The sequence below is a fragment of the Vipera berus genome (assembly GCF_964194415.1).
Source record: "Vipera berus genome assembly, chromosome: 3".
In the NCBI taxonomy this organism is placed as follows: domain Eukaryota; kingdom Metazoa; phylum Chordata; class Lepidosauria; order Squamata; family Viperidae; genus Vipera; species Vipera berus.
The window spans coordinates 15840165-15967289 of record NC_138204.1 but is presented as its reverse complement, the minus strand read 5'-3'; the positions used below and the strand labels follow the sequence as shown (position 1 = coordinate 15967289).

General features: G+C 41.5%; 1 protein-coding gene across 2 annotated transcripts; it reads left to right on the top strand.

Annotated features, from left to right (window-relative positions):
* Window positions 1–19680: 19680 nt before the first annotated feature.
* Window positions 19681–120747, top strand: RBM38 (RNA binding motif protein 38). 2 transcript variants are annotated; one of them, XM_081323348.1, is made up of 4 exons: window positions 19681–20265; window positions 29429–29552; window positions 35762–35816; window positions 120718–120747. In XM_081323348.1, the coding sequence occupies exons 1-4, from the start codon at window positions 20098–20100 to the stop codon at window positions 120734–120736; spliced, it is 366 nt and encodes a 121-aa protein (XP_081179474.1). In that variant the 5' UTR covers window positions 19681–20097; the 3' UTR covers window positions 120737–120747. The 2 variants fall into 2 exon arrangements, with proteins under 2 accessions (XP_081179474.1, XP_081179473.1); XM_081323347.1 differs by lacking the exon at window positions 120718–120747 and adding an exon at window positions 59105–59890.
* The last annotated feature ends 6378 nt before the right edge of the window (window positions 120748–127125 follow it).

Here is a 127125-nt window from a genome sequence, read left to right as displayed (position 1 = left end):
GGAAATCTCTAGCCAAAATGATTGGAGCAGAATCTAAGGCTAATAAATAATGAGGCAAAGGATGGGAGAGAATTATTGGGGAAATCAGTCTCACTGCTCCCACTCATCTTGCCTCCAAGTAACGTAAACCAGGATAAGGAAATCAAAAGAAATCTGAGCACTCTTTACGCATGGCCTGGATGGCATGGATATTAAACAGATCCTGTAAAGAAATTGAGAGCTCAGCTAACCTTGGGGGAGATATGAAAGGAGGGAAGAGGGTAGAAGCCTTTAAGGAGGGATTTGAAGAGGAGATTATACCCTCCAGAGCGGTAGTTCTCAATGTGACAACTTGAAGATCTGTGGATTTCAACTCCCACAATTCCCCAGCCAGAATGCTGGCTGAGGACTTCTGGGAGTTGAAATCCACACATCTTCCAGTTTTCAAGGCTGAGAACTACTGGCCCAGAGATTGAAGTAAGGGTGAGGAAAGTAAACTAACTCTGCCTTGATTTCGTTTTGTATAACATGGGACAGAAAGAAGTTTGGACAAGCATTCAAGATTCTGTTAATATATTTTACAATAATGCAGCATTCCTAGAATCTTTACAATGTCTGTTTCTTGACCTGGCCTACCTCAAAGGGCTGGCATCAATCCTGAAAGCCCATCCAAGGCTTGTTCCTCTCTGTTATGTCCTCCTCTACCAGGTTCTGTGGCTAACCATCAGAATTATACCTAAAACCAATGGGAAGCATGAATATAAGGAAAGCTGCTCTCTCAGAAAGAAAATGTCAAAAGCCTCACTGCCCAGAGAAATTTTTCTGGCACTTCAGGAGATAATAGCATCCCTCTGGCTTTTGGGCAAGAATAATAAAAATTCCCAATTTGTGATAACATCTTCTTCCTCTTCCAATGAGTTTAGGATGATAAGAAGACTCATTAGGCTAAACAGGGATTGACCCCAAAGATCTATTCCTCCAGTATGATCTGGGAATAAATAGAGAACATGATGCTTCCTCCTGACCGCAGTGGTTCACACAACAGGGTTCTTGGCTCAGTATGGGACGTTAACACAGCCTCTACAGCTTACCATGATGTGAAAAGTGTAATGTATTGGGCCTATTTATTTGAACTGTTTCCATGTGTCTTTGAATGCTGCTTGAGATTGCTTAATCAGGGAGTCTGTGTAACGGTCGCTGGCTTCCCAGACATGCAGTCTCCAGGACAATCATTGGTTGGCTCTAGGGCGGCAATAGTTTCCTTCAAACCTATTGGCCGCCACCTAGTGGCCAGCAGTATAAGTAGCTGCGTAGAAGCCTTGGTTTCTAGTTCTGTTCCTGTTACTTCAATAAAGCAATGTTCCTGTTTGAACCCTCTCGTCTCGCCTCCTACTTGCAAGAAACCCAGTACACAACCAAAAGGTCACAGTAGGTTGTCCACCAAACCCTAGGTTTCAAAGACTTATATGGTGTGACATCTATCCAATGGATGAAGTCCTCTTGTAGCCTTGTAGCAAATGTCTGATTGGCCCAACCAAGACAATTCTAGCTTGACTCACCAGTGATGAATGACATAGGGATTCTGTCACAAAGGCTTGTGCAGAGGCTTGGACTAGACCACCCTTTGGAGATCGTCCACAGCTGCAGCTGGCGCTGTGGCTGCAGCTGGCAACACAGCCATGACAGGGAAGATGCTCTTCTGATTCTCAGCTTGCCTGTTTTTCTTTTTCCCTTACCAACCATGGCTGTGCCAGGGGACAAGATGTACAACAGTTGCCTCCCTTTTGGTGAGACCCATCAGAAACTCTTAGCCACCATTCTGATTGTGTTGGGCCTTTTTGCTTTGCTGGAATATGCCGTTAAACTGATTGCCTTGGTAAGCAAAATGAATCAGGTGGGTGTTACACATGTCCTCACAAGCTGGATGGGCTGCAGGGGATATTTGGCCTTCCAAATTGTGGGCATTGGGTCGGCATCACTGGGCATTAAGGCAGTGTGGCTTATATGAGCTTCTCTACTGGATCTTAGAGCCTCTTCTGGATATAAACCTTTCTGCTGAGATGCTTTGTCTCCAAGGAAATGATCATAGTAAAAACAAGGTTTGTCCTTTCCTGGGTGTTAATGGTGAAAGCATGAATTGGGTCTAGGCCAGGGGTCTTCAAACCTGGTCCTTTTATGACTTGTGGACTAAAACTCCCAGAATCCCTCAGCTAGGCATGCTGGCTGAGGAATTTTGGGAGTTGAAGTCCACAAGTCATAAAAGGGCCAAGTTTGAAGACCCCTGGTCTAGGCTTACAAAAGAAGTAAATAGCAAGGACTAACAATGATCAAGCTGCAGCATGTTACACAACAGCAAGCCAATTTGGCTAATCCCAGAAAAACAGTGGGGTCAACCCGATTGGTATTGGGATAAGATACCACTAGGCGATCAGCACAGTAGACTAGAATGCAAGATGGCAATGCAAACCACTACTAAATGGCTACCAAGAAGACAAAATGGACTTGAAGTCCCAGGTATCAAGTTGACCAAACAAAGTTTTACTTTTTAAACAAACAATAATAAGAAAAAAGGTTCTGCTAAGAAAGCCTCTTATAAAGGTTTTCCCTACAAAGAAAATCCTGAGGTACTGCCTCAGAATCAAATGAGACATAGAGGAGATACATACACAGATCGTCCAATAATTCAGTTTGTTGTTTTTTTAAAAAAAGCCACTCAGGACTGACTATTAACTTACCTATTACACTTTGCTTCCTCCTATGAGGGTCAATGTACTTTTTTTTCAACAATCACTTTAATAATAGTGAGAATATGTTAGCCTTTCAGCAATTACAAAAACATCATTCCTTTAACCCACAAAACGCTTCTAACTCCTAACCAACACAACAGGCTTCTATTTGCCACCTTTTTGGTCCTGCAAAAATGTGAATCTGAATTAAAGTGACAAAAAACAGATCCAGATAAGGGAGAGGAATATAAATTGATTAATTGCATTTACACAGCTGCCCAACTCAGAGACAAATAGCAGATTCAGGTAAGGAAAAATAATATATACAGTATTTGTTTTATTTTATTTATTGCAGGGATTTACACAGTCGCTGAACTCAAGCAGCATGGGCAGCATGTAAAAATTAAACAAGAAAATATTCAAAAGCATACATCATTTGTAAAAATAACTCAAATATGCAAAATGACGAACTAACAGAATAGATTAAAACAACTGATGCTATAGGGTATGAGTATCCAACCCTTTGGTTTGCCTGGGCCACATTAAGTGAAGAGGAATAGTCTTGGGCCACACATAAAATACATAAAATAGCTTTATAATATAAAACCACATAATGTTAAAACTTTATGATCTTGTGGGGTCACATTACTAGCTGTCCATGGCTGCATGTAGCCTGCAAGTTGTGGGTTGGCCATGCCTGCTGTAGGGAATTCTACTGATCTAGACCCAAATGTCTGGGAAGACTTCAGTCTTCACTACCTGGCTAATGGCAGCAAAATTGGAACCAGTTGTACATTTGGGAGAAGACAGTTCCATTGGAAGGTGACAACCACAGAAAATGCACATTGCTTTGGTACCATGAGATGGCAACCCTTAAGGGGACCAGCACCATGGCCTCCCTATGGGAATTTGTAATTCAGGCAGATTGGCCCAACTTTGTGAACAGGTGGTCCCACAGTTATCCCAGTCCTGTATCATGGAGGGCAGGTGTTAACCAGCAACTTGAATTGCATCCTACTGAAATGCAGCTCTCGGAGCAATTGTGTCACATGGGTGTGATGACCTCTGCCCATAACTACCCAGACTGATGCATATGAACCAATGGAGGATTTAGGTGGCCTTCAAGAGCAGTCCCACATACAGAACATTGCAATAATCCGATCAGGAGGTAATTAAGGCATGAGTCACCATGAGTAAGGTCTCCTGATGTTATTTATTTGTAAAATTTATTACACAGATAACTCTTATTCAGGTGCAACTGGACCCAGATTGACCCAACTCGATCTCTTCTCCAAACTACTGTCCTGACCCAATTCTAGGAGGCCTACAGTTGTTGAAAAATTAAAAGCAGAAATGTGGGAGAATCCCAAGCTGTGATCTCCTGAATTCCCTAAGTTTTGAAACTAGATAATGACTCTTGTTAATGACTCTTTTTGATAAGTAGAACAGGTTATGAGAATGTTCATTCAGTAGGAAGATATGAGGAACCTTTATTGTCCCAAATGCTGGAACAGCCACTGACACTCAAAACACCAGTGTCAAGCAGAGGGATAAACAGGCCAACTGCAAGCCATGCATTGGGTTTAAAAAGAAATATATAGAGAGAGGCATCCTGCCCCCAAACTATACTTTCCAGGACCTCTTCTTATATGCTATACTGTTGGGGAAGCTGCAGATTGTAGTTGGATCCCCAATAGTTGGATCCCCAGTCCTACTCTGGGCAGATGCGGATGTGGTAATTATGTCTATATGCAATAACTAATGTCTTTATGACTCTGTATTGGTTACTTATTCTGGTATCCAAAAGCATCTACATTTTGTCCTTTTTATTAGAAGACGGTATTTCCACCCAGGCAATAAATAGGCCAAAGCCTTCAGGAATGTCCAGCCAAAGTATGGAAAGCACCCTCTGCCATGACACCCATAGAACAGCAAAAGCCTGTTCCCTGGGCTGCCAATTCTTCCTATTCCAGCTAATTCTCATGTTATAATTGCAGGACTTCTGGGTGGTCACCTAAATGGAAAATAACCACAGCATCATATCGTATAATTTGACTTACGTTCTTCCAATTTCACCCAAGAGCATCAGAAAAGTTGGTTGGAGGGTCTGATGAGCAATGTACCATTGAGGGAGACCAAACTATTTCAGTACATTAAGTTACCGTACTTAATTTAATGCCATTTTTTTCCTCTTTCTTCAGTTGTGGATCACCTTTCCCCCATTCCTGAGGAAAATATATGATTCTTTCTTCAAGAAAGGTATTTTGTAGATGCATAAAAAGTAGGGTGTGGAAACAACCAAATTCCCTTTTCCTTTCCTACAGCCAATTCTTTTCTCTTCAGCAGTCAGACATCAAAAAACATCAGCTAAAGTCACATATGACACCAAGTTGTAATGAACTCTAGTTGGTTTTGCTTTAACATGCTGCACAGAACCACACAACCACCATAAACCATTCAGTAAACATGGCTTAATACAAGCTATGAACTAGGTCACAGAAAACTGGGGTAATTCATAATCAAAAATACCAAAAGATCCCAGTCAAAGAAACAGCTGAGGAATGAAATTCCTCCGTAAATTGTAACATTACTTTAACCATGGATAAAGCTAAGGAAAACCCAAGGCGAAGTGACCTTGGTACTTTGAGTTTGGTTGTTTTCTTGCAGACATTTCATTTCCCAAACTAAATAACATGAGTGCTAGTAGTCCAGCCGTCCATAACCACTGCAGAACACAGAATTCTACAGAAAGGCCTCAAGTATAACAGGTGCTGCCAATGACCTGAAATTCTTTGTAGCCCTAGAACAGGGGTGTCAAACTTGCAACGTCACGTGATGCAACGTATTGTGACTTTTTTTTGCCAATGCCGGCAATAGAATGGATGCATCTGGCCCGCAGGCCAGCAGTTTGACACACCTGCCTTAGAAGGGCATTTAAAACTGCTGAACCTCCCACAGAGGTCCAAGAAAAAAATCAGACAAACCATCATTTCACAGACCAGAAGAAGACAAGAACAGCAGAGGATGGAGCAGCCCTCAGAAACCTAAAAAAGGGTCAGACCATCATTACCCTACCAGCAAAGGCTGAACCACAGTTATTGTGAACGGATCACAATATTTACAACAAAAAAAACCAAAAGAACTAGGACTACTATCCCTGGCGTTGTTACCTAGTTTGGGTAATGAAATCTCTGCAAGAAAACAACCAAGCTCAGAGACAGTATCCTCATTTCCGTCCTGAGCTGAAAATATTCTCCTTTATTGAAAACCTAAGACTATCTCACCTTTGAACTGACAACAAAACTGAGGCCTCATGGGGAACTTGGTAGAAAACAATTGCCAACGCGTGTTTGTGTCACCATTAGGTGTAACACATGATGAGGGGAAATGACCTGAGGGCTTATATCCCTATTGCTGATTCCCATCCTGCCTCTGCCCTGACTCACTGCTGAAGTCTGCCATCCCGATTTTGTCTCTGCGTGTGATAAGCAGTAACTGGTTGATTCCTCAGCCTTTGCTCTTCTCCTTCTGCTTATGTCCATCAATCATGGTGCTGGAGTAGAAAAGGAGAAATGTGGCTGCAGGACCCTGTCATCCTCTGTCTCCTTTTTGTGCCCCTTCACTCCGTTCTGGAATAAAGTTGACGTGTTTAAAGGTGTTCTGTACCAGCCTGCTACCGGCCCTGCAGAAAAGGCAGGGACAACCCCTTTACAAGAAGGCAAGAGGCTGGAACTAAGCCTGCCAAATTCATTAACATAAAACAGCAAAGAGAGCAAAGAGAGCAAACACGAACCATGAAACAGGAGCTATTCAAACGGTTGCCTTCAGCAAACCAGCCCTCCCACACATTCCCCTTTTAAACAGTTCAAGGCGTGGCTTCTCTCTGCCTCCTTCCGAGGTGCCCCATTGCCTTCCTCTGTTTACTCCTGATTGCCTCCTGCGTCGGGCGTCCTTGAACAGGGCCAGCTGTGGGTCATCTTCATCCACGCTGTCAGGCTCACACAGCTGGGTCTGCGTCGTGACCAGATGGGAGGGGCCTGGCTGAGGGCTCTGTGGAGCCTCAATATTATTCTCAGCAAGCTCTCCAACACCCCCCTCCTCCTCCTCTGAATCGTCCGACCCAACTGCTGAACCCACAGGCTGACCCTGAATCACAACAAAAGGAACAAGAAAAATCAGGCAGAGTAATGAAGGCAGCTGAGTCACGGGGACACTTAGAGTAGTTCAGACATGTCAAACACAAGGCCCGGGGGCCAGATCCGGCCCACGAAGTGGTTTCATATGGCCCGCGAAGCCATCCTGGAAACTGAGGGAACAGCCCCCACTGCCTAGTCCCTGGCCCAGAGACCCTCCTTCTGCCAGAGACCCTCAGATTTGTCCCACTCCTGCCCAGGCCCCCATAGGCCCCCTTGACGCGAACGATGTAGAGCTGGCCACGCCCACCCAGTAGGCCATACACACTTTAGCCACGCCCACCCAGGCCACACCCACCCGGCCCCGAGGGCAATTGCAATGCTGATGCGGCCCTGAATGAAATTGAGTTTGACACTCCTGGAGTAGTTCCATCCACACACAAACACACACCTTTCTTCATATAGGCAACAAATGCCAGACTCCTTTATATTTTGGCAAGGGGCGGCGGTGGGGGGTGGGATGGGGGTGTTTGTGGCAGGACAGTTTGTCCCTGTCATTCCATTGTTACTATTTTAGCAATGTCCTAAAATGGTAAAGGCTGTAGATTTAAAGCACTTATCACACAGCCAGCCGAACAATGTAATGCTACTAACATCATCAGTGTTTCTACTATCTGGAAGAAGAATAATGGGGCAGATGCGGCTGGTCAGAGAGGGGGAGAGGGCCCCCCCATTAGTCTGAAAGAGTCACGTTTAATTTCAATCCCACCTACAGTTGTTCACCTCTGACAATTATTGGTGAGAAAGCGTAATAGATCGTGCACAACTTCTACCTGACTAGTGGAAATATTATTCTTCGCACAGCTAAGGGTGGCATAGAGCTGTCTCACTCATGACTGGAAAAGTTGTAGGTAGGGGATAAAGCCAAAAAAAAAAGAGACAGAATGCTTGGCAACGTTGGCATTGTGGTTAGGTGCAAGTGAGAAACTGCCTGAAGATTAGATTGTGAACGAATTGTTAAGATCCACTTTTGCCACGCTTATGCCTTGCAGATGCTTCGACTACAATGCCCATCACATCCTAGCCAGCTGACTGGTTAGGATAATAGAAAGAGCATACGAGTGATTCAGAGAGTGAATAAGGAAGTATCCACATTGTACTTGCTAATTTCCAGTGGTGGCTCTTAGCCACTATCCACAGTCAGCAATTACCCCCATAGCTAGGGGTCATTAGTATAGGAGGTGGCTTAGCACATGATCCTGGGCTCAGGGAGATCGCTTTGCTGAGCCTATGGATCAACTGTGGATTTTTTTCACGTTCTCTTCACTGCTCTTCCAGAGCATTCTAGGAAACTGATCTTTCCTCCCCCCACCCCCCGCATCTCGCATTCATTGCTTCCATAATAGGTAAAATAATATGACCAGCTCTTGACTTTTGCTCAGTCAAGAATTCAATAAATTGTGGGTACAAAGCATTGAATGAGCCACAGCTCTTAACAGGCAAGCTCCCAGAGACTCTGGGAGATGTAACTCAGCAAGGATGTTGCCGGATTATACCTCTAGCATTCCTACATTTGAAACAAAAAACTCTGCAGCCTCAGGCTGTGAGCAGCTTTTCATGGTTTTGTTGCCCATTCTCAAGGTTTTTAGGCTGCTTCTCCTTGGTTTGCAGGCAGTCGACTGCTCAAAACCATGAAGATTCTCTCTAGCAGCAAGAGGCTATGGAAAGAATCGGCCCTTTTCAGGAGCCAGAAAAAGCCCTCAACCCTGCGCTTCCGTTGCATTGTAGATCCCGTGAAAGTGACTGTGAAAATCGGCAACCCCCACGAGTCCAAAGCCTTCGGCACTCAGCTGGGCAGGAAAAATAAGGCCTACTATTCTGGGGAATGGTCAAGCCACCATGACACAGACGACAAGAAAGCCAGCTGGTACAAGAACCGCCCACGCATCCAGGACAGCCAAGGAAGCTCCCACCTGTCGGACCCTGAGACCCCCCAGCCAGCTTGTCCTGCGGGGTCCGTTGCTTCCTGGGTCCGCTTCAGCTTCACCTCACCCGTACGCACCCCTGACACAGGAAACAGTTCAGCCAACTATGGTGTTCTGGCAAGGAACCACCAAAGGGCCACGGGGGATAAGCTGCAGAGTTCCGAAGTGACAGGAGGCAGCTCCCAAGGGCAACGCTGCTTGACACGCTCGGTGGGCCTAAACACAGAGGGGCCGGCTCCCCACCATTTAGCCCAGCCCCACGAGCCCTTTCATCATCCCTCCAGTGAGACCAATTTCATCCCCAGCCCAATCTTACCTGGTCCCCGGCGGGTGCTGTATTCTACCTTTGCTCCAGATACGGCATCTAGAACCCATCTTAATGCCGAGGAACATGTCTACCCACATTCTACCAGAGGTCATCAGCCCCGTCTTGGCTTAGGGTGGCATCAGCACTTGCCAGCAGCACAGCAAGCAGAGGTCTACGTCTATCTGGTCAGTCCACCCCACCCTAGGCCAGAACACCGTCCTGAGCAACCAAACCAAGCATTCTCAACCTCTCAGACCGTCTCCAGGAAGGAAATGCTGGAGAACAGAATCTCCCTTAACCAGAGCAGGGGCGGTAGTAATCAAGGACCTGCTGTCCAAGGGGGCAGCGATGCCAATAAGCCACGTAAAAGCATCTGGGAGAGAAAGCGCCAGAGAAGATCACTGCAGCCAACTTCAGACCATGAGAAGTTAGTAGGGAGCTGTGGTGGAGTTAACATAGGGAGCCATGAGCCGTTTTCTCATAGCCCGTCTCTCTTGGGTGATAGAGGGAAGGAAAGCTTTGATGCAACTCCACCCAACATTGCCAGCTGAAGATACCCAACTGTCCTTTTAGACCCTGGAGATCAGGTACATTTCTTGAGAAAGGAAGAAACAGCCTTTCCTGCTGCTTCCCTCAAAACCTTGCAGCATATCTGGGGTCATTAAAATGAAGGCAAAGCACAAAGCATTTATGGAGTGTAATTCATAAAGCACCATGTTGGTGTGACAAAGGTACAGAACCCGTCCTGTTGATAGGCTAATCCAAAATGATAGCCCAGATCCTCAGCAACTAGGTCCTTTGTTGCAAACATTATTTGAGGGAAAGGGAGACTCTGATGGCTTTAAAGAAAAATAATAATAATCTCCTCTCCAACTTCTAAGAACATATGGAGTCCTGCTATATTAGGCTAACAGACAATCTAATTCAGACTTGTGTCTCACACTAGTCAACCAGATGCTTTCAGAAAGCTCATAAACATGGGCAGCAGGGTTAAAAACCTCTCTTCCATGGGTGCCTCACAGCTACTGGTGTTCAAGGGATGCCTATTTTTCTAGTGATAAGAAACACTTGTCAAGATGAATAGCATGCAGCCCCATCTGGCTATAAAGTCAGCAGATTCCACAACTTGACCATAGAATTTTAACTTCTCTTTATTGATCCTACAACTGTCCACATTGTCAACCATCCCAACTTCTAACTTTGTGTGTGTGGGGGGGGGAATCCACATTTTCCACAGCACAGGCCATTTTGTCCTAATCTAGAGCTGCTTGCATCACCACATATAGATGTTTTCTAATGGATGTCACACATTAGGATTGAAGCTTTTTTTTTTACCAGAACAAGAAAAAGGAAGTTCTGTACAGTAGTCTTGCTTTATCTGTTTTTGAATATAGCAAAATACAGGTAGTCCTCAACTTACAATCACACTTGAACCCAGAATTTATGTTGCTAAGTGAGAAATTTGTTAAGTGAGTTTTGCCCCATTTTACGACTTTTCTTGGCACATTTGTTAAGAGAAACACTGCAGTTGTTAAATTAGTAACACGGCTGTTAAGTGAAGCTGGCTTCCCCATTGACTTTGCCTGTCAGAAGGTCGCAAAAAGGGGATCACATGACCCCAGGACATAGCAACTGTCATTAATATGAACCAGTTGTCAAGCATCTGAATGTAAATCGCATCACTAGGGGATGCTGCAATGATCATAAGTGTGAAAAATGGTCATGTCACTTTTTCCAATGTCATTGTAACTTCAAATGGTCACTAAATGAACTGTTGTAAGTCGAAGACTATCTGTAACACACATTTGTTTAAAGATCTGCATTGAGAAGAGTCTCAATTGCCAGATTAAAATTACTTAACTGAGCCATATATTTAGCTGTCAGAAGTTGGCAGTTATAAAATGAGGTTGTGGAACGAAGCCAAAGAGATTCTCAGCTGGATACTCCTAAGTTAATTGTTTCTTCAAAATGGACTGCTGAAATCACCTGCTTTCCTTATATTAAGGCCAGCAAGCAAAGAAACCATAGGGGTCTCTGATTTCCAAATGAAGACATCTCAAATTTCAGGAACTATTATGGGTCCTTTATGAAATGGCTCTTGGTGGCACGTTCCCATTCAGATAATGACAGACCTGCTTTGTTATAATGCTATTACTCTCCCTTCCCCACTCCCAAACGTCTATACTTATATTCTACTACACCTGCTCATCTGTCTTTTTTCTAGGTAAGTAGACATACCCAACTAAGCAGTAGATTGCATCCATCCATCCGTTTTTATTTATTCAGAAAGCTTATGAAATTCACCTGGAGCCCAATAGGGTCCTTGGAAATGCAGACTGTTCTAGAGACTTTTTATTTTTTTTACATTTTTATCCCACCTTTCTTTTCATATACATCTCAAGGTGGTGAATATACCTAATACCCCTTCCTCTCCTATTTCCCCACAGCAATCCTGTCAGATGAATTAGGCTGAGAGAGTGTGACTAGCCCAAAGTCAACCAGATGGTTTTTCATGCCTAAGGTGGAACTTGAGCTCAAAGGCTTCTAGGCTGGGATCTTAAACCACTACACCAAACCAACTCTCATTTTGCAGCATGCCAGCTTGCCAATTTGTTAAAGTAATTTAAAGAAATCAAAAAATAGCAAAGGAGGGGGTCCAAGGGATATATTGGACACCAGACATAGTCAATTCTTCCATATATTCAATATATTTTTCCTAGTCTCCTCCATCTTTAGAGGACTTCAGTCTTCTCCAAGAATCTACAAGGAAGCTTCAAATGTTCACAGCCCCAAATTCTAATACCAGATCTCTTTCCTAAAAAGGAATGTAAGGCTATAATGATGTAATAATCCCAGGGGCAGCAGTTATGAACTCCGCTACTAGATTTAGTAGAAAGAACATAAGATCTAGATGGATGCTACTCTCCAGGCTATGAGGCATCTTGGAAAGAAAAAAAGTATTGTAAATCCTTTTCAATTTAAAGCAGTAGCCATGCTGTATCCAAGGGATTTCTCTTTTTGTCTCTGCTTTTCTGATCGCCTTGAATGCACTATGCCCTTTGAAATATCAATGCTGCTGCTATAAATAATGATAAAAAAAATCTGGTTTGTGAAATAGAAAGAGAAAAAAACCATTAAAGAGATCTTAACTTGATTCAGCTATGCTTCTTCTGAGGAAAGTTGGAAAGTTCATCCAAACACAGTCATTTCAGGCTATAAATCCCAGGATGGCAGATTTAAATGAAGAATTATAAAGATTTGCAACCATGAATGTAAGTAAATTATAACCACTCTTTTCTGCAGAGCACAAAGGCTTAGATATCTGCCACACAAATTGTGCATTATACAGATGTGTAAAACTAAGAACTAAGTTCACATGATTTTAGCCTGTCTCAAAAGTCCTTGGTAAGCAAACTATTTAGATCTCCAACAAAACACTGGAGCTTGTCCTTCCCATGGCAGAGGAGGAAAAAATAAAACTCCTCTCTATCAAGCTACATATGACACAAACACACCCCACGTTGGGATCTTTACAAAATATATAAAATTTGTTTTCTTCTGAGATGTTCCCCTATCCACTCACCCAGCTCTGATTACCTAACAACGTCCCATATCCAAGTCCTAATTAAAATTTTGGTGAAAGAAAAATCTTCACTCCAAACTGGAGACTGCTTTAGAAAGACTGTTCTAGTTTAGTTGCCAGAAACTTCAGTGGCAGCAGAGTTTCTGGGGTGGCTGACCATGTTGCTGGGAGTGGTGGGTTTTTATACCTTCTTGGGCTTTTGTGTTTGGAGTTGTTCGTATGGCATGAACTTTGACCTGAGGTTGTGTGCCCTTTTAGTATTCTGATGGTGGTGGGTTAATCCTATTATATCCAAAAGGTCATGTCCTGCTTCCTTGGGGCTGAGGCTGATGGCTATGTCCTGTTTTGGATATTTTTGGTAAGGGGTTGTTGGTTCTTGGGATCTTTGTCTTTCTAATTCCATCAGCTCTAAGCTTCCTGGCTCCAGTCTTTCTGAAAGGATTATCAGATCTGCATTTCTACAGACCTGGTTTCTGCTTGGGAGAGAGATACTTGGGGTGTGTGTGTGCCTTTTAAGATCTTCTCCATTATTCCTTTGGGGAAATATAATATTCTTCCTTTTTAATATTCTCCAAAATAATATTTCTTTCTCTGGGGGGTGCTGTCTTCCTACAATTTGAAGCTGTGCCTGACATTTATTTATTCATCCATATTCCAGATCCCATAGCAATTATTTTATAACATGCATAAGAGCAGAATCATCCCAGGTCTTCAATCTAGTCTTCTTGCTTGCAAATTAGATTTTTTTTTATGAGTCATGCAAGGCAATAACTAACCAAAGTCTCCATATTAAGTTAGTTGGTTAGTTAGTTAAGTGCTCTAAGTCTGGTCCATCAACATCTGATGGCTGCAACCTTTCTTCAGCTGGACAAAAGAAATAGGTTTGAAAAGTGTCTCCCACAAACTAGTGCAAATGGCTTGAGGCAGCAAGCCAACTATCACACTAAGCCATGGTTTCTTAATCATAGGTTTTAATTAAGCAAAAATGAGTTCACACAAACCACTGACTGAAAAGGTGTAACTTACAAAAATGGCTGAACAAGCAGAACAGACTAAGCTAAAACTAAATGTGTCTTGTTTCTGAGTTCATACATCAAGCTAAGCCACACAGCAGCTTGGGTTTACACAACCACATCAGTTAGCAATGCTAAAGGCTAGTTAGTGCTCAACTTTGTCTGATTTTTCCTAGCCAGATGTGTGGACTTAGGTCACGATTACCTTGTGGTTTAGAGTACCGTGTCAACCCAAAGGAAATTAAAAATAAGTGCTATTCTCTTAAAATAAGTTTCTTTTTCCCCCCTCCTCTCACTGTGTTTCTTAAAGTTCACGTGATATACCACAGTAAGTATATAGTTCCGGCTCTTTAGTATCAAACCCTGTAAGAAAAATACGGTTCGGGTAGCTCCTCCATTTCTCTCCTGCCTTTATAAAGATTAATTTATAGTTAAAAAGGCAAATTAAAAAAAGGGGGGCAGAAGGCAGCTTCTCCTTGCAACCCCCATCCCGCCAAAATCTCTTTGACCTTCTCCAAACGCCAGCGTTCGCTTGCAGTTGTTCGGCATCATGATTTCCACACAAAAAAAATTTCCCCCACCTTACATTCACTTTATCCAAATATATATATATGTGTGTGTGTGTGTGTGTGTGTGTGTATATATATATATATATATATATTTCAAACAAAGCCTCATGAGGCGGTTTCCAACGGCGGGCTTCTCTACACAAACGTTTGCTTTGCAAAAGGTACATTTCTTAGTCAAATTAGGCGCTCCCCTTCTCCCACCTCCTCCGCCCCGAACGCAAATCGCTCGCTTGATTTCTTTGCTTGTAAAGCGACATTACATATTCGCGAAGGGGGGGGGAGGAGAAGAGCCACTCCCGCGGTGGCTGTTGGGGAATGTAGTTTCAGAGGAAGAGTCCCGGATCCGCACGCGCGAAAATCCAACAGTTTAAATCGTTTTCCGTTTTAAGGTATAGATTGGAAAAATGTTCCACTACCTTCCGGCGTGTGGGTATCTGGCATGCATATGAAGCCAATTATATCCTATTTTTTTTCTGTTTACATAGTTCCACAAACGGGAGCTCTTTTTCAACCTTATAAAACGTAACACGTGTCTGCTCAGAAGGGCCTTCTTCTCATGACCCCTTCTTGCACCACCTCCTTAACCTACATTGTGAAGTAGGCAAGGCTCAAACAGCACAGGGTGACTTTGGGACGATTGATTTTGGGGGGTGGGGAGGAAAGGATGTGAAATTACCAAATCTGATTTAGGTTTTCTGATTTTTTCCAGTTTATTTTTGTTCCATTTTTTTCTGCATCAGTTCTATTTTAGAGCAGACACAGTTTGATTTACCAAGGAACCCCTGCTTCAAATTCAAATGATCCAGCTGCCACAAGGTCATGCAGAGTGGATATTGGAAATCATTCTCTCCTCCCCTTCATTTTTATTTTTTTCTATTTTACACTTCTCAGGGCCTCAGCAGCTTGTAGGGGCATCACTTTTGTTTCCTTCTGGAAAAAACCAACTCACCCTCCTCTCTTAAAGTCCAACTCCTTAACAACAGTACCATGTTGCCTATCATTAATACATGTTAGGCATATGGTGTTAGCCTACAATGTTGGGTTGAAAATATATTAACCGTGATGTTATGTCTTTAAGATGTTAATTGGCCAATGGGTGTATAAGTGTTCTCATGGCCATAAGAGGGAGCTAGTAACGTAGCTTCTTTCTCTCTCTGAATTCAGTGCTCTCTACTATTACTGTTTTTGCTCTGTTACTGTGATACACCTGAACTGTGTATTGACCTCTGGACTGGTAAGAAGACTTTGTATTTTGGATTACTCCTTGGACTGTTACTATTGTGTATGACCTGGACTGTTTATTTTTGACCGTGCATTTTTGTTTTTTACACCACCTCAAAAGTAAAGTACTTTTTGCTTTCACAACTCAGTGTACTCTTGTGGTTACTGTGTGACTCTTACTGCTCTCAGTACCCTTCCTTGTCTGTGCAACTCTTTGGTAGCACAAGGAGACCTCTGCACAACAAATTCCTTAACAATACACTTGCACTGTTTACTGAGTGATCCATCTTCTGGTTTGTGTGCACCTCACTGAAACATGTCAGTGGAGATTCTGAGTGTCCAGGTAGAGTTGTCTAAAGTTCAGTCATGGCAATTGAACTTTTCTTTCACTGACAAATCAGCCATCAATAGACACATAGACATTAACATCTACAGATTATGCAAAAGAGACAATCAACTAGCCCCAAAAGAGAAAAAGACTCCAGCACCTCTCCACCAGTAATCAGCACTCGGATCAGCATAGATTAACTCCAAGGTCAACTTCAGACCAACAATGAAATAAGCAATCCCCCAATCAAGAAACTGCCAAAGAGCCATTAGTAAACAGCCCAACCAAAGAATCCCTAAGGCTGCCCCCACCCACCCAGACAGGGAAGACTGACAGCAAACAGCACTCCTTACTAGCACTGATGATGTTACCTAGTTAGGGTAATGAAATGTCTGCAAGAAAACAAGCAAGCTCAGAGAGCACCAAAGACCCCTGAACTTTTCTTTTTTGGTTTGCAACATTCTGCTGTTTATCCAAGTAGCTTCTTCAGTCTGAACAAGATAGTTAGGGGCACCCTATATAAATCCTCCAGGATTTAATTTCCCACCTAATCTGAATAGGCTTAATCATTAAGTCATCACTCCTAAATCCTTTGGCCTAGGCCTAGGTGTGTCCTCCCTGGTGAACCTGTGAAGGGGTCTTAATCTTCCTGGGGAATGATAAAAGAACAGCATAAAAAATGGGGGAGGGAGGTTGTGTCTGAAGCCTCACCTCTATTGAGGGGAGGATTTTCCACTTTGGGACAAATGGATTCCTTCACTCCTCTCTTAAACCATCTATCTTTCATGTCCAAAATATGAAGATTATTGTCTTCAAAAGAGTGTCCTTTTCTTTTAAATGAAGGTATACTGCTTATTCTGGTCTCTGATCCACCTTGTTGTTAGTTGCGAAGTCGTGTCTGACCCATTGTGACCCCATGGACAACGTTCCTCCAGGCCTTCCTGTCCTCTACCATCCTGTCAAGGTGCTGGTAATGACCTTTAAAGCCCTACATGGCATGGGTCCGGAATACCTTAGGGAGCACCTGCAGCCGGCATCAACTTCCCTCCGCCCAGTGCGCTCCCACAGAGAGGGCCTCCTCAGGGTGCCACCGGTCAGAGAATGCCATCTGGTGGCCCCCAGGGGGAGGGCCTTCTCTGTGGGTGCGCCGGATTTGTGGAACCGCTTACCGGTTGAGCTCCGGATGGCGCCCGACCTTCGCTCCTTCTGGCGTGATCTAAAGACCTACTTGTTTGAACAAGCTGGCCTGGCCTGATGGGTTTGGGTTTTATTATTGCTTTTAACGTACTGTATTTATTGTTGTTTTGTACTGGGCATTGTTTAATCTTTTCTTAATTTTTGTTTCTTTGCATTTTAGTATTTATTGCCCTGTTCACCGCCCTGAGTCCTTCAGGAGAAGGGCGGTATACAAATAAATAATAATAATAATAATAATAATAATAATAATAATAATAATAATAATAATAATAATAATAATAATAATAATAATAATAATAATTATTATTATTATTATTATTATTATTATTATTATTATTATTATTATTATTATTATTATTATTATTATTATCTTCTGGAGTCCATTTAGGCTCACGCCTACTGCTTCAGTGACTCCATCCAGCCACCTCATTCTCTGTCGTCCCCTTCTTCTATTGCCCTCAATCTTTCCCAGCATTAGGCTCTTCTCCAGTGAGTCCTTCCTTCTCATTAGGTGGCCAAAGTATTTAAGTTTCAACTTCATGATCTGGCCTTCTAAAGAGCAGTCAGGGTTGATCTCCTCTAGGACTGACCGGTTTGATTGCCTTGCAGTCCAAGGGACTCGCAGGAGTCTTCTCCAGCCCCATAGTTCAAAGGCTTCAATTCTTTGGCACTCAGCCTTTCTTATGGTCCAACTTTCACAGCCATACATTGCAACTGGGAAGACCATAGCCTTGACTATACACACTTTTATTGGCAGGGTGATGTCTCTGCTTTTTAGTGTGCTGTCTAGATTTACCATGGCTTTCCTCCCCAGGAGCAAGCGTCTTTTAATTTCTTAGCTGCAGTCCCCATCTGCGGTGATCTTGGAGCCCAGGAAAATAAAATCTGTCACTACCTCCATTTCTTCCCCATCTATTTGTCAGGAATTGAGAGGGCCGGATGCCATGATCGTGGTTTTCTTAATGTTTAGTTTCAACCCACCTTTTGCACTCTCCTTCTTCACTCACAACAAGAGGCTCTTTAGTTCCTCTTCACTTTCTGCCATTAGAATGGTATCATCTGCATATCTTAGGTTGTTGATATTTCTCCTGGCAATCTTAATTCCAACTTTTGATTCATCTAGCCCTGCTTTTCTCATGATGTGCTCTGCATATAAGTTAAACAGGCAGGGTGACAGTATACAGCCTTGCCGGACTCCTTTCCCAATTTTGAACCAATCAGTGGTTCTGTGTCCAGTTCTCACTGTTGGTTCTTGACCCGCATATAGGTTTCTCAAGAAACAAATAAGATGGTCTGGTACTCCCATCTCTTTAAGAACTTGCCACAGTTCCACCTAGGAGAAATCAGATCCACCTAGGACAGGGGTAGGCAACCTTGGCTCTTTTATGACTCGTGGACTTCAACTCCCAGAATTCCTGAGCCAGCCATGCTGAGGAGAAAAGGAGAGGTTTCCAAGCTGAGCCATGCTGGCTCAGGAATTCTGGGAGTTGAAGTCCACGAGTCATAAAAGAGCTGAGGTTGCCTACCCCTGACCTAGGAGAAAGGATTTAGGAGCAAGGACTCTTTGAGGACTCTCTGCCTACTCATCTGATTAGCATATTCAGATCAGGTGAGATATGAAACCACCCTGGAGGAAATATAATGGGGTTCTTCTAACTTGCTCAGACTGAAGAAGCGTTATGGATAAGCAGAAACATTTCAAACCAAAAAGAAAAGTCCAATTGCTGTGACTCAACTGAACTGAAACCTAAGCATTTCAATAAAAGTGTTTTTTGCACATCAGACCAAGCCAGTTTCCCAATCTTGAGAGCTTTAAGATAGATGACCTTCCACTCCCAGAATTCCCCAGCCAGCATACTACAGTACATGCTGTATTAGACCAGTACTTTTCCACCTTAGCAATTTTAAGATGGGTGGACTTCAATGCCCAGAATTTCCCAGTCAGCTTGAAGTCCACCCATCTTAAAACTGTCAAGGTTTAAAAACAAACAAACACCAGTCTAAATTGCTAAGCACATTGGTTTGTGCTTAAATTGTAAGCCGCCCTGAGTCTTCGGAGAAGGGCGGGATATAAATGGGATTAAAATAAAAAATAAATAAATAAATAAATATGCAGCACTGCGGCAGCGAGGAAGGTACTAAGTAAAAAATAATTACCCCTCACCTTTGAGCAGATCCCTAGCAACTACCTTAGAAAGCCCAATTACGTTTTCTGAGAACTCAAACAGGGAACAGGAGTTGGGCAAATGCCCCCCCCCCGAGTCAACCCGGGGAAGCCACAGGAGGGAATCGGGCTGCTGTCTAGGGATGAGTCCCTGAAATCTGAAAGGACCGATGCCCATTACCCTTGACCAGGGGTAGGCAACCTGGGCTCTTTTATGACTCATGGACTTCAACTCCCAGAATTCCTGAGCCAGCCAAGCTGGCTCAGGAATTCTGGGAGTTGAAGTCCATGAGTCATAAAAGAGCCCAGGTTGCCTACCCCTGTCCTTGACCGACAGCGGCGAACTACGAAGCCCAGAGTCCTCTGCGGCTACCGCCCCACCCCCGCCCAGAGGCGTGGTTGGATCTTGGGTGGAAGCGGGCGGAGGGCGGGGGGGGGAGAAGAAGGATGGGTACAAAGCCCGGTGTTTGCAATCCGCCAGAAATTAGTTTCCTCCTCGGCGGCTCGGAGCGGCGGTCTTGGCGCGCGAGTGGGGCGCTTTTGCAAAGGGCGTCGATGCTGCTGCTGTTGGCGCCGCCGTCGCCGCAGCCCGTGCATGGGACGCGGGGCTGCAGGTCCGCTCCGTAAGCCGTGCGCCCCATCGCCCGGGGAAGCAGGTTTGCTCTCCCCGCCGTGGTGGCCCGCCTGCCCGAGAGCCACGAGCCGGGCTGCGTAGCGCTTCTTCTCCACCCTGGAACTTTTTCCCTCGCGTCTCGGCTTCCCCGCGCCTCTTTTGGATGCTTTTTCCAGCCTCTCCTCTTGCCCAGCAGCCGCCGCCGCCGGCGCTTTCTTTTCCCCGAGCAACAGCCTCCGTTGCCCCCGCCGCCGGGCTCGCTCCGCCAGAGGCAGCGCCATGCACACGGTGCAAAAGGACACCACCTTCACCAAGATCTTCGTCGGGGGGCTGCCCTACCACACCACGGACTCGTCGCTGAGGAAGTACTTCGAGGTGTTTGGGGACATCGAGGAAGCCGTGGTCATCACGGACCGGCAGACGGGCAAATCTCGAGGATATGGCTTTGTAAGTGCGCGGGGGCGGAGGGTGGACTGGGGTCGTTCGCGAGGAAGTCTGTCCCGGAGCCGTCGGACTGGGTCCCGTAATCGCCAGTCACTTCTAACAAAGGGTCCGGTAAAGCCAGTGGCGACATTACTGGGCCGCCTTTCCCTGCCCGGTCCTGTACGGATGATTTGGGCTATAACCCATAATCCCCAGCTGTGCATATCAGGCTCGCTCCCTTTTGCATTTATGTACCACCTGGCCTTTGGGGAGGGGGGGGGAAACAGTTGAAGGATTGGAAGAGGATCTGAATCTCCTCTTTAATTCCCCTCTGGCTTTAAGCAACTGCTTTCTTCCTCCTTCACCCCAACTTGGCTCTCTCTCTCTCTTCTTGCCCTTCCTCCATCCTGGATTTGAAGCAAACAGCATTTTCATTGTGACAGGCTTGTTCAAGAGACCCTTCGCTGCTTTCTCACAGCTCACTTAACTGGACCACATTTTCAGCCCAATGATTGCTAACTTTAATCTGTTCCGCTGTAGCTTAGTTGTGTGTTTCTTTGTGGCTTCCTTTTGCAAACCCACCCCACTTTAGCTAGAATGAAATCTGTACTTGGATTAAATATATTGTCTGAACAGACACTCTCCAGTTCATTTGTATGGGCCCTGATTGGGTTGTGTTTCTTTGTCTGGACTTGAAGCAGGTGGGAAGGATCTGGGGAATGAGGAATGGTAAAACGTGAGAAAGAATACATCAAGCATCCCCAAGAGCAGCAACCGTTCTTTTCAAGTTTTCTGAAACTGATTGAAATGAGTCTCTAGGGAATGAGTTTCAAAAGTGCTTGTGGTTGGCAGAAGAGAGATAGGATGAATCACTGATGCTGGGTGGGGTGGAGGAGAGAATTGGTGAAGATAGTTGACTGTATTTTAAACAGAATAAAAAGTGAATAGTTAGATTCAACTATTGCTGTTCTTGAAGATTCTTTGGAGATCAAAGACAGCTCCATAGATCAGAAGAGTTGAGTTCGAAAATGCTGTTTATAGACCTGCCAAGTTCCATTTAATTGTAGATCAGAATTATGGTCCATAATAATAGGAGACTTGAAGACAGTGTTGGGGCAGTTTGCTGGGCTAGTAGGTTTCTGAATAATTAGAAATATTTGGCTCATTGCTGTATCATCTAAAATCTGTATATGCAGCCTTAGGAGCACTGTCTATCCTCTGTGGGGAAGTTGTCTTCTGAAATAGGGTCTTATGAAGAAATTCCTTCTAATGCTTCCAAGTTAGCAACTGAATTCATTTTGCAGAATGGTAGGATGATGGATCCACGTGCTTCAAAAATGGACAAAGAGATGGGATAACACCAAATGTGGATTCTTTGTGGTGATATTCTCTTGAAAATTGGTACATTCTTTCTCTTGAAAAATAAAGATACAACTGTAAATTGGTGGTTGCTTTCCCTGATCCCTGAACAATTGAAAGACATGGTTTTGTGAGACTGGATGACTTTATATCCTCCTTGATGCAATTATATATTCCAGTTTTCTATACATTGATGGTGTCGTTCTTCCATATCCCACAATTCTAAGCTATGAAGATTTTGTGGGTACAACACAGTACTGGAGATAGGTTCCTTGCCTGTAGTTGCTCCGAACCATTTTCCACTACTGTTTCAAAAAATTACAGGATAGGAAATAAAAAGTGTCTCCAAAATGAGTTCCAGATCATTCAAAATGGTGGAGAGATTGGACGGCAACTCCTTATATATTACTGTTCTATCTCTACATTATTGAGCTGCCAAGGAATTAATATCAGGAAGGCATTTAGACATGATGGTGAGGGAGAAACTGTATGCCATGAGAAGTTAATTTGGGGAAAGAGATATGTCTATCCTTTCAAGTATATAAGTAAATACAGGAAAGTCTTATTTGAATAAAGTTCCTTTATTATGCTACAGGCATAATCCTGTTTTCACCTTCCCGAAGAATCTAACAGCCTCCCACCCAAGTACTATCCGACTCTCTCTAGCTTTTTGAGGTTGGCCAAAATAGCCAGGTATTCTCACCTAGCTGGATAATAAGAAAAATGGACACTTAATAGCCACTGAGTATTAGAACAAAGGTTTCTATCGAAAGTTTCTCTCCCTTTCTCTCTGGGAAGAAGGAAACAAAAATAGTCAATCATCTGAAGGGAGGAAGATGCTAAAACTGATTATTGGAGAAGGGAGGAGGTGTAGGAAGCCATAAACAGTAACAAAAGTTTGTTTGAGAGGAAGGAACATATACCATACTTCAGTTTAATTCCAAAGAAACAGTAACAATGGCAATTGTTGACTATTTTTTGATAATTAAAGCATGGCTAAGGAAGCACTGAGATATCCGAAAATCAAATTGCAAATTAAAATGCATCACAAATAGGCACAAACACATGTAAAACATGTTTAAGCTCTTTTTCCCTTAAATGCACTAGACTAGGTAAAACAATTGCAGACAGCCAACACAAATACTGTCACTTGCTTTTGATCCAATCCAGGGTAGTAGTATGAAATCTGTTAATGGGTTTAACTACAGAGAAAGTGAATGAAAGTAGTCATATTACAGCATCGGCCTCTAATACTATATTTACGAGAATGCCTCTGGACTTCTCCTAAGCATTCCTAGAAATTTTTTAAAAAGTTAGGTTTTCCTTGCCCTGTGATTTCTTTGGAAGGGTGCCATCTAGCAAACTCTCCTTGCTCTAATCTTACTTTGATCTTTTTTGCCTAGCAAAGGCAAAAAGATGAAGGTAAGATTAGCTAGAGAAGAGAATGGCAGGAAGTAACTTTGGCAGTTTACCTTCTTGGCAGATCAGTGTTTTGTGACTGGACATGTCTACCTTGATAGTGGACATGTTTTAAACAGGCAGCCCCCTTGCAGCAGCCATTTTGTGAGCACACCTGTGACATTCTATCAAATTACAAATCTACCTATAGAAACGGCCCTTCTTCCTTGATCAGATGTAAGTCTATAACTTCACCTTCCTTAACATAATAACACCCAAACCTTCAGAACTTATATGATGCTGCTGTCATTATATTTCCATATAATTATTAGCAGTGACCAAACTCACCTTTATTGTGAGTATTGTAGCCAAAGGCCAAGCAAAAGAGTGTCTTATTGACAGACTTACCAGAATGTGGAAAGCAAGAATGAAATTCTCCAGGACATGGATCTTGATAGGAAATCTTTCAATGATGCTAAATGTGCAGAGCGTTGGCTGAGTTTCTGGGGAAAACTCAAAAGCATGAAGGCATGAAATGTGTGGTGACATGGAATATCCTAGGCTAGAACAGCAGTGTTTTGCGAGCAGCACTTACAAAGAATGTGTTCCACTATGCTGCATTGTGGCTGTCCTGGAATCTTTTTATATAGCAAATGCTCTCAAGTCAGTCATCAGTGTCAAAGGACAAGAGACCGGTTCTTCCATGCATGAGGAGGGTACAAATTATGGTGATGTATTATCCCAGGTTCAGAAATAGCACACCTGTAGGCATGAATTGTTTGGAACGAGCAACAGGAGACAGAATGTAGCCTTGGCTGCTGCTGTTGGGCTTCTCAGAGACCTGTTATTACTGGAAAGAAGATGCAGTTACCGTAGATGAGCCTCATTCAAGAAAGCATACTGAATTAGGAAGGTGGAGCAGACTGCACCATCCTTTTTGATTACTGTTCCATGTTGTTCTATATTTTCTCTGTTGACCTTATCCAACATAGTATGTAACCTGGTCAAATGTCCTAGTTCTGCAGCTTATAGTCTCAGTAACTGGGTCAACAGTTGACATTGTGGGACTAAAGAGCTCTCATCTGTTTTCTTCAGGAAATGCCTGCTGACCTATCCAATGTCATGCTTGTTCATTATTGGCAAAATTTTATCACTCATCATCAAACACCTCTTCTTAATAGGCATGGCTCGACCATGACCACTGAGTCAGTCAGTGCTTGGGAGGGGGTGACCCTTGGCTGCTTTCTGGTCTTGACAGAAAGTTCAGTAACATAAAAGCTTCTTTGTGTTCAGCCAGTGCGTATTGCCAACTCTTTTTCTTATCATAGTGTTTCTCAACCTTGGCAACTTTAAGATGCGTGGACTTCAACTCCCAGAATTCCCCAGCCAGCACCACGCTGTCTTAATGGAATGCCTCGATAAGGCTTGGAAAGTAGCCTATTTTTGATGAAGCAATAATGTTCATACAGTGTAACTAACCAGATGAATGTAGCTTAACCCTGACAAACTCACAGGGCTGATGAGGATCAAAATAAAACTCTCTCCCACCCCACCGCTGACTGAGGTTCAGTGACTGTGTGACTCATCCTGCAACTGATTTGATTTGAGTGTGTTCTCCTGCAGAGAGAGCCAATTTGCTAGGCATTCAGAAAAGAGCGTTATCCCCACACGCCTTCTTAAAGATGCTGGGGATTGTAGCTAAAGGCTTTTGTACAGTTCACCCCTTCCCCTTGTTTTGATTGTTTTCTTAAAACTCCTGATAAAAAAAGATTGTGAAGAGGAAATCTGTTGTTAAGAGCAACAGGTGAGGCTGCTCAGTTTCCTGACCAGCAAATGAACTCTTACCTCACCCCATGCAACTGTAAAGGTCCAACGAATAAAGTTTCACTTTCTCCTCTTGCTTGGGGAACTTGTATTTTGGAATGAATAAATGAAGCAATTTGGTGTTCTTCAAACCTACCCAGTGGAGGATACCTAATCTACTACAATAGGGGAGGGGTGTGTGCTCTTCTGAGTCGACTCCTAGTGACTTCTGGGACTACTATTCTTGGCAAGATTTTAGAAGTTATTTTCCCTCACTATCTTCTTTCTAAGGCTGAGACAGGAGGACTGACTAAGGTTACCCAGCTGGCTTTGTCCCTAAGGTGGGACTAGAACTCACAGTCTCCTGGTTTCTAACTTCTAGCCTTATGCCAAATTGGCTGTCATATCTAAATAGTAATAGCACGTAGACTTATATACCACTTCATAGTGCTTTACAGCCGTCTAAGCAATTTACAGAGACAGCATATTGCCCCCAACTATCTGGGTCCTCATTTTACCGACCTCAGAAGGATGGAAGGCAGAGTCAACCTTGAGCCAATCAAGATCGAACTCCTGGCAGTAGGCAGAGTCAGCCTGCAATACTGCATTCTAACCAGTGCACCACCGTGGCTCTTCTCTAACCATTAATGTCTTATTGATATAATTTGCTTTTCAACAAGTACTTATGTCTTGTTCGTCCAGGACTAGTCATAAATCATGGTTTATAAATGTAATGGTTAAGTTATCCATTGTGCTTAGCTCAGATCAGTGATGCACACATTACAGCAATATGGGAGCCCAGCCTAGGTATCGTGCTTCAAATGTCCTTTTTAAAATTTCAGTTCTAGGAGCAGACCATATGGTTTTAACTTCTAATTTATTCAAATTTTACTTGGATTTCTCAAAAACAAATTTTTAGCAGATTAGACTTCCCTTACTTGATTCATCAGAATCTTTATTTAGTATATTATAATAAACTTATAACGGGATGCGGTGGCTCAGTGGGTTAGGATGCTGAGCTTGTCGATCGGAAGTTCGGCAGTTTGGCGGGCCGAATCCCGAGTGCCGCGTAGCAGAGTGAGCGCCTGTTACTCGTCCCAGCTTCTGCCAACCTAGCAGTTCGAAAGCACGTAAAAATGCAAGTAGAAAAATAGGGACCACTCCGGTGGGAAGGTAACAGCGTTCCATGCGCCTTTGGCGTCTAGTCATGCCAGCCACATGACCACGGAGACATCCTTGGACAAGCGCTGGCTCTTTGGCTTTGAAACGGAGATGAGCACTGGCCCCTAGAGTCGGAAACGACTAGCACACATGTGTGGGGAACCTTTACCTTTACCTTTTAATAATCTTATAGACGTAGTATATCTTGATTTCCACAGACTATTTGACAAAGCAACCCATGGCATTCTGATTAGCAAGCCAGTTAAAGTGTGGGCCGAATGGCTTAACAAATAAATAGATGTATACTTGGCTTTAAAAGCATCAGAGAGAACTCATGAAGGGTTCCTCATCAAACTGGACTGAAACATTGACTGATGTCACAAGGTACTAATCAGGTTTCACTCTTATTTTACTTCTTCAGATCAGCCAAATCAGGCTCAAAACAAGCTTTTAAGACATATTTGTATTGTTTTAATAAATCATAGTTTAGCCACCACAGTTGAAGGTTTGAAAATAATTTTGAGCTGGGTAATAAATTACACTGGGCAAACTACGATACAGATAGTCCCCAGTTTAGGACTATAACTGGGCCCGGAATTACTGGCATAAATGATTGTTGTTATAAGTCAAAACATCACATGAATGGATCCAATCTTTTGACATTTTTGTGGTGGTTAAGCAAATGCCATAGTATTAAGTGATTTAGTTTTACATAATGGGCAATTTTTGTTAGAAACCAGAAATAAATGCCCCAAATCAGCCCCCACCCCCCAAAGTCATAAATCATGGTCATGTGACCCTAGGATTGCAAATGGCCATGAAGGTGAGCTGATGAGGACCCAGATTGTTGGGGGCAATTAAGCTGACTTTGTAATAATGCCGCTTGGGGTGTGTGTGAAAGCCCTAATAAGCAGGCATATACATAGAATGAAGGCTACTGCTACGCTTGTAAGCCGCCCTGAGTCTTCGGAGAAGGGCGGGATATAAATGGAATTAAAATAAAAAATAAATAAATAAATTACTAAGCAGCCAAACCACAAGGGGTGCATCCATCATAACCTCAAAAACAGGTCATAAATAGCTTTAGGGAGGGTCCGTTGTAAACTTTGAACAGTCATGAGGTGACCACTTCTAAGTTGAGAAGTACCTGAAGCCCAAAAGTGTGAATCGGTTTTCAAGTCACAAAATGATATTGTGAGTAATTAAAAATGAAGAAGCTTTCACTTTCCCGGAGGTCATATCTATTGAATCAAAAAACCCTGATCTGCATTAGATAATTACTGGTAAACAGTGTCCAAACCAAGCTGATATTTACATGCACAGGGGATAATCAGGTTAAGATAATTTAAGAAGAAAAAACTGTGTTGGGTATATGAAGACCCGTGTGATTACAGTACGATATTCTGTCAAAATGACAACAACTGCCTGACATTGATGAATATAAATCGCCTGGATCTGATGGATTATATCCCAGAGTTCTGAAGGAGCTGGCAGATGTTATCTCAGAACCATTGTATCATATCTTTAAAAAATCTTGGAGCACCAGGGAACTACCAGAGGATTGGAACAGAGCTGATGTGGTTCCCGTCTTCAAAAAAAAGGGGGGGAAACAGACCCAGGAAACTACAGACCAATCAGCCTGACATTAATACCTGGGAAGATACTAGAAAAATAATCAAAAAACAGACCTGCAAACATCTAGAAACAAATAAAGTTATAACTAATAGCCAGCACAGGTTTGTTGAAAACAGATCATGCCAAACCAATCTTATTTCACTATTTAACAAAGTGACTAAATGTCCATGAAATGCTGTGGACATAGTATATTTAAACTTCAGCAAGGCATTTGACAAAGTAAACTACAACCTACTTCTTGGTAAGCTAGAGAAATGTGGACTAGACAGCATCACCACCAGATGGATTTGTAAATGGCTGACAAACCATACTCAAGTATTCCTTAATGGTACTACATCTAATGGAGGGAAGTAAGCAGTGGGGTACCATACGGTTCCGTTGTAGGCCCAGTACTCTTGAATATCTTCATAAATGACTTAGATGAGGGAATAGAAGGAGATCTCAGCAAATTTGCAGATGACACTAAGCTGGCAGGAATAGCCAACTCCCCAGAAGACAAGCTCAGAATCCAAAAAGATCTTGACAGACTTGAACAATGGGCCCTATCTAATAAAATTATATTTAACGTGGAGAAAAGCAAGATTCTGCATCTGGGCAGAAAAAAACCCAAAGATACAAGTACAGATGAGGCAAAACCTGGCTCAAAAACAGTAACTGTGAGAGGGACCTTGGAGTCCTAGTGTATGATCACTTAAACATGAGCCAGCAGTGTGCAGCAGCAGCACAAAAGCTCATACAATCCCGGGTTGTATAAACAGAGGCATAGAATCAAGCTTTATAAAACCCTAGTAAAACCACATCTGTAATACTGTGGCCAATTTTGGTCAGCATATCACAAAAAAGATGCCGAGAATTTGGAAAAATGTCAGAGAAGATGATCAAAAGCCTGGAGACTAAAAAATACAAAGAACGGCTAGGGTTTGGCTAAAGAAAGGAAGAAATAGAGGAGACATGATAGCAGTGTTCCAGTATCTGAGGAGCTGCCACAAAGAAGAGGGGGTCACATTATTCACCAAAGCACCAGAGGGCAGGACAAGAAACAATGGGTGGAAACTAATCAAGGAGAGAAGCAACCTGGAATTAAGGAGAAACTCCCTAACAATGAGAACAATTAACCAGTGGAACAGCTTGTCTTCAGACGATGTAGGTGCTCCATCACTCAAGGTTTTAAAGAAGAGATTGGACAATCACTTGTCTGAAATGATATAGGGACTCCTGCTTGAGCAGGGGGCTGGACTAGAAGACCTCCAAGGTCCCTTTCAACTCTATTCTGGTTGATTGAAAATGGACTGTTCTGTTGACTGTCTTTGATCTTTGCATGATTTTTGAAATTGACTCATTACCACAACACTACAGTGATCAGTTTTCATCAGGGGTGATCTGAGGAAATCTGAAAAAATCAGGGTGGTAGGTGCAAAAATGGGCAGGGCTTTGATCACCCATCACCTTGGCTTTGATTTTCTTTTATTATATTATATATGACTATATAGTTTGCAAGAATACCCACCAAACATACACACATACTCCTCCTGAGGACTCTGTTTCGATCTTATTTGATGGGAGATATAGCAGTGCCATGCTGACAGTGTATGTGAAAAAAATGTAAATTTTACATTTATGTAATGTAAAACCAATTTTGAAGACAACGCATGTAATTTTTATGCCCCTGATTATGCTTTAATTTTAAGGTTGTTTTTCCTACATCTTGTTTTTAATTGTTGCAAACATCCCTGTCAGATCCATTTGGAGTGAAGTCGTGCTACGCATTTCTAAAACAAAATCTTTGCTTGATCTGTATTTCTACAAAGGGAAATTGTCTGCTTCTTTCCAGGTCACCATGACTGACAGAGCAGCAGCTGAAAGAGCCTGTAAAGATCCCAATCCCATCATTGATGGGCGGAAAGCAAATGTCAACCTAGCGTATCTGGGAGCAAAGCCAAGGAGTATTCAAACTGGTGAGGCCAATAGCTCTTCTCTTACCGTCTGCTCCTCCTACTTCCTTCACTTAAATTATTTCAGGTTCCATGCCAGTGTTTCTCAACCTTGGCAGCTTTAAGATGGGTGAACTTCAACTCCCAGAATTCCCCAACTTAAAGCTGCCAAGGTTGAGAAACACTGTTTTTTATATGGACTTCAGTAGCGATAATCCAGTTCCAATATACAGCTCTAAGTGACTATTCCATTCTCATGCTTTATGCAGCATTCAAATAAATCCTGCAGTCTTCCTGTTTTCTACTGCTAAGCTTAAGACTATCTAAAGCCATGAAAAGTCTCCTGACTATCAGTGGAGGTGCTATTATGCAGGTGCACTGCAGCAGAAGCCCCAATAAATAGCTACAGATTAGGTTTGGACATTGCACTAAGCCAGTGTTTCTCAACCTCAACAGCCTTAAGCCGTGTGGCCTTCAACTGCTAGAATTCTTCACCAGTATGCATTCAATACAGCTTAAAATGGCTAAGGTTGGGAAACTTTGCACTCATGTCAGGGGTCCCCAAGTCCCGGCCATGGGCCAGTACTGTTCCATAGCCTGTTAGGAGTTGGGCCGCACAGGTGGAGGTGAGCGGTGGGGAAGCGAGGCTTCATCTGCATTTGCTGCTGTTCCCCAGCGCTAGCATCACCGCCTTGCTTCCACTTCAGATCATCAGGCATTAGATTCTCATAGGAGAGCAAGCCCTGCTGTAAACTGCACATACGAGGGATCTAGGTTGCACACTCTTTCTTCCCACCCCCACCCCCACACTCCTCATGGAAAAATTGTCTTCCACAAAACTGGTCCCTGGTGCCAAAAAAGGTTGGGGGCCATTGCACTAAATCATTATGGGGTTTTGCCTGTTTTCTGGCCTACCTTTATTGATTTATTCAAATATTTATAACCTGCCATTCTGTGTAAGAAGTTTCAAAGTAATGTACAAGAGGATTCAAAACTCAATCTTTATCTTTTATCTCAATTATACTTTGCAAAATACAGTATAATTGAAAAATGTATCAGTTTGTATGAAGCAGTAAACATGGTTATTAATAACCTTGTGCATTACTGACTGGGTTTACACACTGTCCTAAGCCATGGTTTAAGTATTCCAAAGTAGTTGGATTTCCATATGTACATACATACCTATTGTACTGTTCCTTCTGGGTAAGTAACATTATTCCATGCATAGAAAAAAGAGTAAAAAGTAATAAAACAACAAAATTAAAGACAGAAATAAAAGAGAAATTAACTAAATCTAAATTATACCTTTATCTTTCTCTATTCTTGCAAGCCATCCTTATACCCATCACATCTATGTATTCATTCAAACATTCACTTTTGTACCTCAAACATCTCACTTCTATCTTTTTGAGGATCTCATCAGCTCCATCCTATCACATAACTTCCTCTATCTTCCCTTCCGTCTTGACTCATTAATTCTTCATACGTTTGTTTTGCAGTTGGATTCTTGTGCATTATTTTTTGCATTTCCTGCCTTTGATGATGGGACATATGCAACAGTATGTTAGCTTGTAAGGTGTACTGTAGGTGAGAGATTCTAGCTTGCATAGATTAGTATGTGCGTGCTTGGGATAAAGCAGCATTGTTTTCACTTGTGCAACTTGCACTTGTTCACCATCCAGAGTGACTGGGTTGAGTTGGGCAGCTATAGAGATTAAGTTTAAATAAAATACTTAGCAAAATTGGCATGCACTGTCCTTACTGTTAGTAGGGAAAGTTTCCTGTTGTAAGGAATGAAGCTGGTACAGCTTGAGAAACATTTCTCAGATGATAACATCAGATCAGGAGCCTTCCAGCCCATCAAGAGAACAGCCAGCATCTTTTGGATCACAAAGTTCAGAGTCAAAAGCCTGGAATTTAAATGCTGGAGCATAAGATTTATACATATTTATTGACTTCTGAGTTTTGAAGTGGACATATCTTTCGTTTATATGCGGCTTTGTTCTTATTGAAAAAAAGAAGGTCATTCAGCCAAATCATGTCTTAATACTTTCTGCTGAGTAAGCTGTTTCCTGAATAAGGTGTTACCTATCTGGAGATCTGAGTTTTATACCATATTTTCCGGCATATAAGACGACTTTTTAACCCATGAAAATCATCTCAAAAGTTGGAGGGTCGTCTTATACGCCCAGTCGTCTTATACGCCGGAAAATCAGCGAGCCCGGGAAGGCACGCCCTCCCCTCTCACTGTGGAGGAAGCAGGGCAGGCTGGCGTCTGGCGGGAGCTGGCAGGGTAGTCCTGCGCGCACGACACTCTTCCCTCTTGAGGCAGCATCCCCGAGGACTCCTTAGGAGCCGGGGAGCGATGCTGCCTCAAGAGGGAAGAGCGTCGGGCGGGAGCCGGCAGGGCAGTCCTGCACACGCGCGCACTCCCCGGCTGCTAAGGTGTGCTCCTTAACAGCTGGGGAGCACGCGCGTGTGCAGGACTGCCCTGCCGGCTCCTGCCAGACGCCAGCCTGCCCTGCTTCTTCCACAGTGAGAGGGGAGGGCGTGCCTTCCCGGGCTCGCTGATTTTCCGGCGTATAAGACGAAAACTCTTGAAAATCATCTCAAAAGTTGAGGGGTCGTCTTATACGCCCAGTCGTCTTATATGCCGGAAAATACGGTAGTTGAGCCTGGCACAAAGCTTAACAGACATGGGGCAGGAATGATTAAGGCTGCTAACTTAGTATTTAGCTTGTTCTCTGTTTTACTAACAGGCATTATATGAAAGCTCAGTTGACTAAAATCATGATGAGGAATAAAGAACAATGTTCACAAACCCAATACCTGGAATTTATACTTAAATATAAAAGCTGGGCGAGCTTTTCTTGCAGCTGACCAGGGTCAAACGGGGATGTGAATGTTCCCCTTTTCATTTTTATCCCAGCTTTATACTTTTTTGTTTTGTTTTCCTCAATCGTAATTGGTCATGCCATCCAAAATAGGCACATTCAAAGCAAAGCAGGAATTTGAATTTGTCCATCATCCCCGTGAGTTCATCAATTTGATGCTTTAAAAGATTTGCCTTTAGATAGAGTGTTCTTGCTAGGTATATAGGCAAACATTTCAAATTTAAATGATCTCTTTCTCTCTTTTTAAGAACAAACCAGTTGTTTCAGGTGTGACACAAAACTTTTTTCCCCCACATGTGTCAAGATCAACTGTTCTGAGCGTGAAACTCATTGGCAAAGTCAAAATGTTTCCAAAATACTTGAAAAGGTTGCTTTGTGTTCAATTTGGGACAGAATTTGGGACAGTTCAGTTTGCAGTGTTTTGCCCATCCTTCATCTGCTTTTCAAGAGAAATTATAAACCCCACAAAATTCCATTAAGATGCATATTTTAAAATATGCATGTAGAATTGATTTTTTTACAACTTGCAGAGTTAAGTGTGCAAATTGGAATTGGTGAGAGCATGTCACAAGCATTTACACAAATTGGCTGCCACAGTGAGTGAAACCAATCACCTGTCACTCATTCCTTGGAAGGCAAACTGGATTGCTTCAAGTTATGTAATTTCCCAGAATCCTCTGCACCACTTCCTCTTTTGTCTTCTTTCTCCTAGTGGGGAGAGCAGGCACACTTCCAAACAGAAGTCCTTTTAATTTATTTTCCAAGAAAGATTCTGAGCCAGAAACATTACTGGAAAAAATGATAATGCTTGAGCTGGCACTTTGATTTGATGCATGTCAGCTTCTCATTTAATTTCTTACCTTTTACTTTTCCCTCACCAGTAGATGAACACACTTCCAAGCACAGTTTTGGGCTGCAACCAAGCTACCATTTTAATTTCTTGGAATGCCCCTCGAGGGGTAGGAGCTTGTTGGGCTCTGGTCAAAAATTCAGAAAATACCTATCTTGACTGCTGGTGTATCACCCCCTCTCCCCTCGAACAAAATAAAAACAATTCCTTGTATGTTCATCTATTTAAAAAATACAGTCCAATCATATATGGTGCTGTGTATAAAGAAATGTCAAGTAATTACAAAAATGAAATACAAGTTAAAATAAACTCATTTTCGGAAACGCCACTGACCATGCAAAAGTACAGCCCATTCTTGAGTGGCCTCTGCAGCCTCCAAAAGTTGTGCTGAGAACCAGGCCTGCTTCTGAAAATAATTGTTGGGTGTTGGGGAATGCTGGTGTGTCGCCCAAAACAGCATGGCATATCACCTTTGACACATGTGTCACAGGTTCACCATCACTGGCCTAGGAACATTAAGATGAGAGCCCATGGGATTGAAGGAACTGGGTATGGTTAACCTCAAGAGTGAAGGGGGATATAATACATTCTTCAAATGCTTCAATGGATGTGAGATAGAAGAACATCAGAACCTGGTTTTGGTTGTTTCGGACACAGGACACAAAATAATAGATTTAAATTTCAGGGGGTTCAACTGAAGGTTAGAAATATCTTCCTTGGAGAAGTGCAGTGGAGAGGTGCTGACCTTCTCTTTCTTGGTGTGATCATGAAGGAGACTTTAATTTGGATTCTTGCATGAAGCTGAGGGTGGAATTTTGTAGATTCAATATCCCATCCCCGTCCCACTCTGTGTTTTTGTGTCCCATAGGGTATATGCAGCTATATTACTGCCTCTTTAATAAAAAGTTCCCTCCTATGAAGAATGCTAAATTGTGCAGTTCCTGAAAACAAGAGGATTGCTGGAAATTTCACACTTGTAAATAATGCCAAAATGAGGGGAAACGATAGTATTTCATGGGTGCAGATGGGAATCAGCAACAGAAATCTTGAGCCCTGCACTTCAATTTATATTCACTTTCTAGAACTGTGTAAGACATGAAATAGAAACTACAAAGATGTAAGCTGAAGATCTTAATTTTTTTTAAAAAAATAAAACAAATAGAAAATATATTCAAATATACTGTGGTGTGAATATATATCTGCAATTTTGAATAGGCACTGAAAATAAATGCATTGTAAAAACAGAAATTGCTGCACAAAGATGGACATGATTTCAATTTGTATAGAGTTGAAACCCTACAGCCAAATATTTTCCAATTAGGTTGGAGTGGATCTGTATGAATCAGGTTCATGTCAGTGCTGCATTTGTCTACCAAAGGGTTGTTTATCTGCATAATACTCTGTTCTGTACATTTTTTTCTTTAATCATTTTTAAAAACTTACAAAAAATAACATTAGGCAGATTTTGAATATGGTTTTCTGCAATACATTGATTTTTCTACAAAACCTAACCAGCTCTTCTCATGATACGCATTAGTTAAGCTCACAAAACATACTAAAACCTGATTACTGAATTAAACTATTTTTGTTGGTGTGCACAGTTACAGAACTACGAGTTAACTCCACGGATGGAGTTCACAATATGGTAAATAATTAAGGATAACCAAATCAAAATTGAGGCTAATAAAGCCTAGGGTGTGATTTAAGTCCGTCTTCCATGGTATGTACTACTTCACCCAGGGATGACTTTTTTTTTTAAAAAAAAACTTTCTTTGCCAAAAATAGAGAAGACTTAAGGAGACCCTATTTTGAGTTAAAACACTTCAATAGTTTATACTGAAGTTATTTTTAAATATTTATTATTCTGCTTCCAGAAGGTGTACCAAAAGGAAATAAAGATGTAAATGTAATACAATTTCAGGATGAACATTAAGAGAATTGAATTTAATCATAATCTAAATAAATAAACTGGAGGCATCTGAGCAGAAAGCAATAGCAGGCTTATATACTGCTTCATAGTGCTTTACAGCCAACTCTAAGCAGTTTACAGAGTCAGCATATGGCCCCCAACAATCTGGGTCCTCATTTTACCAACCTTGGAAGGACGTAAGGCTGAGTCAATCTTGAGCAGCTCAGAATCAGACTCCTGAGGTGAGCAGTGAATTAGTCTGCAGCACTGCATTCTAACCACTGTGCCACCACACAGTAAAAGATGCAAATGTGAGCACCCATATAGACATTTGGGGAGGATTGATCAACTGCAGTACCATTATTGTACTCAAGTCATATTGTGTAAGAGGGTGGAAAGTTTTAAAGAAAGGGAAGACATGCAATATTATTATACATCTTTTCACACAGCCCAAAATAGCTTGCTTAGTGGATATTAACAGTTGAACATGTGAAAGCGATAAGATCTTATAGTTGCACTGTTGAAGAAGCAACCAAGTTGCATGACTTAGTTTAACTCTGCTTCAATCATTTTTCCCTAGGTTTTACCTTAGGGGTGCAGCAGTTACATCCAGCTCTTATTCAGAGACCCTATGGGTAAGTGGAACTTTTTTTTAAAATGTTGGTGTTAACAACCAATCTGGATATGAATTAATAAAGCATCAAAGAAAGAGGAAACAAGCTCTAGGTTACAAACTAAGTATGGCTATAGCATCTGAAAGAAGAATTCCTGGTCCTCACTTAGAATATGAAGCAAAACTTTTTGAATACTTGCTTGGATTGGGTGATTTATTTGTTTGTTTCTTCATTCATTCAACTTGTATGGCTGCCTATCTCAGCAACTATGGGCAGCGAATAATCTTAAAATACATTAAGAACAAATTTCCTTCCTGATACAGATCAAGGACACCATTTCTATTTATCTGGTCCTCTTCATTATGTCCCAGAATTGTTAAGGGGATGGATCATCTGTAAGCCCGTTCCATGATCTCCGCTTTTGCTAAATTAAGTTCCTCTATTTCATAATTGTAGGTGGAGATGAAACAGAGCAGTGGTTCTTACCCTATCCTGGGAAGGAGAGCAGCTAGATTCATACATTTTTATTTGTTTATCAAATTTATTGGCTGCCCATCTTACTACAGGGTAGTTCTACATACATACACTATGCTAAGCTCAAATGGGATTGAGTGGTCTAAAAATGTTTTGAGACTATGATATTAAGTTCTAATGGGTTGTGTTATTTAGGCATAATGTGTAATGGGTACCCAGTAGTTGTGTGATTTATGCTCAAGATTTAATGGTTCTGTGTACCCATCCAATTTTCCCATAATTCTTCCCACACAATTAGTCTAAGTTTGATCAGAGCCTAAAGACATTGTTTAACTATTGTTTATCTGAATGAGCCATGGTTGGCTGGATTTATACAGAAAAAAATAAAGCCATTCACATTATTGCTTAGCATAGTTCATTCTTTTTGCCTACATACCTCATGCAAAATGATTGCATTCACATAAAACGCTAACCCAAAATTTGCTCTACTTTAGTTTAACATGCTACATCCTCCCAACATGAAAAATCTAACCGATTGATGTGTTTTCAGCCTACTCATGAGTTAGCCTGATGTGTGAACTCATGCATTTGAACTTCTATCTTATCCATAGAGTTGAAACAATCCTTCATATGATTCTATGAGATTGTGTTCTTATGGACTACAAGACCGTGGGCAGGTCGCTTGCCCAAAGGACCTATAGGATTGTTGTGTCTCTGGGCTTGAGGCACCTAAAGATCTCTTACAAAGACACGCCGTATGAGTTTTATAAAATCCAAGAAAAGCTTTGTTGTTTGTTCTAATTGAAATGGTGCCGATGCAGGAGGCCTTGGCAGCAGGTTGCATCTCATTGCTTTGGGCCTCATGCAGCAATTCCAGGCCAGAGAATAAATTGCATTCAGATAGTAAATCTAATATTCGGTGAAAGAAACATTAGGTCAAAAATTGATTCTGGACAGATGTTCTACAGGACTTGAGGAGTTTATAGAAATCAGCTATTGTCTCTGCTTTTCAATAGAATATCCCAGTTCGCTTTGGTCTAAAGCATCCTCTTTTTATACATCTAATAGGATCTGGCAGCTGCTTTGGAAAAGCCAAGAGTGCTTAGAGACAACAATAGCAACTGTCATCCTAACTTCATTTAACTGTTTAATGATTGATGTAATTCTCTGAATTGCTCTCTTTCGGTCTCCAGCACTGCTTTCTGAAAATGAAAGCTTGTGTGTATGTGTGTGTCTTTTAAAGAATTTGGGAAAATTCGGTTCTCTGGGGGGGGGGGAAGAAAATTTTTTGGAAGGTTGATGGCTTAAGAAACAATGGACCATTTCTTTTCTTTGCCAAGAGGAATTAATATTTAATCTCCTCTGTGTCTCTCTCCCCCCCACCTCCCCAGAAGCCCACACATAGACTGTCTTTCTTTAGAGTTTCCCTCCAAATTTCCTGCTCTGGTTTATTCAACTGTTCTGATTTCATGATTCCAGTGGATGGTGGTGTGTTTTTTCCTCTTCCTGGTCTGGTGGTGTCATAATAGGGAATTAATAGGTGGCACAGTGCTTAGAATACAGTATTACAGGCTAACTCTATCCACAGACAGGAGTTCGAAACTGACCAGCTCAAGGTTGACTCACTCTTCCCTCCTTCCTGGGTTGGTAAAATGAGGACTCAGATCGTTGGCAGCAATATACTGACTCTGTAAACCTCTTAGAGAGTGCTGTAAAGCACGATGAAGCAGTATATAACTCTTAAGGGCTATTGCTATTGCTAACATCTGTATGGTTTTTGTAGAAGGATTCAAACAGGTTTTTCCACACCATTCTTAATGCTAATTTGGGAATGCTCATTTTATTCTGGAAGAAAAGTAAGAAATCTTTTTTCTTAATAGCCAAGTGCAAAAATACTCAAATTTCTAATGTGACTTCTTATTGTCATCAGCAGCAACAGCAGGATTTTTGTTCAGTAAAGTCTGTTACAACCTAAAACTAAGGAGAAATTTCCTGACAATGAGAACACTTAATCAGTGGAATAACTTGCCTCCATAAATTGTTGGAGGGACGCGGTGGCTCAGTGGGTTAGGACGCTGAGCTTGTCGATCAGAAGGTCGGCAGTTTGGCGGGTCAAATCCCGAGTGCCGCGTAGCAGATTGAGCACCTGTTACTCGTCCCAGCTTCTGCCAACCTAGCAGTTCGAAAGCACGTAAAAATGCAAGTAGAAAAATAGGGACCACTACGGTGAGAAGGTAACAGCGCTCCGTGTGCCTTTGGCGTCTAGTCATGCCGGCCACATGACCACGGAGACGTCCTCGGACAAGCGCTGGCTCTTCGGCTTTGAAACGGAGATGAGCACCGGCCCGTAGAATCGGAAACGACTAGCACACATGTGCGGGGGAACCTTTACCTTATAAATTGTTGGGGCTCCAAATCTGGAAGTTTTAAAAAAGAAATAGGACAGCTATTTGTCTGAAATGGTAAGGGTTTCCTGCTTGAGGAGGGGGTTCGACTAGAAGACCACCAAGGTCCCTCCCAACTCTGTTATTCTGTTATGGTGAAAAGATTGTTTAAAATTATAACAAGAGCCCTGCTCAATTCACTTGGTGCTTTCTGTAGCTGCGCTTTTGATAGCAACATTTCTCAACTGTTGATGTTTCCTAATTCGGCAGTTCCTCTGAAAAAGCCCAGATAGGCATTTGCACAATGACTTTGAGATGTTGAATCCTGACCTGTCTATGAGTATGTGTTTTAAATGTACAGTGTCCAGGAAAAAGAGGAACAGTAAGAAGAGGCTATGAATATTAAACTTGCATTTGTTTAAAACTTCATTTTAGAGCAGCTTTTTATGGCGTGTTTGGTACTACGTAATAATAAGAATGGTCTCACTCCCAATTTTGAGGACTTTGGTTACGTAGCTGATAAAGCAGCGGAAGCAAGAAGGACATGCAGAGTAAGAATTGTAGTAAGAGGAGAAAAGACAGGCCAAAAGTTACTGTAATTTCCAGTCCACCCTGAAATCATCTAGAAATTAGGTGCTGCAGGTGGATTTGTTGATGGGCAAACAGAGAAAAGCTGAAAAAGCATTTTGATGTTGGTGAGAAGAGTGCTTACAGAGATAGCTTGCATGACCGGAAAAACATGGAGAATTCTTTAGAGGACCTAACTTTATTTAATGAAAATAATGCAAAATCTGTTCGCCGTCAGCAAAAGTAGGAGGACTAGCCTTCCCTTCTTTGTGTGACCTCCATGGGTAAAAGCAAAGGTGGCATCATGGAGAGCTTCTTCTTAACGTTAAAGACTCCTCACCTCCAATCCCACGGAGAGTCTCTAGAGATAACAAGGAAGAGTAGAATGCTTACCTTTGGACCTTCTGAATCGGAAAATTTTTGTAACTTTATTTATTTTTATTTTAATTCCATTTATATCCCGCCCTTCTCCGAAGACTCAGGGTGGCTTACAAGCTTAGCAATAGCCTTCATTCTATGTATATGCCTGCTTATTAGGGCTTTCACACACACCCCCAAGCGGCATTATTACAAAGTCAGCTTAATTGCCCCCAACAATCTGGGTCCTCATTTTACCTACCTCGGAAGGATGGAAGGCTGAGTCAACCTTGAGCCTGGTGGGACTCGAACCTGCACTTGACAGTCTAGTAACCATTTGCAAATAGACGTTTCTTTCCCTTCCTACAAGCATTTTGAATCTGTTTAGTGAGCCTCTCTCTCTCTCTCTCTCTCTCTCTCTCTCTCTCTCTCTCTGTGTGTGTGTGTGTGTGTGTGTGTGTGTGTGTGTTTGTGTAATGCACTTGGTGTTCAGTTTCTTTCTAGAGTTCCTGAGACTGGTTTCCTTTTTGGCTTCTTTCTTTCCTCATCTGACATTCTGTGGTTTTGCTTGTTCCCATTTTCCAGCTTTACCCTTTACAGGTAGTCCTCCACGTATGACCACAATTCAGTCCAAAATTTCTGTTGCTAAGCAAGGCAGTTGTTAAGTGAGTTTTGCCTGGTTTTACGACCTTTGTTGCCATAGTCGTTTAGTGAATCACTGCAATTGTAACATGGTTGTTAAGTGAATCTGGCTTCCCCATTAACCTTGCTTGTCAGAAAGTTGCAAAAGGGGGTCACATGACCCCAAGACACTGCAGCCATCATAAATACGAGTCAGTTGCCAAATGCCTGAATTTTGATCACATGACCCTGGGGATGCTGCAACTGTCTTTTAAGTGTGAAAAACGTTGCAAGTCATTTTTTTTTCAGTGGCGTTGCAATTTCAGACACTCATTAAATGAATGGTTGTAAGACTAGGATTATCTGTATATAATTTTGCAACTGAATTCAAGATGCATTTAGTAAAAGAGTCTGCATTTTGCTTTTTCCATCAGGCCTTAACAAAATAGTACTGTATTTGGTTATGACAACAGAGCATGTAACTTGACCTGTAAGCTCTTTGAACTGGGATCTTCCATGTGCTTTGCAATGAACCATGCACACCAATTCCAGTGTAGACATCCATGTTACATATGATCACAAATGCAGTCATTTGTGAGAGTCTGAGAAGAACAGCAGCTGTCTAGCAAGTTTCCATATTTAACTGTAGTATATACCAGCTTATAGGGATGCGGTGGCTCAGTGGGTTAGGACACTGAGCTTGTCGATCAGAAGGTCGGCAGTTTGGCGGGTCGAATCCCAAGTGCCGCGTAGCAGAGTGAGCGCCTGTTACTCGTCCCAGCTTCTGCCAACCTAGCAGTTCGAAAGCACGTAAAAAATGCAAGTAGAAAAATAGGGACCACTACGGTGGGAAGGTAACAGCGCTCCGTGCACCTTTGGCGTCTAGTCATGCCGAGCACATGACCACGGAGATGTCCTCAGACAAGCGCTGGCTCTTCGGCTTTGAAAGGGAGATGAGCACCGGCCCCTAGAGTTGGAAACGAATAGCACGCATGTGCGGGGGAACCTTTACCTTTACCTTTATATACCAGCTACGACTGAATAGACTGTGGGATGAATAGCTCTACCACTGCTCCTTGTTTCTATTGGTTAATGGTATGACAGTGTGATATGGGTGACTCTGAGCAAAGAGCAGGTGTAACCATTGTGGAAGTCTCACATCAATCATTCCCTTCAATAGCAGCTTCCATTAGCTCCAACATACACTTTGAACGTAAATAAATAAAGCATAATTGAGCGTTCTTTACAACACACTGGAGAATAGAATCTGGCAGTCTTGCAAATCCTATCCCGTCGGCCGACTGAATCCCAGAAAACAATTCATAATTGGTCTTCCAGCATACTGCAGAATGTTGGAAACCGATGATGGTTGTGGTTCCTTTCATTTCTATGACTACATGCATCTTCAAAGTGCCAGACTTGGATTTAATTTGTCACATTTCTAGGTCACTCAGCTCTCAAAGAACTCTTCCTTGGAAGCTTTCAAAGCACAAGCTCCTATATACTAGTTATTGTGGCCATCCCAAAGGGTTAAATAGCAGGGCAGCCAACCTAAGCCATTCTTGCAGAAGGCTTCTTGCCATGAACCTCCCAAGGATGGCAGGGAGAAAGGGACTGGGGAGGCTGAAGACTTTGGGGAAATAGCTTAGTTGAATTCCTGCAGTTTGGCTGGGCTGCCCTGACAGATGGCTTTAAGATAAGAAGAGCCATTTTAGCTGAGGAACAGCTGAGAGGAAGTACTTTGGTAAGAAAAATGTGACAAGTAACTACCAATAGCTGTATCTTCCCCAAAATGTATGTTATTTCTCTTTAAAGCTGTCCTACTTTTTTAAGTACGGTATATAGTAGCACATAGATTGTGCAGTGCTTCAAATTAGTTTCCAAAAAGGTGCTTTGGAGCCTATGGGGCCCAAACATAGCACCTGTCTGCATCATCTTAAGTCAGCTGCAGGACTGCACAGCTACCAGGTGATTCCAGGAAAAAAGCACAACTGCTGTAACAAGTTGCAGACCGATACTACATTCGCATTCCTATGGGAATGACTCTAAACCATAATGACAGAGCCATAGTGGCAAATTCCATAATATACTTACTCACTGTAAAAAAGCTTCTCCGCCCTTCCCTGGATGACACAGGATGACAATTCATCCCTTGATACTTTTTTTTTAATCACATCCAACTACAATATACTTAACATAGCAGAAATTGCATCTGTCCCTTGATTTCCCCCTCCCCCCAGTTTCTGTTTCAACTCTTTGTCTCTTTACTTCCAAACACCATTTGGCTTCAAGTGGAAGTAACCCCAGTACAGTTCTAAAGCAGCTGCTGCCAGGATACCATTGCACATGGTTGCACAGACTGTTCGGTGTGAACAGCAGTCAGCCTAAAAAAGACCATCCTAGAACATGCTGAGAATTCATACATGGTTGCGAACAGATCTCTGCACCCAGATCTTTCTGTCCACAGGTTCAAGATTAAGACTGAAAAGAGAAACAAATGTCTTTCGAAGGAAAAGTGCACCAGCCTTCACATAGAGCTGTGGATATGCTTGGACATATAGATAGACCCCTAACTTACAACCACAATTAAGCCCAAAGGTGCTTTTTTTCCTTCAAAAAAGCAACTGGATTTTGTTGGAAAAACAAAGTCTAACTGCCTTTTGGGGGGGAAAAACACACCTTTGAGACAACCATGACTTGGTTGACTGAGAATCTCCATAGACAATTGAGCCCAAAATTTCTGTGGCTATACAATACATTTAACTGAGTTTTCCTCCCCCCCCCCTTTTTTTTACCCAGTTGTTAAATGAAGCATTGCCGTTGTTAAGTTAGTAACATGGTTATTTGGCTTCCCCATTGACTTTGCTGGTCAGAAGGTCACAAAAAGGTGATCACATGGCCCTGTCATAAATACATGCCAGGAGCTAGGCATCCAAATTTTAATTCTGTGACCATGGGGATGCTGCAGTGTGAAAAAACGGTCACGCTTTTTTCTTCAGTGTTGTAACTTTGAACAATCACTCAACGAATCGTTGTAAGTTGAGGATTTCCTTTATTCTTGTAAGGGAGCTTGGCATGTTCTAGAAATGATTTGTGAGTTCCTTCTTGGATGTGTTTTGACTTTCCAGTTGAGCCAACAAGCTTGGGGTTCCCAGGCTATCCTCTTTTCAAGTACTGTTTCTTTTCTTTTTCTTCTTAAGCTGCTTCTTAGGTCAGCCAACATTGGCTAAATATGGCCACCTTCTCATGTACATTTGTCCGTTTATACACTTTGAAGTTTACTAACCAAGCATATAATTAAGGATTTTTGCAACTTTTTTTTCTATTCCTGTATACAGAGAACTTTAGTCCATGAAGAAGAATTGTTCAGGCATGTATTTACGTATGTCTGTATAAGGGTGTGCACACAGACACAAATACCCATACAGTACCTATGCCTTTAGCAGTTACCTTTCTAGATTTTAGACAAGCACTTCCCCAATAAAAACCATCCCAGCTAACCCTTGGTCCACTTGATAGTGTTTGTTATATATTATTTATTGGTTGCTGAGAGATGACTGGAGGTAAGAAAGTTGTGGATATACCATTAGTATATATCATTTGGATCAGTAAACAAGAATCTCACCACATTCTGTTCCAGCAGTGGTTTAATTGTGAGAAATGCCCATTGGCAAGAAAACCCATGCCATTTGCTTGAGCAATCTTGGTTACTATGGGGCCTTTTTTTCCCTAGCAAAGCATCAAACACTCGCCTAGCAACATAGGCTTGGCAACTGGCTCTCTTCTTGTCCAGTTGGGACAATTGGTAATATAGGCTTCAACATGAAACCAACATTCCTTCAACACCCGAGGCTTCTCCAGTCTATAAAAAAAAAGATCAAAATTTCTGAGCATTGTGTGGTTACAGATCTTTTAAAACAACCATTCAGACAAATTTGCTAAAGCAATGCTTTCTTCTTTTTTCAATAAGGAAGGTTAAAGGAACCAGATTTTGTCTCTTCGGAGTCTACTTGCTGATCCCATTAAACTGATATATTTGTATAATATGTGTGCATATATTTTCTCTTCTCTTTTGGGAGTCCCTCCGATGCTTGTTTTAAAACAAGGGTTCAACGTATTCATGATTCCAAAGGAATACAAATGTGTGTGAAGGTGGAGAGCTGACTTGACAGAAGAGGGTGGTCGTAATAGCCAGATCTTTTGTCAGTTGGTACAATTTATTTGCTGCATAAAATGATATTGTTGCAATTGTTTTATCAATAACCAGTAGGAAATAGAATTACTGGAAATGGAGCTCTTAACTAGCTCTTAATTCTGAAGGAGATTAGAAAGTTGGTCCCGTAGCAGTTTTCAAACACTTATTAGTTCCCAGTAGATTCCGGTTACATGCTAGGAAAAAAACTTACTTAAGAATAGTGTGATGATGAAGCCAATTACGAAGAATGGGGCCCACCTTTCTTTCATTAAAGTAAAGGTAAAGGTTCCCCCGCACATGCGTGCTAGTCATTTCTGACTCTAGGGGCCGGTGCTCATCTCCGTTTCAAAGCCGAAGAGCCAGCGCTTGTCCGAGGACGTCTCCGTGGTCATGTGGCCGGCATGACTAGATGCCAAAGGCGCACGGAACGCTGTTTACCTTTCCACCGTAGTGGCCCCTATTTTTCTACTTGCATTTTTACGTGCTTTAGAACTGCTAGGTTGGCAGAAGCTGGGACGAGTAACAGGCGCTCACTCTGTTACGCGGCACTCGGGATTCGACCCGCCAAACTGCCGACCTTCTGATCGACAAGCTCAACGTCCTAACCTACTGAGCCACCTTCAAAGGCTGTACAGTCATTTTCCAAAAATGCTTTCATTTGGATTCTTGTAGTGATCAGAGACTTGGGTTTGATGATGTCGCGATCTTATTCCAGCTATGATTCCACAAAAACCAACTATTTTAACTTGCTTCTCCCAATCTCCACGTGTGTTGGGCTCTATCGTCCCATTTCCCCTGCTAGAGTAATTGACTGGTTGTGTTTCTTGAGAGATTTTGAGCATTGTTGTCCAATGTTTTAGAAATGGTTCATGTAGCTTCTGTAGTCTAGACAGCGTTACTCATAAGGGTAACATCTTAGGGTTGCAGGTTCAAAGAAAAGCTTGCTACTAACAGCTTTGATTGAACTCTGTGGTTACGTTCATTTCTGTTGTTGTTGTCGTTCAAATGTGAACGTTCTTTCTGAAGTGCAATAGGCATAAAATAATGAGCGAACATTTGCTTTTTGCGATTCATATAATGTAGATAAACTGTAGAAGGGGCTGTAGCTCTGTGGCTAGGCATGTATAAAATAATAGATTAAGAATTCTAGGAAGTAATGGGAGGGAGGGAGGAAAGAAAGAAAGAGGAGGAAGAAAAGAAAGAAGGAAAGAAAGAAGGGTGGCAGGAAGGAAGGAAATAAATTACGATTAATGTACTCTTGAAGTAAAAGTATTGTAGGAGAAGAACTTTACCTATTTGCCTTCAGGCAAATGGGTATTTTGTCCAAATATATGCTTCCTTGCCCAGAAAAGGCGCACATTTGAAGAGATACTTTTTCTCTCACATCCACACGAACCATTTTGTTGCACAACAGTTAACATGTTGTCAACAGTCAAAAAAGGATTGTTGTCCAGTGGTACTAAGTGCCCAATAGAATCCCAACCTTAGAAATGGAAGACGGGATTGTACCACACGCACAAGTTGTTTTGAAAGAAGCTATAGCAACCAAGATAGGCTCCAAGATCACTGCAGATGGGGACTGTAGTCAAGAAATTAAAAGACGCTCCTGGGGAGGAAAGCCATAGCAAATCTAGACAGCACACTAAAAAGCAGAGACATCGCCCTGTCAACAAAAGTGCGTATAGTCAAGGCTATGGTCTTCCCAGTTGCAATGTATGGCAGTGAAAGTTGGACCATAAGAAAGGCTGAGCGCCAAAGAATTGAGGCCTTTGAACTCTGGTGCTGGAGAAGACTCCTGCGAGTCCCTTGGACTGCAAGGCGATCAAACCGGTCAGTCCTAGAGGAGATCAACCCTGACTGCTCTTTAGAAGGCCAGATCCTGAAGCTAAAACTCAAATACTTTGGTCACGTAATGAGAAGGAAGGACTCCGTGGAGAAGAGCCTAATGCTGGGAAAGATTGAGGTCAATAGAAGAAGGGGACGACAGAGAATGAGGTGGCTGGATGGAGTTACTGAAGCAGTAGGCGTGAGCTTAAATGGACTCCAGAAGATGGTAGAGGACAGGAAAGCCTGGAGGAACGTTGTCCATAGGGTTGCGATGGGTCGGGCACGACTTTGCAACTAACAACAACAACAACAACATAGCAACCATCAAGATAATGTACAATGAGCCCAAGTAAAACATCATAAAACCTAAAAAAAACTTGCTAGCTAGCCAACATAAAATATTAAAAATGACAATCAAGCCATAAAAGCTATTAAAAGTACATTCTTAATACCTTTTCTGAAAACTTAAGAAAAAGTCTTTCTGATGTAGACTTCCATGAATTTTCATTTTCAAAGCAGATATTGAAAGTTGAAGGAGATGTAAACTAAATATGAGGGAGAAAATAAAGAGTTGCAGGATTGGAAGAATTGGTCCAATCTGAGGATGTATTAGGTCTTCAGTCAGAATGGCCAATTGGTGACATGTGTAAGCTACTAAATCTTGAGCTCACCAGTTTAGGAAACTGAATTTAGCTGAACTAAAATCACTTCTACAACTTATAGAGGAGCTCCCGGAAGGACACAGATGGATGCCAAGCCCTCATCAACCAGAGTATACAACACTTTTTCAGACTTCAGTGTCCTATTGGCATTCAGGGCCTGTTCTGTACCAGCCTGCTACCGGCCCTGCAGAAAAGGCAGGGACAACCCCTTTACAAAAAGGCAAGAGGCTGGAACTAAGCCTGCCAAATTTATTAACATAAAACAGCAAAGAGAGCAAAGAGAGCAAACACGAACCATGAAACAGGAGCTATTCAAACGGTTGCCTTCAGCAAACCAGCCCTCCCACACATTCCCCTTTTAAACAGTTCAGGGCGTGGCTTCTCTCTGCCTCCTTCCGAGGTGCCCCATTGCATTCCTCTGTTTACTCCTGATTGACTGCCTCCTGCGTCGGGCGTCCTTGAACAGGGCCAGCTGTGGGTCATCTTCATCCACGCTGTCAGGCTCACACAGCTGGGTCTGCGTCGTGACCAGATGGGAGGGGCCTGGCTGAGGGCTCTGTGGAGCCTCAATATTATTCTCAGCAAGCTCTCCAACACCCCCCTCCTCCTCCTCTGAATCGTCCGACCCAACTGCCGAACCCACAGGCTGACCCTGAATCACAACAGGGCCATGCCCAGGATGGTACGCCAAATCAGAAGTAGGTTCAGAATGAACTGATGGGAGTAATCAAACCACATATTAGTTTTAATTCTGTAATACAGATCAAATGGTTTAATAATTTTCTACCTCTAGCTCACAAAAAATGAAATTGTGTGACAGCTTTTGGAGGGAGATTGGTGACAGTTCCAAAACATGTACCCAAAGTCTGCACATAACAAGCATGTGCTCTACTATTAAGATGATCACTCCTAATCAATTAATCAGCCCATTGTTACAGGCCTGCTCAATCTTCATTTGTGTGATTTTTTTTCCAATTAAACAAAAAAGCAGACGGGACATAGAAACTGGAACTTGGCAAGAGAAGTCCTTCTGGATCAAGTTAGTGAAACAAATTGTAATTTTGTTCATGAGTTCCTGTGTTTGGGGGTGGATTTCCTTTGCATATAAGTGTGTGTGTGTGTCAAAAAAAGTCAGAATGGTGATTACAATCACAAAATCAAAATCACCATCTTGACTTTTTGATGTACCACCACCTCAATCCCACCGATGATCCAGGTTGCACAGGTCAGTTGAACACTGCAAGTAGAAGGAGTGATGATGATAACGCTACATTGATAGACATGGCAAGTGAAAACTTTTTCATCTGTTTGTTCCTTCTGCTTCTTTTTTTTCTCTTCTGTGTTGTAACTGGGTTTGGTTGCAGTGTTACACGATCAGCTTCCTTTGCTCTGCCCCCAGCCACTTCCTGTTTAAGTTTACCTTTAAAAAAAAAAAGGCCCAGCTACGGATAAAAGTGGAAGGTTTAAAGTCATGTGCAACTCTTTTTTCAGAGATGTTGTAATCAACCATTAAATAGTCACAGAGAAATGGATAGTTCTTCCACTAGTATCAACTATGAAAATGTCTGGTTTCATAACTATCTTCTTAACTGTATGGTGGTGTCCACATATGAACATTGTTTTTTCTGCCTCTGGCAGACTGGAAAAGTCAGCCCTATTTATTTATTCTCTTCCTTCTTAGAAAAAGGGGACAAGCTCCATTTTCTCTCTTTCTTTCTTTCTTTCTTTCTTTCTTTCTTTCTTTCTTTCTTTCTTTCTTTCTTTCTTTCTTTCTTTCTTTCTTTCTTTCTTTCTTTCTTTCTTTCTTTCTTTCTTTCTTTCTTTCTTTCTTTCTTTCTTTCTTTCTTTTCCCTACCACTTGGCTGACAAGCTGTCTCTTTTTGCCTTTATATTTTGTTGCTTCATGCCGATTGTATTGTCCCTTTGGTTGCCTAACAACTTTTTGTAGACTTCCTAGAATCATTTCTGATTCTTCCAGCTTTTAATGTGGTTCACTTCTGCAGTGGATAACCTGGATCTAGAAATGAACCGTTGAAACTTCTGGCTGGAGGGAAGGGAATGGATCTATTGATGAACTGACCTTTTAAATATATACCGTGGCCCTTCTGGGTTCATACTTGTTGGCATAGCCTTTCACATGTTGAATCCTAGCAGAAAAAGCTGAGTCTGTGGTTGTAAAGGTTTTGGCGGTTAAAGGTTGGAGAAAAAGGGTGAGGGGGTGTTTCCAGGATTAAGTGGATGGCTTTGGGATGCCCATGAAGAAGAATGAGAAATTGGAAACTGCACAAATTTTGTGATGCCCTGATGAGTCACAGGCATTTCAGGGCCCTGTTACGGGGCAACAAAAGAATCAAAGCTGGACACAAATCAAGGTTGCAGTGGCACCCTCTGTCCTTTAAAGAGAACTTCAGGTCCTTAAACCAGAGTTTTCATTTTAAAGCCAATGCAACTCTCCTTGCCTTCTCAGACTGGTGCCCTTCCTGTGCATTGAATCCTATGCAATTCCCATCCTTTCAGGATTTGAAGAAACAAATATCTAGCCAAGGGCCGACCCCAGATGTCTGTGTAGCCTGTGGCAAAGAAGCCAATGCCACCCACTGTTTATTCATGTCAAGTGACTTACATGTCTTTGCCTAATCCTGGCAATAAATTAACTACAGGTAGTCCTCAACTTTCAACCACAGGTTTCCATGGAAGCTTCATGACCTTGCAGGGAGTAGGGCTGATATGAGAAACAGCAGCACTCCTGCATTTAGAACAGGGGTAGGCAACCTTGGCTCTTTTATAACTCCTGGACTTCAAATCCAGAATTCCTGAGCCAGCCATGCTGGCTCAGGAATTCTGGGAGTTGAAGTCCAGGAGTCATAAAAGAGCCAAGGTTGCCTACCCCTGATTTAGAAGAACCCTAAGAATTGTCCAAGACTGTTGACTTTCTTGGAACTCTGAGAACATAACATCTTAGTAAGTACCACATTTACTACATCCAGTCTCTCTTTCAGAGTGATAAATGTAGCGTTCCTTAAACACAACTCACAGAACAGCCCAAAACACGTATTTCAGCAGAGGGAAATTCCCTGAAGATGGGCTCCAGCATGAATCCAAAAGCTCGGAAGAGTAAATCTCTGGTCCCAGTGACCAACGCAGATTCAATTTCGCATCATTCTTCTGGGACACGTATATCATACTGTTCCTTCTTCCTATTTTTCATTGGAACAACTTTCCTGTGAAGTAGGTTAGGCTGACAGGGAGTAACTGATCCATAGTCACCAGTGAATTAGTATAGTCTGGACCTTCCCACTTCTAGTCTATTGCTGGACCATTGCATCACATCTCTTCGATGACTTGAGCCCATTTGATCAGATGCACAAAACGATCAGAGTTGTATCGTGTATGTATATATGTAGCCCAATGAAATGCAAAAGGCACACGGAGTGACTGGGCCAGTCACTGCCAGACCAACCTGCCTCACAGGGTGGTTGTGACGGAAAAATAAGGGAAAGAATCTTTCATTCCTGTATGTAAGATTGGATAGAAATCAAACAAGCTGACAACATCTCCAGGTGATCACTAAACTGATGGTTGTAAAGGGTCAACCTATTTTTCAAAGCACCAGACTCCAATAGAAGAAACAATGGATAGAAACTAATTAAGGAGAGAAACAACCTAGAACTAAGGAGAAACTTCCTAACAGTGAGAACAATTAACCAGTGGAACAGCTTGCCTTCAAAGGTTGTGGGTGCTCCATCATTGAAGGCTTTTAAGGAGAGACTGGACAGCCACTTGTCTGAAATGGTATTGGATCAGGGGGTTGGACTAGAAGACCTCCAAGGTCCCTTCCAACTCTGTTATTCTGTTTAGTTATGCACTGCAGCTTTTGACTAAAACTAGCAGGTATACAACAAGTAAGTTGAGGAGAGGGGAAGGAAGGAAGGAAGGGAAGGAAGGAAGGAAGGAAGGAAGGAAGGAAGGAAGGAAGGAAGGAAGGAGGGGAAAACATGCCAGAAAGACTTATATATTCCACTTCTTCAGTTAGATGCTTGGAGAGTTTATGTACTGGTTATTTTAGAAATGGAGCTAATTTTTTTGTAAAATTAACTGATCTTAAATTAAAACTAGGTATGTCTTATTTTTACAGGTATTGCAAATTTCCGTGAATGTATATATACCGCATTTGTGTCTTGATAATTTGTTGTGTGTCATCCGGCCCTATAACTCCTGTCTCACCTTGATTGTGGCCATATGCTGCCTTCCTCATCTTGGTAGCAAGAGAAAAACCTGGCATGCGTCTCTACAACAAGCCTCAATGGTTCTAATTTTAGGTTTGAGTTCGTTTCTCGGTATGTGCAGAAACTGTTTGTGGTCTTGGCCAAGAGTTAATCAGTAATGCCGTGAAAAGCTCCCGAGCTACCATTCAGAGGGTGGATCCGATGTGTGATGACTGTTTCAAGATGGATGTTTTTCATAATTGTGTTTCAGATGAAATGTTCTTCTGGCATTTAGAGTTGTTATCTAGGGCTGTCCTGGATTCCCATACTTTTTAAACAGAATTGGGGAAAAACAGAGGAAATTCATACTTTCATTTTTAAAACATAAAAAAATCAAAGAACAGCTTTTTCAGGTTTTCAGTCTTGTACTTTTAACACATTCTGATGCATCTTTAATAATTTAGCCAGAAGATAAATTTCTTCACTTAGTTTGTGTGTTCTTTTGGTCAGAAAAAAAATAAAATAAAACTCAATCATCTTAGCATATCAATGTATTTTCTTTCACCCAGATAATCCAGACTTAATTCAAATAATGGCTCTTACTCTAGGAAACTTTTAGCTTGCTATTTCTGTTTGATAATTTATTTTTCTTCAGTTTAAGGCTTCCATCAACCCGTTTTTAAAGGTTTGGGATTTGGGTCATATTAAATTAATATGTATGCCTGATGTAAGAAGAATTGTAAGATTTATTCTAAGCGTAGGCACTTATTCCTAAGCAGCTTAGCCAGTGGTAAGAGATGCCAGGGTTTGTAATACAGTAACATTGGAAGTTCTGCAAATTATTTAACTTGGTTACAATGTTTGCTTGATTAGGGAAAAAGATATCCAGTCATGTTAGAACAGTATGTGAATTTTTATGGTTAGGAGCGTCGAACAGAAGCTAGACTCAAAATGCTAAAACAAAACGGACACACATCTAAGAAACAGGAGGTGCGGAAGCTTTCAGACACGTAAAAATATGTTTATTATGTTGAATGTAATTTTAATGTCTATGGAGACATTCGTGGGCACAAATAGCTTCTACCTTTGGCTCTCTCTGCCTTCTCTATTCCCCTGGCAGGCTAAATATAAATTTGTTTTAAGTACAAACCATATGAAACCAGCTGTCTCTAAAGGATGAATAAAGGAATTGTTTCTCTGTCTGGTCTAAATTAAGTCTCCCACTACTCCATTCCTTAACAGTATTTATGGCTTAATTGCCAACATTGGTTATTCATGGCTAAGGGCTAATACTAAATAAGATATGGAAATCACTTTTGAAGCTACTATATTTAACAGAATAACAGAGTTGGAAGCAACCTTGGAGGTGTTCTAGTCCAACCCCCACTCAAGCAGGAGACCTTATACCCATGGTGGCGAACCTATGGCACTCGTCCCACAGGTGGCATGCAGAGTCCTCTCTGTGGGCACATGCGCCATCGCCACACTCCTAGGCCTTCAGCTGGGTTTTATGAAACCTTTTTGCTTTAGGCCTCCGCCAGTGTGTGCCAAAAAAAAAAAAGTTCGATCAATCAATTTCAACTTCTCACGGAAAAAAAAAAGATCTCTCAAAGTTGGAATGGATTGATTGAACTTTTTAGTCCCACCCAGTCTGCCATTACCACTGCAGCCACGCCCACCCAATGGGCCACACCCACCCATTGGGCCACGCCTACCCGACATCCGTCGATGCATAAGTGGGTTTTGGATTGCAGTTTGGGCACTCAGTCTCTGAAAGGTTCGCCATCACTGCCCTATATCATTTTAGACAAATGCTTGACCAATCTCTTTTTAGAAACATCCAGTGTTGGAACACCCACAACTTCTGGAGACAACTTAGCAACAATTCCAGGTCATTCCTTTCTATCATTTAGGACAGTGGCAGAATCAGTTTCAGATTTTTTTTTTGTGGAGAGGGGTTGTAGGTGTGTGGAGAAATATTATAATCCAGTAGTATAGTTGCAATCAGTTGTCTATGATGAAAAAAAAATCTAAACCAGCCTACCAAATTCTGGGTGTCCACCAGATATTACATTATTAGAAAGTTCTCTTGGGCAGTCCAAAATCCTTGAGGAAAGCCATTTATACAAAAATTTGTAGAACTGCAAAAGTGTGTTCTCTGATCTTATGATTCTGACACTATTGCATTAATATTGTGACCATAGCTGACAACTTCAAAAAAAGGGGAGAAAATAGATCCAGGAAACTACAGACCTATCAACCTGACCTCAATACCTGAGAATATTCTGAAAAAATAATCAAGTAACAAATCAGTGAAAACCTAGTGGCAAACAAAGTCATAACCAAAAGCCAACATGGGTTTGTTAAAAACAGATCATTCCAGACAAATCTTATTGCATTCTTTGACCAGGTGACAAAATTAGTGGACCGGAGGAATGCTGTGAATATAATTTACTTGGACTTCAGTAAGGCATTTGATAAAGTAGATGACAAACTACTACTTGATAAGATAGAAAAATGTGGGTTAGACAGCATCCACCAGATGGATTTGTAACTGGCTGACCAACTGCACTCAATATGTAGTCCTCAATGGAACTGCATCTACGTGGAAGGAAGTATGCAGTGGGGTACCACAAGGCTCTGTTTTAGGCCCAGTACTCTTCAACATCTTCATCAATGATTTGGATGAGGGGATAGATGGGAACTCATCAAATTTGCAGATGACATCAAGCTGGCAGGAATAGCCAACACTCCAGAATGCAGGCTTAAGATATAGAAGGATCCCGACAGACTTGAACACTGGGTGCTATCTACCAAAATGAAATTCAATGGTTAAAAAAGTAAAGTTCTACATTTAGGCAAGAAAACCAAATGTACAGGTACAATTGGTGGGGGGGGTACCTCGCTCCATAGTAGTAACTGTGAGAGGGAACTCGGAGTCCTAGTGGACAATCAGTTAAATATGAGCCAGCAGTGTGCTGCAGCTACCAAAAAAGCCAACACAGTGCTAGGCTGCATTAACAGAGAGATGGAATCAAGATCACATGACATGTTAATACCACCTTATAATGCCTTGGTAAGGCCACACGTGGAATACTGCATCCAGTTTTGGTCACCACAATGTAAAAAAGTTGTTGAGTGTAGAAAGAGTACAGAGAAGAGCAACTAAGATGATTAGGGGACTGGAGGCTAAAACATATAAAGAAAGGTTGCTGGAATTGGGTATGTCTAGTTTAATGAGCAGGACTAGGGGAGACATGACAGCAGTGTTCCAATATCTAAGGGGCTGTCACAAAGAGGAGGAGGTCAGCCTATTCTCCAAAACACCTGAAGGCAGAACAAGAAGCAACAGATGGAAACTAATCAAGGAAAGAACCAGCCTACAACTAAGGAGAAATTTCCTGAGAGTTAGAACAATTAATCAGTGGAACGGCTTGCCTGTAGAAGTTGTGGGTGGTCCAACACTGGAATTTTTTAAGAAGAGACTGGACAGCCATTTGTCTGAAATGGTACAGGGTCTCCTGCTTGAGCAGGGGGTTAGACTAGATGACCTCCAAGGACTTTTCCAACTCTGTTATTCTGTATTATCACTTTGGTTATCAACTACTGAAGAAGCAGATAGGATTTCAGACAATCAAAGTAGTATTTTAAGATCTGTGCAATACTTGCATGAGCAATACAAAGAGTTTAGTACAGTTAAGCCACCATTTGAGGGCATTTGGAAATCTGAAAATAGTTGGGCCTTGCCCTCAGAATGGCCACCTGGAGAGAAGAGCTAAATTAATCAAAACATACCGTTTAACCAGAAAACCTACAAGTGAAGATGTTCTAGCCCCCCTGGGATGCCCCCACCTCCTCCAGCCTATTTTTAGCTATTTCTTCTAAAAAGGAATTAATAGAGCATAGCACTAAATGCTTAGTTACACTCAGTTACGTTTCTCTCTCTCTCTCTCTCTCTCTCTCTCTCTCTCTCTCTCTCTCTCTCTCTCTCTCTCTCTCTCTCTCTCTCTCTCTCTCTCTCTCTCTCTCTCTCTCTCTCTCTCTCTCTCTCTCTCTCTCTCTCTCTCTCTCTTTGATGCCCTTTCAGCTGAAACCTGTACAAGTCTCAGTCTATAGAGGAAGTAAGAAGGGTGTTATGTTTGGTGATTTCATGGAAATAGGAAGGGGGGGTGGCAGGAGGAAGAAAATTGAGTAGAATAAGCATTTTATGCTTGACAACAGACGATCCCTGAAGCCACTGCTGTCCTGCAAAAAAAAAAAAAAGCCTTCAGCATTGTGCCAGTACATGTCTAAACGTGGAATCCTTAATAACAGCCTGACATGCTACATAAACTTGAAAAAGACCCTCCTATCATTCAAGGCAGGGATGCGGTGGCTCAGTGGGTTAGGACCTGAGCTTGTCGATCAGAAGGTCGACAGTTTGGCGGGTCGAATCCCGAGTGCTGCGTAACAGAGTGAGCGCCTGTTACTCGTCCCAGCTTCTGCCAACCTAGCAGTTCGAAAGCACGTAAAAATGCAAGTAAAAAAATAGGGACCACTACGGTGGGAAGGTAACAGCGTTCCGTGCGCCTTTGACGTCTAGTCATGCCGGCCACATGACCACGGAGACGTCCTCGGACAAGCGCTGGCTCTTCGGCTTTGAAACGGAGATGAGCACCAGCCCCTAGAGTCGGAAATGACTAGCACGCATGTGCGGGGGAACCTTTACCTTTACTATCATTCAAGGCAGAATAAATGAAGCTGTGCCTATCAGACAACAGCCTGCATTGGACCCCTTGCTATTACCCATAGGTTTGGGGACCTCTTTCATAGGTATTGTAGGAGGAAAATAGAAGAGGCCATTTCTGCAGGAACCTCAATATCAAAGGCATTGTGCTTTTTCCTCTCTCTTAAAAAATATATATATATATACATATATAATTTCTATTGGGAAATAATTTTATACGGGATTAAAAACTGCAAAAGTGAAAATTTAGAAAAACATATGAAAAGAGAAAAGAAAAAGTAAGAAATAGTAAAAAATCAAAGAAAAGAATAAGCAGAAAGATAAAAGGAAAATACCAGTATCAAAAGAAGCTATTTCCAACCTAATTTGCAACAGTTACGGATGCACTGCGGAGTCCTTGGTGCTCTCTGAGCTTGGTGGTTTTCTGGCAAATAAAGTAGTAGTTTGGCTGCCAATTTATCAGCTCTGTTGTGGGAAGTGGTGATGCCCTTCCCAATGCGTGCCATAGGAGGGCATGCTGGCTTCGCACCAGAAAGATGAGTGGTTCTTCCTTCAGTGTCACCCAAAGGCCCCTCCCTCCCTAGAGTGGGCTCGCAAACAGGCATCACAAAGGGGAAGGTTCAGAGCCAGCGGGAATCGTGACTCCCTGCACGGAGCACCAACTTGTCTCCCCATCAAAGTGGTACCTATTTATCTACTTGCATACAATATGCTTTCAAACTGCTAGGTGAATAGAAGCTGAGGCAAGTGACAGGAGCCCACCTCACAGTGCTAGGACTTGAACCTGAGGTCACATGATTGCTATTTGCGACCTTCCCAGCCAACTTCTGACAGACAAAGTCAATGCTGGATTCACTTAATAACAGTATGATTCACTTAGCAATTGCAGTGGTCCGCTTAACAACTATGGCAAAACAAGATCATAAAGTCAGGCACAATTCACTTCACCACCACCATGCTTAGCGTTGGAAATTCTGGTCCCAACTGTGGTCATAATCAAAAACTACCTGTACTCACATAGCACACAGCACAATCCAATGTACTACATACTTATCAGATGGGTTGGGTTTGTCCAACTTGTTAAGCCATCCCAAAAAATCAGGATTAACACTGAAACTTCCCTTGTTCAGCATATCGAGCAAATGGGCTTGCAAAGTCATTACTTAACCAAGTGTGCTGGCATTTCCTAAGCAAGGAACCAATAAATACAGTAAATATTTCCAAAATGTTGCAAAAGAACAGACGGCCATTTCATTGTTTTAAATAAGCTATTAACATCCACCTCATTAAAGCAAGATTTGGTTAGAAAGAAGATCAGAGCCTTCCTTAGCATAACTCACTGATACAAATCTTTTGGAATACAATAGCCTTTTAATTATTCCTTTTTTCCTTGCAGTAGTTCTGCCTAATCAGACTTCATAGAAGAACCTTATTGTCTTGGTTGTGGGCTGCTGTGAGAGACTTAACACTAAATTTGTTGTGCACATTTGGTAGCGGGGAAGAGGGGACGCCTATCCTATAAATCTACTATCGTAATTGTGATAGAAATACAAACAAGACTTTGTATGAAAAGTAAGGCATGCTTTTTGCAAGTCCTCCAGCAGAAAAATGTAGCCTGTTGTGGGGTGACTTGAAGAGTAAAACAGGGTAAGCCTTGCAGAGATTCAAAACATACATTTTACTACACATTCCCATGAAAATAAGGCCTATTTTTGTTCCCATCCCTGTTTATTTCTGGAGTGCTGCCAAGAACATGCCACACAAGGTTAGCATGGGCCTCAAACCAACAGAAATTTGAACCCCAATGTAGAACCACCATATAAACCTGAATTAATCAACAAGAATTTCCCTTCCTTTTTAGCTGTTCTGAGTTTCCTCAAACCATGAGGTGGGCAGCAAATATATTTATGTTCCCAAACATTCTAAAAACAAATGTCAGGAACCCATGTAGGCTTTCTAGTGCCATCATTTGCAGCACAGAAGAACAATAATTGTATGTATTAATGATGATCACTAGGAACCCTATTTGAATAAAACTCACCTAAAATGAAGGATAGGCTGAAGGAAACAACCAAAGTTTGAAGAAATCCATGTGGCATCCCTGTTAAAGAGTAGCCCTTTTGTGGTGAAGCATGTGAGGAATACCATATCTATCTATCTATCTATCTATCTATCTATCTATCTATCTATCTATCTATCTATCTATCTATCTATCTATCTATCTATCTATCTATCTATCATCTATCTATCTACTGTGCTGCTCATCTTGCCAAGGCGACTTTAAGCAGTTAACTGTCCTGCAATTAAAATACTGTATAAAACAATAAATAAGAACATACATTTAAACATTCAGAAAAATGAACTTTTACTTACTTTCACAAATGTTGTGAAAGTGAATGACATAGAGCAAGGGTCCCCAACCCCCAGGGCTGTGGTCCATTACTGGGCCGTGGCCTATTCCAAAGTAGACCGGTGTATGTGCGCACTTGCAGTCCACTCACATGAGTGGTACCTCAAACGCTTCTTTCTTGTATGAGTGGAGCTATGTGGCATGTATGCATACCACCCTGCTGCTCGCACAGCCCGGTTCCCTCCCCCCCCCAAGCTGGGCCGCCAAGCTGCCTGCTCTCAATGCTCCAAAAGCAGAGCAATGAGAGCAGATGATGAGTGGGACATGCATGCCCGGCTCAGCTTCACTGACTCATTGAGGCTGCCTGCATAGGACACCCAATCCGCGTTTGGAGTGTTGGGTAGCCCCTGTGAGTCTGAAGGACCATGAGACTGCTCCCCCCAAAGGCTTCTCTTCTCCGTGCCAAAAGCTTTTGCAAATGGACGAAAGGCTTCGAGGGAGCGATCTCGTTCTGCTTCAGGCCTTCCGTCCCTTTGCAAAAGCTTTTGGCATGGAGAAGCCTGAAGGAGTGGGAAGTTGTACCCCAAAGGATTCTCTTCTCTTTTGCACTAGTGGAGATGTGCACACCAGGCCGCCACTCACACGGCCCTTTTCTCTCCCCTCTTCTCCCCAGCCAGGCCGTCAAGCCACAAAAAAGGTTGGGGACCGCTGACGTAGAGTACTTCTGAAGCCATTGGCTGATTGTAAAGGGGAACAGGAGTTTCTGTGTTGCATTATTCATGATTCATATTCTTACAAATATATCAGTCTTCCTTATTACTTAATTTCAGTCCTCCTTAATTAAACCTCAGCTGTGTTGTTGCTTACCCATATCACAATTATGACTCGACTCGCTATTTAGTGAAACAATCTGATTGTACCTCTTTCTCTCTCCTCTACAGGCTGGCCCATCACTTTATCTACCCTCAAGCAATTGTTCAGCCCAGTATGGTGATCCCAACTCCTGTTCAGTCCATCACTTCTCCTTACATAGACTACACAACGGCAAGCCAGGCCTACTCGCAGTTCACCACTGCTGCCTACGACCAGTATCCCTATGCTCCTTCTGCTGCTGCTGGCTTTGTGGGATACGGGTACACGGGTGCCGTTCCTCAACATGCCACGACTGCCGGTCTACCAATAGCAGCACCCACAACTTTTGTGCAGTATCCACCGACACAGCTGCAACCAGACCGTATGCAATAGAAACCCATCTTCAGAAAGACCTTTCTAGCTATGAAGGAATGCAAAGACATGGATGCCGAGAAAACAAAGGAAAACAATAATATTTTTTTTAAAATCAAGCTTTTGTAAAAAAGAAAAATTGATCATATTAGGAAGGATGCATATCAATACCTAAGCTATTTATAGTGTTACAGACTTTTTAAAACATCCTTGCCAAAAAAAAGACTTATACTTACAATGAACGTTGGAAAGCTCATTTTCCATCTTTCCCTCTCTTTCTGTTTATCAAGACACATATTATTGCAAAGATGGACTAAAACGATCCCCCTGCGCTTAAAGTGAAAACTGCAAACTCTTGAACAATTCATAGCAGTTTACTTCATCACCAGCCATTTTCTGCTTTTATTACTTAAGTTGCTATGCGCCATCAGACTGTTGCCATCTGTCATTTAGCCTTTTGCAAAAGGTATTTGGAGAATACATAGATGAGGGGGGAGAAGAAGGAGCAGGTTTGGGGGGGTCAAGGGGTGGGAGGATCCTTCTATTAAAAACTTTGTAATAATCAAATGCCTTACAGGAAAAAAAGAGCCTATTTTAATATTTATTGTGATTTCTCTTTATTCACAGTAGCTGTGAATTGCAGGTGAAAACTATAGTAATATCTGCCTTGTCTAATACACCTAAATTATTGTATGTTGGGGAGTTTTAAATTGCTTTCAACATGCAAACGTAATATTGGCTTTAAGGACGGTGCAATATTCAAGTCGATGCACTGTATTTTTTCTTATTGTAATTGTTACTCTTTTAAGATTATCTCAAAGTTTTAGGTATATTTTTAAAAGCAAGAAAAAATATTGAACATATTGTCTACTTTAATAGATCTTTTGTTTATGATACTGCAGGTCTAGAGAAATTTTACAGTATTTATATAAAAGCTAAGCGGGGTCTTAGACCAGCACTGTTTAGGAGAATGTCAGGAATAAATCAGAGCTCTATTATGAAGTTACACACTTGAACAAGAAAGTTGAAAAAGTTACATTTTGACACCCAGTGGTACAAAGTGCTGATTAGGTAAAAGGCAGTGTAGGAAGTGCATTTTTACAAGGAAGAGCAATAAACTATTTTGAATTTTAAGACATCATTGTGTTGTGCTTGGCTATCTTATGAGATAAACTGGGAGAGAGCTGTGGGTTGCCACATCATTGGACTCTATATTCCTGACGCCCTTGAATTAAGAGTGCTCTGCTTTGTGCATCCTGAACTATGTTAGTTACTAAAGTACAAAATTTTACTGAAGGTCAGCTTTTGTTGGGTGTAACAGTGTAGCAATGACACTATTCACATTTTTCCTCTTTTTACATTGTAAGGGTGGGGTGGAGGGGAGACGGCCTTTCACAAAACAGGACCACGGAATACTGTAAACACCTGTAAATATCTGCCAGCCATTGATAGCTTAAGAAGCCTTAGTAAGGCCACACCTGGAATACTGCATCCAGTTTTGGTCACCACATTACAAAAAAGATGTTGAAACTTTGGAGAAAGTACGGAGAAGAGCAAGTAAGATGATTAGGGGCCTGGAGACTAAAACATATGAAGAACAGTTGCAGGAACTGGGTATGGCCAGTCTCAAGAAAAGAAGGACTATGACTTACATGATAGCAATATTCCAGTATTTGAGAGGCTGCCACAAAGGAGGGGGTCAACTTATTTTCCAAAGTGCCACAGGGGAAGAGAAGAAACAATGGATGGAAACTAATCAAAGAGAGAAGCAACCTGGAATTAAGGAGAAACGTCCTAACAGTGGGAACAATTAACCAGTGGAACAGCTCTCTTTCAGATGTTGTGGGTGCTTCATCACTGGAGGCTTGTCAGAAGAAACTGGACATTGACTTGTCTGAAATGGTATAGGGCAGGGGTCGGCAACCTTGGCTCTTTTATGACTCGCGGACTTCAACTCCCAGAATTCCTGGCTCAGGAATTCTGGGAGTTGAAGTCCGCGAGTCATAAAAGAGCCAAGGTTGCCGACCCCTGGTATAGGGTCTCTTGCTTGAGCAGGGGGGTGGACTAAAAGACCTCCAAAGTCTCTTCCAGTTCTATTCTGATTGATTGAATGATTGAAGGACCAGAAGACCTTTCTGAAGCCTAATACACTTGCCCTGTTTATCTATGATGAAGGCAGGCCAACCAAGGAAAGTCAGAAAAACACCTGCCTCCATTACAAACTTCTCTAAGAAACTGAAGAAAATCCCTTTTAAAATTACCTGATTTATATCCCACTTTTCCGGTAAAAGCTCAAGGTGGCGTATCTCCTTTTTATCCCCGTAACAATAACCCTGTGAAATAAGTTTGGGGTGAAAGAAAAAAAATGTAAAGTAACTTGTCCAGAGAGTTTCCATGGCTGAGAATCTACTTGTACTTGAGTTTCTCCAGTCCCAGTCCAATATCTTAATAACAACATGAGTGAATGAATGAATGAATGAATAACATCCATTTGCTTTCAGATAAGAAGAGACAGCATATAGGGCGGAGGTACAAAAACTATCCATATGGTGTAGTAACAACAACTTGCACCTAAACATCGGCAAGACGAAAGAGATGGTGTTAGACTTCCAGAGAAAAAAGGAGGAACCTGCCCCACTTTACATCAGGGAGGACTGTGTGGAGAGAGTTTCCTCCTTTAAATTTCTGGGAGTCTACCTCTGTGAAGATCTGACCTGGAAAGTTAACACAACCCAGGTGGCTAGAAAGGCCCAACAGAGGCTTCACTTTCTTAGGGTCTTGCGGAAGAACAGGGTAGAACAACAGCTAATGACCCTCTTTTACCGGTCTACTATAGAGAGCGTCCTCTCGTATGGTATTGTGGTTTGGTATGCTGGTCTGACAGCCGCGGATAGGAAAGTATTACAGAGGGTAGTGAGCACAGCACAAGACATTGTGGGCTGTTCCCTGACACCACTGGATGACATCGCCAGGGCTCGTTGCCTTGGAAGAGTGAGGAAGATTCTCAGGGATGACTCACACCCTGGACGGTATCTCTTTACTCTCCTACCATCCGGTAGGAGATATAGGAATATAGCCAGCCGTACCAACAGGCTGAAAAATAGCTTTTATCCGTGGGCTGTTAGGCTTTTAAATGGGGCATAATCTTATGCAGAATTGACTTGGGAGGCCGGTGTGTGGTGTAGTTGGTTCACATGGTGTGGTGGGATGGAGGGTTTGTTGTCACTGTGTGTTGGGGGGAGAGAGCACGGGGGGAGGCTCAGCTAATCTCAATGTACACATGTTGTACTTTGACAATAAAAGTTTATTTATATTTATTTATTTATTTATTTATTTATTTATTTATTGAAAACTGAACAAGGTAAATGCATTTTTGCATTCTGCCACCAGATTTCCATTGCATTTATAGGATCATTGCAGTGGCAGGAAGGCAGAGAAGAAACCATGACTTAGTGTAATATGTGAGCAATTTAGGATATAAGCAGATTGGTTTCAGATAGAAGGCAATAGGCTATGCGTGGCTGCCAGAGAATGCAAGCAATATATTAATGGCAGGTAGGATGTCCTTGGCTAAACCACGAGTAAATTCCTGCAGTCTTGCTTGGGTTCAGGCATTGCAAAAAGCCATAATGTGGTTTTACCTTAGTGTGTTATATGAAACTACCCACAGTCAATGTGTGGTACTAGCTATGATTTATGGTTTCATGCAGAAAAGCACAATTGGAGGGCCCAGATGGGTATCTGCTTGGTGGTGGACACCATCTTGGCTTTTTTGAAGTCAGATACCCCTGGTCCCCAAGCTTCATATATCCCCCAGTGATCCAACTGTAATATGGCAATATGACAAGGTGACATGGTTAAATACCTGAGTGGAGATAATCATCTTAATATATTTAATTTTAAATCCGCAGACTCAAATTTAATTTTTTGGTTGACTCATCTCTTGCTTTTGGAAATCTGTTTCTTAGTACATCATACCAAACTTTAACTTAGAAAAAAAGTTAATGACTTCTGATTTTAGGGCGAAATATCAATTCAGCTAATGATTTGTTTGGTATCTTATGGTTGCTGGCTGGCTCATCGCAACCCAATTTCTGAGAATGTGCAACCTACGTGGTCAAAGGACAGGCTACAAACTAGGGGGCAACATGAACATTATTCCCTGGCATCATGGAGCTCAATCATTTAAATCCCCCTCCCCCCAATGTTTGATCCCAAAAATCCTGTAAAATAGGTTGGGGCAAGAGAAAGCAACAGTAGCCCCAAAGGCTCGCTAAATTTCTGGGGCCCAAGTTGGATTTGAATATGGGTTCCCCAATTTTGGCTAGTGCAGTGGCTCAGCCATTTAAGATGCTGGACTTGGCTGGAAAGTTGGTAGCCAGATTTGAGACCCAAGTGCCACGCAACAGGATGAACTCCCGTCCTTGTCCAGCTTGTCTGCCAACCTAGCTGTTTGAAAGCATGCAAATGTGCGTAGACAAATAGGTACCACTTTGGTGGGAAGGTAACCGTGCTCCTTGAAGTCATGCTGGCCACATGACGGTGGAAATGTCTTCGGACAGTGCTGGCTCAATGGCCTTAAAACAGATGAGCACCAACCCCTATAGTGGGCAATGACTAGTAGAGTCATTTACTCCCCAATCCCTGTCTATTTAGCCATTACAGGTAGTCCTTGGTTTATAACCATTCATCTAGTGATTGTTTGAAGTTATAACATCACTGACCAGTATTCATAACTACGACCACTGTAGAATCCCCTCAATCATGTGATCAAAATTCAAGCGCTTGTCAACTGGCATGTACTGGCTCATAGTCAAGTGATCATTGACCAGGACTCCAAGGTCCCTCTCACCGTTGCTGTTTTAGAGACAGTCTCGCCTAATCTGTATTTAAACCTTTGATTTTTCCTGCCTAAATGTAAAACGTTGCTTTTCTCTACATTAAAACTCATTTTGTTGGATAGGGCCCATTGTTCAAGTTTGTCAAGATCTTTTTGGATCCTGAGCTTGTCTTCTGGGCTGTTGGCTACTCCTGTCAGTTTGGTTTCATCTGCAAATTTGATCCCATTCAATTCTCTCATCTAAGTCATTAATGAAGATATTGAAGAGTACTGGGCCTAAGACGGAACCTTGTGGTACTCCATTGCTTACTTCTCTCCATGTGGATGTGGTGCCGTTGAGGACTCAGTAGGGTTTGTCAGTCAATGGGGCAAACCAGATTCACTTAACCACATGATTCACTTAACAATTTTAGTGATTTGCTTAACAACTGTGGCAAAAGGGTCGTAAAATGGGGCAAAACTCACTTAACAATCTTGCTTAGCAACACAAACTTTGAACTCAATTGTAGCTGTAATTCGAGGACTACCTGGATGCTATTTGGTTTATATATATATATATATATATATATATATATTCTCGTAGATTTTCACGGGTATAGGTATGTAGGTCTTGGCGTATTCGAGTCTTTTCCCGTGTAGGATTGAGGGTGTCTTGGCGACGTTTCGACGAGGTCCCACTCGTCATCTTCAGGCTGGTGTCTTCGCTCGCACAAGCATGAAACCGAAGACACCAGCCTGAAGATGACGAGTGGGACCTCGTCGAAACGTCGCCAAGACACCCTCAATCCTACACGGGAAAAGACCCGAATACGCCAAGACCTATATATATATATATATATTACTGTGCTTTTTTAAAAGATCCATCCAGCCTCTAATTCAATGCAGAAACAGACCAACAATTAGAACAGAGCATCATTAACAGGCTGTAAAGTTCACCCCGCCTATTTTTAAAAAATAAAATAAAAAAATCTTTGTAGCTTGGGTGGGCTTCAATGAATTTGGGGGAAGGTGGTTTTACAACAGGAGAGCAATGAAGAGGGAAATTTCTCCATGAGTTTTTGTTGCTGGGTTATTTTGATGGATGGGATTGTCCAAAGACCATTCATGATGAACAGGACGATTATGCTGGAATGAAGAGAACAATGTAGAAGGAATGCTTATCAGGCAGTAACAGGGTATTCTGGCAAGGGCGACTCTAGCCTGAGATGGTTGGCAAACGAGCCAGCTGGTGGCTGCAGAGGAGTCGTTGATCAGCATAGCTTCAAGCCATAACTTTTCAACAATTCCATGGAATGGAAACTTCCAGCTTCCATTTTTTTTCTTTCATCAGCATAAAATCTCCAAATCATGTTACACTCATGGAGAATTCAAAGGCACAATCCTGCAATTTTCTTCTAGGGATATGATTTCTCATGACTTATGCTTGCAGTACTGGGATTTCCTAATAGGCTTCCAATCAAGTACTAACCCTGTTTACCTTATACATTCATTCAAGGTTATCCAGGTCCTGGATAACCAGGAGGCAATAATGTTTTATAATGGGTCTTTAGAGTGAATATTAATAGATCTGCTTAATTGACACCGGGGAGGGAAGGGGGGAGGAATTGCTAATACTTCAGAAGAGAGGCTCAAGATTCAGAAGGATCTTGATAGACTTGAACATTGGGCCCTATCCAATAAAAAGTGGGGAGAAATGTAAGGTTCTGCACTTCGATAGGAAAAAGAACAGAGGAATAGGTAAAGGTAAAGGTTCCCCTGCACATGCGTGCTAGTCATTTCCGACTCTAGGGGCCGGTGCTCATCTCCATTTCAAAGCCGAACAGCCAGCGCTTGTCCGAGGATGTCTCCATGGTCATGTGGCCGGCATGACTAGACCCCAAAGGCGCACGGAACGCTGTTACCTTCCCACCGTAGTGGTCCCTATTTTTCTACTTGCATTTTTACGTGCTTTCGAACTGCTAGGTTGGCAGAAGCTGGGACGAGTAACAGGCGCTCACTCTGTTACGCGGCACTTGGGATTTGACCCGCCAAACTGCCGACCATCTGATCGACAAGCTCAGCCTCCTAACCCACTGAGCCACCATGTCCCTAACAGAGGAATAGGTACCAGGTATTACCTGGATTAGGTGTAGCATTTGTGATCTGTGTCTCTTAACAGAATAACAGAGTTGAAAGGACCTTGGAGATCTTCTAGGCCAGAGGTAGGCAACCTTGGCTCTTTTATGACTCGTGGACTTCAATTCCCAGAATTCTGGCTCAGGAATTCTGGGAGTTGAAGTCCATGAGTCATAAAAGAGCCAAGGTTGCCTACCCCTGTTCTAGTCCAACCCCCTGCTCAAGCAGGAGATCCTGTACCGTTCCAGACAAGTGGCTGTCCAATCTCTTCTCAAAAGCCACCCAATGTTGGAGCTCCCACATCTTCTAAAGACAAGCCCTTCCACTGGGTTAATTGTTCTGTCAGGAAATTTCTCCTTACTTCTAGGTTGCTTCTCTCCTTGGTTAGTTTTCATCCATTCCTTCTTGTCCTGCCTTCTGGTGCTTTGGAAAATAGCTTGATTCCCCCCTTCTTGCAGCCCCTCAAATATTAGAATGCTGCTCATCCAAATTAGAATGACCCAGTGATGTGACCCAGCTGCCAAGAGATCCAATGCCATTTGCATTAGTAGGGGCATAGGTCAATTTCACGGGAAGTGATAGCATTGCTCTATACTGTACTGGTCAGACCACATCTAGAATGTTGTTTCCAGCCCTGATCACCACAATGGGGAAAAGACGAGAAACTGGAAGAATGCAGAGAACAGTGAAAAGATGGAGGCTAAATCCTACAAAGAGCAATTGAAGGAACTTGGCACGTTTAGCCTAAAGAAGAGGAGAAAGACATGACAGCATAATTCCAACAGATGAAGGGATTTCATAGGGAAGAGGGTGTGAATTTATTCCCCATATTGTTGGAGGGTTAAGCAAGGAGCAATAGATGGAACCTTGAAATAAGAATCAATTTCTTGTTTGTTAAGCAATGGAACCTGAAGTTGTGGGTGCTCCCTCAGTGGAGGTCCTCAAGACAAAATTGGAGAACCATTTGTTTTGGAAGGTATGAAGATACCTGTACTGGGCTGGGCTGGGCTGGATTAAAACACCCCCTATGATTGCTTCTGACTGAAATGAAGTTATGATTCTGAGTAATTACTACCTTGTAAATAAAACTGAGCGGTGGCTCAGTGGGTTAGGACGTTGAGCTTGTTGATCAGGTCGGCAGTTTGGCGGGTCGAATCCCGAGTGCCGGGTAACAGAGTGAGCGCCTATTACTCATCCCAGCTTCTGCCAACCTAGCAGTTCGAAAGCACGTAAAAATGCAAGTAGAAAAATAGGGACCAATACGGTAGGAAGGTAACAGCGTTCCGTGCGCCTTTGGCATCTAGTCATGCCGGCCACATGACCACGGAGACATCCTCGGACAAGCGCTGGCTCTTTGGCTTTGAAACGGAGATGAGCACCGGCCCCTAGAGTCGGAAACGACTAGCACGCATGTGCGGGGGAAACTTTACTTTTACCTTTACCTTTAAATAAAACTGCATTCATCAAGAGGATTGTTTCTCAATTTCTCCTTGGCTGTGAAGGAATGTTTGATATCTATTCACTTCCATCAACTGAATGTGATGTTGTGGGGGAAGAAAAAAGATGCAGAAGAATTTCTATGACCAGCACCAACCCGTTTGTGTTACCAGAGAGAAAATGCTAACAAACTCCCTCCTTCTTCTCTACCCTCTTTGTATCTTGTATACTTTTGCCAACTGAGCGATTTGCTTGTTCCAAAGCCACCCTCCCACCTTTAAAACAAAAACCTACTGAAAGCATTGGAATTACACAACTAATTCAGAGGAAAGGCCTCTCCTAGAGCAACACAGAAAGAGGGATAGTGTGTGCATATTCATGCGCGTGCATACCACCAGATCATGCCTGGAAGTTTCTGCTTTCTGCAATAGAATACTCTCTCATTCTTATCTATCGCTTTCCAGCTCATAGAATTGCTGATCTCTGTCTGGTCAGGAGTTATAACATGAACAGGCTGCTTCCTTTAATTAGTCAAAATAAGCATGCAAAAGACAGAAACCATCAACAAGGTGGTTTTCAGTGTGATATATGGCAAAATAATTTGGAAAAGATCATTTGGAAAAAAAATGCTCTGTGGGGGGGGCCTAGAAGTAAATGCAAAGACTGGACACTTTGTTACTGCAGATAGTCCTTGACTTACAACTGTTCATTTAGGGACCGAAGTTACAACAGTCCTGAAAAAGTGAAGTTTTCCACACTTACAACCGTCGCAACATCCTCTTGTTCCCATGATCAAAATTGGCACTTGGCATGAATTTAAGGCAGGGCTCACGTGATCATCATTTGTAACTTTCCCAGCTGGCTTCTGACAAGCAAAGTCAATGAGAGAAAGCAGATCCACTTACCGACAGTATGAGTCGCTTAACAATAGCAGCGATTCATTTAATCACCCTAGTAAAAAAAATGGTTGTAAAATGAGGCCAGCTCACTTAACAACTGCCTTGCTTAGCAATGAAAATTTTGGGTCAATTGTGGCTGTAGGTTGAGGTTGTACTTTTATGTTTTAAAACTTCCACACCACTACATTTCTACTAGAATAAGACTGTTTTATGAAATCTTATGATAAGCAAGAGGGACGCGGTGGCTCAGTGGGTTATGATGCTGAGCTTGTGGATCTGAAGGTCGGCAGTTTGGCGGGTCAAATCCCGAGTGCCACGTAACATTGTGAGCGCCTGTTAGTCGTCCCAGCTTCTGCCAACCTAGCAGTTCGAAAGCATGTAAAAATGCAAGTAGAAAAATAGGGACCACTATGGTGGGAAGGTAACAGCGTTCCGTGCGCCTTTGGCGTCTCGTCATGCCGGCCACATGACCACGGAGACCTCCTCGGACAAGCGCTGGCTCTTCGGCTTTGAAATGGAGATGAGCACCGGCCCCTAGAGTCGGAAACGACTAGCACGCATGTGCGGGGGAAACTTTACCTTTACCTATGATAAGCAAGGTTTGTTTCTTTGGTGTAAGTGGATTATGCATAATTGGGGCAGAGTCCAATGGTCTAGGGAAGGGCAATTGCTGCAACTGGAAGCTGTAAACATCTGCCAGCCATTGGTAGCTTACGAAGCCTTAGTAAAGCCACACCTGGAATACTCCATCCACTTTTGGTCACCACATTACAAAAGTGCAAAGAAGAGCAACTAAGATGATTAAAAGCCTGGAGACAAAAACATATGAAGAACAGTTGCAGGATTTGGGTTAGTCTAGCGAAAAGAAGGACTAGGGGGGACACGATAGCTGTATTCCAATATTTGAGAGATTGTTTGAAATTCTCCTGCTTGAAGACCTCCAAGGTCCCTTCCAGCTCTATTGAGATTCTGATTCAGATAGCTGTTGTTGTTGTTAGCTGCGAAGTCGTGTCCGACCCATCGCGACCCTATGGACAACATTCCTCCAGGCCTTCCTGTCCTCTACCATCTTCTGGAGTCCATTTAAGCTCACGCCTACTGCTTCAGTGACTCCATCCAGCCACCTCATTCTCTGTCGTCCCTTTCTTCTATTGCCCTCGATCTTTCCCAGCATTAGGCTGTTCTCCAGTGAGTCCTTCCTTCTCATTAGGTGGCCAAAGTATTTGAGTTTTAGCTTCAGGATCTGGCCTTCTAAAGAGCAGTCGGGATTGATCTCCTCTAGGACTGACCGGTTTGATCGCCTTGCAGTCCAAGGGACTCGCAGGAGTCTTCTCCAGCACCATAGTTCAAAGGCCTCAATTCTTTGGCGCTCAGCCTTTCTTATGGTCCAACTTTCACTGCCATACATTGCAACTGGGAAGACCATAGCCTTGACTATACGCACTTTTGTTGACAGGGTGATGTCTCTGCTTTTTAGTGTGCTGTCTAGATTTGCCATGGCTTTCCTCCCCAGGAGCAAGCGTCTTTTAATTTCTTGGCTACAGTCCCCATCTGCAGTGATCTTGGAGCCCAGGAAAATAAAATCTGTCACTACCTCCATTTCTTCCCCATCTATTTGCCAGGAATTGAGAGGGCCAGATGCCATGATCTTGGTTTTCTTAATGTTAAGTTTCAACCCAAGTTTTGCACTCTCCTTCTTCACCCGCAACAAGAGGCTCTTTAGTTCTTCTTCACTTTCTGCCATTAGAGTGGTATCATCTGCGTATCTTAGGTTGTTGATATTTCTTCCGGCAATCTTAATTCCAACTTTTGATTCATCTAGCCCTGCCTTTCTCATGATGTGCTCTGCATATAAGTTAAATAGGCAGGGCGACAGTATACAGCCTTGCCGGACTCCTTTCCCAATTTTGAACCAATCAGTGGTTCAGATAGCTATCACGTGATAAAAAGGGATGTTCTGAAAAAAAAGGGAAAGGTAATTTTGGATCTCCTCTTACACTACCCAAAAAACCGCAAGCCAAAAGCAGAGAAGAAATTTTTCAGTTCAAGAAGTATATTTTATTTCCCCTTTTAATTTCCCCGTCCAATAGTTTTATCAGCAAGGGAAGTTGGAAGAAACTTCCATTTAGAAAAAGAGGAAAATGGTAGAGAAAGAAACAGCTATAAATCTCCCCTGCCTTGGGTACGATAAAAAAAGTCACGGTGGAAGTCATTGAATTTTTACCTGTTTTTATGTGTGTGTCATATGAAATGTTACTACTAATGTTATTATTGATAAATAATAATGGATATGCAGCGTTTCAGATTTGATTTTGGAAAAAGCGTTTGGGAACCTGCAGGACTTAATAAGTAGCTCATTAAAGCAGCTGTTTCCTTATCCTGGGATTCTGCATTGCAAAAATCATTATAACTACTAGATGGCAACCTAGTGACAGAGTATTCTGAATGTATTTGCTGCCACGTAGTAGTCACTTAGACTTTCTGCAGCTCAGATCTAATAGCCCAAATACACCTGGCTCTCCTTATTCCTTTCTCATATTATTTTTTTCTTAAAGCTCTCTCTCTGCCCTCCCATTTCTTATCCATGAGTGAGCAAATTTGTCATCTGTTTTTAAAGACAATGCAAATAGCTGTTGTCATTGTCCATACTTGTCACATTACCAGAAAATTCCTAAACACCTACTTATAATCCAAATAGAAAGAACATTGAGAAGCCAAATCATTGTTAAAATTAAGACAAATATTTAAGAAATTAGTTTTTCTGTTTTTTTCTCCTTTTTTACTACTTGAAATTCATCTGATAGTTGGCTCATCAAAAGCTAGGCCTCCACATCCCACAATTAGCTGTAGGCCTTTCTAGAAACTGAGTTTTAATTTGCATATAATTCAGCAAATGCTTTCTGGAATAAGTCCTGAAGAAGAGAGACAGCTTTTTCCATCTGTCTCCACTAAAGGAATAAGTAGTAGAAGATATTTCTTGTTTATTTGCGAGATTTATATCATTTTTTGAGTAGCAGCACAATGTGGAACTTTGCCCCAGAGCCCTCAAACTTATAGCCAGCAAGACTGGATTCACACATTGCACTAACCCATTGTTTGCTTAACCATGATATACCAAAGATACCACAACTGACAAAGCTTTCCCAAAGCCAAAGGAAATGATTAGATGATTAGGGGACTGAAGGCTAAAACATATAAGGAACGGTTGCTGGAATTGGGTATGTCTAGTTTAATGAAGAGAAGGACAAGGGGCGACATGATAGCAGTGTTCCAATATCTCAGGGGCTGCCACAAAGAAGAGGGAGTCAAGCTATTCTCCAAAGTGCCCGAAGGCAGGACAAGAAGCAACGGATGGAAACTAATCAGAGAGAAGCAACCTAGAACTAAGAAGAAATTTCCTGACAGAATAATTAATCAGTAGAACAACACTGGAAGTTTTTAAGAAGAGACTGGACAGCCATTTGTCTGAAATGTTATAGGGTTTCCTGCCTGAGCAGGGGGTTGGACTAGATGACCTCCAAGGTCCCTTCCATCATCATCATCATCATCGTCATCATCATCATATGAACCCAACCTAGGTTTTGGCCAACAGGTTAGGGAGACATGCTGTTTATGCTCCATTTTAGACGAGGAAGTAAATATATATTGGACTGAGATATATCTAATGATATTCTTTCCTTCCTCTTTTGAATGTTGAAAAAGAACAACAAGAATGATTAAAGGGCTGGAAGCTAAAACATACAAAGAACGGCTACAGGAATTAGGTATGTCTAGTCTAATGAAAAGAAAGACTAGGGTAACATGATAGCAGTGTTCCAATATTTGGGGGGCTTCTACAAAGCTGAGTGGCTCAACCTATTCTTCAAAAAACCTAAATGCACTACAAGAAACAATGGATGTAAACTAACCAAGAAGAGAAGCAACCTAGAACTAAGGAGAGATTTCCTCATGGTGACAGCAATTAACCAATGGAATAGTTTGCCTTCAGAAGTTGTGAGTGCTCAATTACCAGAGGCTTTGAAAAAGAGATTGGACAATCATTTGTCTGAAATGGTATAGGATCTCCTGCTTGAGCAGGGGGTTGGACTAGAAGACCTCCAAGGTCCCTTCCAACTCTGTTATTTTATGTTCTGTGTTTTAGAATGTTATGTTTGCAGAAGACATTCACAAGAAAGTGTTTAAAGAATTTGACCTCCAAGCTTGCTAGGTGAAAACACAAATAGATCATGCAGAACAACATTTTGGCCCTAAGTGCCAAATGGAGCTCAGAACTGGCATTTGCAACAAAGAAATTAAACCTCTCAGCCAGGGTCATTTGGCTATTTTCACCCAAACAGTACAAAGCTGTTGAAAGGAAAAGCAACTCTGGCTGAAAGGATAAAGCCCATAACTGGGGAAGGAAAATGGAAAGAAATGACATTTAAGATGGGAAAACATTTTTGCAAAACCTAAAGCCGCCCCCTTTTTTCCTCTGTTTTATGTATCGCCATGCTGACACTCTCTTAGCAACTGTGCCTTTTGTTTGCTAGGATGAATTGCACAAGTTTTGCAAAGGCACAACATTTAAGCAGCAGACACTCAGTCCTGGCTAAGAAGATTGCCAACAGGGAGAAAAAAACATCCAGTCTCTGCTATGAAAGGCCATTTCAGTTTGCTTGGAGCATGCAGCCTAATTTTTAACTTCTCCCTATCTGGCTATGAAAGAGCCATCAACTTCTCCATAGCTGATTTCTTTCTTTGGGAAAGAAAAGAACCAGTTGACCCAAGAATGGGATAGAGAGCTGCAAAATGGGCATAATCCTACTTGTGAGCAGGGCTGGATATTTAAGGAGTATTTAATAGAGGGAGGAATTATTATTTTATTTTTTAATTGAGGTGCATAATTTTTGGCTTATGCCTAATTTTCATTCGTTTCCTACCTTAGAATCGTGAGAAGCTAGCTGTGGGCAGGTTTAAGCCATTCATGGTTAGGAGTTCTGAAAGCTGCTCCAAGGGACTTCGGGCCATAGGTCATCACACCCTAGCCTGTTTTGTGTATTTTTTTTTCTTTTAAATATTTTGAATGCATAAAAACCGAGTTTTCCCATTGATCATTTGATAGCCATTTTAAAAACAAAACAAAACCCTGATACGGTAGTATAATGTGAATTAGTGGATAAAGCAGTTATTGCCCAGTTAGTGTGCATTATATTGTTGACAAGAAGTTAACCGTATGAAACAAAGTACATTAAATTATTTTAACAAGGCGAGAAAGGATGTGACTCTGTAAGCTAAGTGCCAAAGTCTCAACTAATGTATAATGTTTGTTTGTTTGTTTGCTTGCTTTTGAGACAGTGTTGACTCCTGGGGACTGCCAGACCCCTGCAATCTTTTGTTAAGTTTTCAGAAGTGGCTTTTTTCTTTGTCACTTTTTTTTCCTAAGAATGAGACAGAAGGATTGGCTCAAGGTCACCCAACTGGCTTTTATAGCTAAAGTGGGACTAGAATTCACGCTCTACCAATTTCTAATCTGGTAACTGAACTACTACATTAAACTGGCTTTCTACAATATTTATAGACATTACATATTTTGGGGCATTTCTGATTTCAGTTCTTTAGCCAATTCTTTTTCCCTTTATAAAACTGTATTTTAAATACTTGTATTTGCCTTGTTATGTAATATACAGAATGTGTGAAATCTATTCTTGCTCAAATTTGGTTAAACGTCTCTTGTGAATATTTACGGTTTATTGTGTCATTACTACACATTCTCAACTTTAAGTTCTTCTTCTTCTTCATCATCATCATCATCATCATCATCATCATCATCATCGAGTTGGAAGGAATCTTGGAGGTCTTCTAGTCCAACCCCCTGCTCAGGCAGGAAACCCTATACTATTTCAGACAAATGGTTGTCCAGTCTCGTCTTAAAAACTTCCAGTGTTGGAGCATTCACAATTTCTGGAGGCAGGTTGTTCCACTGGTTAATTGTTCTGTCAAGAAATTTCTTCTTAGTTCTAGGTTGCTTCTCTCTTTGATTAGTTTCTATCCACTGCTTCTTGTCCATTGCTTCTGGTAATACATCTCTTTTCCAATGTTGTGCTAAATTTATCATTGCAGTTATAAACATATATCTTAGTAAACTGTGATATTTTTTTGTTAATAGATTTTGGAGTTATGCCTAGGAAGAATAATTATGTTTCACTTCAAGTTTGATTTCTAAACTTTTCTCAGCAGGCATGTCTTTCCATGTGCTTTTTACATGTCCATCACATACGGTAAAAGGTTCCTTCTGTCTCATGATGTTTTCAACATGAATGATTTCTTTATCTTGGAGATTATTGACAGGTTTACATACCATCTGTAATACATTTAATACGTTTTCCTCTTTATATCTTGTGGTAGATTTTACAGATCTGTTCCATAATTCTTCTCATTTTTGGTTTCTGTCTGTTTCTTTAAAGATTTTCATCCATTTCATCATGCCATTTTTTATTTGTTCTACCTCTGTGTCTCATTTGAATTACACACAGAGACACAAACCACATATACATGTACTCTGTATGTTTGTATGTGTATGTGTGTGTATATATACAAAACACACACACACACACACACACACTGTATATATAAGTAGGTGGTCTTGATTCCATATCAGTGTGATGCACGTTCTTTAAGGGAGTACTAGGGATCTTTTAATGTGCAATTTGAATCATAGTGAAAATACACATTTTATAACAAAATGAAATCTCAGAAGGCTTATGTGATAGTGCTACCAACCCTTTTTTTCTGCCAAAGTTTCGCTTCCAGATGAAGGATCCACTAGACAAGGATCCATCTACAACCACTCATCAGATACTGTAGATGGGACATTGGGAAAGCAGGGTGGTCCTATTACTGTATGTCACTCAAGGAACAGCAGTGGAGGAAGCTAGTCCTCAGACGGGACAAGTGATCTATGTTCTCATGAGCAGAGCATCCAACAGGGCTGCCTTCCAGCTTCCATATTCTTGACACATTGGCTTGCAAAGTTGCTGAAACGCAGTGCTATATTTGTTCAAGAGGAGATGGAACAGCCCAGAGGTGCAGGAGAAATTCCCAATGTTATTTCTTTCTTTGAAGAGTCAGAAATGAACAACATAGCAAATGACAAGGTCAAGGAAGACAAGGCTTCCATTGGCTAAACTTACTTATCCCAATTTCTGAAATAATTGGAACATCCTATCTGATATAGGTAAGTCCTTGACTTATGACTGGTTGCTTAACAACCATTCAAAGTTATGACAGCTCGCATGGCTGCATTCTGGACACTTGGCAAGTGGCACATCTTTATGGCTGGTTGCAGCATTCCACAGTCAAATGAAACATTGTGTGTGTGTTTGTGTGTGTGTGTGTGTGTGTATGTTAAGTGTTTGTTAAGTATTTAGAATACCTTGCTAGGCCCCAAACACGGGACAAATCTTATTTCCTGTTTCAGCCTAACCCAAGGCCATCCACAGGCAGTAGTCACAACAGTGACAGCTCATATTTGTGTAAATTTTTTTGGATTGCTAACAATCCCTTTAATTCTTTGTTAGCAGTCCAAAACAAATTTACACACACACACACACACACTTTTGCCTTTTTTATTTATTCATTACATTTAAATTTAAATGCCACCCATTTCAATAGCGAGAGAGTTATTGGTTTTCTGCAAAAAAACAACAACACCACCACCCACTGGGAATCTACTGATACCCTTAATTATGGAGGCATTTGATTAATGAGTGCAACATTCACTAAACGACCACAGCATTTGCTTTATTAATGCTGCAAAAAAAAAAGTTGTAAAATCAGATCTAACAACTGTCATGACTTAATTACAGAATTTCCAGGCTTTACTTGTGAGACCAATATAATAAAAAGGGAACAGAGCTCTCTTACACTTTCTAAAATATTGATCATATTATTGTGATCATATGGAGAATGATAGCTTAGCTGATTTAACTACAGGCAAAATTGGGTTTGTTTGTTTGTTTACAATCATTCATTAAGAATATTCCAGGTCTGAAAATCTATGGAGATAGTCAAATTCAGATTCCACTTTTGGAAGTCTTAGCATTTAGCGTCCATTCTCTTAGAACCTAAAGTGGGAAAGGTTTTTCTTAGCTAGGCTTAGATAGTTTTACACCCAGCCATCCCCTCTCATCTTAATGGGAACACACTCTCTGCAAATTTCACTGCATTCACTGCTTCTTTGAAGGAGGGTGTCTTGCCCGCCACCTTGAAGGAGGCGGTGGTGAGACCCCTCCTCAAAAAGCCTGCCCTGGACCCGGCTGTTTTAAATAACTATCGTCCAGTCTCCAACCTTCGCTTTCTGGCGAAGGTTGTTGAGAGCGTGGTGGCGCATCAGCTTCCTCTGTTCCTGGAGGAAACTGATTATCTGGACCCGTACCAATCGGGTTTCAGGCCCGGGCACAGCACGGAGACGGCATTGGTCGTGCTGGTGAATGATCTCTGGCGGGCTCGGGACAGGGGTTGCTCCTCTGTCCTAGTCCTATTAGATCTCTCAGCGGCTTTCGATACCATCAACCATGGTATCCTACTGCGGCGTCTCAGGGGGCTGGGAGTGGGAGGCACCGTTTTACGGTGGTTCTCCTATCTCCTGGGCCGCTCGCAGTCGGTGTTGACAGGAGGGCAGAGATCCACCCCGAGGCCTCTCGTTTGTGGAGTTCCTCAGGGGTCGGTTCTCTTGCCCCTCCTGTTCAACATCTATATGAAGCCGCTGAGCGAGGTCATTCGTGGTTTCGGGGTGGGGTATCATCAGTACGCTGATGATACCCAACTTTTTTTCTCCACCCCGAACCAACCCAGCAATGCCCTCGCCGTGATGTCCCATTGCCTGGAGGCGGTCCAGGTCTGGATGGGGAGAAACAGGCTTCATCTCAATCCTGCCAAGACTGAGTGGCTGTGCGTATCGGCATCTCGGGCTAACCAAACTATTCCACCTTTAATGATGGGGAGTGAGGTGTTACCCCCCGTTGATAGGGCTCGCAACTTGGGCATCCTCCTGGACTCACGGCTCAATTTTGAAGATCATATAGGAGCCGTGACCAGGGGGGCTTTTGCCGAGGTTCACCTGGTGCGCCAGTTGCGACCCTACCTGGACCGAGATGCCCTACGCACAGTCACTCATGCGCTCGTGACCTCCCGTTTAGACTACTGCAATGGTCTCTACATGGGGCTACCCTTGAGGACCACTCGGAGGCTTCAACTGGTGCAGAATACAGCCGCGCGAGTTGTGATGGGGGTCTCCCGATACTCCCATGTAACACCTCTACTCCGTGAGCTGCATTGGCTTCCGGTTGCCCTCCAGGTAAGATTCAAGGTGCTGGTGATGACCTATAAAGCCCTGAATGGCTTGGGTCCAAAATATTTGAGGGAACACCTGCTGCCAGCATCAAGTTCCCTTCGTCCAGTGCGCTCGCACAGGGAGGGTCTTCTCAGGGTGCCGCTGGTAAAAGATTGCCGGTGGATAACACCCAGGGGGAGGGCCTTCTCTGTGGGTGCGCCTGCCCTCTGGAACCAGCTGCCCGTGGAGCTCAGGACTGCCCCTGACCTGCGTTCATTCCACCAGGACCTGAAGACTTGGCTCTTTGAGCTCTCTGGCCCAGGCTGAGAATTTTTACTGGGGTTTTATTTTCAGGGATAATTTAATCTTTTAATTGTCTTTTAACTTTTGTATTTTGTATTGGTGTGATTTTAAAATGCCCTGTAAACCGCCCTGAGTCCTTCGAGAAAGGGCGGTATATAAATCTAATAAAATTAAAAAATTAAAAATTAAAAAATTAAATTTGCTGAAAATGGTTATCATCCTCATGCTATCATGGAGACTCTAACCATGTTCAGCCCAAACTGAATTGCACTCATGCTACTGTATGTGGAGGTGGAGATGGAGACGGTGGAAAACCAGCAGAGACATTTATCTCTCCTGTGTGTAATGAGCATCAGGTGAAAAACTGGGAAAATTGCTATCTCTACTGTGGGTTTTTAATTCAAAAATCAGATTTATTCCTGCACTGTCTCTGACTTTCCTTTTAATTATTAGCATGATCCACAAGTAACCGAAACAAGAAAGGTACGTTGCAAAACAAAGTCAATACAATGTCGCAAAGATCACCAAACCACTTCTTTCACCTATAATGAACAACCAGGCTAAACTGCACAAATAATAGCATACAAGGAAAATCCTTTCACAATGCAGAAGTTTCTGCATTTCAGCGTAGGCACACTTAATAAATAAGATCTATAAATTTAATAAATACCAAACAAACATTTCCCCACTGGGGCTGCACACCCACCACATTAAATATTACAAAAGCTCATTCAGACACACACCTCACAAAAGACCACCTGTCCTGTAAATATTGCCAGCCTCTATACTTCAGTTTGTAGCCTACATTCGAGCGCTGTCCTTGATGCTCTCAAATAAAGACTACCTCCTTTCCGAGCAGCTTATTCAATATCATTCTTGCAAAATCCCAAATTGGCTCAGACTGGACCAGACTTTATTTCTAACACTACTAAAAGGGTTTTCTGCTTGAGTGTAACTTAAAATCTATGAGATTCTGAGCTTGGTTACTTCAGTTATCGTGAACCCTGACTGTTTAGATTTGGACATAGATTGGAATTGTTGGGCTGCTGACCTATGTGCTGACTTGCTAATGACTAATGACTAAAGCTAATCACATGTGTTGCTTTTCTTGGCACTTCATTTTGTTTTGCATTAATTAACCTGTTTGAATTCTAAAGACTATCTTGATTCAGAAAAATAATAAGAGCAAGGCTCCTGTTAGATGAATAAGTGTTGTCCTGTTTAATTACTCATCACCAGAGCTGCAATTTCCAACTACTTAGACGGGAGAGGGTTTGCAGTCGTTCTGCTACTTTATTGGTTTACACGAGTGTTGATGAGTCTTTTGGACAGTACCAAGGTGGGTACTGAAGTAGATGTCACTCATCTCATGCCGTTCCCCAAAGTTTGCAAGTCCTGGGGAAAATGATGTGTAGTATCCCAGACAATCTTGCAGACCCTGCTCAACCATCGCTTATATACTATGCCCTCCATTCCATCCAGGACATAGCAGATAAGCACTACTTGAGCAGGGTCTGCAGGATTGTCTGGGACACTACACATGCTCTTCACAATCTGTTTTCCTTGCTACTTTCTGGAAGGAAGCTCTGAGGTATCCGGAGCAGAACATCCAGATTCAGTCACAGTTTTGTTCCATGTAGCATCAACCGTGTGAACTCTCAAGATTCCTCTTTCCGTTATATATTCAAGATGGACAGTGTCACTCAAAATGTTGTGGCATGTTACTTTTGACATGAGTGTCATAGGTTGCCATCACTGGTCTACACCATTAGATATAATTGTTTCAGGGACATCAGTGGAAAGAGGGGGAGGCAATAAAAAAAGTCAAAATGGGGACGGTGATCATGCAATCAAACCTTCAGCTGGTTTTTACATATGTTGCCTGCCAAGCATCAATCATGTGCTTATGGTCATCGTTTTGTATTTTTTCCTGTGGACACCTTCCTGTGGACACCCCTGGTTATTTTAAATGAAGAAGCAACAATTTGGAATTCATCACACATTTCCTATTTTTATCACCTTAATATTTATTTGTTATGTATATGTAGGAGTGTGGGTCTGTACATATGTTGTATATAGTATGTTTAGGTGTGTGTCATGTATGTGTTTCACTTTGAGAGCAGGCAAATAAATTTCATTTTTGATGTGTGCTGTTGTGCCCACAGTAAAAAAAAAAGACGATAAATGTTATCTTATCTTATCTATCTTTAAATTACTGTATTCATCCATCCACACCCACATATGCAACTTATAAACCTCAATGGAAATGTTAGAACTTGCTAATCCTATAGAACCAAAGTTGGAAGGATTTATTTGGGTCTTTGAATCTAACCTTCTGTTCTCTACAGAAATCTAGAATGAAGCATCCCAACAGACAGGAGTTTCAACCTCTCCTTGAAAAATCCAGAGAAAATAATTTCATCTTCTCTCTGGATACCTTTGTCCTATTGCCCAGTATAATACATACTATTATGCTATAGAATAAGTTCCATTAGAAAAATAATTTAACAATACCTTTCTGGCCACTGCTATTACATTAGTAGAATAGCAATGATCAGAATATGATAACTTTTTTAAAAAATAAGAAAAAGCTATATAGTGTAGAGTGGTATTCCATTAAAGGGAATTAAACTTCTTAAAAATAGCAAGAAAAGCACTTTAGCGTTGATTAAAAGGTCTGTTTGTAAGATGAGTTGATGCATTGGCACTCACTATGAAGACTCTATTGCAAGTCATTATAAATCTACCTGCCTGTTATGACATGGGATTTATTTGAACGGGAATAAGATCAAACCTTAGCCTATACGTCTGAATATACAGTATATGCATTGGACTAAAATGCACTTCTATCATCTTTCCTCCCTTTCTTTATCTACACATTGATAATCTTTGTTACTCCAAGACATGTAACATATATTAAAACATTTTAGCTTTCTTTGTCACCAACTATAAACCCATCACAATCATTCAATCAAAAAAAAAATCATCTAAACCCCGAAGATTACTCATATCCTTTGGGGAAAAAATGTTAATATGAACTGCGTTGATTCTGGTCCTTGTACAATTTTTCATGTTTTTTATTTTTTGCATAAAAAGGTAAAGGTAAAGGTTCCCCCGCACATGCGTGCTAGTCATTTCCGACTCTAGGGGCCGGTGCTCATCTCCGTTTCAAAGCCGAAGAGCCAGCGCTTGTCCCAGGACATCTCCGTGGTCATGTGGCCAGCATGACTAGATGCCAAAGGCACACGGAACACTGTTACCTTCCCACCGGAGTGGTCCCTATTTTTCTACTTGCATTTTTACGTGCTTTCGAACTGCTAGTTTGGCAGAAGCTGGGACAAGTAACAGGTGCTCACTCTGTTACGTGGCACTCGGGATTCGACCCGCCAAACTGCCGACCTTCTGATCGACAAGCTCAGTATCCCAACCCACTGAGCCACTGCATCCCTATTTTTTGCATAGGTTCTGCAAAATACAAAGGTTACAAAATATGTGTTTTCATTCCAGTGCTGGCAATAAAGCTAGAAGTCCATGGTTGCATAAACAGAAGACCAGGAAACAGTTTAAAGAGAGGTGGGCTGCAAGGTTACAAATTCATTGCCAAAAACTGAAGTCTCGAAATGAGGAGGAAAGATTGTGAAAAGAGAACCATTGTTTGCACTTGTTGACGTGCTAAGATTTGCTAAGATTTCCTTATACGTGGAAACTATTCTTCAGAGATGGACTTTGCAGACCGTTTGTTTATGAATAAAACTGATGTCCAAACAGTTTCCATCACTGATGGTCTGGAATTCTTTCAGTTGGGATCCTTCCCTGGAACAATGATGGACAATAATTTACCTTTTTATCTGTGAGCTTTTGCTCTGTTAACTTAGACGTATAGTACACAAAGAAACAGGGGTCAAGTTATTTTCCAAAGCACCTTAAGGCAAGACAAGAAAGAATGGGTGGAAACTAACCAAGGAGAGAAGCAACCTAGAACTAAGGAGAAATTTCCTGACAGTTAGAACAATTAATTAGTGGAATGGCTTGCCTTCAGAAGTTGTGGGTGCTATAACACTGGAAGTTTTTAAGAAGAGACTGGACAGCCATTTGTCTAAATGGTATAGGGTCTACTGCTTGAGCAGGGGGTTAGACTAGAGCATGGGTGTCAAACTCACTGCGTCACATGATATGTCGCAACGTGTTGTGACTTTTTTTGCATTGCCGGAGCTGGGATGGGCACAGCCTCCGTATGATGCAACCAGCCCGTGGGCCAGCAGTTTGACACCCCTGGACTAGAAGATCTCCAAGGTTTAACCAATCCTTAAGATATACTTGGAAAGGTGCTCCATGAAATATCACAATTCCAAACTGGGGCTTTCAACAACATTGCGGACCTAGAGCTGAACTTGAAACATGTTGGCAACTGATGATGTTCTTTTATAACCAGTGAAAAACACTTTCTACAGTAGGTTGCCTACAATCTTCCAGCGGCATTCTTTACTAGGTATACACCTTTGCAGTATCCGCAAGGGATGGATGGGGTTTGCAATCAGAAATGCATGCCAACTACACCTGGTACCTAAATATCTCATTTATTTTGCAACATTTCTAGCCTGCCATACTGGTAGAACAAAAACAATACAATTTAAACAATCTACAGTTTCTGATTTAAAAGTACCATACTGCTACCATTCAGCTTGGACCAAGTTCACAAATGAAATGAAATTGGTTTAACCTGCTGCAAAAATCTAGGAGGGTTGGAGTTGCAAATGACTAAAGGATACAGCCAGTGAGATTAAGATGCTGGACAAGGAGTAGAGAGACTCAGATTCTAGTTCTCCCTTCACAGAAACCAACTAGAGACCGTTCATTTCTTTAGGAAATCAAACGATATCTATCCACCAATCCACATTGGCCCAATGTGATATAACTTCCATAACCTTTCATGAAAAGACCTCCATCTTGCCTTGGATTGCTTTGGGGCAATGTTTATTAACTTTGACCACTTGGAGGTGCATGGACTTCAACTCCCAGAATTCTGAGTGGCTGGAGGGATTTTGGACTCTCTGAAATGCTGAGGCTTTTCCAAAATGCAAGAAAATCCCCCCCCCCCAAAAAAACCCAAGAAAGCTAAGCCATTTTCAGATAAGGCTGTCGAGAGCAGTGTTTCTCAACTCCCAGAATCCCCTGACTGGTTGGGAATTCTGGGAGTTGAAGACCATTCACCTTCAAGTTATCAAGGCTGAAAAACACTGCTATGGGGCAATAGCAATAATTTAGAATAATAATGATGCCCATTGCGTACTGTATGTATCATTCTTCCCCAACTGGCAATCTTACAAATATATTCTCACTGCAACTTCCATTCCCCTCAGAGCATGTGCCTAACAGTTTAGATCAGTGGAAGATAAACAATGGCAGATAAAATGAATAGGACAGGCCGGCTGAACAGAGCCTTTAGCTTGTAAAATCTTTTAGCTTGGAAGGTTCCACAGTAGTCACAGCCAATCTCAATCCGGTTTAAGCAATAGATGATTCCCTAGACCAGGGGTAGGCAACCTCGGCTCTTTTATGACTCATGGACTTCAACTCCCAGAATTCCTGAGCCAGCTTGGCTGGCTCAGGAATTCTGGGAGGTGAAGTCCATGAGTCATAAAAGAGCCGAGGTTGCCTACCCCTGCCCTAGACCTAAGCCTGTTCTTTTTCTCCTTAAAAACTCCCCCTCTTTTGCAGAATCTTCTACTTCCTCTTGATCCGACCATTAATTTATTTTTGTAGTGAAATGGCCAAATATAGATGTACAGGAAAATAAATTTGTATTCTTCTTTTGACTCCGATTCTGAAGAGTTTAGATTTATGACATCAGGAGATCGCCATCTCTCTGCCTCTCCTCTTGGCCTTGCAAACTAATGGTAGAAGTTTACTTTTTTTTTTCTCTCTCTCTCTCAGCCAATGTGCTCTGTAAAACAATGTTTGCTAAATTTGGCAACTTGAAGATGCGTGGACTTCAACTCCCAGAATCCCCTGCAACGAAATGGAATTTGAGCAACGGAGAAACGCAGCTCTTGACAGACTTAATCTGAGAATTTGAAGGTGTGCTTGGGTTCTCTAAGAAAGAGAGAAAGAGAGAAAGATGAGATAGATTTTTTTTCCCTGTAGATTCTGCGGGAATAATGAGGCAGATGCAGTGTCCTAGGATCACTTTTTGAGCTTTCAGAGCAAAACGGAATTGAGCACATCAGCCTACTAAACCTTCTTTGTTTAAGTGTTCTAATTTCATATTCCGCCTACCCTTAGTCATGTGAAGGTCTGCCAGTAAAGCAGAAAGATCATCAGATAGTTTAAACTATTTAGATTGGGGCTGTTTTCTTCAGTACTATTTTTGTAACAATGCTAAGATTAGGCAACTGGGTAGAGAAACGTAAAAAAATATATATCAAGCTGTGCCATCTGTTATCATTTTGGCTTCATGGAATTCTGCAGTGATCCTTACTGGGAAACATCATACACTCCCCCCCTCCCTCTCTCCCTCCCCCTCCCCCTCTCCCCTCTTCCCCCCCCTCTCTCTCTGAGTTCACACCGCCCTGAGTCCTTCGGGAGAAGGGTGGTATACAAATAAAATTAATAATAATAATAATAATAATAATAATAACAACAACAACAACAACAACAACAACAACAACAATAATAATAATAATAATAATAATAATAATAATAATAATAATAATAATAATCTGACTGGGGCCACAGAACCACTGAATGCGCCTCTCTGTTCCAATCAATGCATCCCAGTCAGACGACTGTCCAGCCTCTCTCCTTGAACCTATTCAGTGAAGGGAAATTCACCATCTCTCTGGGTCTTAACACATTTTCTCATCCTACACACTTTTTTAGATTAGGATAGGAAGCTTTTCACCAACTTAGGGTGCAGGGACACAGACCAATTTTTTGCTTTGCATGATGGTATAACGAACGCTGCAACAGACAAGGCAATGATAGAACTAGCCTGGGATCACATCACAAAAATTATGCGATTTTTCTTTTCTATTTTGGCTTTGCTTTTAATAGAAGGGTCGGGAAGGACCACTGAGGACATGAGAGCCCAACTCCTTGCTCAGTGGAAAAATCTAAATACAAATAGTTCTTGACTTATGACCGTAGTCGGGACCAGAACTTCACTCCGTTCCACTCCACTCCAGTTAAAAAAGGAGGTTATTAAGTAAGTTGCACCCAATTTTGTGAACTGTTTTGTTAAGTCATTAAGAGGATTTGGCTTCTCTCACTTTGCTTGTTAGAAGCCAACTGGGAAGGTCACAAATGGCAGTCACATGACCCTGGGATTAACTGCAACTATCGTAATTACATGCTAGTTGCCAAGCACCTAAATTTTGATCACGTGACCCTGAGGATGCCTCAATGGTTGTAAGTGCAAGGACTGGACTTTTTCCAGGACCATCATAACTTCAAAGAGTCACTAAACAAAGAGTCATAGCTGAGGACTGCCTGTATAGCATTCCAGACAAATGGCTGCCGACTTCTAACTTCTCAGGAAAGTTAAACCATACACACAGATGCAAAGTGCAGTTTCTGATTTGGAAAGTAAGATTGTGGGTCACTGACACTTAACTGTAACCCAAATACACTGGGACAAATCTTTTTTCGGCCATGTTCCAGAACACTGCGGATGTCTCCATGCTGTTCATTTCATTCCCAGCCCATGAGCAACATAGGCTTAAGCTGTGAGGTTGGTTTCTCCCCTTTATTCCAGCACATCCAGGACAGTATCAAAATATGTAAGGTCTGTTAGGTTTTGTTACTTGTTAGTAACCAATTAGTAACCTATTAGTTTGAAGGAAAATTAGGCCCCTGTCAGTGACTAGCTACAGAGGAAACAGAGGCAGGAAAAGGATTCACAATATGAGCAGCAGATTTTATGCTAGGATAGTTTTCTGCCAACTCAAAGATGGATGGAGAACGCTTTGACATAGCGGAGGATGGGGAATTGCTCTTAATAAAAGTTATAGTCAGCGAACCAAGAAAACTTTAGCTTTAGGTGTTTTTCTATAGGCCTATAGCAGCATGATTGGAAAAAATGCTTACTATTTTGAGGCTGACAATCTGCAAAAAACAGTAGTGTGAAACCTTTAATAAACGTCAGAGAAAAACACTTGCCCTGTTTCTCAATATTAGTAGCTTGAAGATGTGTGAATTTCGATTCCCAAAATTCAATTGGGGTCCACACAACGTCAAGCTGCTAAGGTTCAAAAACTGCTTTAACCTATATTCTATTCTATATTCTAGAGCAGGGATCTTCAAACTTGGCCCTTTTATGACTTGTGGACTTCAACTCCCAGAATTCCTCAGTCAGTGTGCCTGGCTAAGGAATTCTGGGAGTTGAAGTTCACAATAATAAAAGGGCCAAGTTTGAAGAGCCCTGTTCTAAAGCTACTGGATCTGGACTGTCAACAGCTGCATGACCACAAGAGGGCAGCAAAGTGGTAATGATAATTCCACACCTTTACTGCCATCTATGAGTTGCCTGGATCTTTGCAACTCACATCCTGCAGCTTTAAAGTCTACCCACAATCAGGGAAGGGACTGGCAACAAGGACTGCAATACAATCAAACAAAGGTACAGACTGTATTCATTAGACTTGGTTGTCTGTGGTATGCATATCTGCCTGTGTTGGGCAAAGTCAGTCAACTTGGTTTGTTTATGGTTCTGCATGGTGTGGAGGTAGAAAACAAGTAAGTTGAGTAAACAAGTTTTGTTTGTTGTGTAGAAGCAGTCGCTGTATTTAGAGGGAAACTAGACAGGTTTGTCTAGTGCCCTGGCTGGACAAGATCTGAAGAAATGTGTTTCAAAGCCATACATGACCATGCTGACTCTTATTTGAAGATAGTCCCCAGGTTCATGGTGAGAATTGTGAAGAGAAGAAACCACCTATACATCTGAACTCCTATGCATATAATCAACAAAAATAATTAATACAGTTTTAAGAGGTGCCATTCACAAAACATTTGCAGGTGATCACCAAAAACATTCTGGTCCACTGAGGTTTAAGTAGTTACCTTCCCTTTTAACATTTTTTTCACAGAGAGGAAAACCTGGTTGCCCTTTGTAATACATACTGCAGCATGTCTTTTGAACTGACCGAAGACATAAATATTTTCCTCTCTATATTTAGAGATTTGCTTTGACCGCCTGGCCCTGGGGAGTTTGTGCTACCATCATGGACATAGCACTGTGCTCCGCTCCACTCTGATTATCAGCTTCTCACCGCAGGTCTCAGGGCTCAGTTGCCAACCCCTGAGGGCTTTGGGAAAGGATATTCCCCTCAAACTAACTCAGCAGAAACGGAGCAGCAAAGCAGAAACAGAAAAAGAGGGGAGTGCAAGAAAAATGCCATGTTGGGGGGCAAGGGAGGCTATCAACATTTTTTAAAAAATAATATAAAAAAATAATTTTTATATTTTAAATTTTAAAAAGAAAGTGGCTGTAAATACCATCCAAGATGATGGTATTATCTAAAACAGGGATGTTCAATCTTCTCTGCTTTAAGATCTGTGGGCTTCAACTCCCATGCTGGCTGGGGAATTCTGGGAGTTGAAGTCCACAAGTCTTAAAGTTGTCAAGGTTGGATACCCCTGATCTAAAATGTCCACCTTCACGGCTAGTGGCCAGCAAAAAGATCGGAGTTCAGTTCCCATTAAAAGAGGTTGCACTTATCCTGATGCTTTACTTCTTCCTGTTTTGCAGGTAGTAGCAGATAAGTAAAGGAACCATTTAGCATAATAAACATTTTAAGTAATATTGCTGATGGGTCGAGTTCCTCTGAAGCTTTTTTTTTCTCATCTGAATTACTGTTTCACTCCCTAATAAAACTGGCACCTTTGTTTCTCCTTGCAGCCTAAGAGATGAATAGGGCACTTTCCTTTGCTTTGTGGACATGTCTCAACCTGTTTCCTCACAATAATGCATGCCCAACTCCTTTTCATGCTAGTTGTACCTTTGACATTTATTGTTGAGAAACCACCAGATTATTTACATAGAAGCTGAGCCAAAGATTCTCTAAGAGGAACTGAACAATTTGTTAGAGGTTTACTAGTTAATTGACCCCAGTGTGTGGTCTGGGTGATGGATGCCTGGTGCCTGTAGTGTGTGGTTATTGTAAGGTGAATTCCAATTGTTGAAAGAAAAATCTTCACCAGGGTCCAGTCCAAGCCCGGAATAAACCAAATGGAGATTGCTTTAAAGAGATGGTTGTCATTTATTGAAGAGCAGAGCCAGACATAAATATGGCTCTGGGGCAGCTGACCACATGGTGCTGGGAGTGGTGGGTTTTTATACCTTCTTGGGCTTTTGTGTTTGAAGTTGTTCCTGTTTCTGTGGCATGAACTTTGACCTGAGGTTCAGGTATTCTGATGGTGGTGGGTTAATCCTATTATGTACTAAGGGTCACGTCTTTAGATTTTGGGTGGGGGGTGTAGATTTTTTAGGGGTCTTTGTCTTTCTAATCCCATCAGCTCCAACCTTCCTGGCTCCAGTCTTTCTGAAAGGAATATCAAATCTGCATTTCTACAGAGCTGGTTTCTGCTTGGGGCAGAGAGTCTTGGGTGGTGGTGGTTTCTGCCTATGATTTTCTATTATTCCTTTAAGGAAATATAATATTCTGCCTTTTTAATATTCTTCAAAATATTTCCTTCTCTGGGGAAGGGGCTGACTTGGCACATACCTTTGCAGGAATTGGATTCTACAGAATATGGAGCAATTTTGAGGACAGGAAGTTCTTGAGTTATAACCATTCATTTGGCAACCATTCAAAGTTACAATCGTACTGGGGAAAAAATCATTCACGTTTATGACTGTTGCAGCATCCCCACAATCACCTTATCAAAATTTGGTATTAGGGACAGTTGCAATATCCTGGGGTCATATGATTGCCATTTGCGACCTTCCCAGCCAGCTTCCAGAAGCAAAGTCAACGGGGAAAGCTGGATTCACTTAGTGACCATGTGATTCACTTAATCACTGCAGCGATTTGCTTAACAACCATGCAAAAGAGGTTGTTAAACTGGATGTAACTCATTTAACAACTGCACCTCTTAGCAATGGAAATTCTGGTCCTGACTGTGGATGTAAATTGAGGACTACTCTCTGCTCCAGAGAACACCAGAGCAACAACTATATTTGCAGTGTGGGAAAAACATCCCTGTTTATATATCTACTCATTTAACTGCTTATTTCTCCCCTTATATGAACATCTCACTGCTAAACATTGCCGAATGTCTTGGCAGACATTTTTTGTCATATTTCATATCAACCTGCATAATTTGAAGGACAGTTTAGCTCATATACGCATTCATAAATGGCTGACCTCATTTGAGTGAGCTTGGTGTGGGCAGGGCTAATTGGAAGACCTTTCATGCTGCTTATGCTTTTGTTTAAGATTACTCTACTTCTGGTTTGACCTGGTTTTGTATTCTCCTTAGTTTACAAAAGACCCTGTAAAAATTGGGCTGTGCTGATCCACAAAGGGGGAGCTTAGCTTTAACCTTCTGTTTATAACTTACTTCAGCTGTGTGCAATCAAGGGGTAGTGAGTTTAAATGGTTAAGCATGCCATATCCCTTTGCCAAGGGGAAAATGGGCTTAGCCATCTGTCAAAACTCACTCCCCCTTGGCACAGAAAGGGGGAAAGGGGGCTGAAAGGTATAATCTTTCTTCCCCATTTTCCTCTCCTTGGTAAAAATCCGATGCTACATTATTTTGGTACTTTTGTTTATGTATTAATCTTTCCTTTCCTTTTTGTTACTTAAAAGTAAAAATAGAAACATTCTAGATTGGGTTTCCTTCTTCAAGCTGGCATTGAACAGGAGTAACGTCATTTCTTCAGCCTCTTGTTAAATGCCAACTTGGAGAAAGAATCCTAATTCTGCCCATCAGTTGGCTGCAATCTAGTACAATTGGTTTTAAAACATTTACAATTTATATGAGAACCTTTAAATCAAACTTAATTAAATGGGCTATTTTATTCAGTCCAATGTTCTTGCAAAGAAATACTGCTACTATTTAATGGGATGGCTTGGCATACAGATACGGGTTTCTTTTTTTTAAGAAACCCATATTTTAAAGAAAAGGCTAGACGGTCATTTGTCTGAGATGGTAGAGGTTTTCCTGCTTGAGAAGGGGGCTTGATTAGAAGATCTCTAAGGTTCCTTCCAGCTCTACTCTACTCTACTCTACTCTACTCTACTCTACTCTACTCTACTCTACTCTACTCTACTCAAACATGATCCTTTTTCTTTGAAAAAATGATAAAATGATAAAAATATTCTGTGCATATATGTCCACTGTTGCTGCATGAATGCAATGGTATAGTATGTGGGAATGATCTTGAGAGATAGGAGGAAGGACTAAAGCCAGGGGAATAGTCAGAGAATAGAACAGAACAGAATAACAGAGTTGGAAGGGACCTTGGAGGTCATCTAGTCCAACCCCCTGCTCAGGCAGGAAACTCTATACCATTTCAGACAAGTGGCTGTCCAGTCGCTTCTTAAAAACCTCCAGTGATGGAGCACCCACAATTTCTGAAGGCAAGCTGTTTCACTGGTTAATTGTTCTCATTGTCGGGAAATTTCTCCTTAGTTTTAGGTTGCTTCTCTCCTTGATTAGTTTCCACTCATTGCTTTTTGTTCTGCCTTCAGGTAGCTTGACTCCCTTTTCCCACAAAGGGTTGCCACAAAGATAAGAGGCAGCTGAGCCTGCAAAATAATTGTGGGCATGGCAAGCATCTCAGCAAGGATCCTCCTTAATTTATTGGGTTGTAAAGGTGATGTGGGAGGAATAATCTTTCAAACTTACAAGATACTATTAATGTAACCTTACAATAAAGTAGAGCTTTATGCTTCCGACCTCACAAAACTAGCCATGAGAGAATTTTATCTGAATGAGATAGCAACAACCAATGATCTTTGCAACCTCTGTCTCTTTTTTCCTTTCCCATTATCTGCCACATGGTTCACTCAACCACCATTTCCATTAAGAAAATGAAAGTTGCTGGAGCTGGTTGCAGCTTTTAAATGAGGATTGGAGGCACAGAGTTCTGGAACCATTGCACTCTTTTACTTTCAGTATATTTTGACATCAAACTGTAAGTCTGCTTGAAAAATACTTAAAAGTCCAGTAACCCTCCCTCTATTTACTCATGTCCTCCTTGCCCCCACCAGACTTTGATAAATGAAATGCTAGGACAAAGACTGGATTCCCAAGACATACAGAAACACAAACACTATTCTTCCTGTTTGAATGTCTTGGGCAAACCTAACCATACTGAGTTTTGCCACAGCAAACTGCAATATCAAGCCAATATTCTAGATCATTAGAACATTTAATGAACATTCAATCTAGCTCCATATAATCTTAGACCACTTATATTTCAGTCTGTCCTGCCTCCAAGTCAGGCTGTGATGAACAATGGATGATGTAATGGGAAAGGCATATTTATAACTCTAATCCCCTTAGAGGAAGTTATTATATATAAAAAACCCCTAGGCTATACTAAACCATGAGAGACATCATGCCTTGGTTATGCTGAATTAGGTTGAATTTATTTTCTTTATTATATTGTGAATCACCCAGAATCATTTGGAGTTGGGAAGTACCTAAATCAAATAAATTAAACAAAATTAACAATTGAGTCCGTGGTACTCTCTGAATTATTTTCCTGCAGACATTTCATTACCCAACTAGGTAATAGCTTCAGTAGTTGAAAGGAGTGGGGTTTGCTCTCTATTTTTATAGTATGTGTTTCCCTGTCAGTGTTGGTGGAGGTGTTGTTTTCTTTTGATACTTCCTTGATTTGGTTAATGTTTACTGTTTGATTGTTTTGAGTTGTTACTTCCTTGACTGGGATATTCTTTACTGTTGGCCTAGTATTAATCTTGGTGTTAATCCCTGCTTATCTGGGTGTTGATTGCTGGCAGGGAAGCGAACAATAAAATTAATAAGTTGTTGAGGATGATGCTTGTAGTTAGTTTTGGCTTCTGGCACCTGCAGTTTTATTGGCAAGATTTCAAAAGTGGTTTGCCATTGCCTCCTTTCTAGAGCCTTGAGAGAATGACTGGCCTAAGTTGATTTGGTGTCCAAGATGAGACTAGAACTCCCGCTCTCCTAGTTTCTAGTGTGATGTCTTTAACCTTTATATCAAACTAAATGAAAAGAGGCTCAGGTCCTCTAAAGCAGGCATGTCAAACGTGCGACGTCACGTGACGTCACGCAATGTATCGCGACTCCTTTCCCAGTGCTGGCAATGGGGTGGGTGCGGTTTCAGTGTGACACATCCAGCCGCAGGCCGGCAGTTTGACATGTCTGCTCTAAAGTAATACAGATCAAAAGGGACTAAATTCTGGGTGTGTGGTATCGCAAAGCATAACAGAGCTGGAATAAAATGAAAGGGAAGCTGCATAATATTGTAAATTCAGGGAATCAGGGAAGCATCGATCTGCATTTTTTGCAGCATCTATAACACATTCTTCCCAAAGAGATGCTACAGTCTGTAGAAGAATACAGTCATTTTATTTTATTTTATTTCAAGAAACTGAATTGCACTAAGATGCCACGCATGTTCCTCTTTTTCCTCTGTGCCAAATGGCTATATTGCTTCAAACAGTTGCCTAGCACAGTTTGAGAGAGCAAGTAAAGGGTGTCAAGACCAGCTGTTATTTAGCAGATGACATCTGTGTGGATAAGGTTGGGAGCAGGTGGTAGAAATCTTGATTTTAGAATGGCAGTAGCTTATAATCAACATGCCCAGTGACTATTACTTTATGAAAAGGCCGGTTTCTCATGGCAGCCATTTTGTGAGAGTGTTTACAACATGTGTTTAATTTCCAGATCTGCCCAAATGAACAGGGGACCCTACATAAGTGATGGCACAAGTCCAGGAATATTCAACATACTGTTTTTACTGTAAACAAGCAGGATATGTCAATAGATACAGATGGTAGACCCAAACTCGGAGATTTAAAGGTAACAGTTTATACAACTTGAAATTAATACAGATGAGCCTACAAAAGGATATCATGCAAACATAACTGTGACAATATCAATCTAGGATAGGGATGACAATCTGCAGATTATGGGTTGAGTGTAGTCTCCCAGCCCCAAGAGATCTCAAGAGATTGTACCATTGAAGTTCAATAACGGATTGATTCTCAGTTTTGCTATATTAGTTTTACTCATTTATTTATGCACATTTAATCCAATTCCACTACAATTAATGCCCCAAACATAATTTAGTTAATACCATTACATGGGATCATAAAAGTTTAAAACGATCCATAGAAGAATTTGAGAGAAATACACAAAGGGCCAAAACAACAAAGGTTCAGCCCAAAGTTTGGGCAAACGTTTGCATCTTAGATGATGCTAAAGACTAAATGTTGGCTCATTTGGAATATAAAAATATAAGGACTTAAAAAGGTATATTATCTATAGCAGAGGGTTAATCCACTCTTCTGTATACTGAGGCCAATAAAAGATTGGCTCTGATGACGTCATTGAATCGTATGTGTACAGTACTGCAGTGCCTGGAGGCCTAAAAATAAGTACAAAATAAAAATAAAGTGTATCCCGCAACAGGGAAAAAAATCTGCTTCATACATCAGCATTAGTACTTTCATATGAGTCAAGATGGAGGATGTAGTTAAGCCTGCACCTAGTTATTAGCTAGGTGGACTTTTTTCTATGCAGAGATTACTTGGCAACAAGGACAGATATTCAGGGCAAGACTTATGCAATATTTTGCATAAACCTACAGGAATTTGGTTGTTCTGTTATTATTCAACATGAGAAAAGGGCTGCAGATGTAGGACATAGGGTACTGGAACAGAAATTCACTCAAAGCAGGAGCCAGCATTGCAAGTAGACAGTCTTGATCTAATTTAATTTCCAGTCCATATTTAGGCAGCCTCTGTTAATTGATTGAAAAGCTACTGAGAACTCAGGAATATCTCCAGAGGGGTAAGACTCTAAAAAGTCAAAAGAGCCTCTGTGGTCCCATGATCAAAGCACACATACCCCTTCGTTTTTTTAAACAGATGACCCATAATGCAACCCCAAACAGAGACTAATTTCAATAAATATTAATAATCTCTCTTTTGCACTAACAGCTAGTTTTGGCTTATATTAGTGGTGCAGCAGTTAGCATAAACAGAAATGTTCTCCAGATTCCATTAGGCAGAGGTGGGGAGTTCAGAAAGAGGAGTCAGGAGAGCAGACCAAATAACTAAGGCTGCAAAATACGGGTTTTCTTGCTCTTTGCTTAGCATTACAATTTTGCACAAAGCTTGAACAAGCTTCTTTTTGCTGTTTCTTGGGATTTGGGGAAATCCTAAGTATTTACTATGAAACAATAACTATCCTACTCATTTCCTTCAATCATGTATATGCCACTAGCTAAGAGGAACTGTGTTTTCTTCATTTTTTTTAAAAAAAAGTATGCTGCAAATCAGAGGTGTCCAAACTTGGCAAAATTAAGACTTGTGGATTTCTACTCCCAGAATTCCTCAGCCAGCATGGGAGTTGAAGTCCACAAGTCTTAAGAGTTGCCAAGGTTGGAACCAAAACAGGACAACAGAGTTGGAAGGGGCTTTGGAAGTCTTCTAGTCCAACCTCCTGCTCCAGAGGAGAAGACCCTATATTGTTACAGGCTGTCCAGTCTCTTCTTAAAAACCTCCACAATTTCTGGAGGTAAACCATTCCACTGGTTGATTATTCTTACTGTCAGGAAATTTCTCCTTAGTTCTAGGTTGCTTCTCTCCTTGATTAGTTTCCATCTATTGTTTCTTGTCTTGTCAACTAGTGCTTTGGAAAATAGGTTGATTCCCCCTCCCCCTTCTTTGTGGCAGCCCCTCAAATGTTGGAACACTGCTATCATATCTCCCCTAGAGCCTCTTTTCATTACACTAGACATACTCAATTCCTGCAACCTTTCTTCATAGGTTGGACACCCTTGCTGTAAATTATCACGTTTTAAAGTTGTGCTGAGTCACCTAAACCTATTCATAATATCAATTGGCTTGAATTGTTGAAGTTATCTCTTGTGTGCAATAATCAGTTTATCAAGTTAACGGCTACTGATCACAGCTATTTCTTATGTGTTGAAATTAAGTAGCTAGTAACTTGTCAGAGTTTGCTCTTAATTATATTCTCTTAATATGTAATACTATTTTCAAACATTACTATTATTTGTAATGTAATTTTTGCTAGAAACATTTCTGCCCTAATCACAGTTCAAAGCCATTGTAATTGGTTCACATATATAGGGATAGAATCAAACACGTGAAGTTTTAATACGACTTTACAATGCCTTGGTAAGGCCACACTTACCATCCAGTTTTGTTCACCATGATGTTGACACTCTAGAACAGGGGTGTCAAACTCAATTTCACTGAGGGCCGCGTCAGCATTGCGGTTGCCCTCAGGGGGCCAGGTGGGTGTGGCCAGGGTGGGCGTGGCCTACTGGGTGGGCATGGCTAGAGTGCGTATGGCCTACTGGGTGGGCATGGCCAGCTCCACATCGTTCGCATGAAAGGTGCCTATGGGGGCCTGGGCAGGAGTGGGACAGATCTGAGGGTCTCTGGGCCAGGGACAAGGCAGAGGGGGCCGTTCCCTCACTGTTTCCAGGATGGCTTCGCGGGCCACATGAAACCACTTTGCGGGCCGGATCTGGCCCCCGGGCCTTGTGTTTGACATGTCTGCTCTAGAAAGAGTACAGAGAAGACCAATAAAGATTATTAGGGGACTGAAGGCTAAAACATATAAGAATGGTTGCTGGAATTGGATAATGTCTAGTTTAACGAAGAGAAGGGTGAGGGGTGACATGATAGCAGTGTTCCAATATCTCAGGGGTTGCCATAAAGAAGAGGGAGTCAAGCTATTCTCCAAAGCACCTGAAGGCAGGACAAGAAGGAATGGATGGAAACTAATCAAGGTGCGAAGCAACCTAGAACTAAGGAGAAATTTCCTGACAGTTAGAACAATTAATCAGTGGCATAACTTCTGCCTCCAGAAGTTGTGAATGCTCCAACACTGGAAGCTTTTAAAAAGAGACTGGACAGCCATTTGTCTGGAATGGTATAGGGTTTTCTGCCTGAGCAGGGAGTTGGACTAGATGACCTCCAAGGTCCCTTCCAACTTTATTTTTATTTTTTATTTTTATTATTATTATTATTATTATTATTATTATTATTATTATTATTATTATTATTATTATTATTATTATTATGTTTTGTATTGATTCTATTTGCATACTTTTTACATTTCATCCCTATTTTTGTTCTTGATTTGTGTTTATGCATTTCTAGAAAATATATTTTAGTTTTTTGTTTTTTTTTTAAATCCCATTTATATCCCGCCCTTCTCCAAAGACTCAGGGCAGCTTACAATCTAAAGCACAAATCAATGTGCTTAGCAATAGCCTTCATTCTATGTATATGCCTGCTTATTAGGGCTTTTGCCTTCCCCCCCAAGAGGCATTATTACAAAGTCAGCTTATTGCCCCCAACAATCTGGGTCCTCATTTTACCTACCTTGGAAGGATGGAAGGCTGAGTCAACCTTCAGCTTGGTGGGACGCGAACCTGCACTAATTGCAGGCAGCTGGTGTTACTTAAGGAGGCATTAGCCCACTGCTCCACCAAGGCTCTTTTGAGCTTATTGAATTTTGAGCTTATTGAATTTTTCCTGTTGGGTCTTCTATGCTGTGGCACCTCATACATACTTAGTTTAGCAGAGCGTAGGATTCTGGGATTTGTAGTTCATGACCATTTGGAGACCCCCAAATTGGGGACTTCTTACTGTACAGCTGTGCAGGTTCTGAAGTTTGCTTGATAAAAAAAATACAGGAAACCAGAAGTTGCCTTTAAGCTTTGTGTTTTTATTCAGCTGAACAAAGAGGGGCTTCTCTAAAAGAGAGAAGCCCCGAATGACAAGAACTCATTGTATTTATTATTTCTGATTACATAAGCAGTCGACCCAGCAAAGCTGACACACATAAGATAAAGATTTCTCCCACCAAGTCTGGCACACTGTAGATAAGAAGGGAGAAAGCAGAAGTATCTAAAAATGTTCCCTTTTGGGTGTTTCCCTAAAGACATCGTACGTTCCCCGGGTGGGTTAGGACATTGGGTGTTTTCCTTGCTGTCCTTTCATGACCCTGCATCCATGACAATGCAAGTGCCCAAAGACAGCAGGGCCATCTGCACATATTCACAATTGATACTTCCTATGCTGTATCCTAATTCTGGGCCAACCATACGTAGAGATTAAGTTCCTACAAAAGCTAGACAAGTAATGTTTTAGCTTAGTAACCCAGTTAGTAGGGTTTATTTGGGCCAATTGTGTCGCATAATAGTTGTCATTTTGCTACAAGATGGGGAAATCCATAATTAAGGCCTTGCCTGCTTGGTAAGAAATGACAGAGTTAATAAAATTAAGAGATTATTTAAAGGATAGTTTTATTCAAAGGATAATTAATAGGTTAGTCATCGTTAGTCACCTTACTCATGTTAATCAGAAAGCAATAAAAGATGCTGAACCTGTTTGCGAGGAATAGTTTTGTTGCAAATGTCCCTTTTAATTCTGATTAATTATAGAAAAGTACCAAGTCATGCTTTTTTGAAAGTCTCTCATTGAAATCTGCATTTGCAAGGAATGATTAAGTACATTATAGTATTATGTGCTCTGTTCAAATGGGAGATAACCGGATATCCTAAGGAAACTGTACATGTGACTGAGAATGCCAGCCCAGAATCTTTGGCAAATTGTAGAAGTTTTTTGGCAGACTAATTCCTGCTGGACAGCTTTTTCCTGAAGGCCAATTTTTTGTGTGCTAATCAGCTAAGAATGAGTGACTTTTGGATATCCTAGGAGCACTGTGCTTATAAAAACAGATCACGCACTAACAGAAAATGAATGAAAATAAAACAAAGAGCTGTCTTGACAACCATATTTGGAGGTTGTTCTCACAAAAGTGAAAACCTCACAAAAATAGAACACGTGAGGGGCATTTGTGTGCTGCAATCCATGCTTTTTCTAGTTACTTCTAACTTTGTCAGGAAGATCTGCAGAAGGAGGGATGAAAAATGGAGTTTAACCTGGTCTTTGAGACTCCATGCTGGTCCATGAAAGATTTATTTGAAATAAGGTGTCTTTGCTTTGATGTCAACTCCTTTAGTGGGAAACTGTCCAAAACTGTTACCAACATACTATTGAAAAGGTATTCAGCTAGGGTTTGTCTCTTTTCTTGCCTTGTTGACTTGCAATTGGCAACCATAATTACGTAATTACATATTCACACTTGACTCCTCCTCCTTCTTCTCCTTCCTCTTCTTCTTCTCTTACTTCCTCCTTCTTTCTTTTTCCTTCTCCCCCTCCTTCATAAAGCATCACAAATTGTCAACTCTGCAATGAACCTGGCTGATGCCATCTTGCTCATTTTTGGTTGCCATAAGATTGGGGGGAGGAATGGGAAGTTCTATGCTAGCCTAAACAATTCTCTATCCCATGGGAACCAAGGTCATTTCTGTTTCCTTTGGCTGGGGGTTGTGCTAAATGTTAGAAAGCCCGCCAAACTATTTCATTGGGAAACATAGTTGATTGCATAGGTTATTGGGTGGGAAGTTTAACTTTGTAATACTGTTACCTTCTGGAGGGAATTTTAGTTTTAGTTTCACTTTTGATCATGCTGATACTTTGTAACCAAGAAACTTGTTTTTAGAGGAAAACTCAAGCCTCGGAGTTCTGCTTTAATTGTTCTCATCTATCGGAACCATGACATTAAACCAAGACTAAACTTCCCTCCAGAAAGTAATATTATACTATAATTGGTCTCATCTACCAGAACCATGACACAAACCCTATGAAAGCACTGGGAGTAGTTAAAACAGGATGTCTGTGTGAATACGTGAGTATGTGCAACACAAGTAAAAAGGGGGCAGGACTTCAATCATTCCAACAGAGCTGCCATCTTGACCTTTGTGACTACATATCCTTCCTGCAGATTTTCTGCCTCATGGGGCATGTAGTTGCCCCAAACCAGTTTGATCCTTAGGCCAAAATATGGTTCCTTCTTGCTTATCATCACACTTATCATCACACTTTGGTTTTTCTTCCAAATCTCATATGAGATTTTGCTATGTTATAATATTGTCAATCAAAATAACTAAGATCTCTTGATGTTTCTTCTTACTGAAGAATTAAGGAATCATTTGTAAAATTTATTTTCAAAAAAACATAGAATACTTTGCCTCCAGAAACAAGAATGGATATGGACTCTATGTACCTTCACTTAATTTTTCCAACCATTATTACCATGGGAAGAGGAAGAAACAAATCAAACCAACTATATATCCTACACCTTCAAACAAGAAGGCGAAGATGCAGGTGCTTTGCTGCACTGCAATTATTAAACATCGCGCCCTTTTTGCCGCCTTGCCTGGCTGTTGGTTAGGTGTATACACACGATTCTTTGGGACTCTGAACAGATGCTGTTTGCCCTTTCTTTTGAGAGCTTGTTCCTTAGCAAATCCGTTAACAAAGCCTCTAGAGTTGGTTGCTATTTATTTATTTTTACCTTGGCCTGCTTTGTTAACGGGCAGGTGGTTTGTTCTTCTGATCGTTTGTCAAAGGAGACATTAGTTGTTTGCCTACCACATTTCAGATCGGTCTCACATTGCATAATCAGGAGTCAAATGGAGTGTGCAAACTCATTTTTTTCTCTCTGCAGAATTTATTCCAACCTTTTGATCTTAATGCCTTTAGTATGCTTGTTGTTAGCTTTAGTTTTACTGCTTCTCTAATTTAATTTCTAAATTTCCTTGGCTTAATTCCAACAAAAGCAGAAGAATTTTGTGATTTTTATGGAATCGCTTTTTGGGTGATCAAATCTAGTGATTTAATTTTTAGGGCAAAACTGTCATAATAGAGGATTGAGCATTTCGGAAGACTGGTCATCACTATTCAGAATATGCCATTCGATTTATACTATTCATTCCAAAGATCAATCAATTTACACAGGAAGATATTTTGTTTTTTTTTTTTTTTGTTTTTCTTTCCTCGATGGACCATTAGAATGAATTTGTATGATGTTCTTAAGATGGAATAATAAATCTTTAAGTGTAATATAACTAATCCTTTAGTTAATACTGTAATGAAGTCTGCCCACAATCTTCTTAATGGTTATAAAACAATTTGGCCACATGACCAAACTGATTTTACAGGGTATGTCTTTGGGTAAGTCTAATGTAATGAAGAGAAGGACGAGGGGTGACATGATAGCAGTGTTCCAATATCTCAGGGTCTGCCACAAAGAAGAGGGAGTCAAGCTATTCTCCAAAGCACCTGAAGGCAGGACAAGAAGCAATGGATGGAAACTGGTCAAGGAGAGAAGCAACCTAGAACTAAGGAGGAATTTCCTTACAGTTAAAACAATTAATCAGTGGAAAACCTGCCTCCACAAGTGGGTACTCCATCACTGCAGGTTTTTAATAAGAGATTGGACAACCTTTTGTCCAGATTGGTATAGGGACTCTTGCCTGATCAGGGGGTTGGACTAGAAGACCTCCATGGTTGCTTCCAACTCTGTTATTCTGTTAATTCTGTTGATTTTTCCCCCCTTTCCCTTTCTATGAAGTATCCTATGCTAACTTCAACTCATTTGGAACTCTTTCTGAACTCGGAGCAATTCATACAAATAAGCTTCAAAATGTTTGGAGTGAGCTATAGATCAGGGGTCCCCAACTCCCAGTCTATGTATCGGCACCAGACCACAGCATGGCAGAAATAGGGCGATGCAGAAAAGCGAAGCACCATCCATAGAAGGCTCAGGAATCCTGGGAGTTGAAGTCCACGAGTCATAAAAGAGGCAAGGTTGCCTACTCCTGATCCATAGGATGCAGGCAACACATGAAACCACACCCTTTGGTCCACAGAAAAAACTCTCTCCATGGAACCAGTTGGGGGTCTCTGCTATAGATAGTTTAGGAGACTCAGTTTCCTGAAATTTTAAACATGTTTTAGAGCAGAGGTGTCCTTCCTAAATTTCCTATGGCTGGCTGGGAATTCTGGAAAGTGAAATTCACAGGTCTTAAAGTTGCCAAGGTTGGACAGCCCTGTTTTAGAGCTTATTCTACAGTTGTGTATGTTGCCTACCTATGAATAATGGGATACAATGGCCTTGATATTTAGGAAACATATTAAGAAGGGATTGCATAGACCCGCACAGAAGGAATTCAAGGTCCACACAAGACTGTGGGACTGCACATCCTCTCTGCCATAGCAGAAAGTTGGGAATCAGCCTATCATCAAACCCCAAAGCAGTAGCAAGATTGTCAAGTTTTGCTTTCACTTCCTGGGGGAACCTTGTAATCGTAGAGTTTACTTTCATCTTCCTCGTAATATGGGGAAAACATGTCGGTACCCCATATTACAGGGCTGTGGGAATGACATAAAGCAGTTAGATCATGGCTAGCACTCCCAGTAATGGATAAGTATTCACGAAGGTGAAGATTATACCTGAGCACATAGCGAGTGTTTTTTGAAGCATCATCAGTTGCACAAACACTAGGACTTTAAAGGTGAAGGGTGTGTTCTTCAGCTCAGTTGCACCTGCCACTTCAGAACATTAAACCAGGATGAACTGTCTTGGCCTGCAGCCTGTGAATTGCACTGAATCCTTCTGGACACTGAATGATGGGCAGGAAGCCAATGCAAAAACCACCTTGGCACAAAAACAGCCGAGAGGTCCTGTGTAAGGCTGAGAAAGAGGAAAGTTAAAGAAATGCCCTTTAGGAAAAGGATCATTTGGAGGGGTGGGGGGTGGTCTCCAAAAAGAAAGAATCCCAGGACTGCCTGAGCAGGGTGTGGTGGACCTGGGAAATTCCTTGACTGAAAGGAAATTGGAAAAGGCACCTAAACCGCAGAAACTAACTCTGCTTTGTTTCTTTGCCACTCCTTCAGGCTCCACTAATGCAGCTGTTTGTCTAGCAAATAAACCTTTTCTCTGCCTCTCTGCTGACAAAGGCCAAGGCTGTTCAGGCTATAACTTTCCTCGGCTGTTCGTCACCATGAGGCTGAGGCTTTAATTCATTATCGGAGTGTTCCAATTGTGAGCTGTGCAATAGGCTCCCCCCAGCTTCCAGGAGATTGCTGTGTTTGTGTGTGTGTGTGTGTGTGTGTGTGTGTATTGTGACTCCTGCTACTAAGGGGACAGCACATAGGGATCCTTTGGCAAAGGCTGATGGGTTCAGTATTGGTCTAGGGCTGGCTATGCTTCTCCTAGCAATTTGAGCTGTACCTTCAGTGCATGCGTGGCAATCGGATACCAAGTCCATCGGAAGAGAGTTGTGTGATGTGTATGACAGTTAGGTTGCTACATATTCTGCTGAGAGCCTGTGCTGAGCTGCCGGGTGACTGTCTCCCCAGCAAAGGGAATCCCCTGCCTTTTGACTATATATGGTCTGCAAGCAACTAACTCTGTGGCTACCATGGAGTGTTTGCTATCCTTCATTCAGCATTGTTTAAAGAGGGTGTTTGGCATTGGGCATTGTGTGAGATTCTTGTTAAAAACCTGGCACCAGGCATTGTTTGACAGAGTTCGACATACCAAAGTCTTTACAAGAAGCACAGGGGTGGGATGATGGAGAGAAGCAGAGAAGGGGTAGTGTGTGCGTTTTATGTCTTCTGCTCGCGTCGTCTCATTTGCTCAGGGAGACTATGCAACATTTAAAAGGATAGGCGTCTTATTATGTAATCACAAGATACTGTATCGAGCTGCAGCTTCAAATAACAGGGCAATTAAGCTGAAATGGACATAACAATTTCCTCCCCGTTAACCCTTGTCTTCATTTCCTGCTCCGATTTCAATTGCTTTTGTGGTGAACAATTTTCTACCATAAAGCCCTAAGGGAAAATTTGCTTTTTAGAAAATGTTGCATGCTCTTAGCAGAAGATGTATGAAAACCACCACAACAATAACAACAGTAATAGCAACAATAATCCCAGGACTGTATGTTTTGAGAATTCCAACGAAAATGGGAATGCTGTATAATGGACCCAGGAGATGTCTTGATTGCTGGATGATGTGTTCTCCTACAATTTCTGGCTAATATTTTCAAGGAAAGAGACCCATGATAAACATGCACTCTTTATTTTAGTTGTCTGCACCCAAATTTAATCTGATTATGAAGCGAGCCATTTTTCTTCATTTGCAGAATACACTGTACCATAATCTAACCAACTCAGCTGAACTCTCACAGCAGAATAACCAAGCTTAGAATGTTGGGCAAATACAGACACTGCAACAGCCAGATTAAATGTATTGTGTGAATACATCCACTGAGTCACCCTGTTTGTTCGTTGTTTTTTTAACTTAGCACTGATCTGCTTCTGGGGAAAAACAATTATTTACTATTGTTCCTTACGTCTTTGCTTATAAAGAACTAAATATGGCTCTGCATCCATCACAAATAATATTTAATATTTAGAATAAAGGTAAAGGTAAAGGTTCTCCCGCACATGCGTGCTAATCGTTTCCAACTCTAGGGGCCGGTGCTCATCTCTGTTTCAAAGCCAAAGAGCCAGCGCTTGTCCAAGGACGTCTCCGTGGTCATGTGGCCGGCATGACTAGACGCCAAAGGCGCACGGAACGCTGTTACCTTCCCACCGTAGTGGTCCCTATTTTTCTACTTGCATTTTTACGTGCTTTTGAACTGCTAGGTTGGCAGAAGCTGGGACGAGTAACAGGCGCTCACTCTGCTATGCGGCACTCGGGATTCGACCTGCCAAACTGCTGACCTTCTGATCGACAAGCTCAGCATCCTAACCCACTGAGCCACTGCATCCCTATATTTAGAATATTTAGAATACCACCATATGAATTGCTTTTAAATACAGAATAACAGAGTTATTAACCAGCCTCCAACTTTTCCAGGATCCTTCTCAGTTGGTCCCTGCCCCTCTCCTAAACATCTCAGCATTAATGCCCCCTCTTTTCTTCAGAACCCTTATGTCTCCCCACTCAAAGATCCATTTAGTCTTCCCACTATTTTGCACACGTGCAAATATACATATCAGATCTCCAGCCCTCATCTTTCCAAACGTCTGCTGATCTTCCCATCGGTCCACCCATCCTTTAACTTCCTGCCATTGGCTGATTCACCTTCTTAGGTCACTTCCTCTCTCCCACTAACCTGCCCACCCTTACCTGTCTTCCCAGTTTTTCTTAATGCTATTTTTTCTAAAGTTTTACCATTTTATATTCTTCACATCCCCTTGAGGGATGTTTGCTCTCCATTTTGGGAAACCCTGCTCTGGGAGCTGCCAAAGAAAGGTCAGTCTCTCCCTACTCCCCATTCTCCTAGTCTCAACATATAATTGAATAAAAAAGGCGAGAAACCTTGGGGTTTTTTTTTACAAACTCATCTGCATTTTGCTTAAGGAATGCAGAAATCTGCTTTATGGCGGTTTGGACAGATGAAAATCTGTTTGAATCTTATCGAGTAGGAATTTCTAAGCTTCAGATAGGCATCTTTGAAAGCTGTACACAGTGATGTCCATGTTTTCTTGGGATAAGGGATGTGACACTAATGCAATTTTGCTCTGTCTTCAGAAAACAATTCTTGATATTTCTAAATCCCATGGATCATCTCGGTCTTTGGGTTATAAAAAAAATGCAATTAGATTAATAGGGTGCAGGACAGAGAACTTCAGAGCAAACCCTCAAGAGTAATAGATCATTTCACATTATGTAGCACTCGCTTGTAAATTGTTCTGCTGCAGAATTTTGCATCTCACTGCCCACTTCAAATCTACATTGCTGATGAACTTCAGCAGTCAGTGCTGTTCTTTGTGGCACATTAGAAAGAATATATTATTTGGGCAAAGACCATCCAGGACCCTCAGATTTACTGTCTGCTTCTTCTCTTTCAGGCAAAAAAGGCAACGTCTTATCCTGAGAGAGGCAACTATTAAGGGTTCAACATTTCATTCTGATGTATTTCAAACCGGAGACCTGGTTTCCCCTTGAAGACGTAGCCACTAGATCAAATCAAACAAGTTCAGTCTATCACTTAATCATTCTCCTTAAGATCCTAAGCAGTGATGGCAAAGGACAGTTTTTGAATGCAAACTTACCTAATTCTGCATTTTCAAACCAATGCAAACTAAAACTTCGTTATCCATCAACATTATTAGTTCTCTGCAGGGCTTTTTTCCTCATAGAACGCTCAGAACAGAGTTCCGGCACCTTTTTTGGATGGAACCTTGTAGGGTAGGCAAGGTGGGTTGTATGACATGTGTGAGTTCCGGCACCTTTTTGTTTTACAGAAAAAGCACTGGTTCTCTGGATCTTGCAATGCAACTTGCTAATAGCTTAAAAAAATATTAGCAAAATTGACTGCAGCTAGAATCCTTCATGTGCAGAAAAGGAAAGATACGTTAATCTACACAATGAAAGAATGGATGGAAAAAGTGATGGAAGTCAATGCTTTTTCTTCCCTTCCCCTTTATCCCACACCTCTCTTTCCCTTTTCTTTTCTTTCCACGTTTTCCTACTATCTATCTTTATTTTCATTTGTATTTTATACTATGATAATCTGAATAAAAGTTACATTTAAAAAGAAAAAAAGTTGACAAACTTGCTTATAGTCCTGAAAGTAACCTGAGAAAAAGCAGCATTTAAGAAAGAACAGGGAAGGATTTGATAAGATGGTCTAGTTTGTGTCCTAGTAAATAAGCAGATGTTCTCTAAATAAAAGTTTTGAAACTTTTGTTAATGCACCTTTGCTCTTAGTCACAACAATCTGACCACTAATGTCTCTAGTCAACAGATCATTGACAAGAATTTTCCCTGGTCTTACTCAGAGACCTCAAGAATTAAAGCTGGGACCTTTAGCATGTAATCACTGTGCTACTACACATCTGTAGATAACTTTGATCCTATTGAAGGATTAGATGGTTCCTCCACATATGCACTGAGGAATAGAAATATCTCTATCCATTGCCACTATACTTCATTCTTTAAAAAAAGAAGCTGAATTTCAAAACTGCCTGGAACCCCGCCCCCACATCTATTTAGATATTTTATAGCAACTAAAGTGGTTGTTTGAATATAGAGTACATTTCTTTGGAAGCAAGATCTCATACATTAATTTACTAAAAAATCTACAGTTTTCTAATATCCACAGCTCAAAGGCATTAAAATAAAATAAAATAACTCAAAAACCACTCTCAAATTTTAAGCTATGGGCAGATTCAAAAGCCATGTATTGGATGCAATCCAGAGTTCAGTTCCAGAAACTAATCCCAGGATATGGTGCATATTAATTATAAAGCAGCTTGGTGCTAAAAATACATCCTTGCTGAAGAAAGGACTTTGATTTGCTAATTACTACTGCTTGGGAAATATACAGGGTAATTTATTATATTATACATATGGCAGAAAAATCTTCAGCACCTGTTATTTTATCAATGCAAGACCAGGAGAATTTCAAACATATTGCAAAGTTCCACGGTGCTATTAAACTTGACTTATAGCAAACTGAAAATGTTACTTCATCCATCAAATACTGCAAAGATTGACTCCAATCTCTGTGTACAAGTGTATCCAACACATGTTGATGAAACCTCTGAGCAGATCAACTAAATCAGGAATGCCATCAAGTAGGTGGGTGTTTGCAAATGGCGCTGAAATTTGAGACAAGAAAGGGCCTGAAGAAATAAACGGTGCCTAAGGTTGAGAAATTATATTCCAACCTTCATACTTTGGTGTTCTACAGATATGCTGGACTTCAACGTCAGAATATGAGGCTAGCTGAGAGGACTGAGGGCTGAAGCGCAACATCTCTGATGGCTGTGGTTTTAGCTAAAATCTACATACTCCATTGCCAACCTGAAGCCAAGTTAATTAATTAAACCTGGCTATATGGAGATGGGGAAGGAGAGCCAGTTTGGTCTAGTGGTTAAGTATCCAGGCTAAAAACCAGGAGACAGTGAGTGCTGTCCAGCCCTAGGCATGAAAAATTGGCTGGTTGACCTTAAGCCAGTCACTCTCTCTCAGCTCAACTCACCTTACAGGATTGTTGTTGAGGGAAGATAGGAAGAATGAACATTAGATAATGCTCACCACCTTGAGTTATTTATAAAAATAAAAATGGTGGGATAATATATATATATATATTAAAAGCTCTAAAAATACTCTACTGGAATGATACTGTTTTGAAGCTCTTGGGTTCTCCTTAAAATCTTAAGAAATAGGTTGTTAAGAATTTCTGCAGACATTATACATCCCTACTACTAACAACTAGATAGAATCATCTATTTTTTTTTCTTGGAACAATGTGCTGGGTGCAGCGTTGATTTCAAACGTAACCTGATTTACTCTGCCTTTCTATGGCTTTGAGCCTCTGTTTCTGCTCAGCCAAATAAAAGTTTTCAAATACACTGGATTAATTTGAGCTGACTCCTGATGACTTCATACAAATGTCCCTATTGTTTTATTGTCAGCTACATCAATATGTGCACCAGTGTTTTTTCCCAGGAGGTTTTTCCCCACAGCTTTCCAGTCTCCTATATTCTCTGGAGAGCTTCCATCCAAATATCCACTGGGTCCAGCTGCTAAACAGATCTAACCCAGTTAAGCATTTGACAATCAAGCTCAGGCTAGGTCAACTACTGATACTGTATATGAATAATATACTGCAAGTTATTTATTCTCAGTTCAGTATCTGGAATATGCTAATAATTAGGTTGCCTTACAGCAGACATGTCAAACACAACGCCCAGGGGCTGGATCCGGCCCGCGAAGTGGTTTCATGTGGCCCGCGAAGCCATCCTGGAAACAGTGAGGGAACGGCCCCCACTGCCTTGGCCCTGGCCCAGAGACCCTCCTCCTGCCAGAGACCCTCAGATCTGTCCCACTCCTGCCCAGGCCCCCATAGGCACCCTTGATGCGAACGATGTAGAGCTGGCCTCGCCCACCCAGTAGGCCATACGCACTCTAGCCACGCCCACCCAGTAGGCCACGCCCACCCTGGCCATACCCACCCGGCCCCTTGAGGGCAACCGTAATGCCGATGCGGCCCTCAATGAAATTGAGTTTGACACCCCTGCCTTACAGAGTTGTAGCAAAGATTACTGTTAACATTTATGAAGAATTAGGACAGGATGGCTGCTTACCCAATGCTTTTAAAATGTTGCCATTAATGCACATAACATTTATATCTGCTAATTTCTATTAGGTATGTTCAGAAATAAATCGCTATAATTATAACAGAAAGACAGTGTATTCTGTCAAATGGGCAAGTTGGTGATTATTTGCTTCCTTTGCTATTGATGGGCATTTTCAGACTTTTTGGATACTGGCTGTTTGCCCAGTTTGAAGTATAGAGAACGGGGCTCCCCTTTTTGTGATGTTTTTGTCTGCTTTGTTGTTGTGCTGCCATCCTGTAATTATTTTGTAACTATTTTTTTTGCACTAGTTCTGGTTTTTGTTTTTGGAGAGGGGTCTTTTTAATGTTATGATATAGTTTTGAGCCTCCCAGATTTGTTTGGAGTAGGAAAGCATCCAACCTGAATCCAATAAAAAAAGTTTCTTATCTTTAAAATGAAATGCCTTTAAAGAGAAGACTGTCATCTGTGAAGGGGAATAAATCACCCCTGTGGATGGACATGAAGAGCTACAGTATCTAAATCAGGGATGGTCAACCTGAATTACTCCATCCTTCCTTTTTTTGTTAACCAACAGGCCACTTACACTGGCATGTTACACGCCACCTACGCTGGAATGGAAAATCATAAATAATTGTGGAACAATTTCCCACTTCTCGTGAAAATCCTAAAATAAGTCCTAAAATAAATTTAATGCCACTACCTAAAAAAAATAAATCAAGGAACAAAAGAGGTCCAGGATGGCAGTCCCACCCCCTGCAGTGAGATCATTGCCCCACTGCTATGCAAAAAAAATGTTCAAGAAAAAATGCTAGTACTCCTGACTAGCAAAAGATTAGGGATGCCGATGATGTTACCTAGTTTGGGTAATGAAATGTCTGCAAGAAAACAACCAAGCTCAGAGAGCACCAAGGAGTCCTCATTTCATCCTTGAGCTACAAATATTCTCCTTTATTGGCAGCAAAAGATTGTCTACTCCTACAGTAAAGGGATAAAGCTGAAAAAATTGATAGTAGGGATTTCTATTTGAAGGGACCATGGAAATGGAACCTGGCACCTTTCAACGCATGAAACTTTTGATCAACACAAATGAAGCATTTCTGTTCAGGGATGAACAGAAATCACATGGATTGGGAGGAAAGCATTATCATTATTTTTGTTGAAACATACGTTACAGGTTATGAGATGAAGTTACGAGAAACACCTAGAAAAGCCTCCATTTTGGCAGGGATATAATAGCAATAGCACTTAGACTTATATACCGCTTCACAGTGCTTTACAGCCCTCTCTAAGAGATCTACAGAGTCAGCATACTGGCCCCAACAATCTGATCCTCATTTTACCAACCTCAGAAGGATGGAAAGCTGAATCAACCTTGAGCCCATCAGGATTGAACTCCTGGCAGTGGGCAGATTCAGCCTGCAATACTTCGTTCTAACCACTGCCCCACCACCATGGGTCTTCTCTACTCTTCTGTACAATCCACCCTTGTCATCTTTCTATCCATTTTGATGATTAGCACATAACTCACTCTCCCTAGGATGATTAATATCTATGATTAATAGCTGTGTCAGCCGTGGAGATTTCCCTTATGATCCTCAAATTGCCTTCATCCATAACTTCCTCTGTACACCGCCCCGAGTCCCTCGGGAGAAGGGCGGTTTATAAAAACTAATAAATAAATAAATAAAATAAATAACAGCAGGTTTATGGACTCTACAGAACCAGCGACACCAGCTGTGTGGTAAGCCCTCTTCTCTTGTTTGACATTATGTCCAATTTGCTTTTTTTCCTCTTTTTTTGTTGTGTTCCAATACACACAAAGGGAATAAACCTGTGTATAGCAAAACATGTGTTCCTGCAATACTTTTCTGTGAGAAATACTTGATTTTCTGGAAAAATTTCATGACTATATATATATATATATATATATATATATATATATATATATATATATATATATATATATATACACACACACACACACACACACATACATACATATATATATGTGTGTGTGTGTGTTTTCTGAGGTTTTCGCGGGTGTTTGTATATGGATCTTTGGTCATTCGGGTTTTTTCCCGCGTAGAATTGAAGGTGTAGGAGCAACGTTTTGACGGAATCCCATCCGTCATCCTCAGGCTGGTGGCTTCAGCTTCCTTCTTCTGGGAGAAGCATGTGGTAGTGGCTGTTTGTTCCTCTTTTTTTAAACTGCCAGAGGGGGTGTGTTCTGTGGGTGGAGGTGTGCTCTGATTGGGTGGGGGATTAGGTGTGTTCTGATTGGGTGGGAGTGTGTTTTGAATGGTGGGTGTGTTCTGATTGGGTGGGGGTGTGTTTTGAGTGGATGGGCTGGTCTCAGCTGCCAGCCTTAGACCTGAGCTGGTGAGTTGTGCTGCTTTTGTTCGGCTTCGTGTTTGTGGTGGTGCCATGTTTTTATAGTGGGTGTCAGTTTGCTTATTGTGTGGTTTGGAGGGGTTTAAAGTGGCTGATGTTGCAGCTGCAGTTAGGTTTCTGTTTTGTGGTTGTGCGTCGTTATCATTGTGGGTTCGGATTTGCTTTTTGAATGGTTGTGTGGTGGTGATGTCATGTGATGTTATCATGGGTTTGGGTCTGGTATCATTCTTGGTGGTTGGGACTCGTCTGTCAATGAAGGCGGGTTTCCAAATGGCTGGTAGGCGAGAGGTATCATCTCGTTTGTTCATGCTGTGGGGGCGTTTTTCTATCTCAATGGCTTCTCTGATTATTCTGTTGTTAAAATGTTCAATTTTGGCGATAGTTTTGGTTTTTTTAAAATCAATTTCATGTCCCGTGGCTTCAAAGTGTTGGACCAGGGATGAAGTTTGTTCTCCCTTTCTGAGTGAGTTTTTGTGCTCTTCAATGCGTGCACTTATTCTTCTGTTGGTCTGTCCGATGTATGTGGTGGGGCAGGTGGTGCATGGGATTTCGTATACTCCTTGGTTTTCTAACCCAATTATGTCTTTGGGGTTTCTTAGGATGGTGGATATTTTTCTGTCTGTGTAGAATGCTGTTTTGATGTTGTGTTTTTGGAGGACCTTGCTGATTCTGTCTGTGGTCCCTTTTAAGTATGGGAGGAGGGCTTTGCCATTTTCTTGTTCTCTGTCTTGGGTTTTTGTGGGTGTCTCTCTTCGGATTAAGTTGGTAATCGTGTTTCTTTGGAATCCATTGGCTGTTAGTACATTAGTGAGAGTGTGTAGTTCGGTTTTTAGGTGTTGTTCGTCAGCTAGGTGTTTTGTTCTGGAGATGAGTGTCTTGGCTACGGAGTTGATCTGTGCTGGGTGGTGGTGTGAGAGTGCGTTCAGATAGCGGTTTGTGTGTGTGTTTTTATGGTAGATAGTGTGTCCTAGGGAGCCGTTGGATTTCTTGTAGACTAAGACATCAAGGAAGGGAAGTTGATTGTTAGCTTCTGTTTCCATGGTGAATTGTATTTTGGGGTGTAGGCTATTGAGGTGTGTGAGGAAGTCATCCAGTTTTTCTTTGCCGTGTGGCCAGATTACGAACGTACAAAACTCATTCCAATTCATAGAGATCATAAGTAAACTAAACTTACAGCCCTGTGACCTACTTGTGAGCTTCGATGTCGTATCCCTCTTCACCCAAGTGCCAATCAAAGAAGCCTTGACAGCTATCCTAAATAAATACAACCCCCCAAAACACATCCTAGATCTGACCAACCACCAACCACATATATATTTGTAACCAATGCATCAGAAAGTCAATCTTCCTAGGGTGACCATGGGAAGAATCTCACCATTCAGTCATGATTCATGCTTCTCCAGTGCAATTATCCTTCTAATGAATATTGCATCTGACACATTCTTGGGCCGAACTAAAGTTTCCCAGATGAAAAACAAGAGAAATCATGAAGAAAAGAAAGGAAAATTAGACCAAGGCCAGAGAAGTTTTGTGCCTGAGGTCTGCGTACATAGAGATTCCTCCCCTTTCTAGATGCCAAAGTGCAATTTTCCAATTTTCCTCCCAATATTTGGAAAATTATATTGCTGATTCTCCACAGTTTCTGGTAAATTTCAACAGCATCAGAGTAGCAGCAAAAAGTGATATTGGTGTAAAAGGAAAAAGGGGGTTGGGATAAGGAGCATATAAGTGGTAATTTGCCCAACAGTTCTACTGGGTGTGGGCATTCCTGGCCCAAATACCTCCACTCAATCCTTGTCCATTCATGAATTTCTCCACCTTCCTACATTAACCTCAGCACTAAAAAGTCTGGTATTTTACAGAAACATCTAAAAGGTATTGCACCTTTTAAATATTTTGAATATAAAGGAAATTGGGAGGTACTTTTAATGGAATTTTTATTCATTTAATCCACTGTTAGTAGCACAAACTCTTAAAGGTCTTCCTCCAGCCTAGCCCATCACCGTATCCTTCTGCACTAGATATAAGACTACTATAAAGTCTACAATGTAGGCAGAGATGCTCTCAAGGTATTGCCCCCCCCCCAAAGAACTGCAATGATGCAATCAATAGTGCAATCCTGTTTTATAGGTGCATCACAAAAGTAAAATGAGATACGTGAAGAACTTGCTTTAATAAATGAACACCTCCAGAAAACAAACCTGTAAACTAATTGAAAAGCACATTGTAGATGCTTATGTGATGACTTATTTCAGGGTTCTTAAAGCTTTCATTCAAAGAGCAATCAAATTATCCTTTCAAAATTAATCTTCAAATCACATTTTTGGATCAGTTTGATGCATCAGATTAAATCAGTTGCCTTTAAATGATTCCAAAGATTTAGTGACTTTGGATGTACACACACACATATTTTATTGAAATAAATTGATTCAATTATTTAAATTGCAATTTTAACTTAATTTTAATCTTTCAATCAAATCACAAATTGGAACTCTTTTAACCGAATTGTGGATTCAAATTGGATCTTGGGTGATTGGACTATTCTCTCCTTTGAATGCTTCCTAAATCAATTTTCACTTCAACTTTGAGTGAATCAAAATCACAGATCACTTCCCACTTTTAAAGATTCTAGCAAGCACTCTTATGATTTGAGATGATCCACTTCTTTGGATGCTGGAACCACCTCTCTCTTCTATTCTTTTTGCTAGGCCTAATCTCTCTGCTGATCCTATTAGAAGAATTATGGGGGAAAGTATCATTCTAGCAGCACTTGTTGGAACCGAGAACAGAGTAACAATATTTATGCAGTGACATTAGAACATAATATGCTGTCTGGAGACTAAACATATTCACCTCCCCCTCATTCTTCACAAACTTTTATTAAAGTGGGAAGACTGAAAACACACAAATGCTGGATCTTTCTTTGGTATCAGAATAGCTCTAATAAAGGATCAGATCAGATTCCCCCCTATATAATTAGCCTCCCTCACCCATGTGATCATTTTAATCTTAAGCATAAACTCCATAAATTCTTTCTTTCTTTCTTTCTTTCTTTCTTTCTTTCTTTCTTTCTTTCTTTCTTTCTTTCTTTCTTTCTTTCTTTCTTTCTTTCTTTCTTTCTTTCTTTCTTTCTTTCTTTCTTTCTTACATAGCCGCATTGTTCAAATTGTCAGGACATTTCTCCTTAGTTCTAGGTTGCTTCTCTCTTTGAATAGTTTCCATTCATTGCTTCTTGCTTCCATCCACTGCCATCCAAGGTCTTCTTGATGGAAGACCTTTTATCCCATGGGTGGACTTCAGTTCCCAGAATTCTCCAGGGAGCAAATTATCTGGGGAATTCTGGGAATTGAAGAATTGGGCTGAGAGAGATGTGGTTTCTTTTTAGAAAAATTAAATATATTGGATTGCACCATTTTTCAGGTCTGAAGATCACGTTGATACCCTAGGTGACCAAGACTGGGCTTTTCCTTTTTGTGCTTACACTCCAAAAATGCAAAGAAGTATCTCAAGGGATTATGAAGGACATAACCTTTGCATTAGGGATGTTGGCTAATTTAAGCAAATACCCCGGCCAGGAATCCGCAATTCCAGAAATGACTTTGCCCTCATTCACAGAGCATTCCCACCCTCCCATTATTTCTACTCTCCAAAACCAATTTGAATATAAATCGCTACTCCACAAGTTCTGGAGATACAAAATCCTCACTCCAACACCATATCAAAGGAAATAAAATGTGCTGCTTGCATAATTTGATCTATAGTGGAATTCTCATTGGTTTAGTGGTAAGGCGAACAAGCAAACCAAAATGAAACCTCAGCTCCACAGCCTTCCTGTCCCTTTTGGAGTTGAATGTTTATGGTACCTGAATCAGGTGCCATTCATCCACTACCGCCACCACCCCACACACATTATGCTAGCTGATGTTGATAGCCTTTAGATGAGTACAGGACACCCAATACTGGAAAAAATCTACTTGCACGGAAAGCGGAAACCAGAAAAGCAGATTCACTGTTTCACCCAACATGTATCTACAGATCCTTCACATCCTGGACATAAACTGTTTCAACTTCTCCCTTCAAGATGTCACTTATAGGGCATTGCATGCCAAAACAACTAGACACAAAGATAATTTCTTCCACCATGCCATCACTGCTCAACACCTAACTCCCGCAGCACTGTCTCATGCCTAAAGACATTTACCCACGTGGTAGGACTGTATTGTTATTATCCTTGTCACCTTCTCATCCGTGTCATCTTCTCCTCTTTCTCACCTCTCCTCTTTCCTACTCTCTTCTCCTATCGCTATATAATGATTTATCAACTGTTGTTTGCATCTTCTGATTTAGGATTGTACCTTACGATTTATGATCTATGACCGATCGGTTTGTTGTTTGTATGTACGCTGAGAGTTTATGCACTAGAGACAAATTCACACTTGGCCAGTAAAGAATTCTATGTGCTGGATATCCATCAATAATTCTTTGTATAAATTCAATGTGCAGGTTTTCCATGTTTGCCATGGAAATGCCGAGGTTCAATTTTTCAGTTGCAGCACTGAAATCCAAAGGTGTGTGACTGTTATGAGAAAATCCTGCATTTATTCTCTACTAATGATGTTTTCAGGCCATTATTGTTATGGTTAGTTGCACAATCACCCACGTTAAGACTGGATGTGGCATTTTTATCCAGCTATCGAGTGCTTCCCGAGGACCCGGGATAAGCAGATGCCATTTGATGGCATTAAAGATATCATTGCAGGATGTTTATCCAGTTCCAAGTAAAGCTGCAATTTGCAATTGATTGATGGCAATTTTATCAGTGATGATAGTGTTCATGTGGTGCTCTAGATGTTTTGGGCTTGCACCCCAGGCACCTATTACTATTGGTACTACCTTCTATTATTATTATTGATACTGCATCAATAGTTTTTGATACCACGGTTTTAAAATCCTGAAGTGTTTTACAAGCCAAACAAAAATATGCAACAGAAACAAAATAGAAACAAGACAAAATCAATCCAAAAACAACAGCAGCCACACACAGTTATATATGATTTTCCCTTGTTCCTCTGCTTTATGAACTGGAACAGGCTCTGTGCTAAATTGAGAGGCTTGAGTTATTTGTTGGCTTTTTAAAAGAACCTAACAATACAATTTTATCCCAAGTCCTTGGGAAACACTCAATAGCTTAAATTGTTGATCTTGATTGTTTTTAGGATACATTTTAATGCCTTTTGAGTTTATGGGAATGTAAATCACTTAGAAGCTTTGATATTTGGTGTCAAGCAAGTTGGATAGATAGATAGATAGACAGACAGACAGACAGACAGACAGACAGACAGACAGACAGATAGATAGATAGGTAGGTAGGTAGGTAGATAGATAGATGATAGATAGATAGATAGATAGATAGATAAATGTATGTATGCATGTATGTATGTATTTTAATGTTTGTGTTTCCTTTTGTTACTGAAAATCATTAAAATACCCCAAACCTTAGCTAATAAAGGGACAAATGAAAGAGACTGAAATGCAAACTATTCCTTCTAAAGGATACAATCGATTCTAATTCTTTTTGAAGCAATCATAGATTAAACACAAATCAGGAACTGTAATTCAGTCCAAATGCAAGCATTAGAAATGTTCATCTCTCTCCCTGATAGATATATAAATAGGAATACATGTATCCATTTGCAAAAGTTGTAAACACAAAGATGACAGCAGAATCAGATGAGTTCCATTGCACCATTTTTGAATTCTGGCACAAGCAATGTTTTTTTTAATGCATGCTGGCTCTTAGAAGGAGTAGAAAATAAAAGAACTTTCATTCCAGCATGACAGGTTTCGGTCTGAAACAAACCTTGCCCGCCATCTGACACTTCCTGACCTTTTTGCAGTGTTTCTCAGAACAACCCTCAATAATATAACCTAACAAAACAGGGAAACAGTGGTGAGAGGGCAAGAATTAAGAATGAAATGGGCCTTTGAAATGGGGGGGGAGGGGGAAAGGAAAAGTAATTTTGGGGGAGAATGGATCTTTTACAGATTGTTGTTCCTCATGATGACATACATGGCAAGCCCCCTGGAGGAAAAGAAAATTGTGAGAATGTGCAAACCCCTGAAAAGAAGCTTTACAATTTTGATAAAGGAGGAAGTAGTAGTAGTAGCGAGTGGGCTTTTGTCGCTGCTGTCTGTTAATTGACCTCTTTCAACAAAATCGATAAAAGAGTCTCCTCTTCATCTAGACTGGGGGTATCCAAACTCGGCAACTTTAAGACCTGAAGACTTCAACTCCCAGAATTCCCCAGCTAGCCATGCTAACTATCATGCTGGCTGGGGGAATTCTGGGAGCTGAAGTCCGCAGATCTTAAAGTAGCCAAGGTTGGACACCTCTGATCTAAACCCTTTCAAAAGTGCTAACCTATGAATGGAGTTTTTCCAACTAGCATGACCAAGACCACATGTCTGAGGAGGAGAAAGATGATGCAGCCCCTTTAAAGGAGAAGAAAGGACAAACCAAACCAGGGGCAGAACCAGTGGGTGTGATTCTTGTCCTTTATTGCATCCCCCACCCCCATACTCTGCGTGCACAAGCAGACATGCAGCTAAAGGAAGATGAAGGGAATGCTAATCCAACTGCATGGAACTGGACACGTAGACATCAAGAAGGCAGTGTCATCAGGGGGTTACTCTCAGGAATGTAGAAAGAAAAATCTTCATTATGGTCCAGTCCAAGCTGGGAATAATCAAAATGGAGGCTGCTTTAGAAAGAAGGTTATAGTTTATTGAAGAGGAAAGCCACAGAGAGATGGCTCTGGGAAAAGCTGACCACATGTAGCAAGGAGTTGGTTTTTATACCTTCTTGGGCTTTTGTTTGGAGTTGTTCCTGTGGCATGAACTTTGACCTGAGTCTGAATGTGCCTTTCTGGTATTTTGATGGTGGGTTAATTCTATTATGTCCCAAAGGTCATATCCTGCTTTCCTGGGGCTGTGGCTGATGATTTTTTGGGGGTGAACGATTGTTGATTCTAGGGATCTTTGTCTTTCTAATCCCAGCTTCCTGGCTCCAATCTTTCTGACAAGATTATCACATCTGCATTTCTGCAGACCTGGTTTCTGTTTGGGGCAGAGAGACTTGGGGAGGTTTTTTTCTGCCTTTAAGATCCTTCAGGGAAATATAATATTCTGCCTTTTAATATCCCCCAAAATATTTTTTTCTTGGTGGGGGGGCTGACTTCCCACAGGAATGAGACTTATAGTCTATTGCCAATACAGTTCTAGTTATGAATTACTTAGCAGAAAGATGGCAAAAGACTTCCATCAGAAGTCCAACTGAGCAAGCTACGAACTATCAAAGAAGGATTTCTTCACCACCACTCCTAGCCTTCTTTCTGCTTCAGCCATCCTGTTTACCTCTGAGTGCAACAGTATGCAAATGCATATCCCTCCACAAGTTTGTACAAAAACATGTGGGGCTCTTGGGCCCTGAAGTCTGGGTGGGTGGGTATAAAGATGTTGCTTACCCGTTTTAGCAGTTGTACTCAGAACATCCTTTTGAAACAGCCTGCTTTTGCATTCACTGTAGAATTGCAAAGCTGAGGAAGGAGAAACCAGCCATGTCCTCAGGTCAATTCAAAAGCAGCACAGCTTAATGGTCTGGTTCCTCCACCTGCACAACTGTGCTCAATTCGCAACAGTATTAGGTGACTGGATAAGCAATTGTGCAAAGCATTGTAGTGATGCAGTTGGGGGCTAGAGTGAAAGATTGTACAGGGAAATCTTGGTGCAAAACAGAACAGGTAAAGCTGAACAGAATTCACCTGGAGATACTTTTTCCTGTCCCTTTATAGCTCTTCACTGGCCAGCAGTGAAATTTGTACAGTTCTTCAGAATGCATCTATAACTTATAACTTAGGCTTACTTCACTTAAATTGCAATAGAGTATCTCCAGGCCAGAAATTCCTGAGGGCTATCAACCAAAAGACATTGGTGGTCAATCTTTCCATTTGCTCGTCTTTCAGAGATTTTTATCCATCTATGGAAATCAAATAATATCTGCAACTGGAAGATGAAGGGTTGTTTTTCTGAATTCTCCTGTTTATCCATAATACCTGCTTTTCCACAACAGACTTCTCCTATGGAAGCATCTTCACATTAACATTTTTGGATTTTGTGATATTTCATCCCGGTTTTTCCTCTTTCCCTGCCCACTAAATCCATGCTTGTTTGCTCCAGTTATTATAATTATTATGGTTGATCACTTGATGGAAGTTGGATCAATTGAGCAATGTCTCCCAACCAGGAAAACAATCCATGCATCAGGTGGCATGACAGATATCTATGCAAGCTTAGCCCAGAATTTAGAGAACTACTAATCAAACCTAACTTTGGATTATAAACTCTGGTTTGCCTTTGTATAATATGTGCAAAGTAGAATGCTTTAGGTAGAGTGCTGGAGGTCTCAATCTCAAAAATAGGAGAGGCTGCATCCAGTTTTGGTCACCACGATGCAAAAAAGATGTTGAGACTCTAGAAAGGGTACAGAGAAGAGCAACAAAGATGATTGGGGGGACTGGAGGCTAAAACATATAGGAAACGGTTGCTGGAATTGGGTATGTGTAGTTTAACGAAGAGAAGGGTGAGGGGTGACATGATGGCAGTGTTCCAATATCTCAGGGGCCGCCACAAAGAAGAGGGAGCCAAGTTATTCTCTAAAGCACCTGAAAGCAGGACAAGAAGCAACGGATGGAAACTAGTCAAGGAGAGAAGCAACCTACAACTAAGGAGAAACTTCCTGACAGTTAGAACAACTAACCAGTGGAACAACCTGCCTCCAGAAGTGGTGAATGCTCCAACACTGGAAGTTTTTAAGAAGAGATTGGCCAGCCATTTGTCTGAAATGGTATAGGGTTTCCTGCCTGAGCAGGGGGTTGGACTAGATGACCTCCAAGGTCCCTTCCAACTTATTATTATTAATTAAAATTGTGCAGTGATTATGACTGTTGCTTGTTGATCCATAATTTCCCCATACATTTAGAAGTTGGTGGTATATACTTTAGCACAGAGGTCCCCAACCTTTTGGGCACCAGGGACCAGTTCCGTGGAGAAAGGTTTTTCCACAGAGACTTTGTGGTTTTGTGTGCTGCCTCCATCCCACAGATGGGGCTTTGCTTGTTTGTGTGGACCGGTTGCTAGCATGCTGCGGCCCGGTACTGGTCCATGGACCGGGGGTTGGGGACCCCTGCTTCAGCAGATCTTGAGCTGACCCATGTCTTTTGGAAGTCACATGTGGCTCTGGGAACTTCAGTTATGCACCTTTGGCTTGAGCATGCTACATATCATAGGAACCTGATTAGTTTGCTGCCTATTTGGGGTCAGGAAGAAGATCATTAAGGGAATTTTGTAATATCTGGCTTACAATGGTGTATTTCCTACAACCTTTTTCCTCAAGCAGTTGTGCTTGTCAAAAACCTAACTCTTGAATATAAGCTCTGCTTTTGCCTTTATATTAATATGTACAAAGTGTGGTCATCAAAATCAGATAAATGGAGAGATGTCCTTCACCTTTAGGCAGTTCCGAGCAAAAGGTTAATTATCTCAATATGTCCTTTAAAGTATTTTGCTTTCAGAATTGGGCCCGCTACCAGCACTGAGGTCATATGTAATTACTGATCCACTGTTCTTTCAGTCTTGTTCAGGACATGCTGCTGACTTGGGTAACAATTTGCAGTAATGAGGCACAGATAATAAACCCTGAAGCTAAGCTGATAAAATTAGCTTTGATGTTGCCTTCAACATAAATCTCTCTTCTGCTTTACAGATTGAGGAGGTTCTACTAAAACGACACTGCCCTCATCAGGTGGCATTTGGAAGTTCAAGGATCCACCGTGAATAATTTTGTCTGCCTTCCTGAGCCGAGTAGAATTACATAGATGCGAATGGCTTGAAGTCTGCAGCCAGCCCAGTGCAACTAATCCGATATTCTACAAGTCATACATTTTAATATGAACAAAGTGAAGATGCTTATTATTCTTTTTACCCAACAAGATGATTAAGATCAAGGGATGAAATTTGGTAGCATATCTTTTATTGGCTCCTTTATATTGCATTACAAAAAATAGTGGGTTTTTTCCCCTTTTCTTTTATTGGCAGGAAAAAAAATATGCTCCCTTTCCTTATAAAAAAAATTAAAACTTTAATGTGATTAAAATGTATTGAACCAATAAATCAAATTTATTGGAAACAAGAACCCTCATCGTAAAAACAAATAGAAATAAGTTTGAAAGCATGCAGATAAAAACATCAGCCGTGGAACTTTGCCCGTACCATCTCAAAATTCAGTTCCTGTTAGTTCAGAGAAGGTTATTCTACCAGATTTGAGTTTCAAGAATCTAAATAAGGTAGCAGAGATGGGGGAAAAATCTATTTTTTCCTGTCATGTAATACTGTAGTTATCTTGATTTTTGCAGTGCAGATATAGTAGCCCTATTGTACCTCTACCATCCCAACCCAGTGGCAACCAACTGCAAAACCTCCATATTCAGACACCTTACCTCTGAGTCTATTCATGTGGACTCACCATTGGTTGATTAATTACCACACCAAGAGGAGTTTCCACTTACATATGGAAACTATGTGTAGCAGGAGTGAAAAACGTGTTCCTTGGATTCCCCCAATGTTTACTGATACCAACTGATATCCTTCAGGAACTGCCTCCTTACCTGCCTCAGGTAGGAATAAAGCCACTGCAGGATGGTTTATCCAACTCTCAGTTTTTGCATGGAGCGTACTATGGTTGAAGATAGGTATGAGAGGTATGATATGACGAGATAAACAGGAAATGCAGATGTATTCCAAATACAAAATGGCTCAAAGACAATGGAAACACAGGGCAGACTTGGGTTGGGAGACAAAAAGGGCCTCAATAAAGATTATGGAAGTAGTGGAGATACACAAAGGTGGAGAGGGAGAACTTTTTCTGTCCATCTTATGACACCTGACCTTGACAGCATTCAAGGCAATGGAACAGACAGTCAGATATTCTATGGGAAATACAGGTTTTTACATGTTCACTATGTGCCTGAACAAATTCAATTTAGTTTCCCCTCTGTATTGCAGAAACTTCTTTAGGCAGACTTTACTATAGTCTTATTAATTAAATAAGGTTTTATACAATCTGTTTCTCTAAATCTCTGATATGTTTCATTTTATGTTGGACAGATAAGGGTTTTGTATTTTACAAGTGATTTTAGTTATGCTGAAGTTCCCTGAATGATGTGAAAATACTAGGAGAGAACAATCTGCATAAATGCATATAGATAAATACATAAAGTTAGTTGTGTTAGCTATCAGCTTGGACGGCTTTGGGGCTCGAAAGGGAAACCAAGGGAAAAATCCCTGGGCTGCAGATTAAACTGTGGAATTAAAGATAGAAAACAAAAACCATATTCTGTGCAATGAAACAATGTGGATGACATCCATGAAGTCACCAGAGTTGAATTCGATTCAGTGAAGACTATTCAGAAAATTCAAGTCTATTTGTGACTGATAGCTATAATGTTCTATGGAGTTCCAGCACAGAATTGCAAAGGACGGGCAACAGGAAGTGAATACCTTTGGAAGGCGTGTCTGGCTTGGTGCCCATCAGTTGGCTATTGAGGAAAACAGAAAGGCCCTGGAAACTTTGATTAGGAAGTCTGGACTATGAGAACAGTTTGATGGCATTATGGGGTGGTATATAAGCCTGAATGCTATTGCTACTGCTAAAAATGGCTGAAATACCACCATCTTCCTTCCTCATTAAGGAAACAAGGAATAAATCAATAAAATAAGTTCTGATCTTAATTTCGATATGGGTTAACAACAAAAATCTGTAAAATATCTTTTACTTTACTAGGGCAAAATATTTTGATTTACTGTACAGTATACTATAGCCCACCCTCTCCATTTCATATATTTTATAAGATGACCTCATATATAAACTGAATTGCTCTTCTATTATTTTAGCCAAAAAAAAGGAGTGTGTGTGTGTATTGGGTGTGGGGGGGGGAGATACACAGACTCTGGACAAGTTGTACTGAAGTGGCACATTCTGCACTTTGAAACAATGCACAAACTGTTGCCCCTTCAGCTCTGCCCAGTTCATGACAAAAAGACTCGCTGTTTATAACACTAACCCTGTGCGCATATATAAGACATGTCCAAACATACCTGCAAATTACTAATACAACTATTGAAAGCTGCCACTTAATGCATATACAGGCAGCGTGTGATGATTTCTAGGTTAGGATCCTTAACAATTCTGAACCTGCAGATTATTACATTGCCCATCACAGCAAGCAAGCAAGCAAGAGATCAAAGTGCAACCAACTTCTTAAAAGCAGTGTGTGATGCATATCCCGAAAAGAACCTTACAGTAATTTCCTGCAATTTAAGTTTTTATTTTTAAAACATCAGCTGCCAACCCTCCCCCAGTCCTTCCCCCCCCTCCTTTCACTTGACTTTCATACTGAATTTCAGCATCCCAATGCAGTAATTTATTAGGGATCATCCCACTCAACCGCTTATTAAAATGTCCTGGCGTTAAATACTACTCAGCTACTCGGGAACTTTACTGTATCCTCCATGCTCTCTCTCTCTATAATTAATGCTGCTTCTAGGGATATCATGCAAATTGCTTAAGCATGGACCATTTAACCCTTTGGGGACTGGGCGAGGGGTGCCATTTGGTTAGCAAAAGATAACATTTTGAATGAGTTTTTTGGTTGAAACTCCAAAAGGCTACAGGTAGTCCTTGACGTATGACCTCAATTCAGCCAAACATCTGTTTGTAAGCAAGACATTGGTTCAGTGAATTTTGACCCATTTTCTTGTCACAGTTGTTAAGAAAATCAATGCAGTTGTTAACTTAGTAACACGGTTGTTAAGTGAATCTGGCTTCCCTGTTGACTTCGCTCACCAGAAGGTCACAAAAGGTGACCACATGTCCCCGGGACACTGCCACCGTCATAACTATGAGTCAGTTGCCAAGCATCTGAATTTTGATCATGTGACCATAGGGATACTGCAGCGGTCGTGTGAAAAATGGTCTCCAAAGCCCCTGAAGGCAGGACAAGAAGCAATGAATGGAAACTAATCAAGGAGAGAGGCAACCTAGAACTAAGGAGAAACTTCCTGACAGTTAGAACAATTAACCAGTGGAACAACCTGCCTCCAGAAGCTGTGAATGCTCCAACACTGGAAGTCTTTAAGAAGAGACTGGACAGCCATTTGTCTGAAATGGTATGGGGTTTCCTGCCTGAGCAGGGGGTTGGACTAGATGACCTCCAAGATCCCTTCCAACTTTTATGATGATGATGATGTCCCTTTATGGTGCCGTTATAACTTTGAACAGTCACTACACAAACTGTTGTAAGTCAAAAACTAGCTTTATTTCCTCCAGTGGACAAGAATTTAAACATTGGTGTTCGGACATACGAAGGACCTTTTCCAAAAACCCAGGCCGATAGGCCGATATGTCATGCTGTAACATACATTTAAATTAGCATTGGAAGGTCCTTTCTTACTTCTCTAAATGGATTGCCAGAAAACTCCATTTGTGGGTGTTGTTGGAATGTCATGGGAGGCTTTCATTGAATAGCAACTGCTGGAACGAGGGGAAAATTCTCTTACCCAGGGGCCTGGATCAACTATTATGAAAGAATATTAAAATTAGACTGAATCTGTCTATGGAGATTCTCAGTCATCCAGGTCATAGTTGTCCCATTGGTGCTTTTTTTCAGGAGGCAACTGGACGTTCTTGTTTCTCTTTGAAGACGTTTCGCTTCTCCTCCAAGAAGCTTCTTCAGCGATGACTGGATGGTGGGGAATGGAAGGTCTGCAAGGAATATAAATCCTTCCATTCCCCACCATCCAGTCATCGCTGAAGAAGCTTCTTGGAGGAGAAGCGAAACGTCTTCAAAGAAAAACAAGGAAGTCCAGTTGCCTCCTGAAAAAAGCATCTTTGGGATAGATTGAGTCTGCTTTCCTCAGCAGAGAATAAGACCATGGGTATAGTATCATCTTGAAGGTTCCTGTCCCACCAGCCAATCCTTGCTTCCTTTGCTAGCTACTCATCTATCTTTCTCCTTCCTACCCATGAACCTTACAATACAGGGAATCCTTAACTTATGGCCATTCATTTAACAACTGTTCAAAGTTACTTACAAACATCACAACCACCTCATAGTCACATGATCAAAATTTGGGTGTTTGGCAGCTGGCATGTATTTATGATGATTGCAGCATCCTGGGTTCACGTTGGTGAAGGTTCTCAGTCATCCAGCTGAGTTGTCTGGAAATTGAATCGTGGCAACTGGACTACTTTTCTGGCTGGACTGAATTGTTTTACTCCTTATCCAAGAGCCTTCTTCAGTCTGAGCAAGTTGGTTAGGGGGACCCCATATATGTCTTCCAGGGAGGTTTCATTTGTCATTTAATTTGAATAGGCTCATTGGGTGAGTAGGCAGAGAGTCCATGGAATCCATCATGCTTTTGAGTCTTTCCTACAAATGACATCCATTCATGAAGTTTACTTAAAAGCACGATGATGGGAAGCCAGAATTGATGGGTGGTTTATCTCTACTTTCAACCTGGGTAGCCCTTGCTCAGACCTAGGAAGAAGACAAGGACAAAGCCCTTACTAAGGAAACTACAGAGACTGGTTTACCTCAATGTTAATTTTTAAGTACTACCCGGGGAACAGGGTCAGAGGATCATGTTAAAATTTCAGAGAATTTCAGTGAGTCATTTCAAAACTCAAATGGGGACAACCCAACAAAATGAATGTTATCTGTCACTGTTTCTTTGACAACATTTCCATTTTTGTGAATGGAAATAATGTCAAAGAAACAGTGGCCGATAACATTTATCGCATTAAGTTATCCCGCGTGGAATTTTCTGTGGCGCGTTGTCCCACAGCAAAATATCTATGGAGATTCTCAGTCATCCAGGTTATGCTTGTCCCAAAGGTGGCTTTTCAAGATGCAACTGGACTTTCTTGCTTTTCTTTGAAGACGTTTTGCTTCTCATCCAAGAAGCTTCTTCAGCATTTATATTTCTTGCAGGCAGCTGGTCATTTGCATTGTTTTAGAGTTGTTGAGTCACTTGGAGGTTTATCTGTTGTCCCACAGCAAGCTGTCCATGGCGAGTTGTCCTGTGGCAAGGTGGCCATGGCGAGATGGCCACGGTGAATTGTCCTAGGCCCTTTTGGTTATTATCCAGGTAGTCAAAAACAGATTCAAAGATTTAGTTTTTTCTCTCCCTTATTCCAATACAATTTTCGTTGTGGGATAGGTCTTTTGGATAGTGTGATACAAAAAAAAGATGTTGAGATTCTAGAGCAGGGGGGGTTCCCAACCAGGGGGGTGAGAGACGATATTCCAGGGGGTGCAAAAAAGTGGGTTTAGAACTTTCAAAATTATAGTGTATATGCATAATTCGTTTTGAACTTTTGTAAGGGGTGCGGGAATACATCAGAAGCGTTCTAGGGGTATAGAAAAGGTTGGGAACCGCTGTTCTAGAGTGCAGAGAACAACAAAGATGTTTTCTCTAAGTGAGAGAAGATAGGTCATTCTACAAAGTTTGATCAGTCCAGCTCTTATTGGCCATGTAAGGCTGACCCCATTTGCTCCAATCTCTGGGCTGTTTGTCCTCCAGGGCCATTGTCTGGCTGGTGGAAGAGTCTCTTTCTTTCAGACCAGGCCCCACTCTCCCCATTTATGCCTGATTGGGGAGGGATGATCGTGGCAGTTAATCAGCCATGGGAATGAAGTAGGAGCCCTACTTGCCTCTTCAAAATCGTTCACATGGCTCCTTCTGAATGTGGATTTTGCGCTCTTTAAAACCGAACCAAACCAAATCCTGAGTCCATTTAAATCTCTGCTAGTTAACAGACAGACAGAGAACACTTTCACTAAGTTATCTGTGAACTTGGGACAGTCTACAGGAAAAAAAATATCTGTGCTCTTTTTCAAAGCTACCAGTCTCTTTAGAAAACTGATTTCTGTGTTTAACAAACACATTGGTTGCCTAGTCACTCAAATGTGTTTGCATTAGGAACGGTGAAAATGTGGTTTTCTTAACCTCCACGTCCTCAGCTGTCCCACCCTGCTTGTAAATCTTTCTGTATTGCTTTATCTGGAGCTGCTCTGGTGCCCTAGTAGAAATGCCAAATGCTCCCCATTGTCAA

Excerpts from the sequence above, each read along its gene's own strand:
- RBM38 (XM_081323347.1), top strand. The coding sequence starts at position 20,098 with ATGCACACGGTGCAAAAGGACACCACCTTCACCAAGATCTTCGTCGGG. Across the intron at positions 29,553-35,761 it reads GCCAAGGAGTATTCAAACTG|GTTTTACCTTAGGGGTGCAG; the intron begins GTGAGGCCAATA and ends ATTTTTCCCTAG. Across the intron at positions 35,817-59,104 it reads CTTATTCAGAGACCCTATGG|GCTGGCCCATCACTTTATCT; the intron begins GTAAGTGGAACT and ends TCTCCTCTACAG.